Here is a 144,179-nt window from a genome sequence, read left to right on the forward strand (position 1 = left end):
AGAAAATAAATAAAGTCAAAGACTAGCGGTCCTTTTGCTCTATTTTCACCTGTCATAATACAGGCCAATGACACAAAGCAACGCTTAAAGATGCGCCGTTTATTCCATTATACCCCCAGGACATATTCTCAGTAAAGTCAGCCACTGCATTAGGAGCAGCAGTCACAAGGGCAGGACATGTTTACCCACAAAGACGGTACTAACTTTAACATTCATGTGTATGGCAAGTTGTACTATTTGCAGACTGAAGTTGAGGGTAATGATAAGTGTAACACGTGTCATGACATACAGGCATGGCATGAGATATTAGGTCATTGCAACTACGAAGATGTAGTAAGATTGCAGGGTGTGGTTAATGGTATGCAGATTAAGGGGAGAACTGATAGACCAGGGCCCTATTTCAGGAAGCCGGTTTAGTGCAAACTCTGAGTAAGTATACCCTGAGTTAACGAAAACTCTGGGTTTTTGGTTTCACAAAGCAAGTTTAGATTAATTCTGAGCGAGTTACTATGACGATACACTCCGTGAAGCTAACCTGCCCCCTAGCAGGTTTACTTCAACTAACCCTGACTTTCTCCGCCTCTTTGTCGGAAACCTGACTGTAGGAAGTGTCAGACATGGCGTGCCCCTTCCTTGAAGAGCCAGTAGATGTTGAAGCCCAAATTCTCCGCAGAGCTCTCGGCCGGGAGAGAGTGATTAGAGCGCGTTCTGACATTTTATCATTTCCTGATGATTTTCTGTGTGAACGTTACCGTTTGCACTTCGTTTTTTTGCAAACGGGAACTTTCTGTATAATATTGGTGAAGCTGAGCACGTTTCCAAGGCTACCGTCTGTCGGGCAGTCAGGAATGTTACAGTTGCACTGAAACGTCTCCTGTACTCGTTTGTGGTGTTCCCCGGTCACAGACCCACAAGATTTATCAAAGAGGGATTCCACAAAATTGCAGGTATCAGGATGAACAAAACTTAATTCATGATGTGGTGATACTTGAACTACTACTTAAATTTTACATTTATTTTCACGGTTCCCAGGCGTGATTGGCTGTATAGATGGCACTCACATTCCAATCATTGCTCCTTCAGTAAATGAATGCATGCTCCCTTTCTTTTGCAGCTGAGGCTGTGTTACTTTTTTTCCGCAAAATTTGCATGTTATCGGCATATACTGCCATCAGAATTTCGGCCTCAAGCGCTGTAAAATACATTGACCGCGCCTTCTTTCCCTCCGTCTCCATGGTGACTCGCTTAATCTGTGCTCCACTAATCAGGGCTTTATGTATCCTCGTGCGCGCGTTTAACTTGGGGTTAAAGCAACTCCGCGTTGATTGAACTAATTGTTATCAGCCTTTCTGAAACCGAATATTCCGAGTTGGACAGTTCGGGGTTACTCAACCCTGAGTATCGTTTTTCACTCTGAGTTTTCTAAACCGGCTTCCTGAAATAGGGCCCTGACCAGGAATGTGAAGTGTGTATCCAAGGAAAGTTTGCACAAACCCGAAATAGAGATCCTGATACAAGAGCAAAGGCTCCTTTACAGATGGTACACACAGATTTAGCGGTCCGATAGCCACTGAATCTATTGACGGGTACAAATACGTACAGTTATTCACTGATGATTATTCAAACTCAGTGTTTGTATATTTCCTGAAGACAAAAACTGATACGCTGCAGGCAACAGAGAAATTTCTAGCGGATGTTGCACCATATGGCAATGTAAAATGCAGATCAGACAATGGCACAGAGTTCACATGCAGAGATTTCCAAACCCTGTTTAAAAAAAATGGCATTAAGCATGAGACATCAGCCCCGTACTCACCCCATCAGAACGGTACAGCCAAGAGCAGGTGGCGTACTCTTTTTGAAATGGGCAAGTGCATGCTAATTGAGAGCCAGCTACCAAAATGCCATTCAAACTGCAGCTATAACACGGAACAGATGCTTTAAGAGTGACATTGAAGGAACTGACAAATACAAGGCAAGATTCGTAGCCAAGGGTTACAGTCAAAAGATGGGGATAGATTCCCACCAACAGCTAACTTAACCCACATAAGAGTTCTGTTACAGAAAGTAGCGCAGGAGAACCTGTTACGCCATCAAATGGATGTGCAGACTGCGTATTTACACGCTCCCATTGGTTATGAAGTCTACATTAACCAGCCAGAAGGTTATGAAAAGGGGGAAGGTTTAGTTTGTAGATTACAAAAATCCTTGTATGGGTTAAAACAATCTGGTCGTAAATGGAATAGGATCTTGCATGAATACCTAACTGAGAACAGTTTCAGGCAAAACCCAGCAGACCACTGCTGGGTTTTTCTGCCCGCCCCTCTGGGAAATTCAGTTTCCAGTAGCACAGCACCAACAGAAGTTGCATGTTACAGATACAATAAAGGGGAATGAGAGCAAGGATATAAACATAAATATACCATATATACACATATATAAATACAGAATATATAATATGGATAAATAGGAATACCAGTGGATTGCACATTTGAGTGAGTCTATTGCATAGTGATAGTACAAACCTGCACAGGATCTTAGAAGTGAATATATTGTATCAAAATTAAGTTCCAATGTTGGTAAGAACTGGCATTTTTACCAGGTTGCTTATACAGTCTACAAAAAAGCAGCGAGGAGACATGATGTAAAGTATTTTGTAACTCCTTAATTTTCTCTCACAATTTTCTTTGACCTCATGACTTCATTTTAACACTTCAGCTGCAACCAAAGACTATGAAACACAGAAATGTGATGAAAAGATCAATAGTAAGAAAGACAAAGACAAAAATGCCGTAAATGAAAATAAGACCAAAAACTCAATACTTATTAAAAATCTGACATCTGTCCTTTATCTAAATGCATGTGCTTTCAGAGCATGTGTGTGTTTACTGGCTATATTTAGTCTTGTGGATCCAGGTAGTCACACAGAGGCCTGTGAGAGGGAGGTTATGCTGCATAAATGAAGGAGCGTCTTCATGTTTGCGGCAGTGTGTCGATATTTCCTGTGAAGATGAGAAGTGTTTGGGGATGGGATGAACCTTTTGATCTTGGCTCGTTATAACATCATTGATCTTTTACTTGAACATATATTTGAGAAGTGTGCAGATGACACCTTCATTGAATTCATACTACAAGATATTACATGACTCAGGCTATACTATATTAAATATGCTCTGGGTACTCTGTTTTTCATCCACAAATTGAAGACATGCAAGATGTAATGTTAATTGGCAACATTTCTCCAGTTGAACTACTATAATTTCTACTTCGTCTTTCAGTACACTAGATGTTCTGCCTTCCTCTCACTCTACCGCTCACTCTCACTAAAAAGAGCCGGCTCTTTCGGCTCCCAACCGGCTCTTCAGGTTGCTTTGTTGCTTTAATTAGTTTATTATTAACAACAAAATAAAATTATGCACAAAAGGAACATTTACCTGTTACTACCACACACCAAATCCGGTCGTTGGTATTTCCTGGCTTGTGTAGCTACTAGGTAACAAAAGCTCAACACTGCCCCTAGCATCCTGGAGCACTTCTGTTGTGTTTTGTACGTGCTTCTGAGTTTTTACGTGTTTTGGAGTTTTTACTTGTTTTGGAGTTTGTACGTGTTTTGGAGTTTGTACGGCTTCAGAGTTTGTACGTGTTTTGGAGTTTGTATGTGCTTTGTCTCTAGGGGCCACCGTAAATATACTTTTATTTATTCACTTCACATAAAATGTAATAAATAAATCATATAATACAAAAACCAGCTATTCACATTTCAACTTGTAACTATTCAAATTTTCAGCTTTTTCCTTTTAAACAATATTTAAGTGAAACAACACAAAACACTGCAAACCACAACACAATTAAATATAAATTAAAATATGAAAACAAAAAGAAGATGCACATTCTCTGTCATATGGGCCTGCATGAATAAACTTTCTGAATCCTTTATCATCCGCAACTGAAAATAGTTGTGGATGATCACTATACCTTTCTAATGTGACGTTGTTGTCCCTGGCTCTCTTTCTCTCTCTTTCCCTCCCGCTCTGTTCCTGTGCTACTACGAGTGTAACTACCGCCCTCCCCCCTCTTCCCAGCATAAAGCACAAGGCTCGCGTGCAGAGTGAAGCGGAAAAAAAAGTGCGAGAGAGCGAGAAAGAAAAAAAAAAACAACCCACGGCTCCCAATAAGGAGCCGGCTCGCGTCGTTCACTTCAAAGAGTTGGCTCTAAGAACCGTTTCGTTTCGCGACCGACACGTCACTAACATTCACACCCATGGGCAATTTAGAATCACCAGTTAACCTAAACCGTAAAAAAAAAATCCTAAAAAAACAGTAATATTCCAGCAGCTGGGGCGCCAAAATAATACCAGAAAATAACAGAAAATAACGTTCACATGAAAATACGGTTATTTTCAGTAATGACAATACAGTTTGTTGCCCTAATTTTACATGGGATTTTGCCTTTTTCAAGCGCTTTTAAACATTAAATTAGGAACAGTTTAATGTGACTAAACAATGAAATTACCTATAAACAAGGTCAATGAATGCGGCAATATGAATAATAATACTTCAATGTACAGAAATATACAGTTAACAGTTGGTTTAAATAATAATGGATTGCATTCATATAGCGCTCTTTGAGACCCTCAAAGCGCTTTACAATTCCACTTTATAAATCCCCTCTGGCCATCACCAGTAGGTGGTAGGTGAAGTGTCTTGCCCAAGGACACTGGGCACTGAGAGTGTCCGAGCCGGGCTCGAACCAGCAACCTTCTGATTACAAGGCGAACTGCCAACTCTTGAGCCATGATTGCCCTAAATAGCAATGATAATAACAATTATTTGATGTAAAAAAAAGTTTATAAGAATGATTTTATATATTTTTCCATAGCATTACATTTGAATTTAACAGTTCAATCTTTCAAATAACGGACAAATATTTGTGAAATTATGATACATTTGTGAATGTATTTTAACAATCTAAATATGCATATGTACAGACAAATACATTTTAAAAAAACAAGAAAATTATGTTTTATTACATTTACAGTGATTTTACGTTAATTTACATTTGAAATGTAAAATCACAGTCTATTTATGTAAATTTAATGCTATTCTAGAAGAACAGTACAAAACTGTAAAATACACTGTAAAATACTTTTATATTACTTTTTTTTTTACAGTGTAACCCTACTTTATCCCACTGAACCATGTTAAATACATTTTTTTAATCTTTTTTTTTAATGAACAAATATCCATTCATCTTCTTGCAGATATCACCACATCAATTCTTCATAGCCTAGAGCACATTTAAACAACAGAAGTAGACCCAAAGTCCTTCAAAAAGTAAAAAATAGTTAAAACAACAACACTGTTATGCTGGTGTTCATTGAAATGTGTTAAGATGTGGCAAATGTACGATAATTCAGCTTATAATTCATGAAACACTGCTCTCCCCTACATAAGGTCCCTTTATAGGTTAAAGGTATCGGTACTGCCCATATGGAAAAGAAATAGTAAAAACTTACATGATTTACTCATGAAAGTGGCCACTTTCTTATTACTTTCATATATTGTTTTAGTAAGTATCCAAAACATACAAGTTTCATTATACAATTTTTCAAGGGATCTTATATCTGTTTTCACTCTTGTATGCTTTTCATACAAGTTTCACACAAGACAGATACAAACTTTATAAGATTTATATATATCTTTTCCATATGGGTGGTAATACTGCTCTAATTTACTTGGTATCAGATCAATACCAAAATGTGCAGTTTTGCACAGCACTAGTAGGTATCTGCCCTGTTAGCTTGTTTCTCAGCCAGAAGAAAACTAAACTCGTCTCTGGTGTCTGAAAGTAAAAGCTAACACCTTAAAAACAAAAGCAAAGCACCATTACAGCTGATTCATTTCACACCAATTTGTGTTTTATACATGTTAGTGTGTTTGATCTCAGATCTATTTAAAGTATATAAAAATAGCACATTTTGCTATGAGCTTTATTCAATAAGCACAACCAAATGAACTAATGAAAGGTTCTGGACAACCTCATAAATGTATTCAAATCAACGGCAGAAATCTTTGTTTTACAGAAGCATTCTGACTCTAATTCAACTCTTAATGAGGCCTTGTCTGCCTGTCACTGAGCAAGTTTAACAAGTGACTAGATAAATCAGATAGATCATAAAGTGAAGAGCTGTGGCTCACTTCCTGTTGTTCCTGTCTTCACTGCCAGCTCTGCCAGTTCTGTCACAGTCAAATGTTTCTCAGTAAATGACATCATGTTCCTGTAAAGACTGCAGAAATATTTACTCATTCACTCAGTACTGGAATAACATTATATGTCTCTTTTTAAAAACAAATCTCGAAATAATAAGCATGGGCTTAAATTTTATATGCATAGCCTTTACAGCACTTACAGAAGTCTGTTAGTTCTACAATCTTGAATTGCAATAGCATTAGCAGCTCTTTAACTGACTTGGATGTTGATATAAGTGGTATTTTCAAGTTGGAATTTGGTAATTATGTCATATGTTTTAGTATTTTCCTTAAGAAACGCTCTAAAAATCAACCTTTTAATGGTTCTTTCTCACTGAATTCAGCTATAGCCATCCCATGTTCTATTCAAGCTGAAATTAAACCAGTCAGCATTTAGTCTAAGTATGGTGTTTTCACTATCTGCTCTTAATTTGGGGGGAATTGCACATAGCAGATCTTTATGGCATCTATGTTCATTGAATTCCCATAACACTTCTCTATGTGTAGCCAGTGAGAGAAAAGCCTCTTAGAGTTAGTCTGTTTCCTTCCCTGTTTGGTTATTTTGGAGTGTCACTGCTTTCTCTAAAGCTCTGGTTTCCTTGTTTCCTGGGAGACGACTCCCCTCAGAGAAGTCTGTAAAAACTGTGGTGCTGGCAAGCATCCTTCCACCTGAAATACTGTATCTTAGTTTCCAGGACAGATAAATAAACTGCACTTTTGTAGCTATTTTACCACATAAGACTGGGTTGGAAACACGCTGACACAAATATCATATTATTCTAACCATTTTGGGCAGGCTTAGTATCTCTTGGAGTCATGTGAGGAAATGTGACAGTTCCTTGTTTGAGAACCTCCAGGCTCCTCCGGGGTCATTTATATATATCAATTTATCAACTTTGTTTCCTCTATCTTCCCACAATGCAGCCCGTTCATAATGAGGTTTAAGTCTGTGCACAGCTACCTCTCTTTTGCAGCATTTGCTGTCTTCCCATAAACAGTTGCAGCACTGATGCACTTGCACTTATGGTGGAGGTCTTACTGTGTGATCTGATAATTTGTTGAGGATATCTGGGAGCAATCAAACATGCCAGATGGCTTGTAAACAGATTAGTCTGGATGATATCAGCTTGTAGTTTGGGATTAAGATTTTTTTTTAATTAACATATTCTTTATTGGTTTTATTTGAGAAGGAACCATGTACAATCTTAAAATAAATGTTGCTGTTTAATGCATTGTACCAGAGTTAGCTTGCAGCTAATCTGCATCTACATTCACTTCAGTGGTTTTCTCCTGACAAACATAAGTGGGAGGATTAACATTTTGCTCTCTGAAATGTATCATCTGCCTCTGCTTTGTGTGGGTTTCAGTGGACTGACTGAGGCCTATAAAAGATAACAGCTGATGTCATGGTCTGGGACTTTGACACAGTGTTTTGTTTTGAATCTTGTTATTTCTTTATTGTTTATGTTCCTTGATTCTTTTCTTATACCTTGGTTTCCCTGTGTTTGTGAATTATTTTAACTGCATATTGTTTTCACAGTGTATTATACATGTCAAGATTAGTTTAAATGTTTTAGGGTTATTAGTACCCTTTAGCGTCCCCCTCCTGTCCTCTTACAATCACCTTTGTATTTTTGACCCTTAGTATCATCCATGTTAAATCTGTCATGTTTTCTTTTTTTTTTTTTTTACCTTTTGTACGTGTCAAGCCTAATCATAATGTTCTTTGTTGGATCATCATCTAATTTCCCCCCAGTGTCTCCCAGCACCTCCTAATGTTTTATCTAATTTAGTTCCTGTAATTTGAAAGTTTTTTCTTTGTATTCTATGTTCGGTTTTTCTTTCTGGATTACAGGCTAATAAAAAGCTTGCCTTTTGTTAAGATAATCCTGTTGCCATGCATCGGCATTTGGGTCCTCTACCTCAACACTCGGTCTGCTCATACCGCTGACATTGACAGCTGAGGAGATGCTGACCTCTTAACTGTTGTACTGGCTAATGTGGGCCAGAATGCAAATGTGCCCCCTTTCTTAAAATATCCCCCCTCTCATTTCTGTTTATTTATAGAAAACCCAGTTTGCTTTTTAGCTTATGTGGGTTTCTTTGTGAGGATGGATAACACGGGAGTTACACCAGTCCTTCACAAGCTTTGGAATCAATTATTTGTTTGAAAAGTTGCACTGTTTTCTTACACTCTTTTGTTATATAACATCATAAATCTGCTTCAGGTATATATATACTGTATACAGTGGGGCAAAAAAGTATTTAGTCAGCCACAGATTGTGCAAGTTCCCCCACTTAAAATGATGACAGAGGTCAGTAATTTGCACCAGAGGTACACTTCAACTGTGAGAGACAGAATGTGAAAAAAAAATCCATGAATCCACATGGTAGGATTTGTAAAGAATTTATTCGTAAATTAGGGTGGAAAATAAGTATTTGGTCACCTCAAATAAGGAAAATCTCTGGCTCTCACAGACCTGTAACGTCTTCTGTAAGAAGCTTTTCTGTCCCCCACTCGTTACCTGTATGAATGGCACCTGTTTGAACTCATCATCTGTATAAAAGACACCTGTCCACAGCCTCAAACAGTCAGACTCCAAAGACCAAAGAGCTTTCGAAGGACACCAGGAAAAGTATTGTAGACCTGCACCAGACTGGGAAGAGTGAATCTACAATAGGCAAGCAGCTTGGTGTGAAAAAATCAACTGTGGGAGCAATCATCAGAAAATGGAAGACATACAAGACCACTGATAATCTCCCTCGATCTGGGGCTCCACGCAAGATCTCATCCCGTGGGGTCAAAATGATCATGAGAAACGGTGAGCAAAGATCCCAGAACCACACGGGGGGACCTGGTGAATGACCTGCAGAGAGCTGGGACCAAAGTAACAAAGGTCACCATCAGTAACACACTACAACGGCAGGGAATCAAATCCCGCAGTGCCAGACGTGTTCCGCTGCTGAAGCCAGTGCATGTCCAGGCCCGTCTGAAGTTTGCCAGAGAGCACATGGATGATACAGCAGAGGATTGGGAGAATGTCATGTGGTCAGATGAAACCAAAGTAGAACTTTTTGGTATAAACTCAACTCGTCGTGTTTGGAGGAAGAAGAATACTGAGTTGCATCCCAAGAACACCATACCTACTGTGAAGCATGGGGGTGGAAACATCATGCTATGGGGCTGTTTTCCTGCCAAGGGGACAGGACGACTGATCCGTGTTAAGGACAGAATGAATGGGGCCATGTATCGTGAGATTTTGAGCCAAAACCTCCTTCCATCAGTGAGAACTTTGAAGATGAAACGAGGCTGGGTCTTCCAACATGACAATGATCCAAAACACACCGCCCGGGCAACAAGGAGTGGCTCCGTAAGAAGCATTTGAAAGTCCTGGAGTGGCCTAGCCAGTCTCCAGACCTCAACCCCATAGAAAATCTGTGGTGGGAGTTGAAAGTCCGTGTTGCTCGGCGACAGCCCCAAAACATCACTGCTCTCGAGAAGATCTGCATGGAGGAATGGGCCAAAATACCAGCTACTGTGTGTGCAAACCTGGTAAAGACCTATAGTAAACGTTTGACCTCTGTTATTGCCAACAAAGGTTATGTTACAAAGTATTGAGTTGTATTTTTGTTATTGACCAAATACTTATTTTCCACCCTGATTTACGAATAAATTCTTTACAAATCCTACAATGTGGATTCATGGATTTTTTTTTCACATTCTGTCTCTCACAGTTGAAGTGTACCTCTGGTGCAAATTACTGACCTCTGTCATCATTTTAAGTGGGGGAACTTGCACAATCGGTGGCTGACTAAATACTTTTTTGCCCCACTGTATCTATATATATATATATATATATATATATATATATATATATATATATATATATATATATATATATATATATATACACAAGAATTACAAGAATAAATATTGGTTTGTATAAAGAGTTTGTCTAATGTGGTTTAAGATGGTGATGTAGGTCATATTTCCAAAGACCGAAAAAGAACTACAGTCACAGCACAAGACCACAAACGGACACACTGACCGTGTTTATGCTTGCATTATTTATGTGACATACTACTGACAGTTTTCTGTGTCGTTCGGCTCTGCACCCACGCTTGCAGCTGCCCAGCTGCACTCTGACTGTCTCCTCCAGTCTCTGCTCCGGCTTCACTATATCACAACAGAAGAGTGACAGAGCTCATTAAATCAACTCCATGCACCTGTCCCACCAGCCTCCCTGGCACTACCCCTTGAGCTCACTGAAGCACCCCTCCCCCACAGCTGAGCCAGAGACCACACCTCCGCCACAAAGAGTTCAGCTGTAAGCTGGACATTACTGTCTGCTTTAAGTGTATAAACATGCTTCACTAGAATGACTCATTTCCTATTTAGTGACAGTGCACAGAGACCAGACGCTGCTTCAATTTGGATTTAATGAGAACAGTGCTGGAAGAGCTACACCATATTTATTACCAAAGCCTTGTTTGGCTGCTCTTTATGCACAGCAGAGCTAATATAGCAATGAGGAAGCTCAGAGCAGTTTGAAGATATTTCAAATGTGCTTCACCAATAGCTTTTCTTTGTATAATTGGAGAAATTATTTAATTTCCATGTCAGCCTATTGAGATTATAAACATAAAAATCAGGAACATCATTTTAAGCACAACCACAGCATCTAGACACAGAGAAAATGTAATCTCAGTAAAGCTGTTTGTGGCAGGATTTTATTGTCAGATTGTCAAGTATTTGTGAAAGCTACAACACGAGGAGACTTGTTTATACCCCACAGACGGACAGCATTTGGGCAAAACGTCCTTTCTGTCCAGGGTGGCCATCTGTGGAACAGTCTTCCTCAATCCATTAGAGAATGCTCGACATTCAACTTGTTTAAGGCAAAGGTTAAAAACTGGTTATGGACAAATCAAGTGAGTGATCATGTATAAGTTGTATAGTTTTAATGTTTTATTTGGGAATAGAATGGTGTGTATGTGTGAGTTTGGTGATGGAGTTTTTATTATGAATGAATTATGAATTTTTTATGAATTATTATGTCTATTTTTTTTATTCTTATGTTTTATGGACAACAGATGGAAATTAGCCCTTGGCTATAATCTGGTATGTTTACATTCATGTAATTTTTTTACATTTATGTTCATTAACATGCACTGTCCTAAATAAATAAATTAAATTAAAGCATGGACTTCTTGAGATCTTCATAATAATGGAGACTGAAGAATGGTATGAAAAAACAAAAACAGGCTGTGAGTGCTGTGTGTGGTGATGTGATCTGTGTTCCTGGTTATGTGTATCTCTTTTGGGTACTTTTCATACTGTCATACTCTTCCAATATTATAATGTCTCAAAGCAAAAGCTGTTCCATTAACATGAAATATCAGATCTGGTGACACATACAGACTTTGGCTGCAAACAGGACATATTATTATTATTATTATTATTATTATTGTTATTGTCATTGATACTGATATTATTATTATTATTATTATTAGCATGGTGAGAAGTTAGCTAACTATTGTAGCTGCAGAAAGGTGCAATGAAGAAAGTGCTTAAGACCTATTACATCAGAGCGATGCGACGACGGCTGTCCCAATCCGAAGTGTTCTACAAATGCGTACTCCAAATGCGCCGTCGATTTCCCCAAATTTGAAGTGCACTTCGTGGTCCCGTATATCCCATAATTCATAGCGCGGCGGTGGGTATGGATAATTTTGCCGAAAAATACGGCTGAAGCGGAGCGGCCGAAGAGTAAACTTTCAAAAGAAGTACTGAATATGATGTCACTTATTTATGTGCGAATGTTTAATAATGAAGAACATTAAAACATTACTGTTGGCCACATGTCGGCAAAGTTATGTGACATTAGTGATGTTAGTACTAATTTGGTTTTAAAGCCTTTACTTTAAAATATACGCCGTTCAATAGTTGACCTTAATCTTACAGAGAATGTGATGATTTTATGGATAATTAAAGTCAGTCATATAGCCACAAACACAACAAGCTGAAAGTCAGTGATGGTGCTCGGTTTGCAGTCCTGAATATCACGGCACAAGCAGGATTCACTGCACTGTTAATGTTAGCTATGTTATATTGCTGCCTCTGTTCGGTGGTGTCGAGCCAAACGGACTTCAACGTGTGTTTGAACGAGCTGACGGTTCACTCGTTAAGCTGAAAGAAAGATGCTTTAATCACAGGAGTCACACATGTGTCCACTGCACCATCTGGAACTCTTCTTGTTTACACTCGTAATAACACAAACACTAAATCCTGCTTCTCTGGTGCTGTTGTGTAGCAGTGTGTACCAGGCACGTGCAGAGGGGGGGGGGGGGGCTAGAGGGGCTTGAGCACCCGCCCCTTTCCTGATGGGTGCCCAAGGTGCCCTTTTGTTGAGGCAACTTTTTAAAAAAAAAATATTATTATTATTTTTTAATGTGTGTGTGCGTACGGAGTCCTGTCTGTGCCCCTCAACAATAATATTTAACTATTAATCACAGTTTTGCTAAATAAAAGGATCTGGCTTGCATCAGTCACATGATCACATTTAACCAATGATCGCCCTTGACGGCAGAACGCGCTGGTTACGAGCCGGGAACGAGCTCACAAAGAGCACGCGCATTTGTTGCGGTCCGGAGCTGTAGGAGAAACACAAGTTAACTCAGAGACACAGACTGATGCGACACAACCAGTAAGTAGGTGTACAGCGTACACTGTAGTGTGTAGCACCCAGGAGTATCAGCTTATTACGTACACGTTGGTAAGTTGTCTTGTGGCAACTGACGAACTGAAACAAACGAGCGTGCTGTGTGTGCAACAGCGCGACAAACATTACCTGTCCTTTTATTAACTGCACAAGTAGTGCTGGTCATAGCTGCTGGCTACCTGTGTAAGGCTGTCATGGGTCTGTAGCTCTGTCACCGTTTTAGGGAACATATTTAGTTTTAAAGTATTTAGAAACATATTTAGTTTTAAAGTAAGTTTCCGGGCTTTTCCTGCCTTTCTGGAGGGATTATATTTCACTAAAAAACGATCTAATATGCATGTCCACATAATAATTATTATAATTATAATATATTAAAAAACACACGCTGTATTTTAAAGAACATACTTTAAGAAGCAGATTATATTAGATTTATATTTTAAATAAGACAAAAGTTGGATTTTACACCAGTAAAATTATTGTATCTCTACAGTTTAAAAATGTAATAAGCTTTGCCCCTGCACAGAGTGGATAGTGAAACAAATATAATCATCATAATGATATTATTTCATATTTATTACTTCCCCCTCCTCTTTGCTTTATTATTGTAGCTCTAGTAATAAATAATAATGTAAGGATTCTGGATCAGCACCATGATGGTACTAACTAAACAGTATTCTGAAGAAGGTCTAAAACGTCACTGTGTGTGCGTGCATGTGTGTGTTTTATTTAGATGGATTTTTAAAAAAAAATATTACTCATGATATAACATTGTCCAGACATGCCTGGTAAGGACATGAGGAGGAAACAGTAGGCGCTGTGTGAGGCTACTAAAGGCAGGGCTATAACATTTTTCTGTCATCATTTTATTTTAGATTAAGTGCAAGAGTTGTTAGGTGTGGATAATTAGATTATAGTTTATTGCAATAGCAAGTTGTGCCTTGTTGTCAGAAAGACAGCAAGTGGAGAGTGATATATGAAATGATGGGATGGAAGGAAGAAGAGAAGCAAAGAGTGATTCACAGGCAGAGCCTAAATTATTTCTCACAGTTTTTTGTTGCCTTATGGTTCCAAGCGCTGTCACCAATCTTTGCATTTTGTTATTATCTCATGACACTTGTTTAATCAGCTACCATCTCTCCTATGGACTTTTTAATGTCTACAGTCTCAGATCAACACAGCCCTGCCCTTCCCATATTAGATTCTTGATGAATGTGTGTTGTTGTTATTCAGCCTGGTTCAATGTGCCCCTTTTTAACTTTGAGCACCCGCCCCTTTAAACCTCTCTGCACGGCCCTGGTGTGTACACCTGAGACTGCCACCTGTCTGTCTGTCCTGCACTCTCTCTCTGTTTCTTTCTCTCTGATTGTGGAATAAAAGTATGAACATGTGTTTATAAGTTACACTTGTGTTTGAATCCTGCAGCTTATCACACATTTGATGTCCATGTGTGACGACTGCAAGTGTCCAGAGTGAGGACAGACTGAGGGACCCACTGCTGCACATCATCTGTGAGGCTTTGCACCCCTGATGATCCACCAGGACAAACTCAGCAGTGTGTGAGGAAGAGGAGGAGGAAGAGCCAGCAGCAGCTGACAGATGGAGAGAATAGACAGACTGTTCCCTGTTTGTGAAGGACTGCTAGGAAAGTTTAACATAACTGTCTGTGCTGAATCAGTCTTATTAGGTAATGTTCAAATAATGTTATCATCCCTGTGTTTTCAGTGTGGGAGAAAGTACTCAGGGCCTTCAAGTTACACACTATGAAAGGCAGCAACAAGTTTAATGTTCAGAAACCTAAAGTATGTATCAGCAGCAGAATGGAGCTAAAAATAAATGTTTGTTTCAGTTCTATGAAGCTTTGAGTATTTTGGATTAGTAGCACTGCTGTGTTTGTTGCATCATATTGCTGTAACTGTTTATATGCTTTATATATTCTGAGCTAAGTTGATCTATAGTGTTACATCATATTCTATAAGGATGTTATGTGTTTGTAGACTTTCTGCCCAGTTTGACCCATTTAGCAGAAGTCAGCCTGTTTAAGGCTCTGATGTCTATTCTGTGTGACTTACAGCAGTTATGACATGGTCTGATTTTCTCACCCAATAAAGGAATATTTCATATATCAGTCTACTCTTCATTCTATCAGAAACAGTTATCACAGCTCGTACATTTCCTTTTTACACATATATGTAAGCATTGAGCCAAATTTAGTAATGCCAACATATTAAAAGAACAATATTTGTTTCTTATATATAATACATCTGTATACACACTGTCACGGGCAAGCAAGTTAAACAGGGCTCTGTTTAGTTGCCGAATCACACCACAGTCCACAACGGGGAGGTCTCCTGCTGAGTTGATGATGGGCCGGAAGTTGAGGTGTACTCTTGATCTCATACACTCTGACTTGAAACAGAAAGTGACAGCAAAACAAGATAGCCAAAGACTGTATCATGATAGACATGCCAAGGAGTGCACGTTTGTCATTGGAGACACAGTATATACCAGAAACTATGGCAGAGGACCCAAACGGATACCAGGACTTATACAGGAGATGACGGGGCCTGTTTCCTACTTGGTGATGCTGGGCAATGGGACAGTGGTGAGGCGTCACGTAGATCAGCTGTTTGCCTGCCTGGAGCCGTACCTGTCAGCAGGAATGCCTGAAGGCCAACTGGGCGAGCCTCTAAAAGCAGCACCCATCATCAGCGCTGAGGCAGGAGACAATGATGAGAGGAACATGGAGGTGCAAGTTACACCAGTGATGAAGCCACACATGGAAAATAGTGATTCACAGGAGTCGCCAGCCACTGGGTTACGGCGATCGCAAAGAAACAAGAGACCTCCTGAGCATCTGAGAGACTTTGTGCCGTGATTGACAATAATAAGAAGGAGATTATGGTGAACTGTTATAGTTTAACCTAAGACTGTTGGACTAAAGGTTCATTATTACGGAGTGAAATTTCAGTAAAGGCTGGGGACTGGGTTGTTGCATTTTAATAAAGGGGAATTTTTTATTTATGGGTATTTTATGTAGTGATTAAAACTACAGAGTAGTTTCAGTTTAATGGGGGAGGAATGTTATGTTGTAGCTGCATGTTCCCTGCCACATGCTGCGTATGTTGTGATTGACATGGTCAAGTTTTTGTGAGTGGACCGTTTTTGTCCTTCAGTCCTCCCTAAAGGCCGTGTAGTCATCTGGTTTTATTTCCTCGTTGGATGTCCTTTCACCCAGCCAGGTTTCACAGAAACACAATATGAGGCAATCCTGAATGTCCCTCAGTGTGGAAATCCGATCGTGGAGCTCACCCATTTCACTTTTGTGAACAGTATGACCCTGGAAGGTTAGTCTTCCTTTGCTAACCAAGCGCTGGAGCTTCCATTCAGCTCCTCCCCGTCTGGCTCGCCTCTCCTTTGGCCTGTTCCTAGGAGGGCTCCCTGTCGGGGGCCGGCCTAGCATTGAGTCAGCATAATCTGCTACCTCAGGGTAGGATTCCAGTAGGATTCCAGTACCACATGAAAGCTCCTGTCGGGCATCATAGTGGTTAAGATGAACAGGCACATGGCTCAATACATGAGCGGAAACAGAAAGGAATTGGCAGCAATACCAGAGTAGTGCAATACCAGCTACTGGTAGCCGAGCAGTCGCCCAAGACTGCAAGATTAGGTTGACCAACTTGTGCATTGCCTGGATTGATTACAAGAAGGCCTATGACTCGATGCCCCACATATGGATCCTGGAATAACTAGAATTGTACAAGATCAACAGTGCCCTAAGAGCCTTCATTAGGAACTCAATGGGAATGGGGCCTACAACACTAGAGGCCAACTTCAATCCCCTAACACAGGTTGCCATCAAGTGTGGGATCTGCCAAGGAGACGAACTGGATCTACAGCAAGGACATCGGAATGTCATTCGGACTGGAGAAGTGTAGTCAGATGATAACAAAGACAGGGAAGGTAGTCAGAACTGAGGGGATCAAACTACCAGAAGGCAACATTGCAGACATCAAGGACAGCTACAAGTACATGGGAAACCCACAGGCAAACGGGGACCCTGAAGAGGCTGCTAGGACAGCTGCAACCACCAAGTACCTGCAGAGGGACAGGCAAGTCCTGAGAAGTCAGCTGAACAGTAAGAACAAGATCTGGGCTATCAAAACCCATGCCCTGCCCATGATCAGGTACCCTGCTGGGATAATAAGCTGGCCAAAGGAAGAAATAGAAGCCACTGACATCAAGAGGGGGAAGCTCCTGACCAGGCATGGATAGGTTTCACCAATCCAGCACCCTGAAGCTGTATGCTAAGTGGAAGGAAGGAGGCCAGGGACTAGTGAATGTCAGTACCACAGTTCAGGATGAGACAGTGAACACCCACGAGTACATCAGAAGATGGCAATGACCAACCGTGTGCTCAGTGAATACCACAGGCAGCAGAAACCCAAAAAGAGGAGCAAGAGGAGGAACCGTCATGGAAGGACAGGACCCTGCATGGTATGTACCACCGGCAGATAGAGGAAGTAGCTGACATCCAGAAAGCCTACCAGCGGCTGAACAAACCTGGACTGAAAGACAGAACAGAGGCACTAATCATGGCAGCACAGGAACAAGCTCTGAGCACAAAAAACCATTGAGGCTGGGCTCTACCACACCAGGCAAGGCCCAGGTGCAGGTTGTGTAAAGATGACTCTGAGACAATCCAGCATATAACAGCAGGGTGCAAGATGCTAGCAGGCAGGGCACACATGGAAACGCCATAACCAAGTGGCTGTCATAGTTTACAGAAACATCTGTGCCAAGTATGGCCTGGAAGTCCTGAGGTCAAAATGGGACACGCCACCTAGGGTGGTTGAGAAAGACCGAGCTAAGATCCTGTGGGACTTCCAGATACTGACAGACAAAATGGTGATGACTAACCAACTGGACATAGTAGTGGTGGACACTGAGAGGAAGATGGCTGAGATATAGACGTTGCGATACCGAATGACAGCAAAATCAGGAAAAAGGAACAGGAGAAGCTGGAGAAGTACCAAGGGTTCAGAGCAGGGGCGTTTTTAGCCCATTTTGGGGGTGCTGAAGATAGGGGTGCTTCAGCACCCCCAAAATGAATCAAAGCACCCCAAAGGTTTCTTATTGTTTTTGGACAATATTTGCTGTTTGTGTGACACACTACTAAAAATATAAAAAAATATAAAAAACATACAGTACTTGGTTGAGACGTAATAGTTTAACAACAAAAGTATAGATATCCGCCCCCCCCCCAAAAAAGTTTTTTTTTCAGCCAGCCTTCTCTGGCTCTAGCGCCCTGTCTGCAAGAGCTATGGTGGCTGAGACGCAGCGGAGCAGAGGTGTGAGTGCCTGGCTTAAAATAGGACATGTTAGCTGAATTTAACCTTCAGTTACTCTTTATATAGTTAGGTAGGAGTCAGACCATGTTTCTTTTTAGCTGAAAAACATTACACCAGGTAACCTGCAGTGTTGAAAATGTGTTATGTTTGCTACCCTACCCTACAATCCGTCCTACTCTGTAGTAAAATCAGCGACATTTGACCGTCCTGTTTCTCCCACTGAAATTTATATAGCCTATTTAAAATCAAAAACTTAAAATTGTCCGCAGCCTACTGTGTTACCACTGTACTGTTTGAAATGGAATGAGAGAAGCTGGTTATTTTGTCATATGTGCCAACATTAAACCTAAGGTACTAACTAGCCAACTGACTGGATGCCCATTAACCTTATAACCAGGGCTGCACATAAGTGGTCCGCAGGTGCGCATTCGCTGTCAAAATAAGACCCTAGCGCGTATTCCTGGAAATTCCAAGAAATTCAGAGAATACGTGCTTCTTTTGCGGTGGAGGAACACCAAAGTAATTGCTTACGGAGCTTGCTTCTTCGACATCTTTAAGAATTCTGAACAAATGTCTGTCCTCCTCCAGAACATCTTATATATGCAAACGTGCATTCCAACTTATCTGGTGCGCGTCTTTTATTTTGACAGCGAATGCGCACCTGCAGACCACTTATGTGCAGCCCTGCTTATAACTCCTGTTGTGTGTGTGTGTGTGTTTGTTTATTTTTGTGTACAGAGGGACAGCCAGGTTCATAATGGATATAAGGAAGTTTTTTCAAAAAAGGAGCCACATTCAGGTAAAAGTGTAAAATCAAATGATCCGTCAATCAAGAATAATGTTGGATTAGTGTTTCAATATTTATATCTTTTATTAGATGTACATGTGGTTTGGTTATTTGCCTTTCAGTTGAAAGTACACTGAGAGAGGACTTTTTTATTAGTGATCTTAATAGTATCGTTTTTCATATTAATGTAATTTTTTCATCTAATTGAATACAATCTATTTGTGTATGATTGTCAGTCCAAAGAGGGAGAGAGGAAAGAGGGGAACGTGAGAAGAAAGTACAAGGTCAGGAAGAACCAGGTAAGAAAACAGACAGGGAACAGTGACAGGCAAAACAGAAACTGTTAAACTGGCAAAGAAAAACAAACAAACAACAATCTGGAAGTTGTGTTCTCCCTATATTAAAGCTGCTATACAGAATCTGCAAAACAAACTGGGTTGAAAACTTTTTTGACCCTCTTTAACAACATTCCAACATAACATTATCATTGATTGGGGAGATTAAAATTAATGATATATTTTTATGTGGTTCAGCCACAACTCTACTAAAAGGGCAACTTTTAGAGGGTGGTCTCGTAGGGTGTCTTGCATTGAAATCTGCTGCAATGACCCGGTTACTGTGTTCACTAGATATCAACACAATTTCGATCCACTCCTCACGTGTTAACCTCTTTGAATGGCTGTGAACAAAGAGAAACTTGTAAATAACTCATGAAAGAATAAAGTTACGTTGAAACCAAGCACACCATTGTTTTTCTTGTGACATTACCAATAAGTTTGATGTGTCACATTGCCCTCTTCCTATTGAAAAAACCAAAGTTGTATCCAAGATGGCCGACTTCTACATGGCCACCATGGTCACCACCCATCTTCAGGAGTTTGCCCCCTCACATATACTAATGTGCCACAAACAGGACTTTAATATCACCAACCATTCCCATTTTATTACGGTGTATCCATATAAAGGTGGATTTGGACCCAAGAACCAAGATGGCGCCGCGTATGGATGCCCTGGTGCTTCAGTGCGTTACTTTTGTTTTGTTTTTGTGCATTTCTTCTGTGTCTGGGCACTCCTCTGGATACTCTTACACCAGAGAAGAGCTCCTTAACTACAGGACCACAACGCCTGTGGATTTATTTCCAATATTTGTCGCATCTGCGGCAGATTTACTGCAGACTCTGACCAGGAGAGCGAGACGCCGAAGGAGAGGAAAGCGAGCCGGCGCACTCGTGCGTTTGAGGAGACGCGGACTGCGAACGGCTCTTCCTGGGATCTTCCTTTCTAATGTACGCTCACTCGGGAATAAGATTGACGAACTGGCCCTGATGAGAAGCATGAACAGAGACCTTGCCTCCTCCTGTGTCTTATGTTTTACGGAGACGTGGCTCTGTGAGGACATCCCGGACAGCGCGCTAAAGCTGGAGGGCTTCCATCTGCTGCGCGCGGACCGGCAGGCCGCTCTCTCCGGTAAGACCAAAGGTGGAGGTGTCTGCTTCTACATCAATAGTGGCTGGTGCACAGATGTGACAGTGATTGCTCAGCACTGCTCTTCCTCTCTGGAATATCTTTTTATCCACTGCAAACCGTTTTATTCTCCGCGGGAGTTTGCTTCATTCATCCTGGCCGCTGTTTACATCCCGCCAGACGCGGATGCGCAGGCAGCTCAGGGCGCACTCGCGGAGCAGATTCTCCACACGGAGCGGACATACCGGGACTCTCTCATCATTGCTCTTGGGGACTTTAACAAAGCCAATCTGAGCCATGAGCTTCCCAAATACAAGCAGTATATTAAATGCCCGACCAGAGAGGAGAGGACATTAGACCACTGTTACAGCACGATCAGCGGGGCCTATCGCGCGGTGCCGCGCGCTTCACTCGGACTTTCTGACCACGCCATGATCCACCTGATCCCCGCGTACAGACAGAGGCTGAAGCTCTCCAAACCTGTCGTGAGGACAAAAAAACTGTGGAGCAACGAGGCTGTGGAGAAGCTTCGCACGTGTTTGGAGACCACAGACTGGGACACAATGAAGGCTGCTTCTAACAGCTTGGACGAGTTTACGGACACTGTCACCTCCTATATCCACTTCTGTGAGGACAGCATTGTGCCATCACGCACCAGGGTGAGTTATAACAATGACAAACCCTGGTTTACTCCTAAACTCAAAAAGCTGTGGCTGGAAAAGAGAAAGGCGTTCAGAAGCGGAGACAGGGACTGCTACAGAGAGGCCAAGTACAGGTTCACTAAAGAAGTGGACGTTGCTAAACATCAGCACTCTGAGAAGATGCAGCAGCAGATCTCAGAGAATGACTCGGCCTCTGTGTGGAAAGGTTTTAGGAATATCACCAACTACAAGCCTAAAACCCCCCACTCCACTGACGACTTGCTCTTAGCCAACACCCTAAACGACTTCTACTGCCGTTTTGACGAGCCATCAGGCAGCCTTCACACCTCCAACGGCCCCAACAATAGAGACACTTTGGACACTAATTCCCCCACCTCTCCCCCCTCCATAGAGCCATCACCACCTTCAAACCGTTCACCTACAACACCCCACTCCTCACCCCACACAAAAGAGGATTTCACACCACCTCCTCCCACCACAACTCTTCATATTCATGAAGCAGATGTGAGGAAGCAGTTTAAGAACCTGAATGCTCGGAAAGCTCCCGGCCCAGACGGCGTGTCTCCTGCCACCCTCAGACACTGTGCAAACGAGCTGGCCCCAGTGTTTTCTGGCATTTTCAACTCTTCACTGCAGGCATGTCATGTGCCTGCCTGCTTCAAGTCCTCTACCATAATCCCTGTCCCCAAGAAACCTAGGATCACTGGACTAAATGACTACAGACCCGTGGCTCTGACATCTGTGGTCATGAAGTCATTTGAGCGCCTAGTTCTCTCCCATCTCAAGACCCTCACGGCCCCCCTCCTGGATCCCCTACAGTTTGCATATAGAGCCAACAGGTCTGTAGACGACGCCATCAACATGGCCCTACACTTCATCCTTCAGCATCTGGACTCCCCAGGAACCTACGCCAGGATCCTGTTTGTGGACTTCAGCTCTGCCTTCAACACCATCCTTCCAGACCATCTCCGAGGCAAGCTTTCCCAGATGAATGTGCCTGATCCCATCTGCCGGTGGATCACTGACTTCCTGACGGACAGGAAGCAGCATGTGAGGCTGGGAAAGAATGTCTCGGACTCCCGGACCATCAGCACCGGCTCCCCTCAGGGCTGTGTTCTTTCTCCTCTGCTCTTCTCCCTGTACACCAACTGCTGCACCTCCACCCACCAGTCTGTCAAGCTAATCAAGTTTGCAGATGACACCACCGTTATTGGGCTCATCTCGGACGGGGATGAGTCTGCCTACAGGAGGGAGGTTGAACGTCTGGTGTCCTGGTGCAGCCACAACAACCTGGTGCTGAATGCCCAGAAGACAGTGGAGATTATTGTGGACTTCAGGAAGCACACAGCCCCACTCCCCCCCATCATCCTGACTGACACCCCCATCACCTCTGTGGACTCATTCCGCTTCCTGGGTACCACCATCACCCAGGACCTGAAGTGGGAGCCCACCATCACCTCCGTCATCAAGAAAGCCCAGCAGAGGATGTACTTCCTGAGGCAGCTGAAGAAATTCAACCTGCCAACACGGACGATGATGCAGTTCTACACTGCTATCATCGAGTCCATCCTCACCTCCTCCATCACCGTGTGGTACGCTGGAGCCACTATCAGGGACAAACAGAGACTGCAGCGTGTTGTGCGCTCTGCTGAGAAGGTGATTGGCTGCAGGCTCCCTTCCCTGCAGGACCTGTACACCTCCAGGACATTGCGGCGTGCAGCTCGGATCTCAGCTGACCCTTCTCACCCTGGTCACAGTCTGTTTGACCTGCTCCCCTCAGGCAGGAGGCTCCGGTCCATTCGCACCAGAACCTCTCGCCATAAGAACAGTTTCTTCCCCTCTGCTGTTGGACACATGAACAATAACCATATGACTGTCCCCGCCACTATCACATGACCCTACGCTGTGTCACTGCATCATTCCATGTTTGGCACTGATCACCACCTGCACTAATGTATATATCTTTCTACGTAGCACTCTTAATTCTTATTCTCATGTATATATCTCATGTATATCTCATGCACATATCTTTCTGCGTAGCACTTTTAATTCTTATTCTTATTTTTATATCTTTATGACACTATGTTTGCACTGAAGCACCGCAGCAATTTCCTAATGTTGTAAACCTGCTCAACATTTGGCAATAAACCCCTTTCTGATTCTGATTCTGATTCTGATTCTAAATGGCCCACCCTGTAGATCAAGTGTCACAGCCTGGCTCAGTGGAAGGACAGATCAGGAGGCCACACATGATATATATTTTTTTCAAAAGTTAAACATAGTAAAACTAAAATAACCATAAAGATCGATGAATTCAGTAGTGTATGTAGTGTCTGACTCTCTCCAGGCTCCCCAAATGAGGAAGCACCGAGAGACCTCACAGTGTCACACAAGCTAGTCAGTAATTTATAAGTAATTTATTCATCAGCACCTGCAATGATCAAATAATGTTTGTGATGCTGAAAAGTAGCATTCTGCATAATGTGCATGTTTACTTACTCAGTACAGCTTATGCATTATTAAGCTATTTAAGCAGGGTTACTGTATAACTTTTTACTGAATAAAATACTTCATTTTAATGTTTTTCCCAATTTAAAATGAAATTATGCAAAGATAAACTCCTGTGTAGCAGTGAGCTGTAAAAGTCATGACCATTGTTTGTATATTTGTATCCCCCCAACGAAAAGGGAAAAGAAGGGGTAAAGGGGAAAAAAGGAAAAAGAGGGAAAAAGGGAAATCAGGTTGTGCCATCAGTTATTTTCCACCACTTGGAGGAACCTGTGTGTGTGTACAAAGCGAGAGAGGGAGAGCGAGCGAGAGCGGGTGGGCGGGCTCTGGCGCAGCTCCATCCCACCTCGAAAATACCAACCAGGTGCTGCAGCTTCTTCCTCCTCTGCTGCCCGCTGGCCTCCCACATGCTTTTGGACGTGAGTCGCTTCAACGCTGCTTTGACGGAAGCCTGCGGCAGTGAGCAGCTGCTATGTGCTTCCACTGATTGACACACCGCCGTGGTGGATTCCGCTCGGACGGACGGACAATAGGCAGCCCGGTGCAGCAGCAGCTTCTCGTTCTTAGCCGGGGAGCTTTTCCAGCATTCCTGTCCGGGAATTCTGAACTCACCGCGGCTCCAGATGGCCGGACACGGCTGGGAAGACTGGTTCGAGAGGGAAGAATTTATCGGACAAATCAGCGATATCCGAGTGCAGAACCTGCAAGGTAGGAACATCTCCGTTACTGTAGTTTGAGTCCACAGAACAGTGCGGATGGCCTGGCCATGCATGCACCAGCACAGTGCCCAGGAACTCAGTTGCGTAGAAGATCGTTTTATTCTGATGTGGGGAACTTTTCTTTTGTTGTATTTGGCTGCTTTCACTTGCAGCACGAAGGTTCTAAACTTTCCAAACGGAGCTCACAAACGCTTTGTTCCACACTGTGCGCCCAGGAGCCTCACAGACTCAGTGACCCGGTGATCTGCTGTGTGGAGGCTTTTATTTACTGAAGTGCACTTTCAGTGTACTCGACGTATGCGGTCCCTGATAGGTATACTCTTTTCAAGACTAGTACACTTAATTAGTTATTTTATTGTTGGCCTACTTATTTGAATTATTTGTCTATTATTTGAATCCAACATAGAATCACTGAAGTGGTCACAAAACCTCTCTCTCTCTCTCTCTCTCTCTCTCTCTCTCTCTCTCTCTCTCTCTCTCTCTCTCTCTCTCTCTCTCCCTCCCTCTGTGTGTGTGTGTGTGTGTGTGTGTGTGTGTGTGTGTGTGTGTGTGTTCGTTCATTTTCTAAAACCATCCAATCCCAGTAGTTGATTAGACCAGGTTCACTTCCAGAGAAAAAATAACTTCCACTAAATCAGAGTGCACTAGTGTGGACACTTGTATGTCATCACTGGGTAAAGTACTGCTGTTGCTGTCTGAATGACTTTTGTATTGGCCTATAATGCTCGTGCAGAAATGTGGGGAGGCATCCGGATATGAACCTGCAGCTCAGGTTGAGGCGTCCTGACTTCCTCAGTATGTATTAGAGCCAGCTTTTCAAGCAAACATCTATGTGTTCTTGTCTAATAAGTTATAACACTTCTTTAATTGGAGTGTGCTTAAAAGCCAGTGTTAAAATGTGAGTTGTCTTAAGATTGTTTTTCATGTCACACATAAAGCAAAAAAGTAACATAACAGTTTTCATAATTTCCCTAAATACTCCTCAGAGAAAGCAATCTTGTGGTTTTTTTTATTATAAGAAGGGGGGCATGAATGTGTGAGCTAACATGTTGTGGATTGATTCTTACAGACAGCTCTTCTGCCTGTGTAGGTGCATTACATTCTATTTTTCACTCCTGTGGGTGTAAGAATGGCTCTCTCTGCCTCTTCTCCAGAAGCAGAGCACATGTGAAAAAGCAAAGCCTGCTGTGGATTTTAAGTAATTTAACACCACTGTTGAACAGTGAAAACATCCTTAGATGTTTAATTCCACTGGAGTCACTGAAAATCTCTTATTTAGCTGCCAATTGACCTGAATAAGAGCCAAACATGTTAAATGAAACCAGGTTATGCAACATGATCAGAAAGGTGTGTTTTGTTATTGTGACACACACATCTATGTTCGGTCATTCTCAACCACCTGCGGCGTTTCCCATTTTGACCTCGGGACTTCCAGACCATACTCTGTATGGATGTTTCTGTACACTATGCAGGCCACTTGGTTATGGCGTTCCATGTATGCCCTGCCTGCTAGCATCTTGCACCCTGCTGTTATGTGCTGGATTGTCTCTGGGGCATCTTTACACAGCCTGCACCTGGGCCTTACCTGGTGTTGTAGACCCCAGCCTCTATTGATCTTGTACTTGGAGCTTGTTCTTGTGCTGCTATGATTAGTGCCTAGGTCTTTCAGTTCAGGTTTGTTCAGCCACTGGTAGGATTTCTGGATATCAGCCACTTCCTCTATCTGCCGGTGGTACATACCGTTCAGGGGCCTGTTCCTCCTCTTCTTTCTCTGGTTTCTGCTGCCTGAGGTATTTACTCAGGTATACTCAGGTTTTTGTAAGGAAAGAAAACAGACACAGAATATTATTGCACAGCATACTAGCAAATCCACCAAGAAATCATGAAAGAAAAAGAAAATGAAGGCACAGGTATGAATCTTACTGGAATGTTGTGAGAGGATTCAAAATGATTTAATCATGTGCATCATGGTTTGGTACAATCTAGACTCAAAGCGACGGAGGGAGTGTAGTCATGTGTCCGGCTCATAAACCCAAGCCCTGCTGTCTCTACGGGAGCATGTGCTCTAATGAGAAGCCCGCACATTCTCAGCCATTCATTCCTATATGGTTTTAAACAACGCTTTTCCCATGAACATGGACATGTCAATTCCACCTTCTTAAAATGAGCCAGTTTCACGCTTTTGTCCCTCTTCTCTGCACAAAAGCTCGATGAGCAGCTATCACTTTAAAACAATGGCCTGGAGGTTGTTACATAACACAAAATGAGAGGGAGAACGAGAGAGAGCAGCTCTCTGTGCATAACAATATTGAACGTTCCCACACATCCCACACAGCTTTCTGTCCTACCTCACTGGGATGTAGGTTTCTTTCTGAGTACAGTTAACATTGCTGGTTTGCATTCAAGTAACACATTAGTAAAGAATTACTTTCTGCTAGTTTATACCATAAACATGGGATGATTCTAAACTTGATTATGATGTGCTGAATCCTTGTGAAAAATTCATTTGCTATGAGTGTGATTTCATTTAAATGTACAGGACTGTCTACAGAGCTGTATTCACATTCCTTTACATTTATCCCACGATGACCAGAGTTTATTTTTCAGGTTGTTTACACTCATATCATGGGTCAGAACACTTCTAATCTTTGCACAGTTGTCACAAATGTTCCTTTTTGATAACAGTACGAGTCCCACTATATGTTCTCTATTTGACCCTTTCCTTCAAACACATGCTGAACTATATCCTCATGGCTTTTTCTGTGGTCTGCTTGATGTCAGGAAATTATTTTGGGGGAAAAGTAAGTATCAATCTCTGTCAAAGAAAGTTGGCAAGTTTAAGAAAGCATAAAGGATGAGTTCTCGAAAATGTATTTGATTGCTGTCTCCTGATGCTCTAGACTAGCCTCAGTTACTCCTTGTGAAGTTCTTGAGTTGAGTTTTGGTGACACTTCTCTCAGAGCTGTGGTCATCACTGTTGCTTCTGCACTTTTTCCCTGATAGATTTTTTTCCTTCCAGCCAACTTTACTTAAATATGCTTTGATAAAGCATTCTGTAAACAGCAATGACCTTCTTTTGGCTTTCCCTGTTCATGGAAGGTGCCGATAGTCATCATCTGGACAACTGTCAACTTTGCAGTCTTCCTCATTATTGCCATCATCTGTACTGAGGTAGAGAGAGGTGCACAGTATTTATACAGTTTAAACAGAAATGTACTGGAACTTAATAAACGTGGATAATAACAATAATAATAATAATAATAACAATAATTAATAATATTAATAAAAATAATGAAGAAAAATAAAGAATAGTGGTTTTGTGATTTTCATGAGAGATAGATATAATCTATTAATATAAGATATAATCACAAAAGTTAAACAAAGATATATTACATAAGAAATGTTGGTATATTGCTATTCATGTGTAATGAATATTAAACGTACATCAGAATTCAATTTTTTTTAATTAAATGGTGAAAAAACGAATATTGAACAATACTCAGATTTCTAAATGCATCATTGTATTTCTTATTGATGCGTACCATTTTAATGTGTCCCAAGACATTATAGACCAGGGGTGAGAACTCCAGGCCTCGAGGGCCGGTGTCCTGCAGGTTTTAGATATCACCGTGAGTCCACACACCTGAATCACATGATTAGTTCATTAGCAGGCCTCTGGAGAACTTCAAGACATGTTGAGGAGGTCATTTAGCCATTTGAATCAGCTGTGTTGGATCAAGGACACATCTAAAACCTGCAGGGACACCGGCACTCGAGGCCTGGAGTTCCCCACCCCCCCTATAGACCCTCATATTGTCTGTGTACTCAGGTCCATGGGATCCTGTACTGATCCTCGTTGTTTTCAAGAGAACTGACTGGTCAGTAGACTGTGATTTTTTTTTATACACGAAATGATTATACCCAAGCATAGCCTACAAGTGTAAGCAGATTGGATGTGCAATAAAAGATATTATAATGTACCACAGTCGGAAAGCAACCCTGTTCATAACACTGAGAGTTAAACATGAAATTACCATGATAACCACCAATGTTGATTCATAGTACAGGCCTGTGATCTGTGCATTAATATTTACAGTCAGACTAGAACTGCATATAAATTTAAATGTTTTCTTTTGTCTGATAGTGTTTGACTTTGGACAGTTTAAACGTTTGTCTTTTGCTCTGCAGGAAACCAAAACCTGGTTTACCTCAAAGTCACATAATACTACTCAGACTACTAACAGCAACCAGAGAGCTTCCAGTACTGGCGGCCCTTCAGTGAGTCTGCATGCTCAGAATCAATTTAACATAGTTACACACTTTTAAAATCTAATCTGGGTTTGCACACGCTTTGGTAACCCTGAAAAAAACAAACAAACAACAACAACCAAGCAAACGTGGGGTTCACCCACGCCAGACGTGCTGCTGCGCAGCCCTTCAAGATCCTGACTGTGCGTCACTGGAAGTGGACGAAGTGTGCGACTGCTGATGTTTATTGCTTGACAAGTGGGTCAGAATGCAGCAGGAAGCAATAACAGAGTTCACTGGGAACAGGAGAACTGTGGGGAAAAAAACAACAACAAAAACTTCAGAGATCAAAAAATAAAGCATCAAAAGCACAGTCAGTAACTGCAGTGACTCTTTTCATTGTTTTTAACACTTCAGCTCTTTGTATGTTAGAACCTTGCTCTCTTCCGTGGTCTGCTCATGGACCAACAACAACACAAGCAGAGCAGCCCAGACACCAGTTGTAGCACATACTTTGTGCATTGCCTCTATGTGAGAACAGAGCTCACTGCAGGCAGACGGACAGGGACACACTCTCACTGCTCGACCACAAGACCAGCTCGAGTCTCCATACACTCACTGCTTGAGGATCCTGGAGGTGAACAAAGGTCCCGTCTTTTGAGTTCATTCTTGTTTGCATTTCCTGCGGGCAAGGCATGTATAGACTTTAGATTTCGCCTTGATACAGTAAAAAAGCTTTCACTGCACAAACACTCTGTAGCCTGAAACTTATAGAGTAATAGACTCCTACTTTGTGTGTGCACATTGGACACACAGCATAACAACCAGTCAACTTTAAAGCTTGTGCTGTATTCACATACAAGCTTCTCCCTGAGCCAACAATGGGAAAATCTTTGTAATTAACAGGGTGCACATCATTTCATTACACTGCTCTAACACTCGTGTATACAGCCTTGCATCCATTTTGTAAATGTACTATTTTATGTACTACATTCCACAAACACATAAGAATCTCCAGAAAAATAGGCCTGCTGACTGAAATATACATTTGAAAACATCCAAAGGGCAATTCAGTTAATCTTCAGCTCAAAGACACACAGTGAAACAGAACAGAGAGCAGCAAAAGACAGAAGATTAGCTGTAGTTCAGGAGGCTGAGCAGGACATCTACTGAGTGAAAGGTTGGTGGTTCAAGCCCTAACTGCTTCAGTCTATAATCTAATATATAATCTTGGGCAAGTTGCTCTCCGATACATTCATCTGAGTGTGAGCGTTGGATAGAAAGTATTTCAATATAGAAACAAAGGGCTCATATGAATGGGTAAATTATGTCATGCTGTATAAAGTGCTTGGAGGCTCAGGTAAAGTAGAACAGTGCTATATAAGAACCAGTCGATTTACCATTGACTTTACACTGAGCTGAAATGAAATCCTAGCACATAAGTCAGGAAATGAAATTTGATCATTGTGCTTTTGCCCAAGGAAGTCTATAAATGGATTTTTGGATATTTATTACAGGTCAATAGAGTTCAAGTTCGAGTAATCCTCTCTGCTGTGTTCTAACAGAGATGGTAACCATTTTAGTCTGACAAACTAAAACAGAAGAGTGAGAGACACACTTAGATACAGTGGGCTCAAGTGTGGGCTGACATACTGTATGATTAACATGTTTTTTTGGAGGTGGGAATGAAAACTCAGAGACGTCATCTGATTAATGAAGCGAAAGGACACCAGAGGGTTAGTTTACTAGAATGGTGCTGGAATCTTTATCATTAAAATCTTTCATCCCACCAAAGATACACAGGCTTCTATTTTTTGTCAAGATGTTTGACTGATTTTAATACACACTCTGACAGATTCATGAACAGAATCTTTTAATGATTATTAAAGAGCACTGGCTTGGTAAAGCGAAAGTGGAAAGGTGCAGGGATCTTTTGCTCTAAAAGGCAAAACAGGATGCAAATCTGTGAGGTTGCATAACTTTGAAGAAAAAAATCTTTCCTGCTTTCATGAAAACTCCACGGTGGTTGTATATCATTCATGTTAAGAAGGCTTCTTCAATTCAGAGGGTAGCAAAGTATCACAGTATATCTTTACACATTACCAAGAGCTGTGCGTGGCTGGACAGTTGGCTGCAATAAGAACGGACAGATCAGAATATTGTGACTTTATCAGATTTCTCAGAGCTACTGCACTGTAATCCTGATTGTGTGTTTGTTGTAAAGATTCTTGTTTCATTTGCCCTTTTCCTCACGCTCCCTCGCCTCACCAGGACCACTTTGCTTCCTCTTTTACTTTCTCACCACTGATTGGCTCTGGAGTTTGTTCCTTAATGGAACTCACCTGGCACACATTATATAAAGACTGCACTCACTACCAGCTCACTCTTTTCACTCCCACATGGGGCAGCAGCTGAGAGTTAGCAGTCCATGTGGGTGTCCCCTTAAGTTAAGCTATCACTGATAATAACGAAATAAACCGAGAGATACTGCAACAGATTGATGGCTGTTTCATTTTGCGTTCTGACCAGAGGACATGATGATGATAATTTCAACCTTCCTATGAACCTCGTAATTAACAGTATTGCGATGGCGGGTGGGCAGAGTGAAGCAATTTCTCTCCTCCTTAAAATATTGATCTCAGATGAGCTCAAGTCTCAGTGACCTTGACTTTAAGATCAAGGTCAGAGGTCAAGTGTTTTGACAATCTTGTGAATGCGATAATTTATTTTATTTTTTTCGGGGACCATTTTTACCATGATGAACTACTCCATAACAATTTTAGGAACTTTCAGAAGAAGACTTGGACTACTCAAAGTAAAATAATCAAACCAAATCTGTTGCATCCCTAGTAAAGACTACTGAACAGTTTTGATCTGTAACTGTAGCAGACTTTAACCAGAAACAAAATTATTCTTCACTCTAAAAGATAGCAAATTGTGATATCCCTTTACATTTACTGTAGACTGGAAAGCATCAGGTTTTAATTTGTCCAAACAGACAAGCTTTTTCAGTGGAATCTCTTTTTGCCCAGCTGTGAATTATAACAAAAATTCATCTTGCCCAGTCTTACTTTAACTTACTCCTGTTAATGGCTGTGTTTAACATAGTAATTACACAATGAATGACCACTGAAAGTCTGGAAGAAGCTCCTTTTCAACATTTATTCCCACTTCCTTGTCTAAAAATAAAGTGCTGGGTAATGTAAGCCTGGTTTTGCTCAGTTTTCATCTGCAGTCTGTGATTGGCCTGGAAAAGCTGGTTTTATGACATGCACATGATTCCCTGGAGCCTGACAAATGGCCTGGTACGGACACATGCACTGAAGTAGAGCTGCCTCCAAAGAAATGGTGATGAGCCATGTGCCTCCTTGTTACTAAGAGATGATGCTCTCAGGTTGACTTGCCGCCCCCGGGGGTGTTCACTGAAGAGGTGTAAGTGCAACAGAAAACATCCACCCAACCACTAAGCAGGGATCACTTTTCAATTCTCCACATATTCAACCTGAGGTCCATCTCTTGATGCTTCACTCGTTTCTTTAAGCATCCTTCATTTCGAAGCTATTGCCTCAGTTTTTGATCAAAACTAGTGTTCGAGCTTTGTTGAAGTAGTGGCTGGTTTGTATAATTTGCTGGAATTTAGATGATGTTTAAAACAGGGTGACATGAGCCAGTTTATACTGTGTTCAGCTCTTATATCAGTTCAGAATCACCCTCTGATTTCGTATGATGGCCCAAGGGTTAGGTAGCGTGGTCACCCCATGATCGGAAGGTCGGGGGTTCAAATCCACTGAACGGCTACCCTGAGGTACCCCTGAGCAAGGTACCGTCCCTACACACTGCTCCCCGGGGCCTGATTTGCGTCCGCCCACTGCTTCACAGAGTGAATGGGTTAAATGCAGAGAGTAATTTCCCCACAGGGATCAATAAAGTGTACATTATTGTTGTTGTTGTTGTTATTTAATCACAAGCTGTTGTTTTGAAGCAGAGTTGTACACTTCTCTGCAGCTTCTATCCTCCTGTTATCCCCCCAAAACCCCATCCCCTTAGAGACTGTGTCAGCTCCCAAACAGACAAAAAAAAAAACTTTTGGTTTGTTTTTTTTGTCTGTTTGGGAGCTATGTTTAAGTCAACAAATGACTAAACATAAGAAATCATAAGAAATCATAAGAAATCACAAAGAAAGAACAATATAGTATCCATATCTTCACAAAAGATTAAAACATTGAAATGTGGATTATTAAACATTAAGTCCCTGTTAGTACACGAATTAGTAACTGATCAACAAATCGATTAACCCGGCCTTAGAGAAACTGGGTTACAGCAGGATGATTACTGGTTGTTGTTATTATTAACAAGTTTTATTTGAATCTTCTATCGTCCACATGGGCCTAACCCAGAGTTTCTGTCTGATTTCTCAGACAGAAATTTCTTCTTATCCATGCTGTCACTCTGAGAACGCTTTTCAGCTTGCTCTAATTTTCAGTATTAGTTCACAGATGTTGGTGTCATTGGCAGCAAACTGTATGATGTTCTGCTTTCACTTCACCTGAAATGTTCATTCAGCCTCCTGTGTCTGATCTTCTGATACAAAGACACTTGGCCCATTCGACCATAGCTGGTTGTGTATCAGGGCCTTTGCTGTTTGCCTTCTTGTGGGAAGGTCAGCTGGATTAACCTTCCCCAGGATGTGTGACCATGAAGATAAATTGGTAAGCATCTGGACGTCGGTCACTCTGTTTGTGACAAATGATTTCCACCTTTGTGCAGAACTGCAAATCCATTGTGAAGTGATCTTATTTTATCTGGCTTTCCTCAGTCTTCAATGAGATGATCAAGTTGTTTCCCAGTCTTGATCCAGTCAGGGCTTCCCATGAGCTCCGGACGCAGCATTGTTATTTATTTTTTATTTATTTTTTGGAAGCTCATTGTTGTTTCTCATTCTTGTTTTTTAGCTTGCAGATATGCCACAGCACTGTATACTTTCTCACTCCCTTCACAGAACACATGTAGTTCCAATTCATAATTATTTTGCTGCATGCTGGTTTGGTACCACCTTGGTTTGGTGAGCTGATGTATGAATAAGTGAGTTCTGAACACCACTGTTTCCATTCTCGGGCCAGATCTGGTGGCAATTCTTCATCCCAGGAGAGCCCCCTCTCCCACTTCCTTTTCTTGAAATGCACATGATGCTAATGGTAAAGTCATAAGTGCGTGTTGAGGAATGCAGAACACTTCCTTTAGTTCCTTTCCTCTCTGTTAAAAACCTGACTAGTGCCTTAAGGTCAAAGGTAAAATCGTCAGTCTCTGGCCTCCACACTGATTCAAGTACTTTAAGTGGTTTTCCATTTGTCTCAGGTGCAAACATGTAGTTTGCGGAGCTCTCCTCATCCATTTGCAGAGCTCCATACTTGCAGCAGCCAGTTTTGTTTGGCAATTGTTGTTATATGATGTGCTTCTTCAACTGAGCGTGTACTTGAAATGAATTCATCCACACAGAGTGACTCCCTTATTTTATTCACAACTTGTGGTTTGTATGTTTCATATTGCTTTAGGTGTCTTTGAATCCTAGCCACAAGCACAAATGGGCTTGGTGTAACCCCAAACACCAGTCTCATCATCCTCAGAATGCGCAGGTGTTCATTCCTTTTACTGTCGGTGTACCTGAGAGCCACAAGAACCTGCCAGAAAGGCAACTTTATGTTTCTACATCTAATAAGAATAATGAGCAGATCTGGATTCAAGTTTGGCTCTGTAAGTAAGCAACCATTCAGCAATGGACAGCTGTCTTCATGGGACGACACATCGAGGACCACTCTTAATTTGGTGGTTGCTTCTGAGCACTACATGGTGAGGCATATAGTATCTGTGCTGATGTTATCTTGTGTCGCATCTTCTGCTATGTTCTGCTCTAAATAGTTCTGCACCAAATCTGCTGAACAATTTCTGTTCACCGGGAATGGCCAAGGACACTTGTGGGGTCTCCACAGCTTTTATTACAATTTTCTGCCTAGGATGCCAGATATTTTGTAGCAAGACCTTTACTGTGATTCATTTTGATCTTGTGGGAACAAAGGAGTCAAACATGTGCATACATTCTGAATTTGTATTTTGTTTGTTCCATTTCCCTTCCATGCTCGTCATCTGCCACTCTTGCAGCTTCGGCTGTGCCACAATGTGAATCTTGTTTGCTCATTTCTCCTGGGTTTCAGCATCAAAAAATGATGTAGCAAATTCTCTTAGCCAAGCAAATGGACAGGACGTCAGCTATAGAGACAAATGTCTTCATATGAGTCTTCAACATGGCGTACAACACAAGCACAAAATATAATGGCTTCTTGACATTCTTAATCTGGATTACCAAGCATTTAGGCCCATGGCTAGTGTTAACTTAAAATCATGATCAGAAGTTTAAATAAACAGGACAAAGACTGAGCTGTTTGGCCACAATGTGAAGAGGGTTAAAGGTGAGGCTTTAACACCTAAAAACACTGCACCAGCAGTCAAGCACGGCGATGGTTGTGCAGTGTTTTAGGCTGTATGGCTCAAAGCACAAAGTGGATGGAATCATGAAGGAGGACCACTTTACGCCTTGATGATGTCAGTTATGATATGGGCCTCCAGTATTATGTGGTGATGTTGTTGATGAACATAAAATTCTCAAGTCTTCTAGAAATGTTGAAATAAAAAATAAAATCTGACAAAATAGTTGTAACACATTTTAATATCAGTGAGTAGCTTAAAAAGTAAAAAGTTTGTGGCAAACACGTGTGATTTGATGTTGATTTGTCAACCAATCCTCACTGTCAGTTTTATCCTCTCATCCTATGACACGAGAGATAAGCTTAGTCAGTCGTGTCAGCAGCGTTTGTTGTTCTCTGAAACATTTTTAAACATTAACCTAATAAATGGCTTCCTTGAGGATTTATTGATGCTTGCAGAGGAACAGGTGCAACTCGTGCACCAACATCAGTGACCACATAAAAAATAGTCTGGGGCTATTTCTTTGTTTGACTAGCGTGCCACGTCAGAAAGGGGCGGTGTGAGCATATTGGCTTACTGGTGAGTGTGAAAGACATGAGCAAAGAGATTAATAACTGATTAACAATCATGGACACTAGTGGGTGCTGGCTAGCATACAGGGCTGTGTTGAGTCTGCATCATTTTTATTATCATTTTATAATCCTTTTTCCCTCCATCCACAAAAAAGTAGGGGTTGTTCCGTTGGCCAAGTTATGTGGACCAGATGTTACAGATCTTACAATTCAGTTTTATTTAGACGGCGCCAAATCACAACCACAGTCACCTCAAGGCGCTTTACTTGGCAATATAAAGACCCCACAATAATAAAAGTATGGACATGGATTACCAATCCGTTTGAGCACAGCACAGCAGAGTGTGTGCTCTAATTGTTTAGATGGCTACCTTACTACGAGAACAGACTGAAAGCACTCTCCACACCGCTGTGAGTTGACCTCTGTATAGGGAGATAAAACAAACACTCTGTTCAGATCAGTATCCAGATTGTTTTTCTGTGTGTTTACTGTGAGACCGTCACAGTTACCTGAATTCAAAGGTGAGACCTTTGCACTGTGAAGGGTGTGCTTTCAGGTAGGGTTGGGTGATAAAACGATTAAAAGAATTACTTGGAAATAACTTTTCCTGGACAGACAAGAAGGGTACCGCGCTGAACAAATCATGGGGTTGGAACAGAGTTAGAGCCATGTCAGTTTAGGTAGATTATGAGAAGCACATGTGCTAAAGTTGAATATACAGGGTGGGCCATTTATATGGATACACCGTAATAACATGGGAATGGTTGGTGATATTAAAGTCCTGTTTGTGGCACATTAGTATATGTGAGGGGGCAAACTCCTGAAGATGGGTGGTGACCATGGTGGCCATTTAGAAGTCGGCCATCTTGGATACAACTTTTGTTTTTTCAATAGGAAGAGGGCCATGTGACACATCAAACTTATTGGTAATGTCACAAGAAAAACAATGGTGTGCTTGGTTTCAACGTAACTTTATTCTTTCATGAGTTATTTACAAGTTTCTGACCACTTATAAAATGTGTTCAATGTGCTGCCCATTGTGTTGGATTGTCAATGCAACCCTCTTCTCCCACTCTTCACACACTGATAGCAACACCGCAGGAGAAATGCCAGCACAGGCATCCAGTATCCGTAGTTTCAGGTGCTGCACATCTCGTATCTTCACACCATAGACAATTGCCTTCAGATGACCCCAAAGATAAAAGTCTAAGGGGGTCAGATCAGGAAACCTTGGGGGGCCATTCAACTGGCCCACGACGAACAATCCACTTTCCAGGAAACTGTTCATCTAGGAATGCTCGGACCTGGCACCCATAATGTGGTGGTGCACCATCTTGCTGGAAAAACTCAGGGAACGTGCCAGTTTCAGTGCACAAAGAGGGAAACACATCATCATGTAGCAATTTCAAATATCCAGTGGCCTTGAGGTTTCCATTGATGAAGAATGGACCCACTATCGTTGTACCCCATATAACACACCAAACCATCACTTTTGTTGGTCCAACAGTCTTGGAGGGATCCATCCAATGTGGGTTAGTGTCAGACCAATAGCGGTGGTTTTGTTTGTTAACTTCACCATTCACATAAAAGTTTGCCTCATCACTGAACAAAATCTTCTGCGTGAACTGAGGGTCCTGTTCCAATTTTTGTTTTGCCCATTCTGCAAATTCTGTGCGCCGATCTGGGTCATCCTCGTTGAGATGCTGCAGTAGCTGGAGTTTGTAAGGGTGCCATTTGTGAGTAGCTAATATCCGCCGAAGGGATGTTCGACTATTGCCACTCTTAGCAAATCCAACACTGGACCAGTTTCACGAAACTTAGCAAGCAGTTTGCTAACTGTAGCATGGGAGATGGGTGGTCTCGTAGGGTGTCTTGCATTGAAATCTGCTGCAATGACCCGGTTACTGTGTTCACCAGATATCAACAGAATTTCGATCCACTCCTCACGTGTTAACCTCTTCGACATGTCAATGGCTGTGAACGAAGAGAAACTTGTAAATAACTCATGAAAGAATAAAGTTACGTTGAAACCAAGCACACCATTGTTTTTCTTGTGACATTACCAATAAGTTTGATGTGTCACATGGCCCTCTTCCTATTGAAAAAACAAAAGTTGTATCCAAGATGGCCGACTTCTAAATGGCCAGCATGGTCACCACCCATCTTCAGGAGTTTGCCCCCTCACATATACTAATGTGCCACAAACAGGACTTTAATATCACCAACCATTCCCATGTTATTACGGTGTATCCATATAAATGGCCCACCCTGTAGATGTATATGTGTGTGTATGTATGTGTAGATGTATGTATATACGTATGTGTACACGTATGTGTGTGTGTGTATACAATATATAAAAAAATAGCTTTACTTTGTTGTGTGGGTCAACTTTTTTTGCAAGAGACAGAGAGAGGCGTTGAAAGACTGCTCCAACGGAACTTGTTGTTGAATTGAATTGTTTTCGGAGGAAAACACGAACACAGCGTACAGTTGAGTCTTAATAGCTTACTTACAGCTGGGCTCGTCAGGCTCTCTGTTTGGCTGCAGTGGTTGTTATTATATTTACATGCTTCCAGCTCCCGTTTTTGCTCGATGACAGCTCGTACTTTTCCACTATCCTTTTTCTCCCTCCTCTTGCTCACAGACACATAAGGTCTGTTCAGATCAGTATCCAGATTGAATGGCAGTCCAGGCTCTTTAGAGCTATGCCTGTAGCATTCTGCTTGTTAGCTTAGCACAACAACAAAAAGGCGCACACACACACACACACACACACACACACACACACACACACACACACACACACAGAGAGAGAGAGATATCAAACAAAACCCAAACAGTCCTGACCCGCCACAATATGAAACAGGAAAGTACCGCCATGTAATCCATTTATTTCAACAAAGTAACTGTATTCTAAACTGTATTCTAAACTGTATTTTAAACTGTAACTGTAACGGAATACAGTTACTCATATTTTGTATTTTAAATACGTAACGACGGTACATGTATTCCGTCACTGGATACAAATGCTGGATACAAATAATATCAGGCTGATCCTGCCATGATTTGTTCCCCCGGTTCAAATCACGGACAAACAGTATCCCACAGTTGTTTATGTTTTTAAACCTATTTTGCACAGAGAGGCATTTTTTGAAAAATGTATTGATAGCAATGTTGAATATTATTACACAGGAAAAAAAACATCTACCGTATTTTCACGACCATAAGGCGCACTTAAAAGTCTTAGATTTTCTTCAAAAAGTGCGGCGCGCCCTATAGCGCGGTGCGCCCTATGTGTTGTAAGGAGGACGTAGTAGAGAACACCATGAGAACGTTAAAGGGTGAAGTGTGGGCGTTGATCGTATATACCGGGACAATCGCACATACCTGTCTAAAAGGACAGGTATGTGCATTATGCAGGACATCGTTGTTTTAACAACCCTGAAAATGGCAAAGAGACACGCTTACGAAGCACAGTTTAAACTGAAGGCCATCAGGTACGCGGAGGAACATGGAAATCGAGCAGCAGCGAGAGAATTTAAGATTAACGAATCGATGGTTCGCAAATGGAGGAAGCTGGAAAACAAGCTCCGGCAGGTCAAGAAAACGCAGCTGAGTTTCCGCGGACATAAGGCGAGGTGGCTCGAGTTGGAGGAAAGACTCGAGCGGTGGATCATCGAGTAAAGAGCGAGCGGGAGAAGCGTTTCGACGGTCACCATTCGGCTAAAAGCAGTTTCACTTTCACTTTTTATGAAACGGTGCCATTTTTCCATCCGGACCAGGACTACGGTAGCGCAGCAACTTCCAGTGGATTATAAGGAAAAGCTGGCCATCTTCCGCTCCTACTGCAGCAAACACATCGGCGACAAAATCATCCAGCCCAGCCACATCACAAACATGGACGAGGTCCCGCTCACTTTTGACATCCCGGTGAGTCACACTGTGGAGAAGAAGGGGACCAGCACGGTAGCGATACGCACAACGGGGTATGAAAAGTCTTCTTTTACTGTTGTGCTTGGCTGCCATGCTAATGGACAGAAACTGCCGCCTATGGTGATTTTTAAGCGAAAGACTTTGCCTAAAGAGAAGTTTCCAGCAGAAATCATCATTAAGGCAAATGAAAAGGGCTGGATGGATGAGGAAATGATGAAAGAGTGGCTGAGGGAGGTGTATGTAAGGAGACCAGGTGGTTTTTTCCACGCATCACCATCGCTGTTGATCTGTGACTCTATGCGTGCCCATCTCACAGCCGATGTGAAAAAACTTGTGAAGCAAATGAACTGTGAGCTTGCTGTCATTCCGGGAGGCCTGACAAAGGAACTCCAACCGCTGGACATCGGTGTGAACCGCCCGTTCAAAGTAAGGCTGCGAGCGGCCTGGGAGCGATGGATGACCGGTGGAGACCACAGTTTCACTAAGAGTGGAAGGCAGCGCCGGGCGAGTTACGCCACAATTTGCCAATGGATTGTAGATGCTTGGGCTAACATGTCTGCTGGCACTGTTGTTCGAGCTTTCGCAAAAGCCGGCATCGTTTCCGAGGAGCCGCACGGCACGGAAAGTGACTCTGACGGTGAAGACAGTGAACCTGGCATGTTTGATGGAGATTTAGCGCAGCTGTTCAATTCAGACACAGAGGATGAGGACTTCGATGGGTTTGATTGATGATAAAAATGTGAGTACCAAACTTTGTTTTGCTCCTGCTTTATTTTTAAATACGCACACTTGTATGCTTGTGTGTTGTTGATGATGACGATTATTGGTAATAAAAATGTGAGTAAGGTACCGAATTCAGGTTTGCTCCCGCTTTATTTTTAAATACGCATACGGTACTTGTATGCGCCCTATGGTCCAGTGCGCCTTATGTGTGTGTTAAATACAGTAAGGGCACACATAACTGAGACTGCGCCTTTTAGCACAGTGCGCCTTATGGTCGTGAAAATACGGTACATGTAAAATAATCACACCGTGACGCCTCTGCCTTTGTAAATGGAGGGACGGTAACTGCGTGTAAAACCTGCAGATAGTCAGATTAACAGTATTTTGTCTCTATCTGCCATTCTGCAATTCATCTCATATAAACAATAACGTGGCGCACAGCATGACGTGAAAAAAGGCACATACCTTTGACGTTGCGTGACCAACTCTGTATTCCTCGTCCACACGTGAACGCAAAAAAGAAGTTTTTAAAAACCTCGGTTTTTGATGATTCGAAACGCCGTTTACGTGTGGATGAAACAGCTGCGCTTTCAAAAATACCCGTGTAGGTGCTGATGTAGCCTAAAAGAGTTAGCAGTTTATTTTCTTACTACCTGTAATTTATTGCAGATTACTTGTATTTGCTTAATTGTTTACTAAATGTTTGAGGTGTGAAATAAACCACAATGGAGCAAAATATGGGTGTGTGTGGTTGGAGGATGTGTTTGTGTGCGCGCGCGCGCTGGGGGGGGTGAACATTTTTCTAGTTTGAGAACCACTGGGTTATGGCGTTATTTTTGTGCCACTATTCTGAGCGCACGTAAAAAACATTTTGCAGGTGCAAGTGTTGCATTTTGAGGAGAAATTTATTTTGAGCGAAGAAAAGCTAAATTTGAGTGAACAAAATTCAATGCTGCGTGCAAAAACTGTATTTCAGTGTTTGCTATTATACACACACACACACACACACACACACACACACACACACACACACACACACACACACACACACAACAGCAGCCCCTCTCGCTCAGTTTTTGCATTTGCGCTTGCTCGCAATGTGTTGCTCGCGCTCTCAACATTTCTCTCCGTGTGCGCTCAATTCTTTCTGTAAACCGTTATATTTGTGCCACAAAACCAGCCAATCACACACTGGGATGCAAAAAAAATCTGATTGGCTGTTTTGGTCTCCAATCAGCTCGAAATGACGAAATGCAATATCCCAGAATGCATTTCGTCCAAAACTCAAACGAGGCAGTGGCAGAGTTTGAAATGTTACTCTTTCTCGGTCACAAAATAAACTTTTAAGATATTTTCATGCGAGAATGGTGCTGTGTAAACTTCAAATACCTGCTCGATTTATTGAGACATCACATATTTACAAGAGTGCTCTAATGTTTTCGGAGATTTGATTAAAACAATTTAATGGGTTAAATGTCGACAGGGAAAGAGTGGACCAAAGCGTGGGGAAACAGCTTCTTTGAACTCTGCTGTTATGTAATGTCTCTGGATGATGCAGCACTGCAGTCTAAAGGGATGCTCCTGTCATAGCTGCTCAATAAATATTTCAGTGAAATTGCTCTACTGCTATTTTGGTATTCTGTTACCTTGAGTCACAAACCAGCATTAACGCTGCAAGTGTAATACTGATAATAATTAGGTCCCCAAACACAAAACAATCACAATCACTAAAAGAAAGGACTTTCTCTGGGAACTTGCAGTATTTCATCTCTTGAGTCGGCATTCAGAGTGACACCAGTGAATGTGTAGGTGGATCCAAGATATGTGCAGTGATTCATTTTCAGTGTTATCAGAGTGTAAGAAGTTGTCTTTGTGGCTCAAACTAGCAGAAGTCAAAGCTAACCCTTCCCTTTGAAATGACCATCTTTTAAAAACGTTTAATTAAAAACAACATGTCAGGTAATGCTGTATAAGAACCAGTCCACTTTTACTACAAAGCCAGATCAACCTATCTGGGATATCTTTCTGTTATCTGGATTCACTTGCCCTAACATTGTTGATCAGCGTCAGCAGTAACATGAAGCTGGTTATCAACTCTTAAGTTAACCCCGAGTTTCCACTGCATGTTCATATGAAAGGGGTGACAGCAGCTGACCAAACACGAAGGGGTGTTTCATGGATCGCATGACTCTTCCTTCAAAGAAAATAATCCCTTAGTGCCTGCTCCAGAGATGTTATCAAATGGTGATAAGCTCTAAAAAGCATAAATGTAAACCAGTAAACTGCAGCACTGTTGATAAAAGGACAAAAGATCAGTGCTGCACAGAGCAATAAAATAAAGATTTTAATTCCAGTTAATTATTTTATCACTGTGTTCTCAGTGCTGCTGTTTATTTCCAAAGCGGCGACTGCACATTTAGAGCTGTGAAGACTATTTAAACATTAAAGCTTACTGTCTCACAGCCTGATGAAGAAGACGTGGAAATCGCTGCAGTTTGTCGCAGATCACAGTGATAACACTGCGACTGTTTGCTCGGGTATTCTTGATGTGTGTTCTGTGTTCTAGTAGCTGCAATCCCAGCAGAAAAATAAATTTGATAGCAGATTAGAATGAAGTGTAAAAGAACTTTTTAACATTTTAATTTTGATACACGGACATTCCTGTGACAAAGCGACACACAGTTTTAAGTATGGCTTAACAACCTGTACATATAACATGTATCCCCAGCAGAAAATCTCTTAAAAGATGCTGTAAATAAAAGAATCAGTGAAAATGTTTCCAGTAGATTTGGAGCCAAAAGTGAACACCTAACCACTTACTAATTAATTATAATTGCTAACTTTCTGAGTGCTCTTCCTCCACCTCTGTGTACCCAGTAATATCATTAAAGCTGTAAATACATCCTTCATACTGCCCATAATTTAAAAACAAAAAAATTTGCACAGCAAACAAATGAGAGCAGCCAGCCAGAGAAGGCTTGGCTTAGATAAATGTAACTTGAGCACAGATGAAAGGTGGTTGTTGGGTAACTGAGCATAAATCGCAATTTTTGGATAACTCTGATTTGTTTGGTCTCAAAATTCTCGCAAATGTCAGCGACACATTTTAAACAATACAAAATGTGTTTTAGACATGTGAGAGGGTAAATAATGCTGCTGCTATGGAGTTTAGAAGTGAAATCATCAAATAAATTTGAAGCCTTATGTATACAAGGCAGGATTTAAAAAACAGTGGGTGGTAACAGTCATCTTAAAGTTAGTCATATTTTGCTCAGTCTGTTCTCTCAATGCCTCAAGCACAATCTGAGATACATGGAGTTACTTGCAACATGTGAAATAGCAGCTTCATGAATGGTGATGCAGTTACATCCCCATCCCCGGTGTCTTTCTTCTAGCTAATGTTTTGTGCCATTAGCTTTGTTGGTGAGAATATATACTACCTGCTCCAGTGCTAACCGGTTAACTGTAGCTTACGTCTTTGTGTTGTTGTGTGCTGTTCGAGTAAATCTGTTGCAATGAATGAGTGAGAGGATCCAGACAAAAGACAGTGAACACAAGTGAATCTAACAGGGTGAAAGAAAGAGGCACAAAACTATACTAAGACTAAAACAAAGCAAGAACTGAAAGTACAGAATACTGATGAATATAAGAACATGATACAACAGACCTGCAGAAACAAGGACACATGAAAACCACGTAAAGATAAACATGAGCTCCGAACTTCAAAAAAAACTCATGACCAAAAAATAAAAAATATCAGTTTGTAGGCATTTTCTAAAAGAGGATGACAGATTTGCGACAACCAGAACAACAATTTCCAGTACTGAGTTTGTTTGCTTTCTTCTGAAATGATTGGTAATCTACCCTCACATTTGATAAAAATGATGATCATATATCTATTGTAGTACAGTCAAAGCTTATCCATTAATCACCAAGTTATGAAATCTGACATAACTTTTGAAAGAAGCCCATTCATTATGTGTTATGAAAGTAATGTCAGCAGCTGAAATCGTTTTTCCAGATGTAATATCTGACACACTGCTCTGGTCCCTGTTAGGAAATGAATGCTGAACTGTGGCAAGTGGCTGATGCTTTAATGAAACATTAAGTCAGTGTCTTGCATACCTAACAGTGTATCCTTTTTAGAAGTGGGAAGTAAGTAATTCTTTTTTTTAATAGGAACTTAGTGAAGCTCAATTAAAAATAGTCAACAAGAGTGGCATCAGTGTTTGAGGATATGACTGCTGAAAGCAGAGAGACCCATAAAAAGGCCTAGCATCACAAGATGAAATAGAATTGGTACTGAAAGTATTTCATCATTGTGGGAATAGTTAGGACCTAACTAGAAGTATGTACTTTGAAACCTTGATCACTGAGTACGGTGGGATTCGGTCTTTTTTTTCTCACCTAACGCCACCCCCTTCTTCTGTCTGCTGTGACAAAAGCCTCAGCTACACCCCCTGAATACCAAAACTGGCACTCTCTGAGAACAGTGAGGTAAATCCTCTGCTGGAAGGCATTCCCTTTGAGGAAACACTGCTGAGGTTCACTTTACTGGACACATTGACAAGATGTATCAGCATTCTACATGTTACTGCTCTGATACAGAGGTGCAGCTGATATTGATTTTTGCTATAAGGTGACCTGTCATCAAACTGCAGTGTGATGATGATGATGATGAAACCTTCAGCATTACTGCAACTGTATAAGCTCTCGTTACCCTTGTCTGCAGCGTTTGCTTCAGTACCTGACCCATTCTGAACATGGAAATAAATAACAGCTGACTTTGCTGCCATGGCAACCCCTCCCGTCCGCTCTCTAGTTGTTTCCCTCCATACATCCACTCTCTATGTTGCAGCTTCTGCCTCTCTAGTATTGGTAAAGGAAATTAACAGGAAAAAATAATAATTGTAATTCATCTGTTATACACCAAAAGGTGTAGCACAAACAAACGTTTTGGTTGTAGGTCTTTTATAAACCTTTGAAATGGAGAGTTTCCGCTAGTTGGTCATTAGCTCAGCGGTCCACCTGGCCTGAGGTGAACCAAACAAATATTACTGGTGTATCTGTATTCTGTATATCATTGGTGTATTTGTAGTTTATTAGTGGACAGATAACAGAGTTTACAGGCATGGCTACTGGAAGTAGTCAGAGAGCACATGTGACACACTGACTAATAATAGGACCAAATCCGCTACCAAGCAGGGGAGTTTACATGTTCTCCCGTTGTGGGTTCTTTGCAGATCCTCCAGCTTCTTCACACACTTCAAAGCCATCCTTGTTAGGCTTGTTGGTGATTCTGAATTTGCCATAGGTTTTATTGTGAGTGTGAATGGTTGCCTGTCTCTGTGTTGATTGTGCGATAAAGTGGCAACCTGTCCAGGGTGTACCCCGCTTCTCATATCGTGACAGCTGGGATGGGCTCCAACCCTAATTAAATTGTTCTTTTTATGAGACAATAACATTTGGAGCATACTCTCTAAATACTACTTTCCATGCATTGTGACTGAACAACATTATGTCACAATGCAATGCATTGTTTTGAATAGTAACCGCAGTAGACCTACGTGTGCTGTCTTCTTTGATAAAGTAACTCTCAAATCCTTTTTTCTTGTTTTTCTGTGTTACAGTTGAAAGGGAACTGGTTCAGAAGAGGACCTTCACCCGTTGGATAAACCTCCACCTAGAAAAGGTTTGTGCAGAGCATCGTGATGTTATCACTGCAGAACATTCACAGGACTAGAAACATAAATCATGGTCTTCATGCTCAGTTACTGCAGTTGCTACTCTTTAATCTAACTGCGGTTAAGCAGAGGAACCCGCTCATACACATGGTAGGACACACAAGATGGATATAAATGGGGACAGCCACTCTGAATTATGTATGTGGTTGTGTGAAACTGCCTGTGTGTGACATTAAACTTTCATTTGGTTTTCTACTGTTGATCCAATCTACTGTTAATCTATTCCCCAGACATACTCTGTTTCTAGAGACTGATTATGATTCTGTGGAGTCTGTGCTTTTCTGCTCTGGAGCTTCTGTTTTGCTTTTGTTGGCAGTTCTAATCAGGGGTGAGTCAGAGTTAGCTGTGAGTTGGAGTGTCTGATCAAGGCTTTTGTTTTGCCTCACACAATGAGCCTCTCTTCTCTTATTCACTCTTTGGCCATGTGTCAAATTTCTGACCCACTAATTGACAATCATACGTTTGTCTGCTGTCAACTTGGAAAGTTGATTCCCCCACCCTCTGACCCCTCCACCACACAACATGCATACCATGTTCAGACTGGTTCACAAATCCCTGAGTTGTTTTTTAATTGTTATGACAACAGAGCTAAGTGTTGGCTCATGCAGACTGATTTTAACGATAAGCCTGTGCTTGCACTTGCTGCCGTTGGCCTACGTACCATGTCTTTAAGCAGGTAACAATTAAACCAAGACTTCAAAACCCATCATTTGACCCAGCTGTTTTAGCTAATTATAGGCCAATCTCCAACCTTCCTTTTATCTCAAAAAAGAGTAGTTGTCAAACAGCTAACAGATCATCCGCAGAGGAATGGCTTATTAGAAATTTTGAGAAAATAACTCGAAATTTCGAGAAATATAACTCAAAATTTCAAGTTACTTTTCTCAAAATTTCCAGTTAGCTCTGCCAATCAAAAATATACGCGAATGAGGTCGCTTTCTTGTTACCCGGAAGCATATGGCGCAGAGGAACGCGCAATCTGTACATTCACGACTGGATGTAATAACGGTAGCTTAGCTGTAGCATTTGTAGCTGAGGGCTTCAGCTTCCGGGTAACAAGGAAATGACGTCATTCACGTAGATTACTGATTGGCAGCGCTAACTCGAAATTTCGAGTTGCTTTTCTCAAAATTTTGAGTTAATGAATCGAAATTTCGAGTTAATATGTCGAAATTTCGAGAAAATAACTCGGAATTTCGAAAAAAATAACTCGAAAGTTTGAGTTATGGATCCTTTTTTTTTTAGTGGGGGAAACGGGCTTCCATACAAAGGGGTGGGATTAAATAAGTGTTTACTTCTTCCCACTCCCTTTCAACATGTAAATTAATCAGAACGGTTTTTTTTGTATGTAATTTGTATAGTATTTTTTTTCTTTCTTATTTTATTGTTATTATATTATTATTATATTGTTCACATGTTGAAATAAATTACCAATCAATCAATGTTGAATTGTCTCGCAGCTGCTCTATTCCCATGTTGTTGCAGTATGTTAATGACTTACCTCGTATTGTGGATGGATTATCTCAGTTGTTCTCCTGACTGAAGTTTGGTCCGTTCACGGCATCCTGCCATGCAATTGCATTTGTCCCTGACCACCAGAAACCTTCACGTTAACTTTTATCGAGTATCAAGTTAGCGTTCATCCTTCAGCTTCACTGTGCTAATGTTATGCTAACGTACTGTAGCTGTTTTACTAGTGATCACGTAGGACATCATTATGTACCAGCTAGTCCAACTTCAGTAACCCTAAAAAAAGTCGCTGCTGTTCAGTTTTCTGTTTTCATTTATGTTGGAAGTGATAGCAGAGCTGTACGTTTTAATTTTTTCAGAAATCTCTCAGTCAGAACATGCTATATCATGTTTAGGTGGAAACTAGCGAGCTAACTTCCTGCTAACTTCTAACTCCGTTGAATTTAATAAATTCATGGATGCCTGGATGTTAAACTTAATTGTTACACCTGGTAAAGCAGCAACGCTGATCATTTTATTAAAGGTGAAAGGATTTAGACAGTTTTTAACTCTTAGTGATGCCGCAGTGTTCGTTTGACATTGGGTCCAAAACTCCATCTGCTTCAGGTCCCAGATTACTCTGCGAGGCTCCTCACTACAGCAGCCATAATGCTCCGACAATCCATCAAGCGGTGCGGTTTCATGGCTTACCAAAGTCGTACTAAAACATTTTTTGACAGATTTCTGCACGCCGTGTACCACATAAAATCGGTTCGAGGTCAGTAAGCACAACCAGAATTCATACATAAGGCATGCTGTCGATTTTTGAGAAAATTAAAGGATTTTAAGTGTGACTTAAAGTGTGTAAAATATGTTATACAGAAGAAAAGAATATATCGTGATATATATCGTTACCGCACATGCTTCATATTATACCGTGATATGGATTTTAGGCCATATCACCCAGCCCTAACTCAAAGCATCCGTTTAAAACATTAACATTAATTAAAGTGTACAGCAGTGAACCTTTGATGATTTTTCACAAAGCTCTTATAGTTTGCTGCACAGCTGATGACAGGAAATGTTACACAGTTTCTACAATCTTTCAATGCCCAACCTTCATCAGCTTGTTGCCAACTGGAGATTTCAGTGATTTAAGACAGTATTAATGTTGTTTTTGCTCTGTGCGGCTCAGCTTGAAGCGTAATGATCTATTACAGTTTAGATCTTGTTAATTCCCATCACAGGTCATGTTAAACTAAACTCTTCAACTTCTTGAAATTGAGCCTTTATGCTAACATTTTCTGTTTACTTTATTAAATATCAGATTTCATTCAGATTTAAATGATGTAGGTGTAATGATGTAAAGTAGGTTTGTACAACCCAATCTACAACAAAATGAGATGTTTTAATAACTGTAAATAAAAAAGAATGCCACATTTACATTTCTTTTCAAACTTTTGGTCACTGTAAAATCCTCAATGGTACGAATCTTGGCCGAGAGTCGGTGCATCTGTCATTGTCATGTTCCTCAAAGTGGATTACTAAAATCACGTTTTGTCAGAGTCAAACACACACGTTCCCCCAAAAATGCCCATATTCTCAGACCACTTGGAAGAACATACCAGAGTCATCCAAATATGCTACATAATTTTTCACACCAGACTGCAGTGTTCATCAGCCTTTGAAAAGTGGCTGGGACATTTTTTTAACTTAAAAGATTTGGCAGTGTATTATACAAACCCAGCTTCCAACATCCGATGACCGATCCGTGCTGGGTTAATGCAGTATACGTGCTGGATGATGGGCTTGTGGTCACCACTCTCTATGTAATGCTCAAGAACTGTGGCTAAGACAGCAGACTCTAGATGTTTTCAAAATTTTGGTATTCTCATTTTTTTAACATGTTGACTTTCCAAAAACGGGACTTTTTGTTCCTGTCAAGTCTTTGAATTGAATAGTCTATGTCATTGACAAAACGGTTTGCAGGACTGAGTCAGTGTGGCTAACAACCAAAGCCAAGACATTAAATTATTCCTTTAGCTGAGAGATCTTCATTCTTAAACTGTTGAGGTGGGGCAATGAAGTTATTGAAGTTCTGGTTTCTATCAGGAGAAACCAGAACTTCATGATATACAAATGCATAAACACAGTCAGGGATGGAATTCAAAATGTATTATTTATACTATTTTTTTGATTAAATATGATGCTGTTTTTATCTGCATTTTACCCAGTGTCTCAACTTTTTGCTTGGATGATTGTCTATGACATTAACAGAAACAAGAATCTGCATCTGTGCTGCCAATTATCAGCTTTAGTAATTCCTAAAAAGGAAAACAATTTAGCATGATCATTACTGTAAATGGTAATAGACTCTTTTCCTTTCTCCGTGTCTATTGTTAAAGAAAGCCCTCTTTTCTCCTCATTCTTGTTTGTCCATCCACAGTGTGACCCACCCATAGAGGTCCATGACCTCTTTCAGGACATCCGGGATGGGCGCATCCTCATGGCCCTGCTGGAGGAACTCTCTGGCTGTAAACTGGTCAGCCTGTAACACTGACTTTTAAGTGCTAGATTGGTTTTGCACTACTTGCTTTGCCAAGTGTTGTTGCTGTTTTATAGGATACTTAATTGTACTTTTTCCCAGCTTCATGGGTTCAGGAAGTCCTCCCATCGTATTTTCCGACTGAATAACATCGCCAAGGTCCTGTCTTTTCTTGAGGAGAGAAATGTGAGTATGACAGTTAAGCAGTGGTTAAATTGCTGGATGAAATGCAGAACTGTGAGGACATACACGCTCTGTCAACAGGTAAAGCTGGTCAGTATCGATGCAGTTGACATTGCAGATGGAAATTCCTCCATCATCTTGGGACTCATTTGGAACATCATTCTCTTCTTTCAGGTAATTGCATTTTTTGTCTTGAAGCTTCTTCATCAAAATCCTCTCTCACTTCTCTAAGAAGAGGATGCTAGTACAAAACTGTGTATTTTTCATAAGCTTTGCACTTCCTTTCTCTAAAAGGGAAAGAAAGCTCTTCTCCTCTATTCTAGAGTCAGATCTAGGCGAGGTTAGCTATTGGCTAAACTATACCTTTTTCTTTTTTTAACTTCCAATGCAAATCTTTGTATAACACAAACTGTAATATAAGATTTGTGTAGCTTAAAATTTGGCATTTTATAGCAAAGCTTTAGCTTTAGCTTTAGCTTTGGCATCAGTGCTTTGACAAAGGAACTTTTGTTCATCACTGTTAAGTAGATGGGCCTCAAAGCGTGGTAGCTATGATCACTCAGCTAATCAGCTGCTATCAGGGGTGAAGAGGCAAATGTTACCCATCTTGTCAAATGTTCAGTCACAGCTGTTTTCTTATTCTGAGTAACTCTGACAGTGTAAACTGAACTAAAGGTGAAAAGCTCCACAGATTCTCCATCCATCCATCCATCCATCTTTATCCGAGGCCGGGTCGCGGGGGCAGCAGCCTAAGCAAAGAGGCCCAGACCTCCCTCTCCCCAGCCACCTCCTCCAGCTTATCCGTACTTTACCTTCAAGTGTAGTTTTGGTCCAGAGCAGGCCTGCAGTCAGATGCAATGCCTAAATGTTGAAATGAGTAGTAAAGTAGCTCAACTTACTCAGCTCTTCCACCACCCAGATTAAGGAACTGACTGGGAACATCAGGAGCCAGTTCCCCTCCTCTTCCAGCCTTTCATCCATTCCCACCAGCTCTGACTCTGACACATCCTACAGCAGCACGCCATTGGATGACAGGCAGTCAGCATCCACAGCCGTGCGAGAACAGAGCAGGGCCATTAAGAAGTTACTGCAGTGGGTACAGAAGCGAACACGCAAGTGAGTTGGAGCTGCCGTTTCCATTATATGGAAATATGTTACATGCATTATACAATCACATAGTTTGTGTCCTTTTTGGAAAAGCAGTAATTCTTTGTATCTGTTTGTGTTTGATCCAGTTAGTTCTTTGTGGTCCCTCTATATTCTGCTTTTCTCTTGCCTTTTTACCCTCACTGCCCAACTGGTTGAGGCAGATGGTTACCCCTCTAGAGCCTGGTCCTGCCGAAGGTGTTGTCCTGTGAAAAGGACGCCCTTCCCTCCCATTGTCACCAAGTGCTTACTCATCGGGCATCGTCTGATGTTTGGGGTTCCCTCTTTGGTTATGCAGGTTTTTTCGCTTTCAATGGAAAGTGCCATGAGATGATCAATGTAGTGTTTGTTTTTGTTTGTTTGGGGTTTTTTTGGTGGTGTTCCTGGACTGGCCCTTTCCACAGACTATTTCTTATTTTTGTTACAGGTATGGTGTAGCAGTGCAGGACTTTAGTAAAAGCTGGATCAGTGGTCTGGCTTTCCTGGCTGTTATTAAGTCCATTGACTCCAGCTTGGTAGACATGAGGAAAGCCCTACTGAGAAGTTCCAGGGAAAATCTAGAGGATGCCTTCAGAATCGCCCACTACAGCCTGGGTATACCGCGCCTTCTGGAACCTGAAGGTAACAAGACAACAGCTACTTTTACTTACCAGCCTAATCACTACTCTAGTGACTGAAACTGTAATTCATCTATTTTACAGATGACGTGATAAAAGAGAGCTCAAGAACAGTGACAATAGTAGTTGAGTGTATCTCATCAGCATATTTTTGTAATGTGTGAGTAATTTCTTGAGATTAAAATGCAACAGTAAGAAAACCTTCGTTAAGAGTCAGAATCTAGTCAGAATCAGCTTTTCTGAGGATAGCTGACTGCTTTTGTGTATCAGAATGAATAGCCTTCAGAGATGCTGCTTTTAAGGGGGCGAAGTTTTACATTCTACTTTGTAAGGAATGCAGCAGTGACATTTTATATTTGTGAGAAGAAAATGACCCAGTGGTAATATGATAACGTAAACTCCCATTAACAGGAAGAAAATACATTTTACTCAGCACCAGAGAACAAATGGACTATAAATAGGGCTGCTCGATTATGGCAAAAATGATAATCACGATTATTTTCACTGAAATTGAGATCTCGATTATTTGACGATATTTATTTAACAATAACAATGTATTGAATAATGACTTTAAAGATTGTCAAAAAATAATATAAAATAGTGTGCAAATACTGATAACAGTGGAAATGTTTGCAATATAAAAAAAAAATGTAAACATCTATGTTTAGTGAACTTTGCAGTGTTGCTCTGTGGTGCAGCTACGACACCGTAGCAAAGTTTACACACTGTGTCTACTTGATCCACGTCTGACTCCGCGAACCCATAATGTTTCCACACTACTGAAGTTTTTTTTACCTCTCTTTTCAACCAACAGCAGTCACTCTCCTCTCCAAATAACTTCTGCTTAGCTTTCCGAGCTTCCCTCGGGTCCTCTTAATCAGCGGTCCCCAACCCCCGGGCCTCGGACCGGTACCGGTCCGTGAGTCGTTTGGTACCAGGCCGTGAGAGTTGAGGCTCAGGTGTGAAATGTGTGGTTTTCAGGGTTTTTATCGGTTTTCAGCGTTATTTTGTTATCGTTTTTATCGTTTACTCGGTTTTCCTGGGTCTTTTCACGTGTGTTATGAATAAATCTTCTTTTTTTCGGTACCGGTACTAGTTTTATTTTGTTGTATTTATCCGCGACACCTTAACCCTAGAACACTATCGCTATAAATAGTAACACGATCAATAATGCCGGGTGATTTTTACCCGATATAATATAACCAATGAAAAGTAATCAAATATATCAAAATATGACAACACATGACAAATTAGAGTGGTCTTCTTTTACTTTCAACTGTGCCATGTCTAACAAAATGAAAAATAAAACTCCTAAAACAAAATAATGACTCTGAAAAGCTGGTCTTTGGTCCACCCATTCCTGGGACATTTGAGACTTCCCTGGTGATGGCACAGGCTCCTCGACACGCAAACAGCTGCAGGAGAGAGAAATCGTGTAAATGTATTTTCTCGGGTGTAAATCACGCAGCGATAGTGTTCTAGGGTTAAAGGCTGGTCCGTGAAAATATTGTCGGGCATAAACCGGTCTGTGGCGCAAAAAAGGTTGGAGACTGCTGCTCTTAATTGTTGTGACACGTGTTCGAAATGCAGAGAGGTGCGCTCGATTTGCCACACGGAGCAGCGCGAGAGTAAAGCACGAGTGAGGGGCTAATAATCGGCTCAGTCATTTTTAATGATCATTGAAAGCCCAGATCGTAATCATGATTAAAATTTGATTAATTGAGCAGCCCTAACTATAAATATAAAAATACATGCACTGTGTATACGACACATTGCTTAACTGTAACTTCCTATAGTCTTTTGTGTTTCCCATGCTACACCACCACATATGCTCCCATCTGTCCTCCATAGGCAGACTGCTGCCACTAGAAACTTTTATCTGAAGTGTTTGCAAACAGTGTTACACACAGTATTCTATAAATATGTTTTACATTAGCTCGGCTGATAATGTAATTCTTGATTTAGCAGACACTGAGATTCAGATGGATTATTTGCTAACAAAGAATGAGAAATCCTTTTTGTTGTACACGTGATAGACTGAAGGATTTGACGAGGAATATCGACCATCATTTGAGAAAATCAAAGCTGTTAAATTTAGCGTAGTGTCATTTATTTTTACCACATATAAAAAATGCTGTTACACTACACAGTAGCCCTTTGAGACAGTCTTCACTGAGTTAATAAAGTAATGGTAGTACCTTTTTACACAGAGCTGCAGTGCTTATGCTGTATTTGTCCTGGTCTAGTATGCAAGAGACAGTAAAAACCAGACAGCCTGTAGATTTCCCCATTATTATGAGTGGAAATATAGAACCTTTCAAGGTAATCCTCTCGTGCATCTCTGGGCTGTCTTCAATTGGCTGCTTTGTTTTTAAGATCAGTCCGTGGAAGTTCCATTGTATTTGTACTTGTAATGAATGCTTTGGTGCTCCTGTAAAGCAGTCATTCGATGCTCCTGGTCTCAGTCTCTTGCCTGGCACACAACTGTCAGAGTTAGTAAGATCACATTCTTCCAGTGAAAACTGCTGGAAACCTAACTTTCATCCCCAGTGACGAGGTAGAGATTTTGCCACAGACAGGAAACTGGTCAGAGTCTCCTAAGACCCTCCAAACAGAGCAGCTGCACTGGAAGCTGTGTAGACATGCCCAAGGAGATTATGTTGAACAGGAGCCTTACCTAATTTAAGTTGGACACGGCTTTTTGATTTTCATAAGCCTGTTCCTGGATTGTCTTTTGGGCACATCTTGGATATAGGATCATACCATAATAATAATAATAAAAAGGCATGTTTACATTTAGTTACTCTTTCTTTCACTCTTGTTCTCTCTCAATTTTCCTTTATTTGCTCAGATGTGTCTATCAATGCACCAGATGAGCAGTCTATCATTACATATGTGTCTCAGTTCCTGGAGCACTTCCCTGGTATCGAAGAGGTATGAAAGATCCCTTACCTAGACAAAATCAGTGAATTGGAATTGAATTGTATTTTGACTAAGCAGTCATTTGAAAACTGATATTTCCCTGTTCCCGTCTCAGCCAGAGGAGCCCTGCCAGTTAATTGAACGAAGTGTCTCTATGGGCCGACTCAACTTCCGCGACAGTGACTCTGACCACATGAGTAAAGGTACTCGCCGAAGCAGAATAAGGGAGACGTCCTATATGTTTCAGAAGGACTGTGCCCAACCCCCACCCAAAATCTTAATTTCCTCTGTATCGGAAGACAGAAGCATGATGCCACCTTCCTTCAGGGTTACGGCAACTCGATCGTGGTCCAGCGATGACATTTTGACAGATTCTCCCCACACAGATGACCCCATAAAACCGGTGGAAGAAATCTTAACCAACAATGATGACCCACAGCTGTCTTATACTCACTCGCCCACCAGCTCATCAGTACCCGAGTCTGTAAACACAGAGTCAGTAATGGATGACTCTGCAATCAGCTCACCGGACTCTTGGGTGGAGAGTGAGCTTGCCGTGGCAGGGGAGAAGGATGGTGAGAGCCAAAGTTGCTTGTGTGATATTGGAACAGCTTGGGATGTGTACCGTGCGACTCCTGTGGAAGTAACTGCTATTGATGAAGGATTTATCCCATCCATAGAAGAAAGAGCCGCTGATGAGCAGTCACTGAGTGAGTGTTGTGTTGATGAAGGGATTTACTCTTTGAGCTCACTGGAGAGCATGCAGGACAGATTCCAGGGGCATGCTAAGAAAAGGGAAGTGCGAGTAGCTGAAGTGGAAGATTCAAAACTTGAAAGAAGCAACAAGGACTTGGAAACGGAGCAGGTACCTGAGCAGATCAATACTGAGGTTATAACACAGCTAGAGTCTGAATCCCTAAAAGAGAAGGAGCAAGAATCTTCAGCTGAAGTGAGCGACTTTGGTGCTGAAGATATCCTTGAACCTCAAATACTGAGCTCCAACACATCCAGCGACTATTGTGAAGAATCTGTGAAAGAGAATATTATAGAAGACGGTATTCACAGAGATGAGAAATGTGTGAAGAAATCTGTGGATGCACAGAACCACAAAGGAGAAACTAACAGTCAAAGTGAATTTCTGCAAGACATAAATGTCTCTGAGGAGGTTGAATTGGAAACTGAATGCCATAAAACAGACTGCTGTGGTTCTTTAGAGAACAAAAAAGAACCAGAAATGTTAAAGGGCAGGAATGAAGTACTTGTAGAAACACAAGATGAAGCAAGTGAAGGACTTTTAAAAGACAGCCAAGACTCTCAGGACACAAATAATTCTGTACAAATTACTAAAGCTTTAGAAAACACCTCTTCTACCAACACAGAGGAAGTATTAACAACAAGTCAGGATCCAAGCATAGGCATGAATATTCCTTCCATCTCTATTGTCAGTGTGCCAGAAGAACAGGATGATACAAATTGTAACCAAGAAGAACACGGTACTGCTGATGAAAATCTCAGCCAGCCATTGGTGTTTGTAAGCGAGGTGACCGACATGTGTGTCAACAGTACTGCAAACCCAGGTGAAAAAAGCTCTACCTCCAATAAAGACGATGAAATTATTGCTGAGGGTCTGTTTGAAAATGCTAAAGCCACATCTTCAGGAGAATTAATGGATCCAGAAAATCAGCATTTAAATGATATAAATGAACACAATCTATCATCAAATGAATACGTGCAAGGTCAGATTGAAATAAGTGAAGATGGTGATGAATGCAAGCCTCCTCTTGATGATTCTCAGGGAGAAACTAACTTTTCTACAGAGGCTGAAACTCATATAGTGGATATTGAGCATGCTGTAAATTCCACTGATCCACCTGATATACATGAGAGCAAACTAGCTGACACCTTTTGTAGCAGCGACATAGCCAACACACAGCTTAGTACACTGGATCCATTCAACACCGAACCAAGTGATGAGATAGGGACGTTGCGCTCTGAACCAGCTACCGTGTCCAGAAACATGGACGTTTTGTTTTATACGGACTTTGATCGAGGTTCTCCAACAGAGGATCTGGTTGGTGACCCTGTTGAGCCCATGGATCTGTTCTACCCTGACAAAGAAGAGCTCATGTTTACAGACCAACCTGACACTGAAGCACAAACCTGGCCCTCTGTTTTGAGTGTCTCTGCTCTGCAGCCAGCACCACCTTCAGACATTTTACCAGATGACCAACAATTCGATCCGCTGGGTGAAGACTTCAGAGAAGTGAACTTGATACAGGAGCACGATGAGGTAAATGTGAACCTGTTTCACTTTCTTGGAGCTTAAAGGTCAGTAACACTGTTGCGTTGCAAGTTTTCAGGAGCATTTTCTGTTGTTAGTTTGTCTTTTCTCTTGCTATTGCTCTTAAGGTATGTACCGCTGCAGCAGTCCAAACATACACAACTCGTCATTGTCTCTAGCCTTCAAAATGTGAAACACATGAGTTCTGCTGACTTTATATTGACCATGTCTCATATTTCGATAGTGGAAAAGTTATTTCGCTGTAATTATATTTAGCATTTTATCACCTAGCCCTGCCTTCAGCTTGTTTGGCAAGTTTCTCAGAGACATTACTGATACATTAAGTGGTTGATGATTTTCACACAATGAGCAGGACAGAAGCAATGATATGTTAAAGTGTGACATTTTTTTCTGTACTTTTTATTCTGTTAAAATATCTATTTTTATCCTATTAGGTGATCACAAAGACCACCCAAGAGACAAAGAATGTATTTGGATCCCAGCAGCACTGCTTGTTGCCTGGAGTGAAGCTATGTAAGCCCTTAGGAGATGCTGATGTTCTAGCAGACAGGAGGGATCCCAGTGAGGCTGAGCAACAGAAGCCAGTCTCTGCCAGGGAAAACACAGAGCCTGTGAGGTAGGCTTTCTATTCTTAGTATACACTGAGAAGCACACTTTACCCAGGGGGAAAGCAATGTTGTGGCAAATGATGGGATTCTTCTGACCCAGCCTTTCAGTTAGACATTTCTATAAATGTCCTGAAAAGTGGAGGCTGTAGGAAATTAAAGGAAGGCAGTATGAGACGGACAAGACTGTGACTTGAGAATTAAAGACATTAAAGTGAAACACTTTCTTCTGTGCTTTCTAGCTAACATTCACACACATTTATCAGAGTATGAATGTGTTGGGGTTAGTATCTTGCCCAAGGATATTTGGCCTGCAGACTAGGGGGTGCCAGGAGTTGAACCACCAACTTTCCCTATCAGCAGATGACCTGCTCTACCTCCTGAGCTACAGCCACAGCTGGACCAATCTCACTTTTAAAAAATACATAGCAGAAAATAAAGGAAAAAAAAATAAAGGATCTTTTTTAATGTTTAAAGCCTTTTTATATTCTTCAGTTCTGCCTGACCCTTAAGTATTAGTAGAATCAGAGCTTGGTTCTGTCTGGTTCTTTGTTTTGTTTTAGTGTTTTTACTGTAAACCTGAAGTTTCTTGAGCCAGAATGTTGGAGCAGCTTAGTGTTGCTTTCATGCCAGTACTTATTCTGTGATTCCAGAGGCTTGAAAAAGTAATTGTTTTTGTTATTTCCTGGCTTTACTGTCTCCTGTTGAGAATGAAAGTGATAGATTTTTGTTTCGTCAGGAGCAGTGGAGGTTCCAGCAGACAAGGTGAAAGCCATATCCCACCAGTTCTCCGTCACAGAAAGGGGGCTCATTGCCCCGAGTCAGTGGTGAGTTTGATGCTCCTTTCCCTCCCACAGAGATGTTAAAACAATGAGTACCACTGTATATTGAGAGTGTGCGACTGGTATTTTCACAGGACAGTCGGAGAGCTGTAACGACAAAAGCTGACCATGATGACTTTGATTTTTGGTAAGAGCATTTCCTTCCCTGATTTACAGTCAGGTCCATAAATATTGGGACATCGACACGATTCTAACGTTTTTGGCTCCATACACCACCACAATGGATTCCAAATGAAACGAACAAGATGTGCTTTAACTGCAGATTGTCAGCTTTTATTTGAGGGTGTTTACATCCAAATCAGGGGAATGGTGTTGGAATTACAACAGTTTGCATATGTGCTTTCCACTTGTTAAGGGACCAAAAGTAATGGGATAGAATAAGAACCATAAATCAAACTTTAATTTTTTAATACTTGGTTGCAGTCAGTCACAGCCTGAAGTCTGGAACACATAGACATCACCAGATGCTGGGTTTCATCCCTGCTGATGCTCTGCCAGGCCTCTACTGCAACTGTCTTCAGTTCCTGCTTGTTCTTGGGGCATTTTCCCTTCAGTTTTGTCTTTAGCAAATGAAATGCATGCTCAATCCGATTCAGGTCAGGTGATTGACTTGGCCATTACAAAACAGTCCACTTCTTTCCCTTCAAAAACTTTGGTTGCTTTTGCAGTTTGCTTTGGGTCGTTGTCCATCTGCAATGTGAAGCACTGTCCAATGAGTTTTGAAGCATTTGTCTGAATATGAGCAGAAAATATTGCCTGAAACACTTCAGAATTCATCGTGCTGCTTTTGTCAGCAGTCACATCATCAATAAATACAAGAGAACCAGTTCCACTGGCAGCCATACATGCCCACGCCATGACACTTCCACCACCATGCTTCACTGATGAGGTGGTATGCTTAGGATCATGAGCAGTTCCTTTCCGTCTCCATACTCTTCTCTTCCCATCACTCTGGTACAAGTTGATCTTGGTCTCATCTGTCCATAGGAGGTTGTTCCAGAACTGTGGCGGCTTTTTTAGATGTCATTTGACAAACTCTAATCTGGCCTTCCTGTTTTTGGGGCTCACCAAAGGTTTACATCTTGTGGTGAACCCTCTGTATTCACACTGGTGGAGTCTTCTCTTGATTGTTGACTCTGACACACATACACCTACCTCCTGGAGAGTGTTCTTGATCTGACCAACTGTTGTGAAGGGTGTTTTCTTCACCAGGGAAAGGATTCTTTGATCATCCACCACAGTTGTTTTCCGTGGTCTTCCGGGTCTTTTGGTGTTTCTGAGCTCACCGGTGCGTTCCTTCTTTTTGAGACGCCTGATGTTTTTGCTGTGTCTCTGATGGGTTTGTTTTGTTTTTTTTCAGCCTAATGATGGCTTGCTTCACTGATAGTGACACCTCTTTGGATCTCATCTTGGCAGTTGACAGCAACAGGTTCCAAATGCAAACAGCACACTTGAAATGAACTCTGGACCTTTTATCTGCTCATTGTAATTGGAGTAATGAGGGAATAACACACACCTGCCCATCTAACAGCTGAGAAGCCAATTGTCCCATTACTTTTGGTCCCTTGAGAAGTGGGACGCACATTTGCAAATGTAAATACCCTCAAATAAAAGCTGACAATCTGCAGTTAAAGCACATCTTGTTCGTTTCATTTGGAATCCATCGTGGTGGTGTATGGAGCCAAAAATGTTAGAATTGTGTCCCAATATTTATGGACCTGACTGGAGTTGTTTGTAACACTCGAGCCTTTAACTGTGATGTAGGTTTACCGTGTTGCCAAGTTTGTAACAGTAGCTGCTGAATTGAAGTAACTTCAAATTATGTTTTTGTGAGCAAACAGCACTCGAGTTAGATTTATACGTGGCACGGGAAGGACAGACGTCTTCATTTCTCTGCAGCTTACAGATTAGCAGGAGAACCTACGTTTGGATGTACCTGTGAAGACTACACAGACTTCCTTTGAATGAAATCACTACGTATCTAGTCCATGCAACTTGTTTTTGTAGTAAATATAACAAAAAATTACAACATGGTAAATGCTGAAATCTGTTGCTGTCAGAAAAATGTCATTTGTTACTGGACATGACTTTTGTAACACAGCAGACATCTTGTTGTAACAGACAGGAAGGCACATTCAAATTTCCGTTCCATCTGTGTGAGCTAATTCCAGCACGGTTGTAGTGTGCAGTCTGGTTCAGCATCATAGCTTTGCCTCAAATGTGGGTTTCTTCTATGTTAAATTGTCTGCAATGAAAACAGCTGCTTGAGTTAATATAGCGAGAATGTGCTGCAATACTGAAAATGTTATGAAGAGCACAAGTGTGTGAACTAGCCGAAGAGTGCAGCTCAACCACCAATTAAATCAAATGAGCTCAAACACTGTGCAAAGAGAAAGTAAAGTTGCACTTGTCTCTGTATGTGTAGGTGGAGGGAGAACTGGGAGCTACGTGTGCTGCTGCTGCTATGGTTACTGCTCTACTGTTTCTGGGTGTTGCCTCAGATCGACCTGAAGACACTGCCCAACATGCTGCTGAACCGCTGAACGCACACACACACGCACAAGCACAGCTTCTCTGAGCTATGAGGAAAAATAAAAAACTTTAGGTTTTTTAACATGCACATGCTCATACAGCCAACTGCCACCTTTTTATGAATCTACATTAAGTGAAGATATTTAAAACATGTATAATTTAAAACTACAAGAGCTTGTTTTCTGTGTTTTGGTTTTTAGCTTCTAGCGTGGCTTAAGCAGTTTATGTGAGAGTGTAAAGGTCACTTGGGGAGAAAAAACATTGCAGTCTTTTTAGAAAAAGATCACACTTATATGAAAATGAAGTTAAAAATTTAAAGATCGAAATTTTACTGGTTTAAAATAAACAAACCAGATTCTGAAAAGGTTGGGACACTGTGTAAAATGTAAGAAAAACCTAAACAGAATTCTGTAATCACACAAACCAAAATTTGAAATTCTTCTTGGAATGAAGAGGAGCTTGTTATCAGCACTCAGTTTTTAAATTAATACATCTGCTAGAAGATTCTGGGGTAGCACTGGCGGTATAGTTTTTATGAGGCCTGCTGTCATCATGCACCCGACTGATTTTTAGATGAGGCTGGAATCCTAATTTGATTTGATATCTAAATTTAATTATTTACTTCTAACCTAAGAACAACAAAATGTAGGTGTAAAAAGTGAAGATAAAAATGTCAGATCTGAATCCATGATCTGTTTTGGATAAGTAGACTCTGACATGGTTTGCTGATCTGTTGCAGAGCCTATCATCTCAGCGATTAAGGTTCTGGGTTGACTCGACACTAATTTAGCTGCTTTTACAGTGTAAAATGTGTCTAGGCTCAGACGCTGAAATTCAGATACCAAAATGTTGTTTGACATAATTCAGAATAATAATGACTTAATCTGAGTCTGTGCACACAATGTAAATGTTCAGAACCTGCAGATAGTCCATGTTTAAGAACAACTCTAAAATATATATAATATAAAATATATAGTTTGAGTGTCAATGTCGTGATATGCTGTGCGGCAGGCAGGACCCTGGAGACAAAAGGATAAACTCAAAAGGATGTTTACTCCTGGATGTCACGGAGACAAAGCTGGGCTCAAGGCAGAAGTGCAAAACTAGGAGACAGCAGAGAAAACACAGAGCGTGGGAGCATGGACAACAAAACATGAACTGAAGAAAACTGAGACGACTGAATGGCAAAATAAGACAGGAAGTCATGAAAACACCTACACTGAGGGAACGGGGAAGGCTAAGAAGAATAAGTATAAACCGAATCACCAAAAGCAGAATGATAATAAAAGATAGACATTAATTGAAGCTTGTTTATTAAATTATAAACAAAAACCCAGAAACTTCAGGACATAATCCAAACATAATTACAAGAACACTGAAAATATAGATTTAAAAAAAAATTAACTGAGGAAAAAGGACAACAAACTGAAAACACTGACTCCAGGAACCATGACACTTAAAGTCATCTCAGCCCCACCTAGTGTTCACACAAATTACATGCGCTCCAAGATCCAAATGTGACACGTTTTTCGTCAGTGTGACAGCTGACAATATTTCCAGTGTGCAACACACAGTAAATGTTTTCAGGAAATTTGCTGACAGCCTGACAGGATTATTGCCCAGGGTCAAAGATTTAGAAAGATGGTGAGTATAGATCTGACTTTGAGTTTGTTAACCCTGAGATGAGGGAAACTTTATTATCAACTCAGAGTTTTAGCTAAGCCTGCTTCCCAGAAGCTCATAGTGTTCATACAAACTGCCATCAATTTCAAGATGAGCCAATATTTTTCTTAAAATAATTCCTAGTTTAAACCTTTAGTATATTTTCAGTTTTTTTCAAATTGTGAATAAAATATGGGTTTGTGAGATTTGCAAATCATTGATTTCTGTTTTGAAACACATTTTGCACAGGAACCAAAAAAAGCTACATTTCAAAAACACATAGTATCTTTGAGTTTTACATGACTGCAAAAGATCCTGCAACTTTATTCTTGAAATTTTAGTGCACTCATATTAGTCTTAATATTAAAATAAATGTATTAACTTTCACAAAAAAGGGTTATAGATTAAAAGTTTTAATAGAAAAATAAAGGCTTTTTTGTTTTGTACAAATAAGTCCTATTTATAAAGGCTGAAGAAGAAAGCTGCAGTCGTGCAAGTAAAACTGTAACAACATCTATGTAGGTGTATGCTACAATGCATTTTTAAATACATTTATCAGACATTTGTTTTTAAGGCTTTATGCATTTCACATGTCTAATGTATCAAAACATTAGATACTATTTAAAAATCATTAAATTATTACATTAAAACACATCATCCCCATACATTAATTGCGTTGTTGTAACCTGTCCTGCCTGCCACATCCACAGTTGGTGCATTGTAATGTACATCTCCACAGATGAGTCCATGCAATCAGAAAAACTTGACAGGCATGGAGATGTCCGCGTGAACCCATGCACTCACTGTGTGAGAAAAATGTCACTTGAAGCAGATCCTGCTTCAAGCAGATCCTGCTTAATGTGACCTTTTGTCCACCACTGCTATATAGACCTTGTCACATATTATTAGAAACCTTTATTCAGGTGTCAAGCTCCATAACAGCATTATGCTGTTTTGCATCATAGATGTGATGACCTTAATAAACAGTGAAGGTTTTGAGTTACTAATATTTACAGTTAAGTTTTCATTTTAATTTGTAGTTGTAATTTTTTTTTCTAATGAATCCTTCTCTATTGAAATGCCATTGTGTGATGAAAATGAACTTGTAATTTGACAAATTATAAATAATTATAAAAATGAAAGTGTGTTGGTAAAATCAAGCATATTTTCTCTCTCAAAAGGCTTTTTCTTTTCACATTTTCCCATGTAGAGATGCAGCTTTGTTCTTTAAATCCAAACTTCATTGTATGTTAGACAATTATGACTATTACTATTAATAACATCTTTAATCAGAAAATGGCACATTTCTTAAAATATTACATTCATATTTTTATTCAACTGTGGCCTTGATATTTTGTTGCATATGTGCTTACAAATGCACTACTATATTTTTGTGGTTCATCATAACTGTACAGTAGACTTGATTTGTACACAAAAATATATACTATGGATAACTGAATGCAAAATGTAAAGCCATCTAAACCTGATGAAGATTTTACGAAATAATGAGGGTGTTATCAAGAAGTTCTTCAAATCTGGTTCAAGGAGAAGGTGTCCTTGAAGGATATATGAACTCAATTTAAACCAAAAAGTTTTTTTTTTTTTTAGGTTTTTTTTAAAAAAAATATATATTGATTTCAGAATGTTTTTGATGGCACTTTGAAAAAATTGTAGGACAATATATGTCAAAATTTTGGAATACTGAGCTTTCATACCAGCACTATGAAGGAAGAATTTTGAGTCTTTTGCACTTTTTAAGAAGGAACACAAACTGCCAAAGATAGTGTTGGAAGTGCAAACAGAAATGACACAACTCACCACAGGCCCAATAATGGAGTCTTGTTTTCAACACACATAAAGTCACATATTTCTTGTGTAGTAAAGCATCACCCCATCTCCATGTTGTATAATATTAGGCAGAATATGAATTTGTAATGTTTTATGCCTCATAAGATGGATCAATGGATTTATTAAAACATTTATGATAAAGACATGTTTTATGTGTTTAAGCTATGCTTTAGCCTGTCCAAGCCTGCTACTGAAAAAGAATGCTTTACACTGAAATATCTTTCTATGTGTTATTTTTGAACAATGTCTGTAATGAAGCAATATGACAAAAGGATAACAAACATCTGTTGTTCTGTCATCCATGCCATCAGAACAAACCTACTTACTGACTATTGGTTAAAGTATTGTGCATTTGAAAAATACATAAACACAAGTCTTGCTTCGACATAATGAATGGTAAATAGACTGATTCTTATATGGCACTGTTCTCTTCTCCCGGAGCATCAAAGTGCTTTATACGACATGCCTGCTTCACCGATTCATACAAGCACTCTTTCAATGCAGAAGTGATGTAACATTCACACACATTCATACTCGCATCAACTTGAGGTTAGTATCTTACCCAAGGATATTTGGCATGCAGATGGAGCAGCCAGGAATCGATCACCACCAACCTTCCGATTAGTAGAAGACTTGCTCTACCTTCTGATTTACAGCCACCCCAAACCAGCCATTCATTCCAGCTGAGTGCAAATGTGGTCATCGTCAAATCTAAAAAATTATTTATTTTACATTGGGGCAGAATAATCCTCTGATCTATGCAACGAACCAAAGGGTAGTCAACCCCTAAGGTTGAAGCAAGAAGAGGAGAGGAGCGCAGAGAATCGCCTGTCCTGGAAGATTAGTTGTTTAACTGTAAAGAAGGTAAAAAGCCCTAGTCTGAGCACAAAGGTGGAAGCAGGAAACAACCAGAATGGGGATTGGGGGAGGCTGGAAAATAATGAGAGGTCTGAGAGAATTAGCTTTAATAATAGCCTGTAATTTTTATACTTTGACAAGTGCCCAAACACAGCAGTCATCCCATATATGGCCCACCCGTTAAAGGGGGACAGAGGGTCCAGAGAGGGAAAGAAGCACGATAACTAAGAGAACTGACAAAAATTAAAGGTTTCTGGTGTCGCTCCCCTGTCAGCACCTCAAAGAACTGTTTCCGGTCGCTACTCCTGTTCCCAGGGCAGCTGAGGCGCCACTGGTCCTCAGACCCGTGTATGTTTTCTGGGTGGAAACAGAGGGCGTCCAGGCAGTACCTGTGCCAGTCCTGGCTCCCAGGGTCAGGGTAGCCGCGACCCAGCCTTCTCCTGCACCCTTACCTACTCCTCAGGCTCCTGCACCCATGCCGGTTCCTAGGGTGAGGCCAGCCAGGGTACAGCAGAGCTCCGCACCTGTACCAATCTTTCGGGTGGGGATGGCTAGTGTTCGGCAGGCGTCTGCACCTGTTCATGTCTGAGCTACAGGCTCAGCCAGACATGTCCAGCATCCTGCACCCATCTGCAGCTGCCTTGCCACCATCTGGTCCAGCTCCATCTCCAAAGCAAAGCAAAGGGTGGATATTTTGAAGAATCTAAAATATAAAACTTTTTTGAGTAATTTCACACCGCTGATATTTGCTGCTCTTGGGAGGTAATTACTGAAATAAGCTAACTGCATCCTTGTAATATATATTAGTGCAATATTAGTAGACCACCCAAAAAAATCCCACTAGCATGGGTGTATGTATCAAAATGATGAATAAATTGCAACCAATTGAGTTAATTGACTATTTTATTTCCTCAGAAATAAGAAGTGGCGGAGCATTACTCCATTGCCTTCTGGCTGCACTACACCCCTGTGGTGAGGTGACATCTTTTTTGTAGGGATGCACCGATACCGTTACCGAGTACTTAATAAAAACATGATTTAAATTTACAGGTAACAGCTTTAGTCATATAATTTAACAAAAAAACAAGGGACTAGTTTGGAATTAAGAACATTTATTTAAAATGAAAAGCATGTTGTATCCAACATATTACAGAATAAATAATTATTAAAAAAAATGTAAACAGTGACAGCGCAACTCAAGTATTTTTTTCAGTTTGTTATAAACTCTGCCGCTTTGGACAACACAAGGGGCATTAATAAACATCTTTGCTATTTAGTGCACAATATTTGAATAAACTAACAACCACCAACATAGAACTGTGACAGTCAGTGCAACTGAGGTAGGTATTAACATCAAGTCTAAGACGACTCACTTAATGGAGCATATTTAGAAAAAGTGAGTGGCAGGGTTTTTTTTAAAAGAAAAGTAGCTGTTATGGCCCTGTCCATAATCTGTTTTGGTGGCTGTTATTGTCTGTGTCTTTAAGTCTTGGCAGGCCCCGGATTGGATGAGCTGACGGCTGCCGATTGGTCCGCTGATCATGTGGTCGTATTCAAAATCCATCACCAGCAGTTGTCCCGGGGCAGCCACTGACAGCAGCAGCAGACTTGACCCTGGCCTCCAAAACCTGAGACATTTGTGTGACTTTCTGAGTTCTGTATATAGTGTGTACATTAGTTTTCATTGTAAATAGCACTGGAACAGAAGGGGTGAGCTGCCTTATTGTTTTCCTTGCACTGTTTTCTCCTGTTTATTTCAATTAGGGAGTTAGGTGTAGCGCTTGTCTTTTGTTTGACGTTTGATTTCACATAGGGTTTTAGATAGCACCTCCTCCTGACTTAGCTTGTTTTGTTTGTTATTTTGGCCTTTGTTCACCCCGGAGCTTCATTTTTGCAGTGTAGAAAAATAAACCACCATTCACTAAGAAATTGGTTTTCCCTCTGTGTATGGTTTTGGGGACCAATGCGGGGCAATCTTTTCAAACTTACGTTGCGTTCCTGTACCCCTAGACTGGGGCGTAACAGTAGCTTTTCTGCATTATCAGCAGTCAGCCTGGTTCTGTTTTCATCTATAATGTGTGACACTGAGCTAATAAGCCTGTCACTTTCCACACTGCTACATGGGGCTGAGAGGTATTTATGGGCAATTTTAGCCAAAGTGGGGAACCTGATTTTGTTGACACCCCAGTACTTCAGAGGACTGTCTTCACGAGGGCTTGGGGCCTCTCTGAGGTATGTGTCGAGCTCAATGGCAGCACCTGCTACCAGCGGCTGTGGTGCCTGGGGCTGCTCCTTAGCGATTTCTTCAAATACAGTGTCCAGACTGCTGCTAGTGCTGGCCTGGGCCTTGAGGAACAGTTTAGCAGGAGGTTCTGCAGCTCCTGCTTCAGGTGCAGCTTGGCCTCCGGAGGAGTGTTGTTGGAGAAGAAGCGATCTTTATACCTGAACAAAATTAATGAATGTATTAATATGTGGAAAAATAGGACTGATTTTAGTTTCCCCTAAACCATTGTCACAAATGCCAGCCATTTGGCTTTCTGGTAGTAATAAGGGAAATATATTTCATATTATATATATATTGCATACTTTTGTATTTGTGTATTTTAGTTACAAAAATATAATATTTCAGATGGAAATTAATCTTACATTTAGTACTGTAGTTTATCATTGAATACCTATAGCACACAGACTTTACCTTGGGTCAAGTATGGTGGAGATGAAATACAGTTGGTTGGTCTCGACGTCACTGAAGCGCTTCTTGACAGCTGCCAGTAAGGTTGCTTTCATTGTCTTGACGCCGTGGTCCTCGTCTGTTTCTCTGTTTAGAAGTCTTACTAGCACAGTCACAGCTGGGACGACATCAGAGGCTAATGCGTCGTAGCTGCTCACTCTTTTAGTTAGTTCCTCAAAGGGGGCGAGGATGGCAACAGTCTTTTTCATAAGAGCCCATTGGTGAGCGGTGAGATAGTCAGGGAGTTCATGTTCAGACACATGCTCTATGAGGGACTGGAGCATGTAATACGTGCTGTTCCAGCGCGTCTGTACGTCCTGCTGCAGTCTCTTTATTGGCTGGTTGAGCTGTCCCTGAATGTCCTCGAGGCGGGAGTAGGCTAAGACGGAATGTTTAAAATGCCCAACTATTTTCCGCCCCACTGCTATAGCATCAGCTATGCTCCTCTGTGCTAATAAGCCCTCGTGAACTTGTGCGCGACACACGGCAGACTTGGGAGCCCTGCGTTATTCATGGATTTTATCATGTTTTTGGCATTGTCACCAAGCACAACATGTACTGATGTTTTAGGTATACCCCATGTCTGGAGCATTTCCGCAAACACATGCACTATAGCCTGGCTGGTGTGCGATCCGCGGAATTGTTTTGCATGTAATATGGCTCGTTGTGGCGTGAAACTCTTGTCTATCCACTGGGAGGTTAGGCTAATTAGTGACACGGGGCTAACACTGCTTGTCCAAATATCTGTGGTGAAACTAAACGCAGAGGAGGCTTCCAGTAGGCTGTGGATATGTTTTCTCACGAGCCACTAAACTCGTGTAGTTTAGGCAGCTCCGTGTTAGTCATGTAGCGGCGGCTTGGACATCATATCTGGGCTCCAGAACATGGAGGAGATGCAGGAATCCGACACTTTCTACCTCCGAGAGTGGCTGGTCACTCAATGCAATGTACTTGATAATTGTCTGTGTTATTTTCACAGCACATGGATTGTCTCTGGACATTTTCTCTCGTCTTGCAAGAGTTTGCTGCAGCGTGGGTTGTGTTGGTTTAGAAGCGTGGGTAAACTCTTTGTACTCATTGTCGTGTTGGGATTTTAGGTGCTTGATTAAATCACTTGTGTTAAATGCGCTACCTTTTGAACTTCCTCTGGACAATTTTGCTGAGCACAATTTGCAGTCGGCCTTTGTTTTGTCGTCTTCACTCACTTTGAAATAGTTCCACACGGCTGACATGTCTCGCCTCGCCTTCTCCCTGCTGTGAGCTGCAGCCGGGGCCTGGGGGCGGGCACTCTGCGCCTGTGATTAACCCCTTACACGCCGCTCAAATATAGACATTTCTCAGAGTGTGGAATCGGTCCCCGGTATTGGGGGACTTTTAAGGAGTACAAGTACTTTAGAAAATGTGGTATCGAGGCCGATACCAGGTACCGGTATCGGTGCATCCCTAATAATTACTTACTCTTTTCAGTCACTATCCACAACAGCCAATTAGTTTTACTTGGCTTATTACACCCACAATTTAGTTGCTCTAACACACTGGGACAGATCACACACCGCCTCTTTGTCTACAACAGCAAATTGACACTGAGAATTCAAACAACTTGGGAAACAGACGATTTAGATAAGCTCCAATATGCACACTTTGATTTAACAGGTGGTGCTTACCTTTATTTTAAAATGACCCGGGTCTCTGTTCGCTTTGCTGGTTGACCCCCCAAACCGCTTAATCTGTCTTTCTTAGCCTAGTATTGGAATCCCGGACGAGCCCCCAATTGTTAAATATCAACACTTCACAGAGTTCTTTTGATTCCTCAGAGGCATCCGATGGAAGACAAAACACTGCTCACGTCACGGTTCTGGGTCATTTCGACCCAGCATTTTGAGTTCTTATCTTTTGGTTTGATTTTGTATTATGGGCTATTCTTAATCTCTGGTTGTGTCTTGTTGATTATTATTATTCTTCGTCTGTTTCAGTTAAGGGTTTTGTTCTTGTACGCTCGTGTTTAGTATAGCTTTAGTCCTGTGTTAAGTCTGCGTCTTTGTGAATTGTTTCCTGTTTTACTTTGAAAGTCGGTGTCCTTTGTCAATGTATTGAGTTTTTCTTCCTCCTGGTCTTGTCATTTCTGATTACTCCCAGCTGTGTTCTCCTCCTGTGCCTAGTTCCCCTTGTTATCCCTCTGTGTATTTAAGCCCCGTGTTTCTCTTTGTCAGTGTGGCGTCGTCTGTGTTTCGTCCCTCAGGTCATGTCAAGTGTTTTTTTTCAAGATTCTTTGCCGGTCACGTTTTTAGTGTTTATTTCAAGTCAAGGTTTTCTCATGCATCTGCACCGAATCTTGTTCATAGTCCTCATAACCATAGTCTCCCTAGTTTTCATAGTTAGTCATACTGTTCTCCAGTTCAGGTTCTAGTTAAGTTTAATCTCTGTCCCGGCTGTTTTTGTCATGTCATTGTTTCAGCCACAATAAAAGCTCGCTTTTCGTTTGAGATTCAGTTTCGTCTCCTCATCTGTGTCCGCACCTGGGTCCACCTCACTCTCTCCACTCGGTCTGCCCCGCAGACTGTGACAGCTCAGTAGACCACTTAACACTTTATTTCGCTTTCACAGTACTTCTAGAAGGGAGATGCGTCCTGCATGACACATTGCTGTGGTTCTCAAAATGGTGATGCGGGCTTAACAGTTTTATTACAGAAGCTCTCTCATTCTAGTCTAAACAACAGTGTCTCAGTAACTTTCCACTAGAAGATGGTCCCCTGTTATCTACTTTTTCCCAGGCAAGCGTGAGCAAGAGTCTACAGCATTCCACTCCCCAAGGACACAGTCTAATGCCTTTATTTTTCAGGGCTGTGTCCACTTAATACTATACTATATAACTTTATAACACTTATTAATAAAAGCATAGCATTATTGAGGCACTTCAAATAATTTTATCTCAACAGGGCAGAGTTTCAGTCTTGAAAGGGGTCCGTTCGGCCACACGAAAAACACTTTTAACATCACTGTCCATGGAAACTACTTAAAAGTTCATAATCAGTTTCAGCCACACAAGACCTAGCCAAAGCATGGAAACATTCTCAAAAAGTCCATAACTTGGTCACAAGTCAAACACTGAGAAATCTGTTATAGCAGGCTCAGTGACTAGACTAGCAGGTAACTGCTGGGCACCAGCTGTGCTCACCCGAGGTGTTATGAAGCTCTTTAAACTACAAGTCACATTTCGAAATAAATTCATACAGGGCTTTATTCTATATACTTGAATTACTTTGTCTACCTCACACCCATAGTGTCACGGTTTGGCATGGCAGACTGTGGGGGTGTAGGGAAGGAAGACCCAGGCGCGGTGCTCGGTGTGCGAACAGTGCGTTTTATTTACAGTGTATGGTGCAAAACAATAAGTCCCCGTGTTTCCCAAGACTCCCGTGTCGTGTCCTCCTTGTGCTCTCTGCTCTGTGTCTGCACTCCCGGTGCTCGCTGCCCTTGGGGCCTCCCACGCTCCTCCTGCGGGAAACAATAGCGGCAGCTGTCAGGACGCTTAATAGCAGGCATGCACTAAACGACTAAACCTAAACTGGGTGACTAACGTGGAGTCTCATGCAATGATCCCACGTCAGTGGGAGCTCCAAGACTCTCCTAAGTAGCTCCTCCGACGAGCCCTGATCAGCAGCAGGTGTGTGGCTTCGGGTGTGGCCAGTACCAACAGGGCCACACCCACTGGGCCTGAAGGCGCCCGCAAATCTGTGTTCACAGAAACACCGGCATCTGCGCGCGCACACACACACACACACACACACACACACACACACAGAGAGTTGTGGCAGCAACACCAAAAATACATATATAATACATATAATATAACATAAGTCCATAGCTGCTCAGAGGACCCTGACACACAGCCAATTTAGAATCACCAATTAATCTAGCATATTTGACCTAGCATGTCTTTGGTATGTGGTAGGAAACACCTGGTCTCCTCCTACAATGTATTCCAAAGAAGCACAGGGAGAACATGAAGAGTTAAGATTAAAAAAAAATAAATAAGAGAGTGATATCAAATAAAACCTCTCAATGTGTAGTATATGATAATGACTTTTTTTTTTCTTTTTCTTTTTTTTAGAAGACTAGAGATGTGTCTGAAATCTGCTACAATGTCTCCTGCATTTATGCTTTAGGAGACTTTGTCTCCTAATGCTCTCATGACCAATGGGACCACTTTTTGTTTTTTTTCACACCCTTCTAGTATGTGTTGAATAGTCTCCAGGGCACTGTTGTACAGTCTGCAACATGGTCCTGTTTCCAAGTTCCAATAGGAGACACTATCAAAGATGGTTAAAAACCAGACAAGGAGCAGAAGACCAAAGATATGGTAAGCCTAGCAGATAACAACATCAAAAAAGGAGGAGGATGAGAACATACAGAAGTACAATGGGGCCAAATGAACACACAAACACATGTATAGAGATTGACAGACCACGTGACTTGCACGCGTTGCATTGTAGGTACCAGTGGCAGCAAAATCAAAACACTGCATCAAGCGCTAGCATTTCCAGCACCGGTAACCATTCATTCTGCAGTTTTAATCCCTACTTGCATTTTATTTGCCCCCAAAACAGTTATGTACAAAACGAAGGAGAACGCGGCAGGTCTGTACACAGACAGACTTGATGAAAAGGCAAAAAAAAAAAAAGGTACGAGGAAAAAAAAATCAAAGGAGTGAAAGGGTTAGACCCATACGAGCATAAGAGTGTCCGTTAGCGTGCTGCCCAGCTTTCATCACGCTCATATTTATAATTATATGGCCTTAAGTGTGAGTGCATACACTCATGAAGGGTTTAGTAACTTCAGATCCCTGCAACAAGCCCAGTTCCAGTTTACCGACGGATGGTTACAGGACACTGACATGTTCAGAATAGCCAGATATGTAGGTGGTTTTATTCTAAGTGAAGGGCAACCCCTCAAAAAACGGACAGAGCAGTGGAGTAGCCAAGGCAATAGAACAATATAAAACTCGATTACCAAAATATAATTTATTTCACAATTTATTTATTTTTTTTAAACAGTTAAACACCCCTGGCCAGGGAGAACACACAGTAAAAACATAAAAACAACACAAAAAAATCCAGTGGCGTCAGCCACAGGATTAAAATCCACTAAAATCGGAGCGAGGCAAAGAAAACCCAGCGATGTCCCCGGCCGTCCTGTCTCTTCGCTCTGGAGTACTGGAAGACAGAGGGGGCAGCGACAGTCACTGTTCTTTCCAGTGAAAGGGATTTCTTGTACCACCGTGTGTCTCGGGATTTACCCTGCAATCCAGTCCCTCCGTCATGTTGTCCGATCACCACAACATAACCTAATAGACCTACACCTTAGTTCACAGATTCACTTAGGGTTTATTTCTGGGATTTCACACAACCCAGGATTCAAATCATGAATAGATAATGGACTTGGATTTACATCATTATGAATGAAATGCGCTCTATTTGGAAGCAGCCGCCCCCCTCCCCTTTCGACGGGTTGTGTGTGAGACTTTAAATCATCAAACTGTAAATTATAAATTGTTATTGAGCCCTTTACCCCTTTTGTTTTATTTTGCGAGTTGATTATTAGATGCTGCTCCAGCCAGCCAGAGAATCCCCCGCCGCCCCGCCCTCTCCTCCCTGTGCCGCAAGCAGCAGGCGCACCTCGCAAACGGAGTGCGCCCTTACTCCCAGCAAATGGGCGATAGAAAACCGCTCAGTGCCTATGCCATTCCCAATATGCGCTGGCATGATGTCGGGGCAGCATATTTTTTTCCCCCCGCACCTCAGAACAAAAGAGAGAAAGGATTCAAATTCTATATTTCTCAGTATTTGTATACAGCGGTCCCTCGTTTATTGCGGATGTTATGTTCTAAAAATAACCAGCGATAGGTGAAATCCGCAAAGTAGCCAACTTTATTTTTTACAATTATTATAGATGTTTTAAGACTGTAACGCCCCTCACTACACACTTAATACACTTTTCTCATACAGGCATGAACATTTTCACACTTTTCTCTCTTGTTTAAACACTCTCAAAGTTCAAACCTTTGTAGAAAAATAAGTCGAGTATTATAGAAAGAAACCAAAGATCAAACCCTGTTTTCAGGTCCAGAACATGGGAATAGAGCAGCTGCGAGATAATTCAACATCAATGAATCAGCGATTGATGTAGCGATTCTGTACTGTGCAGGAGAGAGGGCACGGAGGAGATCGACAGTGGTCTGCAGCCAATCAGGACACAGAACACAATGCATTGTAAAAATAAAAAAAAAAAAAAAGCATGCAAAATTGCACTAAAAAAATCCACGAAACAGCGCAGCCGCGAAAGGTGAACGGCGTTATAGCGAGGGACCACTGTAATTTTGAAGCTAAGTCACAACATACCCTTCGTAAATACTAATGTATAGAAATACTTACCAGCACGATACATTTATTTTTTGTGGCTTTTTTTCACGGTTTGTTGACATGCTGTGTAGGTGTGTACTTGGCTAGCTGATATCAACATAACGGGAAACATTTGACTATTGTTCACCTGGGGCCCGTTCTTCGTACGTCGCTCACTACATCCAAGACCAAACCATCGCGCTAACCGTGAGCTCGCTAATCCGGTTCCCCGAACACACCTGCTGTTGACGATTAGTACAGCTGGACGCAGTAATGTGACATCACTGGGTGTCGTAAAAGGGGCTACGCATCGATAGTAGAAACATTGATCGGCAACCCTCTGATTGGTCGGCGAAAATGTCGACGGAGCGCGCTCGGCTCGGTATTTTTCGGCAGCAGAGCAAGAACTCTTGAGTGAGGGATTTCAGGAGTTTCAGAGTTTAATCAGAACGCAAGGGAACACTGCAAAGGCTGCAAAAGAAAGGAGCGAGGGCTGGCAGAAAGTTGCTGACAAATTAAACTCGTAAGTAATTTAATAATAACAATAATAATGGAGTGGATTGATATAGCGCTTTTCAAGGCACCCAAAGCGCTTTACAATGCCACTATTCAGTCACTCTCACATTCACACACTGGTGGAGGCAGCTACAGTTGTAGCCACAGCTGTCCTGGGGCAGACTGACAGAAGCCAGGCTGCCATATCGCGCCATCGGCCCCTCTGGCCAACACCAGTAGGCGGTAGGGTAGATTTATCATATTACACTATATTATCCAATATTATATTACATCATATTATATTATGTTATATTATATCCCCTTTCACATTAGAGCCACAACAGGACCCACTAGAACATGGGAACAAGTAAAAGTGAAATATAAGAATATTCTACAGAATGGTAATATTTATCACTTATATTGCTTTTCGTCTCTTGGAAAGAGACCCTGGAATAATCTGTCTGTTTATAACAGCAACCAAGAAAAGGGCAGAGCAAAAAAAAAAGACAGGTGGTGGTCCTGCACCCCCTTGTCAACAAGTTGGTTAAGTGAATAATACCCTCACGGGAAAATCGATATCTCTCAATGAGCACACTGTCGCGCTGAGCTAAAGGATCCTGTCTATCCCGCAATATACGCTGAATTCTGAGAACTCTCCTTATCAATCTTGCACCTTCCGCAATGGGTGGCTCGCGTATACGGACAGGACATGGCTGCGACAGGCTTCCCAAATCCACCTTCGCTTTTATAGCCGTGGTCTCTCATCTTGATTACACAAAGTAATTTGCAATTGCTACTCTGAAATATGAATTACATCTGTAATAATCACATACATGTAATAGAATGTTAATAGTACATTTCCCGTTATTAGGAAATGACCTGTAAGTATCTGTGTGAAATCAATAAATGGATCAGGTGCTGCATTATCTTTAGTTACATTGATAATATTTATTTATGGTGACACAGTGGTGGAATATCGCTGTTGCTTTCGTATAAATGAAGCGGACATACCTGCGTGGCCGCGATCTAATCCTGTTTACATAAAGTAAACCTGCTCCCGAGCAGGTTTACGCTTACGGCTCTGTTGCTATGACAGCAAGTCCCGGATGAGCTTCGGGGAACCGAACGATCCAAGATCAGGCGAAATCGTCAACAATCAAATCCAGCTAACCTACTTAGCGAGGTACGAAGAACGGGCCCCTGTAGTTTGAATGCTGAACATTTGCCGATGTGTCTTCTCATTTTGTAATGAAGATCTGCTTGTGTTGACTGATGTAAACCAATCGATCTACACGCTTCAAAAGTCAAAATTGATCATTTTATTTTTTTTATGACAGCAGTGGTGAGTGGTTAGCATTATCTCGTGCACAGGGTCTATGGCCCGTGCGCACTGGCCACTCGTACCTACAATCCTTTGCGGTTTTACCCCGGAAATGACGTCATATTTTCGATCTCTATAGAGATTGAAAATGTGACGTCATTCAGGGGTAAAACCGCAAAGGATTCTGGGAACGAGTGGCAAGCAGTACTAGCCATGAAAACAGTCACACAGCGATAAAAAGAAACACAAAAAATGGCAAGAAGCTGTTGTATTATTAACTGCAATAGCCAGTTGCATGACAGCCACGGGAAGCCGAAGGGTAAAAAGATCGTTGTTATTGGATTACGTAGTGGAAGAGAAATTGTTCGAGCCATGTTTCCGAAGTAACAGAGCCGACGGATGGCCTGGATTGCAGCCATTCGAAGACCAAACATAACGTCCCAGAACACTCCAGCTCACATGTTAGTCTGCTCCAAGCATTTCCACAAAGGCAAGTCTTCTGTTGTAGTTACTACGTAATTTATCATAACATAATTGTTGATGTAGGTTACAAATAAGTCTTAATTTGAATTGAATTCGTTGCGCTATGCTGCTTTGTTCACTGTGGCTTTGCGGGCTAATGTTTGTTGTGTTTTGTAGGAAAACCGGCCTACAAAATGCTGGAATGCGATCCAGACTGGGCCCCCTCTATCAACCTGGGTCATACCGAGTGTAAAGCTGCTACCACGGCGAGATTTGATCGGTTAACAGAGACAGCGATATCAAAACAGCCACGAAAAGTCCCGCATATATGTGCCCAAGTGTTGTATTGAAGCAATCAAGTGATGAATAACGGTTTTCCAGTATGTTGTTTTGAAATTTTTTTTTTTTTTTTTGCATTGTTGATTTGTTTTTCACCGAAGCAGCTAATAAAGCATAATGGAATACAATTTTGCCTCTTTCTTGTAAGATTCTATAATAGAATGAAACAATAATGCCAGTAATAAATACAGATAATAAATTGAATGAATTACGAAACACTCATTTTATTTCTATTAGATCTGAAAATGTTGTGTAATACTACAACGTGAAACGATAAATAGATTATCTCCTGCGCAGGCCAACGCAAAGGGAAAAAAATTAACAACAGCTGTGAAATGGAACAGTCCAAATCACCAAAGTAAACTGGACCTGGGCTTGTTGCAGGGGTCTGAAGTTACTAAACATTTTGTGAGTGTATGCACTACAACTTAGGACCATATAATAATAAATATGTGCGCGATGAAAGTTGGGCAGCACGTCCTTACTCAACTCTGTATGCTGGTATGGGTCTCACTCCTTTGATTTTTTTCCTCGGCTCTAGATCAGAGGTCGGCAACCTGCGGCTCTTTAGTCCTTATAGTGCGGCTCCTCGTGGTTTGGGAAAATAAATTAGAAGTATTTAGCTGAAGTGTATTTTGTTTATGTTACAAGTCCCATAGTAAACATATCACGGCAGACCCGACGATGTTTGCATGAACACGCTTTACAGCATCTCTTTATTGACCACTAACGTTCGCTTTGTTTGGCCTACTAACATGGCGACTCGACCAAAAAACCTGGTCACGCCCCCTCTCGTGACATTACGCTCCAAAACCCTATATGTCCCTTCCCATTGCTTTTCTTAATTTTGATATTACTATCACTGTTTTCACAAAAAAACCCCAGAACAAACAAACAAACAGCAAATCCTCAATGATAGATTTTTTAATGTTACTTTTATTTAACATCCATTGGTATGGCTCAGAAGCAGAGAAGTTATGGTACTTTTCACCCACTGAAAACATTTGTTAAGATGTGAAAGCAACAGTTTGATGCTATATCAAGTAAGAATTGAGAACACAGCATTTGGTGACGTTTGCTGTCAGGGTTTTGTTAAAAGAAACCAGTAGCCAGGCTTCTGCTTGTCTGAATGCTGTCATTGCATCCTGTTTTCACTTACATTTCACACAGACCTATTTATTTATAGTCTAAATAGTAGTAACGATTAATCCAACAGCAGAATGAAATATTAATAACCTGTAAACTGGGCAGCGTCAGGTTCAGTGTCACAGGTGTTCAGTGTTGCTTTGGTCTAGTTAAATCCGTTAGTGGTTTCCTGTCTGAGATGGTCGGAGGGGGACCTCCACACTTCGTGCTCGGTACGGGGACTGCTATTCTGGTTCGTGTTAGTAGACTGGTGCGCCACTCTTTGACTAGCGGTTGCGTAGCTTACGTGAATGTTTTGTCGTAGCAGAGGCCCAGGTAAAAGGAAGTGGTCCCCCGTGGACGAGTAGCTACCAAATCGGGACGAGAGTAAATGGCACTTAAAATATTCAACGAATGAGTTTAAGCTAATCGAGGTGATAATCAGAAAAGCATCCAGTGGTGAGTTTATAGTCGAGTTGCTTGATTCTTCTTTGTAAAATACTGCTGTGGTGTTTGGCCTCGCTAGCTGTTAGCTAGCTGGCTGACATGATGATGGTGCATGGTGGCCGCAGTAACCGTACAGATGTTGCACTACATTTAACGCTGTAAATTTCAAGTGAAGCCATGGGTCAGATTCGCCTGTAGCTCAGGGACAATGCGAGGAAAAACACACAGCCAGGCCAGTTACCGCCGCAATACACAGGCCCAGTCTTTCATTTATCGTGTGCTAGGCATGCTACGTTCACTTACTGTTTTGGCCGCTGTGAAAAGGTTTTCATTGCAATTGTACAAGTCTCTGCTCAATCGGCAACGCTTTGTACAGTGCTAACGGGTTCTTAGAGACGTTTGGTTCTTTACATCATAGTGTAAGGCAGCATTACGTAAATAAGTTATTTTTTGTAATATGGCACACTTAGCAGTAGCTATCGTTGTACTTTTATAGCACTTCTCAGGCCAGGGACCTTAAAGTTCTCGTTTTCTTCTAGTACATGTTTTTAAATCACCAGTATTCAAATGTTTACTCAAACTAATTTAATGTCGAGTTCGTGTGCATCAGCTCGACTGGTTGTCTGTAGGTGTTCGGTGGAAATGTGACATTTAGCTGCTAACTAGCCATCCAACACATATTGTGCTCTTTGCCACTTGCTGACAAGTGGAGAAATGTCAGAGTTCGGCCTTGGATTTAATGTAACAATTTAACGTAATATAGAACCTGGGAGGTGGACTTCAATTTGATCAACTAATGATGAAACTGGGACAGCATGGCGGTTAGCACTGTGGCTCACAACAAGAGTCCTGGTTCAAATTCACCATCTGGCCTTACTGTGCAGAGTCTGCGTTGGCTCTCCTCCCACCATCCAAAGACTTGCAGTTAGTGGGGTTGGGTTAACTGGTGATTCTAAATTGCCCATAGCTGTGATTGGCGACATGTTCAGCCACCTCTTGCCCTAAGGCAGCTGGGATAGGCTTCAGTCCACCGCAACCCTGAAGTGGATAATCAGAAGAAAAAGATGTTTTGTGATTTACCACCACCTTTTCAACGGCAAATTATATTTTTTTACTATATTCTGTTTTTTGGCTGCAAAATGAGATTGTCAAGCACGCCTAAACTGCTGCTAAAACTTCCCACAAGATAAAGTCAGTCTGCGAAATCATTTGTGACACTGGCGGTGGTCATTGACAAAGACTCATTCAGACTGATGACAACATGTTGGCAGTCTGTCCCCTTTGATAACTTAGCAATTATTTGCTTCAACGATCTCTGCCTGCGAGTGACTGCTGTCAGTGTACTTTGGAAAAAAATGCCTCTTATCAGGCAACCTGTGCAATCGCCTTGCGATCAGGAGTGGTTGTGAGTGTGCCACACTCAAACTCTGGGCAACCATTTAGTCATCACAAGTTGCAGTCGGTTTCAGAACGTAAAAAAAAGTCAATACGGTTTCCAGGTACCCAGTGATATATTGTTTACATTTTTATTATAAATTTTTCATTTTTGTGTAGATGTAAGCAGGTTAACACATTAGCTTCCTCAATTTTGTGATCCAAACAGTTAGCACCATGCACCTGTGTGTTTACATCTGTGTGGCCATTTTTGAGGTGGACTTTGTCCCATGATAAGCCACACAGAGGTCCACACTTGGTTTATAAATGCTACAGAATTTGAGCTTCTCCTCCTTTCTTTCTTTCTTAACCTTTTTTTTTTCTACCTGCATGTTGACATCTTGTATATGAAATGTTAAGGCTTCCAGCATTTGCGTTACCAGTGTGGTCTGCTTTAATTTGAAACACTTACTAGATTTGTGTATGTGAAAGACCTCACTTCAGGCCTGTTGTGTCAGGTTGTAATCTTTTAAATTGCAAGCAAATGTGAACTGCTTCATTTACAGCAAGAAATGCTTGCTGCACCAAGCTGACTGCTGGGAATGGTTATAGCTGCCAGGGCTGAACAGCCTTCAGGCAAGCGTCAGGTGGTCTGGTGACGATTTCAGGTTTAAGATGTGTTGAAAAGTAGTTGATTGATGGATCAGAATAAGTGATTCTCATTTATAGATTACTTGAATCTTATTGACTGAGCTATGTTTGAAATGCATGATCATAACAATGTTCTGATTTCTCAGGTCTGTTTTGAGCCAAATGTGGGGAAGCATTAGGAGCTGAAGATATATTTTATCATGAAGCCCAGATTAACATTTGTCTGCCTAGCCCATGTGTCTCTGTTATCAGTAAGTATTTATTTATTTTTGCATTTTCCAACATATACTTAGCCATTCTTAAGTCTTAAATTTAACTTGTTTATACCTTAAAACACCCTATTGTTATGTCTGTCATTTGCAGCACCCTAACAAAATCTTTTCATGTCCACTGCCAGTGAACTGTTGAAAAGAAGAGGATGACGAAATGAGATAAAGTGGACGACTGGAGGAGCCTTAGCCCCCTCACCTCCACCAGTTTGAAGCATGGCTGGCCTACAGCTTGTTACTCCTGCCACCTCACCCATGGGGCCTTTCTTTGGTCTTCCATGGCAGCAGGAGGCTATTCATGATAACATTTATACACCTAGAAAATATCAGGCAAGAAGGCTACAATTCATGAGCATTTGAGTGATCATTTATTACTGCTGATTTCCTGTGTGTCTTATTATTATGTTTGTTTTAACTGATGAGACGAAATGATTAAAAAAAAATGGGCTCCTGTGGCTCTAGTGCAGTCAACTCTATCTTTAGTCTTTACTCTGTGGTCTTCTGAGCAATGTCCGGAGCACAGGATGAGCATGGAAGGCAAACGACCACATTTGCTGTCAGGAGCAAAGCTCAGCTCTTCTGAAGATATGGAGGCAGACATCACTGATGTTGTACAAAGCACAATCCTATGAAAATGTGCTCCAAGTATCATACATCTTTCTACCAGTAGCAAAAAAACTGAACAAGTAGCATAAGCGGCAAAGCAGGCATTCAGTGACCTTAGCAGAGGTACAGCCACAGGACTAGGATAAGTTACCGAACAGCCACTTAATTGCACGAACCTGTCAATGGAAAGCAATGAAACTAACACCTTTGTTTTGTAATTAACAAGGGAAAGTGAGGACTCAGAATTGCCATTTGAATGTGCCATATTTTGCCATATAGACTATTTTTTTTTATCTGTAAGTCTTTGCAGTTTGATGGCTTATTTAAAAAAAACAACAACCCTAAAACAATAAAAAAAAAAAGTAACACACTTATTTTTATATATATATATATATATATATATATATATATATATATATATATGGACATTAATGATAAAGAAAGCGTACAATATCGTAGTTTGCTTGTGTAGTCATTCCTCAGGATTTTGAGATGTGTATCTTGACCTGTAATTGTCATAAGTAATCCAGTACTCTAATTTTAAAAGACATCTACTACTTTTGTTGTTCCCTGTTTTTATACCAAGGTGTTTTTTGTTTTTGTTTTCTTTTGGGGGGCGGTGGGGGGTGTCCACATATGTATACCAGTTCCACGTACTGGTTATCAGTCTAACTCATAATGCTGGAGTCCTGTTCCTGAGTAATACTTGCTGATTGCTTATGGCTCAAAAAGCAGAGGAAAAAAAGGTTCAGGACTATGACATGTGAACATTCAATTATTCCATCACACACCTTAGTATATTTTAGTGGTAGAAGTATTAACAGAATTTAAGTTATAAATAGTGCTAGATCACACTAATCAGAATGTTCTGGATGTTGGTTTTGAATCATTTTTGATGAACTGTCCAGCCTTAGTGATCAGTGATCCGCAGTAGTTTTACAAAGCACTGTGCTTTGTCACTGTGTCCCTAGTTCTGCTATGGGCTTGCTGTCTCTAAATGTGAAACTGCCTCCACAGGTTGAACTTCTTGAAGCAGCTCTTGAACGCAATACCATCGTCTGCTTGAATACTGGCTCAGGGAAGACCTTCATTGCAGTACTTCTAACAAAAGAGCTCTCCCACCAAATACGTGGACCTTACCAAGAAAATGCAAAGAGGACTGTTTTTCTAGTGAACACAGGTACCTGTGCCAGAAATGTCTGTGAACTTGTTGTTTATTCGGATTCAGCTGGTGTGACATTGTGCTTGATTTTTGTCTGTGTGTCATTCTGTATCTCTGCTCTGTGCTCCACAGCTGCTTCTGTAGTTCAGCAAGCAGCTGCAGTCAGGACTCACTCTGACCTCAGTGTGGGAGAGTATACAGATCTGGAGGAGACCTTAGCATGGACTGACCAACGGTGGGGTCGACAGATAATAGAAAATCAGGTGTGCTTAAGCTGATGCTAGTTGCATGCTGGGATGCTCTTACAAGTTTGTCTTCCTTTACACACAGACTTGGAGAGTAAAACAAACTGTATGAAGGGCAATACTGGTTAGATACAATAATATGTCAGATTGTTCATCTTTTTTTTTTTTTTTCTTCACCCTTTTAACATATTTATACAAACTAATTGTTTTAGCTTCTTTCAGTGTACTCACTTTGAATGTACACAATATGAAACTGGGTCCCATTTAAACACAGATGGAAGTTAAACTTTGGTCATTGTTGTTCGTGAATGTCATCACATTCACATAATAAGCCAACAGCATCCAGTTAAGCGAATATTGTCTGATGCCAGTGTTTTTCTCAGAAACACCATTACTTTGTCATAATAAAAATAACATCTGTACTTGCATTTCTTTTTTTATACCTTTAAACACTGACTTATTGGGCATGGTAAGCCCGGCACTCTGTTTCCCTTCATGCTTCAGGGGGACTCTAAATCCTCCAGTGTACTTTCTGTCTGTGATTTCACTGGGGTCTGCTTGGGACAGGGTGATAATTGTGTCATTAGATCGTGAGTGCGAGGGTGATTGCAGATGTTTTTGTTTTTTGTTTTGTTTGGTGACTGTTCAGATTTGGCTGTGGACAATTTACATTACACACATGGCACCAAATACACATCCAAGGAAGGAGAGTGGGAGAGAGAGAAAAATAGAGATGTATATCTGATAGTTAGATATCCTGTACTCACTGTTGGTAATAATCTATTCCATTGTCCTTGTCACTTTCTGTAAGGTGCTGGTCATGACTTGCCACATATTCCTTCATGTTCTGAGGAATAAAATCTTACCATTGTCGAAAATCAACTTGGTGGTGTTTGATGACTGCCACCTGGCCATCACAGACCACCCTTACTGTCAGATAATGAAGGTGAGAGTCTTTAAGGAAATGGGATTACGTTTATTGTAATAGTGGCAGAGGATCATGCAAAATCATTGTGGGTGACCTGGTTGTCCTCTGTGTGTGCAGCTGTTTGAGGGCTGCTCCTGCACTCCTCGTATCCTTGGTCTCACGGCTTCCATTCTGAATGGAAAGTGTGACCCATCAGAACTGGAGCAGAAGATTCAGAATCTGGAAAGAATCCTTAAGAGCAATGCTGAGACTGCTACTGATCTTGTGGTCCTGGACAGGTAAGCCTTATAACTGCGTGCATTTGACACTTTCCTCGGCTTAAGGCGCTCACATAGCAGGCGCTGGGGTGAGCATGAGGTTCAGCAAAAATTTGCTTTGACTAGCCACTTGCAGGTTTATACTGCTGTGTAGGACTGGGTATCGTCACTGATTTCTAGAATCGATTCGATCCACGATTCGATTCAATTCGATTTGAATCTTGGAAATTTTGAGTCAGAAATATTATAATTCAGATCAGTACATTTACATATATTTGTATCTATAAAAAGGAAGCTGACACACGCAAGACTATCAAAGGTGTGAGCATCACAGCGAGGCCTTTGTGTCAAAGTAGCTGAAGATAAAACACAGAAAAACATGAAGGTGATTTTCCTGGCCTGGGATTTTATAAAAATATTCTGCAGTACATCAAAAACAAAAGAAAACCATTAACCCGCATATGAACGTTACCTCTGACATTACAGCGGTTTTATTAGAGACACGGCTGAGCGTTGCATAATTTTAAAAAGTTTAAATTTGTTCAGTATTGAACGGCAGAAATTAGGTTTTCTTTTCGGAAGTAAAAGGGGGGGGAAAAAGCAGCGGCCGACAGCGCTGTAAACAACAGTAGACTTGTGCGTAACAAGCAAGCGAATAATGCAGAAAACAGATTTTTAGACGGGAAACTGTTCTTGAAGTACAGAGAGGGAGAGAGAGCTGTGCATGAAGTGTGATTTGTTTTTTGTTTTTTTTTATCGTGGTGGAAGCAAAACAGCAAAAGTCAGAGGGAATTCATGACGATGTTTATGTGAAGCGTAGTTTGGATCTTCTTTTGCTGCTGGTTCAGTCAATATTGTTTGGAGAGAGATCAAACTAACAGCTTTAGAATCAGCGCAAAAAGGGCGTAAACACAAAGCGCGGACCCGCCGAAACATCAGAATCAGCGAGCTGTCGGCTTTCAGCCCCGACCGTGTCCGTGCCGTCGGGTGAGAAAGCCACATCTCACTGATTCTGATCCGCGGGTCCGCGCTTTGTGTTTATGTCTTTGTGCAGAATCAGTGTTCCTGCTCTCATTTACTGTTTTAGCTGTTTGGTGGTTGTTGAAAATTTGTGAGGTTTCACCTGAGATTCTGCCGTGTCGGGCAAAATAAATTTATATTAAAAAATCGATTCAGGATTTTAATGAATCGATTTCACGTTATCCGAGCCAGAATCGATTTTAATCGATGAATCGATTATAAAAACCCACCCCTACTGCTGTTACTGTGTGTCTGTTTTTTGTTGTTTGTTTGTTTTGTTTTGTTTGTTTTGTTTTTAAAACAAAAAATAGGGTTAGGGTTCTAATTAGGGATGGGAATCGGGTTCTCTACAAGAACTGGTTCCCAGTTGTCCAGTTGCTTGGAATTGTTAGTGCCTATCGGTTCTTGAGCTCTCACTACAATCAGCTGATTTCAGTTCACATGTGAGAGGAGGAAAATAGTGGAGTGGTCTATAACCTGAATATAGATGTTACTTGTATTTTTATTTTGGTGAAGCCAGCTGCTGCTGAACTTCAACAGGTAACAAACTGATGAGCAGTCAGGCTGCAGCCTCCGTTTCTACCAGTTCGTGTTTCCACAGTAGAATCACTGTGACCATCACTTTGAAGTGTCTTTGTGCTGGTTTTCATCTTTGTTTTGTGTCTATACTGAAATACTAAGAGGAAAAATCACATATGTACTGCATTACTTTTAAGTGTTCTGTGTAATACCTTTTTTACTTTTTCAATAATGACTCCAACACTGATCACAACAAAGATGGAAAATTTGACCACACAGCATGTAATTAATTTGCATGAATATGTTGTCATTGATATGCTGCGTAGAGATGATGCTGACTCTGTGAAGCCAATGGGAATCGATAAGGAATCTAATCGATAAGCGATATCGATAATGGATTTGGAATCGCTAAATTCTTATCAATTCCCATCCCTATTTATAATAGTGTGAGAAAGTGTTTGCGCCCTTCCCGATATTTAAATAGTAGACACAAAGATAACACAAGTAAACACAAAATGCAGTTTCTAAATGAAGATGTTTATTAAGGGGGGAAAAATTCAAACCCCCACTCCTTCATTATAATGTAAATTAACTGTGGTGTATCACATCTTTGGAAAGCAGAGTTCAATTTCTCTAGCCACAGTCAGGCCTAATTACTGCCACACCTGTTCTCAATCAACAAATCACTTAAATTAGACCTGCCTGACAAAGTGGAGTAGACCAAAAGATCCTCAAAAGCCAGGCATCATGCCGTGATCCAATATTTCATCAGAACAAATGAGAAACAAAATAATTGAGATCTCTGTCTGGAAAAGGTTGGAAAAGCCATTTCTAAAGCTGTGGGACCCCATCACAAGTAATGAAAACATGGAACAGTGGTGAACCGACTAAAATTACAAGAATGCAGCAAAGACTCATCCAAGAGGTCACAAAAGACCCCACAACAACAACCAAAGAACTGCAGGCCTCATTTGGCTCAGTTAAGGTCAGTGTTCATGACTCCAGACACCCTGGAGTCACCACCTGAGTCAATATCTGAACCCCTGTAGCTTTGTGGGGTGGCTGTAGCTCAGGTGGTAGAGCAGGTCACCTGCTATCCGGGTGGTAGGTGGTTCGATTTCAGTCTGCATGCCAAATATCATTGGGCAAGATACTAACCCCATGTTTGCCCTCCGATGGATGCATCGGAATGCGTGTGAATGTTGTTGTTGTTGTTAATAATAATAATAATAATAATAGTAATAATAGTAATAACTTTATTTATAAAGCGCTTTCAAACAAAGTGCTGTACAACTAAAGGGATAAATAAAATAAAAGTGATACATAGCAATACAGGTAAGAGACACAATACAAGTTAAAAACAATAAAAATTTAAAAACTAAAAGCCATAGAATTAAGACATGTAGGATAAGGTGAACAAATGTGTCTTCAACTTAGTTTTAAAAACCTCCACAGAGCATGCCTGCTGAATATCTTGAGGGAGGTTGTTCCACAGAAACGGGGCACGAAAAGAAAAAGCTCTCCAATTGTCTTTTTTCTGGCTCTAGGAACTTTTAGAAGGCCAGAGTCCTGAGATCGTAGAGCACGAGATGGAACATAAAGGTCTAAAAGATCGGAGAGGTATGAAGGTGCCAATCCGTTTAAAACCTTGTAGGTGAGCAGCAGGACCTTAAAATCTGCTCAAACCTGACAAGGTAGCCAATGCAGAGATCTCAGAACCGGGGTAATGTGCTCAAATTTCCCAGTTCTTGTTAAAATGCGAGCAGCTGCATTTTGCACCATCTGTAGACCTCTAAAACTTTTCTTTGGTAGGCCAGAAAGAACATTGCAATAATCAGTGCGGGAAGACACAAATGCATGGACAAGACCCTCCGCAGTGTCGCTTGACAAAACTTGTCTGATTCTGGCTATGTTCCTCAAATGATAAAAGGCGGTCTTTGTTATCTCTTTTACATGAGATTCAAAGGAGAGCACCATGTCGAACCACACGCCCAAGTTTTTTACCTTGTTCCTGCAATTTATGGCACTGTCATCAATTTTCAAGATGAAATTTTGGGACAAGTGCTGAAATTTGTGTGGCCCAATGACCATCAACTCTGTCTTATCAGTATTTAGGAGCAAGAAATTATCCAATAACCAGCCCTTAATTGCAGATAAACAATATTCTAGTTTAGAGACTTCAGCACAATTTTCAATGGTTAAAGGAACATAAAGCTGCAGGTCATCAGGGTAACAATGAAAGGTTACATTAAAAGAATGTAAAAGAACACCAAGAGGCAGCAGGTACATAGAAAACAGCAATGGTCCAAGTACGGAGCCCTGAGGGACCCCATGCCTCACTGCACAAGTCTCGGAGAGATCATTTTTAAAAGTAATAGTCTGAGACCTCCCAAGCAGGTAAGATCTCAGCCATGATAAAACATTTCCTGTAATTCCAATAAAATGTTCAAGCCTATCCAATAAAATGCAGTGATCCACAGTGTCAAACGCAGCACTTAGATCCAGCAGTAATAAAACTGAAGTGCGATCATTGTCTGCATTTACCAGCAGATCATTTACCACTTTGACTAAAGCTGTTTCTGTGGAGTGATTTGGTCTAAAAGCAGACTGAAATGGTTCATACAGATTGCTTGTTGACAAATGCTCAGTGAGCTGCTTAAAAACCACTTGGACAGAAAGCAGTTAGGAACAGCACAGAAAAAACTGCTGGTGTGAATGTACACGTGTGCTCAGAGTAGAAAAGCGCTAAATAGGAACGGGTGTTTTGCTGCCTCACGACCTGGACGACTTGGTAAGTGGAACCTGCTGTCTACCAAAACACCTTGAAGGAGAATGTCCAATCATCTGTTTGTGACCTCAAGCACTTGGGTTCTGCAGCAGGACAATGATCCAAAGCACTCCAGCAAGTCCACCTCTGAATGGCTTAAGAAGAACAAAATGTAGACTTTGGAGTGGCCAGGTCAAAGTCTTGACATGAATCCGTTTGGGACGCATTGCCTTAAAAAAGTGGTTCATGCTCAAAAACCCTCCAATATGGCTAAATTACAACAATTCTGCAAAGATGAGTGGGTCAAAATTCCTCCAATGGCAAATGCTTGATTGCATTTGTTGCTCCTAACAGTGTCCCGACCAGTTATTAGGTTTAGGGGGCATTCAGTTTTTCACACAGGGCCATGTAAGTTTGGATTTTTTTTTCTCCTTTAATGGTAAACAGCTTAATTTAGAAACTAAATTTTGTGTTTACTTGTGTTTGTTTTAATATTTAAAATTGTTTGATGATGTGAAACATTTAAATGTGACAAACGTACCAAAATATAGGAAATCAGGAAGAGTGCAAACACTTTTTCACACCATTGTATGTGACACATGTGAAACTAGATTGAAAACCAGTAATGGTGGCAGTGAAATGCTCACAATACAGGGTCTTGTTTTAGATACGCCTCTCAGCCAAGAGAAGTGGTGTTGGACTGCGGTTCCTATGTGGACAAGAGTGGCCTCTCCTCCCGTTTGCAGGCTGAACTCAATGAAGCTCTTCACTTCCTGAATGACTGCAACATATCTGTGGTCAAGGAGGACCGTGATCCCACATTCATCTCCAAACAGGTCAGAGTTCCAAAGGTTTTCTGCCTTTTAAAATTTAGTGTTTCTTCATCTCAGTTTTATTTATCCTACAGTTATTTACTTCATCATACTCTGGAGGTGGTTTCTGTGCCTCTCACTAACCGCAGAAAAGACCAGCATCGTTTTTGCAGGTTTTGTATATTTGTACACGAAGGTTGGGCGATATGTCAAAATTTTCCAACCAACAACTATCAGTCCAATAACCGGCGATAGTCACGCAGGTCAGTTTTTGATGGGTGACCAATGTAATCGTGCACAGACTGATTTGCGCATTCAGAATTTGTTTTGTTTGGAGGGAATATTTTACCTTCTTTTCTTCTTTCTTTCAGGATTAATATAGTTTTTGGAATATTCATTTATTTATTTAATTGAGATGACTGTACATTACGTTGGCGATTATTTTATTTTTTTTAAAAACTTTTTTAAATTTATTTTTAACTTACTTTTGGTTTAATTTTGTATTTGTTGTTTGGTCGAGTGTGTAAGTCAGACAAACACTGGAACGGCCTGTAAACACGGTTATAGTGGAAAAAAGAAGGCAGTTTATCTTTGTTTCCCTCCCCACTATTGTGGGTTTTTTCTTAATTTAAATAAAATGTTTTTGATTTTTTTTTGAACGTAGGCTACTGCCTTTCTTTTTTACTGTTATGAGTTTGAGTAAATGAATTGCTGCATTTGTTTGCAGCTAGAAGAGGATGCTGTTAAAATAGTGTCATTATTTTTTCCGTTGACTGCTTCTCTTAGCTTCAACCAACATTATTAGAAAACTTACTCATGGGCAAATAAATAAATAAATAAATTGCTCTTGTAAAAACGATGGGTGAAAGCCTCAGCCTGTCGGCGATAGTCGATATATACGTCCATGCCCAACCTTACTGTACACCCATGTGTTGGACTCATCAGGCTGTTGCTTTATGCATTTTCTGATCCCTGAGCGTTAACCATCGATGTAATGCCTGAATTATGCTTCAGCACTAAATCTAAGACATAAGTGGACGTGCGCCTTCCGAGAAATGTAACTACTCATCGGGCCGATGCAGTCAGCAGCTATTATGATTTCAGCACCATTAGTGGATTCTTCGCCGCACTTTTTACCTCTCAGCCATAAAATGTTGTGGTATTGTCGTCACCATGCCAAAATTGATACCATACTAGAAGGCTGAAGGGTACAACTGCCAGTATTTTTGAATTCATCAGTGAGAGAATAATGGTCATCATCCCTGGATAAGGAATAATAATTTTAGTATCAATATAAGGGAGGTTGCTGAAACAGTCATAATGTGGTATACTGGGTATACCTGAGAAGATTTTGTAATTTGCCATGCTTATTTGGGAGATTTTTACTGGTGGCTATCCAGCCGTGATGATGGAAAAATGTCCCCAGAGAAGATTCTAAAATTACAAGTAGAAAGGTGGGCTGTAGAACAGCCTACTCTGTGAACTTGTTGTTTATACTGTGCCCTTCCCGTCTAGGTCCTCAATGACTGCCGGGCCGTACTGCAGGTGCTGGGGCCCTGGTGTGCAGATAAGGCAGCAGGCATCATGGTGCGCGAGCTTCAGAAGTACATCAAACATGAGCAGGAGGAACTCAGCCGCAAATTTCTACTCTTCACGGACACTATTCTGCGCAAAGTGCACGCTCTCTGTGAGGAGCATTTCTCCCCCGCCTGCCTGGACCTCAAGTTTGTCACGCCAAAGGTCCTACGGCTGCTTGAGATCCTGCACGAATACAAGCCGTTTGAGCGGCAGCAGTTTGAAAGTGTGGAGTGGTACAACAACCGCAACCAGGACAACTATGTGTCCTGGAGCGACTCTGAGGATGAAGATGAGGATGAAGAGGTGGAAGCCAAAGAGAGGCCTGAAGCTAACTTTCCCTCTCCATTCACAAATATCCTGTGTGGAATCATCTTTGTGGAGAGGCGTTATACAGCTGTTGTCCTCAATCGGTAAGGACTTCAAGGAATGATTGCTTCAGCTTAGAGACTGGTGTTATTTCGTGTGTGTCAGTCAGTCAGTGCTGCAGACATCAGAAGGAAACTGGAGTAATACCAGCAGGAGAGAGCACTGACTCGTGGTTAATCTGCCTGTCATAGTCTGTAATTAGTGGACATAAATGGATGATATCATATAAAATTCGTCTGCGTTTTTACAATTTTTCGAGGTGTTTAAAAAAAAAAAAAAGAAGTATTTTTAAAGCAGCTGAGTGCAACAGTGAGGCAAAATAAGATACACTGGCTAGCTTAACGATCGTAGCTTTGGGATTTTAAAAAAATCCCCGGTGTTTAGAGCCATTGAGTTTACATCTTAAGGTACCAAAATACCCTTTCTGTTCTTACTTTGGTGGCTGAGTGATAGAGGCATGTGGTGAGAATGAACGCGCCCTCTAAATCGTCAGTGCAGCAGGTAGTTGGTGATAAATCATAAAAGTTTGGAAAGATGGCATCTCTTGTTTGACTGGCTGCATATTTTTGTCCTTGGTGAGTTATCACTGACACTCTTTCTGTTCTCCAGTCTTATCAAGGAGGCAGGGAAGCAGGACCCAGAGCTTGCTTATATAAGTAGCAACTTCATCACTGGCCACAGCATTGGCAAGAACCAGGCACGCAACAAACAAATGGAGGTGGAGTTCAGGAAGCAAGAGGAGGTAAGTGAGAGATAACTTGTGGATGTCAGCCATCACACTCTCTCCATATTAGCTTCTGAGTGGTGTGGCACTCTGTGAAAAGTCAAGTGTAACTATTTCTAAAGAGTCATTCTGACCCCACTGACCTGTGAGGACCTTGGAACAGGTCTTAAAAATGTGTTTGGAGTTATTTAATGGTTTTCTCTAACCCTGTGAGCTAGCACTTGTGGTTGTGTGCACAGTGAGCACCATGGCAACAACACTTTCTCTTTCTAGACTTTTCTCGGTCAGGTGCTTTTCAGAAATGTTGTGCACCTGGTCACCGGGTTCAGACGCTGCCCCTGAATCTGATAAGATAACTACAGGAAGAAATTGTGCTGAATATAAAAGAAAACTTGGATTTTGAAAATGAACGATGGAGAGATGTGTGGATACCGTGCTAAATTCTTGGTTGTTTTGTTGTTATCACTTCCTGAACTCAGGACCCCTTTTCCTTCTCTGACAGGTTCTTCGCAAATTCCGGGCTCATGAAACGAACCTTCTGATTGCCACCAGCATCGTCGAGGAAGGCGTAGATATTCCAAAGTGTAACTTGGTGGTGCGGTTTGACTTGCCTACAGAGTACAGGTCCTACGTCCAGTCCAAAGGCCGAGCTCGGGCACCTGTCTCCAACTACATCATGCTGGCTGACACTGGGAGGACCAAAGCCTTTGAAGAAGATCTCAGTACCTACAAGGCCATAGAAAAAGTAATGTTTTCTCTTTATCTGACAAGACTGAGATGCTTAGTCTGTTGGCTTAGGGGCCAAATGACCTAATTTTCTCTCAAACAGATCTTAAGGAATAAGTGCTCCAAGTCAGTGGAGGTGAGTGAGTTTGAAGTGGAACAGGTGATGGATGATGACAACATTCTACCACCCTATGTCCTGCGGTCTGAGGATGGAGGTCCTCGAGTCACCATCAACACGGCCATCGGTCACATTAACAGGTGTGCTTTCTGATTTTCAGAATGTTTTTATTTCCAGCTCAAATACTTTGTTATTGATCGAGACTGCCGGTTGCTCCAAACAGCCTCTTTTTGTTTGTCACTTTAAATCCATGTGAACTACTGCCCACGGTTTCTGCTTGCATGGAGCCAACATATACATGATACTGCTGCTTCTTTTTCTCTCACTCATCATTTTACATGTCAATATAGCTGAAGACAGTACAGGGTTCCCAATCCAGTGAAAGTGTCAGACACACAGTCCAATCGCCATCACATCAGCACTAAGTTTGTAATAAAGAGATGAAGTGTTTGCATGTTGTCTCTGTGCCAGTGTTGGTTTCCTCGAGGTGTGTGTGTTTCATTCATGATTCCTGGGTACAAGTGGCAAAAATCAGTAAAGCACTTTGAGATGTGAGAAAGAACCAGCAGAGCTCTGTATCTATCAAAATATTGCCATAAATATTTGAAAAGGTCTTTCTGCCCTGGTGTTCAGGTATTGTGCTCGGCTGCCCAGCGACCCATTCACACACCTAGCACCAAAATGTAAAACCATGGAGATGGGGGATGGATGTTTCCAGTCCACTCTCTACTTGCCTATAAACTCCCCTCTGCGAGTTCCTGTCAAGGTAAGGAAGGCTGTTATAGTTTTCAAAATTGCCAGTGTAAACATTTTGACGTGCTCCTTTTATATTTCTAAAGGATGATTGATATTTTGACTTGCACCTACAGGGTCCAGTGATGAATTGTGCAAGAGTGGCAGAGAAGGCAGTTGCACTAGTATGCTGTGAGAAACTCCACAAAATAGGTAAAACCACAATAACAATCTTGCAGACTAATCTTGTTATTTTTGTCTTCATTGCTTCATCTTTTGCCTCTTCCTTCTAAGGTGAACTGGATGATCACCTGATGCCCGTGGGAAAGGAGACGGTAAAATACGAGGAGGAGCTTGATCTTCACGATGAGGAGGAGACCAGTGTCCCAGGCCGGCCTGGTTCTACGAAGAGAAGGCAGTGCTACCCCAAAGCTGTACGTCATGCTCATTACAGGCAGGCATTTGATGCAGGGAGGGCACGGCTGAACCAGTTTACAGACTGTTTTTGAAGTAATTCAGCTGCAAAAATCTGAGGTGATATGGGGGGATGGGGGGGGGGGGTCAACTGGCTGTATCCAAACTCATCAGTGACTCTCTGGATTGGCAGAACCTTGCTATATCGCACCAGTAAGTAAATGCGTTGGCATATACAGCACTGTGCTCCCCTCATTTCTTTGTATTCTGCTTCCTTTAAAGTAGGCTTTAGCAGTAGTACTCCAGACTTCTTTAAAGAAAAACTGAAAGACCTTAGATGCTGGCTGCTTTCGTACTTATCAGTCCAGTTTCAGTGCCTGACATTTTCAGAGCCAAGTTAAGCCATTTAACACTGACTTTTACATTAGCAAAGACTCATTTTTACATTGTATCTTTAAATGCTTTACTAGCAGCCTGTTGCTAAAGCACACTATTTGCTTTAGTTTAGCAAACTGTAAACTTGCCAAAATATGACATGGTGACCTTTAAAAAAGGAAGGAAACTGGACAAGTGGAGGTCAACACAAGTAGCAGGCCTAGAAAAAATAATCAGCAGGTGAACGGTATCTGAACGGTGCACTTCATCCAGTGTGGTTGGAATTATGATTGAAGGAATTACGAATGCAAGAAAAGTACAGTCATATTTTGATCCACAGTGCACTACCATATGGAAAACATGTTACTGGTTAATGTTGAATGAGTTTTCATCCCAAACGCACTGCCAGTGCAGTAAAGGCAAACCCGGATAGAGAAACATGAGGGCTGACTCAATGAGCATACAGTACTGTGCAAAAATCTTGTGTCCCGTTTCTGTCATCTCCAGATACCGGAGTGTCTGTGTGACTGTTATGCAGTACCGGAGCAGAGCTACTACCTGTATGTGATTGGGATGGTGCTCACCACTCCCCTCCCTGATGAGCTCAATTTCCGTAGAAGAAAGCTCTACCCGCCAGAGGACACCACCAGGTGCTTCGGCATACTGACTGCCAAACCCATACCTCGAGTACGTTGCTTCCGCACATTTGAGTACCTCAGTGCTTCACAATATTCTTCAGCATTTATTCTGTAGACGTGTTATACATGTGAAAACGAGCAGCTTTGCTTTGATCCAGATTCCCCATTTCCCGGTGTACACTCGCTCTGGTGAGGTGACCATCTCCATCGAGTTGCAGAAGTCTGGCTTCACGCTCACCACTGCCCAGCTCGACCTCATCACTCGTCTCCACCAGTACATTTTCTCCCATATTCTCCGCCTGGAGAAACCTGCACTGGAGTTCATGCCCACAATGGCTGACTCTGCTTACTGTGTTCTACCTCTGAATGTTGGTGAGTGCTCAGTTCAGTTTGTAAATTCATTTCCACCTGTGTTAAAATGTTCGTTAACAATCTTTCCTTCTCTCCTTTGGCTTCTTCAGTTGGAGACTCCAACACACTAGATATGGATTTTAAGTTTATGGAAGACATTGAGAAGTCTGAGGCCCGCACTGGCATTCCTACTACTCAGTACACAAAGCAGAACCCCTTCACCTTTAAGCTGGAGGACTACCAGGATGCTGTCATCATTCCAAGGTAGTGGAGCGGCACGTGTCTGTACTGGATTGATTTTGTGTGAACGTGTCAGCTGTATGAAGTATACGCTGAGCCAAACGACGTGATAATCGCCTCGCTGCTACTTTCCAGGTATCGCAACTTCGACCAGCCTCATCGCTTCTATGTCGCTGATGTGTACGCAGACCTGACACCACTCAGCAAGTTTCCTTCGCCAGAGTATGAGACTTTCGCTGAGTACTACAAAACAAAGTACAACCTGGACTTGTCTAACCTTAACCAGCCGCTCCTGGATGTAGACCACACCTCCTCCAGGTCAGTGGCACCAAATCTGGAGCCAGGTTCATAATTATGTGGACAAGGACAGTTTTCTCAGGCATGTGAGAAAACACAGAAAAGCACAGAAGCAGATATGCGATTCCACTTGGCTTTGCATAAATATTGTGTTGTTAGGAATTTTTTTTTTTTTTTTTTTTTTTTTTAGGAAGTACCTCCCTTCCTGAATAATAATGTTATAGCCAAGAGTGGAGTCTGTACTGGTTATTTCATGAAAGGCAATAAACAGATTAATGCCATTTCCAAGTGTGAATATGCTTACATGCTAGCTTTTATGGGAACTGTCAATATGTAATCCACAGAAGTGGGGAATAAAGGTCAGGAGGAAAAAGGCAAACCTGGGGAGGTGCTTGTTTAATACTATGCGTATCTATAAATTTAAATGTTCACTATGGTGACCAGGCTTTCCAACTCTCTTGTCCCATCGCAGACTGAACCTGTTAACCCCTCGACACCTAAACCAGAAGGGCAAAGCCCTGCCACTCAGCAGTGCAGAGAAGAGGAAGGCCAAGTGGGAGAGTTTACAGAACAAACAGGTACTCGCTGCCTCTGTTAGATTGTAGGGTGAGGAGATATCCATCAGTGTAGGAAACCTAGTATAATTTTGTGTGTAAAGGAACATGGGACATGCTCATATTTCATTTTTGTGTGTTTTTAAAGAACGTTTCTAGATATCACTTTACTGCTGGTTAGTACAGTGGTCCTGTTTCCATCCACTGGTCAGCTGGAGTCTTTCTGTGTAGAGTGGGCATGTTCTCCCTGTGTCTGTGTCCGGGTGCTCGGGGTTCCTCCCACAGTCCAGATACTGGTTCTGAATTGGCTGTGGGGTAAACGCTCATCTCTCTGGCTCCAGCCCTACTGTGAATTTGAACTGGAAAAGAGGATGGATTGATGATGATGATGATAATTATTATTACTGATTTCTATAACCTATTATATCAAAGAATACTATTCCCATAGATGCATTATTTAATATGGCATGATCATGTGTGTGGACAGGGTTGATGGTGATCTGTTAGCTTTCAGGAATTATTAGACCAGTGAGTGCCAGAGACGAAGTCTTGTTGTGAGTTGCTGTTTATTCCGACAATCCCAGTCTCATGTGCTTTGTGTTTGTCAGATCCTGGTTCCAGAACTGTGTGCCATCCACCCTATTCCAGCCTCCCTGTGGAGAAAAGCAGTGTGTCTGCCCAGCATTCTTTACCGCCTACACTGCCTGTTGACTGCTGAGGAGCTCAGAGCTCAGACAGCTAGTGAGGCTGGAGTGGGAGTCCAGACCCTCCCCCCTGACTTCAGGTTGCTGTTACATACACAATAGAATAACAGATTTCTGCGTCACACTTTCCAAAAGACTTATTTCCTGCTGATTCATACACAAACACAATTAAAACTGTTCATAGGAGTGCAAGTGTAGAAAATGGGTGACTGTTGGTTAGATTGTAAAGCCTTTTGACTTGTTAGACTAGGAAAGGACTATATAAATGTTGGTGTCCTCAAAATTGCACATTTTTTCCTATTGCACACTAAAACGAGTTGATTGCATGATAAAGTTGTTAGAATGCTGATGTGGGTGGCACATGTCAAAGTAACATCCACAAGAATGGCCAGACCAAAGTTTCCCATTGGGACTTGATGAGTTAGTGTTAATGTCTGATCTTAGTTAAGAAAACCAAATCTTCTCTTTTAGGATTTGTTGTTTGTGAACAACTTGTGTGTGTGTGCACACGCTAACATGTAGATGCTCTGTATGTGGCAGATATCCAAACCTGGACTTTGGCTGGAAAAGGTCTATTGACAGCAAAACCTTCATATCCTGCCCTGAGTCCTGCAGCGAGGAAGGTGCCAGTCACTGTAAGCACCAAGAGACTATAAGCCCTGATCCCAGTTCCCTAATGCTTCCCAGTGGTGAGCACTCTTCCATGTCTGAGCAGGAGGACTTCAAAGCTTTAGATTCTGAAGAAGCCCCCTGCACCAGGAACCTAACTAATGGCACTGCCTTCTTTGCTAGCTGTGACGATGGCAACCAAAATGAGCACCTTCCCCAATGTGACAATTGCCAATGCTCCCAGCTCAGCTTTGCTGGGCTGCAGAGCTCCAAATCAGTACAAAGCACTACCTCAGTTCTTGTGCAGCCCCCTCACACCTTGAAGAAGCCCAACTCCAGTCCTCCACAGCCTAGTGATGAATGTACATCGGGGAGGACTTCAGACCACACAAAAAAAGCTACCTCAGTCTGCAGCCGAGCAGCCACGAGTCCCAACACTCTCACAGCACCTTCTGATGTCTGTGCTCGTCCCCAGCATGGATCCCACGCAGCAAACTCACCCAAGAGCTTGGGGCCCAACCCCGGTCTCATCCTGCAGGCCCTGACCTTGTCTAATGCCAGCGACGGCTTCAACCTGGAGCGGCTGGAGATGCTCGGTGACTCTTTCCTGAAGCATGCCATCACTACATACCTGTTCTGTACCTACCCTGATGCTCACGAAGGACGTCTCAGCTACATGCGCAGCAAGAAGGTGAGACACATGTCATTTCTCTGAACCGTGTGGCAGTAGTAAGGTACAGGCCGTGCATGTGTGTACACAGTAACAGGAATGCAGCCCGGCTGAAGATGTACAAACAGAGTCCCAAATGCAAATTAGCACATCACATCAGACACACTTTCATCGCTGTCTACAACAAGGCAAATGACACAAAATGACTTGGATGAATTAGCATTTGGTCTGTTGATTAGTGTCATTTGGGAACGGCTGCAAACCTGTTTAAGAACTCATCTTTGCACTGTGTCCTGGCTTGGCTGATGTCGCAGTGTCCATTAAGACAAGATGACTTCATTGTGTTACTCACACTCTGCCTGATGTCCAGGTGAGCAACTGTAACCTGTACCGTCTGGGAAAGAAGAAAGGGCTTCCTAGCAGAATGGTGGTGTCCATCTTCGACCCTCCAGTTAACTGGCTGCCTCCTGGATATGTGGTCAACCAGGACAAGAGCAGCACCGACAGAATGAATTCAGAGGAGGTCAGTGGATTACTGCAGCTTTATACGCTCTGTTTTTTTTCTCTTTGTTGTGTGGTAGTCGATCGGTGTGTTCACTGAGGAGTTTCCAAAGGTTGTTTCATGTAATGATGATGACGGGCCAGTAGAGGGCAGACTTTCTCCATGTTTTGCAACTCGTGGTGAGATTGTGTGCTTGCATGTCGAACAGGTCTGAACTCTCATCTGAACTCCTGGAGCTCAGATAATGTTTTTCATAATGAAGGTTAAAAACCAAAATCCTTCCACACACTCTTTTATACACCACTTGGGAAAAACGGCTTGAAATAAAACGCAGTTAATGGTCAGATGTGAGCTAAAAAGGAACAACCTAAAACAGAAAAGACTAAAATCTTTTCCTTTTAGATAATAACCTTCAGTGAATCAAACCATATGCCCAAACACCCAGTCATTGAACATTTTAAGGAGATCTATTTTTGAAGTGATGATGATGATACGTACCATAAAATTAAATGTTCACCTGACAGTTTGTTCATGGTTCGTGTGGTGCTAGCTTTCTATATACTTTTCATCCCTGGCATCCCTTTTCGTCATCCACATATGGAGGTGGGAAATTACACAATGCTGTATAGCCTTTGCTCCAGATTGTACCAATAATCTATGAAAGTCTGTTGCTAAGAGAACAGGCCAAAGACAAATTAAACTTTATGCTGAACTGAAAGTAACCTGGTGCCCCACATGATTTTAATTATGTGCATCAACAGTGCTTAAAAGTGGCATAACAAACGAGATGGACTAATGCTGTGTGAATGCAGGAAATATCCAGAGTGCTGAAAACAGGCCTGCGATACTGTGTTTTTGTTGAATGATATACTGTCCCAGAAATAACTGCAGGAAAATGTAAAACAGAAATAAATTGCAATAAAACTAATGCTTAACAATAAAAAGCAGTAAAACACTGAGACAGGCTCATTTTCTAATTTAGTTCAGATAGCAGTCTCCTCTGTGTTTTTACAAAAACACTCACAAAATGGAGCAAGACACAGTCGCTGTGCACAATTAGACTTTTATTAAGAGTTTAGTTATGTTTTTTGATAATGCTTAGGACATATCGTCTGTTAATGTCAATGTGTAGTCTATATATGCATACTTCAGTAAACACACATTAAACTGTAGGCTATGAATGACAGCTCACATACTTAAAGTTGCATTTTGATTAATTTTGCCTCTGGAAACCTGCTTCAGCAGTTCTGATTACGTTATTGTTATTGGTTATCGATTTGATTCCTTATCAATTCTCATTGGCTCCATAGCATGTCAATGAGATTACATTCATGCTAATGAATTGCATGCTGTGTGCTCAAATGTTTGTGTGCGTTGGAGGTGTTTCTTCTCTTTGTTGTGATCAGTGTTGGAGTTATTATTTTTAAAAAGGTAACGTATTACATACATGACACAGAACAATTTTGTTAAACCTAATGCAGTACATTACTTAATTACTCCCAGGAGAAAGTAATTTGTGCTGAAGAGACTTCAGTGATTACACTATAGAAATATGAACTATTGATTTTTGGACTACAGGGAGTGCAGAATTATTAGGCAAGTTGTATTTTTGAGGAATAATTTTATTATTGAACAACATCCATGTTCTCAGTGAACCCAAAAAACTCATTAATATCAAAGCTGAATGTTTTTGGAAGTAGTTTTTAGTTTGTTTTTAGTTTTAGCTATTTTAGGGGGATATCTGTGTGTGCAGGTGACTATTACTGTGCATAATTATTAGGCAACTTAACAAAAAACAAATATATACCCATTTCAATTATTTATTTTTACCAGTGAAACCAATATAACATCTCCACATTCACAAATATACATTTCTGACATTCAAAAACAAATCAGCGACCAATATAGCCATCTTTCTTTGCAAGGACACTCAAAAGCCTGCCATCCATGGATTCTGTCAGTGTTTTGATCTGTTCACCATCAACATTGCGTGCAGCAGCAACCACAGCCTCCCAGACACTGTTCAGAGAGGTGTACTGTTTTCCCTCCTTGTAAATCTCACATTTGATGATGGACCACAGGTTCTCAATGGGGTTCAGATCAGGTGAACAAGGAGGCCATGTCATTAGTTTTTCTTCTTTTATACCCTTTCTTGTCAGCCACGCTGTGGAGTACTTGGACGCGTGTGATGGAGCATTGTCCTGCATGAAAATCATGTTTTTCTTGAAGGATGCAGACTTCTTCCTGTACCACTGCTTGAAGAAGGTGTCTTCCAGAAACTGGCAGTAGGACTGGGAGTTGAGCTTGACTCCATCCTCAACCCAAAAAGGCCCCACAAGCTCATCTTTGATGATACCAGCCCAAACCAGTACTCCACCTCCACCTTGCTGGCGTCTGAGTCAGACTGGAGATCTCTGCCCTTTACCAATCCAGCCACGGGCCCATCCATCTGGCCCATCAAGACTCACTCTCATTTCATCAGTCCATAAAACCTTAGAAAAACCAGTCTTGAGATATTTCTTGGCCCAGTCTTGACGTTTCAGCTTGTGTGTCTTGTTCAGTGGTGGTCGTCTTTCAGCCTTTCTTACCTTGGCCATGTCTCTGAGTATTGCACACCTTGTGCTTTTGGGCACTCCAGTGATGTTGCAGCTCTGAAATATGGCCAAACTGGTGGCAAGTGGCATCTTGGCAGCTGCACGCTTGACTTTTCTCAGTTCATGGGCAGTTATTTTGCGCCTTGGTTTTTCCACACGCTTCTTGCGACCCTGTTGACTATTTTGAATGAAACGCTTGATTGTTCGATGATCACGCTTCAGAAGCTTTCCAATTTTGAGACTGCTGCATCCCTCTGCAAGATATCTCACTATTTTTGACTTTTCTGAGCCTGTCAAGTCCTTCTTTTGACCCATTTTGCAAAGGAAAGGACGTTGCCTAATAATTATGCACACCTGATATAGGGTGTTGATGTCATTAGACCACACCCCTTCTCATTACAGAGATGCACATCACCTAATATGCTTAATTGGTAGTAGGCTTTCGAGCCTATACAGCTTGGAGTAAGACAACATGCATGAAGAGGATGATGTGGACAAAATACTCATTTGCCTAATAATTCTGCGCTCCCTGTATATTGACTTTTTTTTTTCTCATGCAGGCCAAAGAGGAGCTTTTGGCTAACGGGCGATCTGGACACGAATATGATGAGGATGATGACGAGGGCGAGGATGTAGATGAAGATGGCGAGTTGATGCTGAAAGATGAGCCAAAAGATGAAGTGAACATGGAGGATGATCTTGAGTATTACAAGGAGCACATCCGCTTCATTGACAACATGTTGCTGGGATCTGGAGCATTTGGGAAGAAGATCTCGTTGAGTGGCTTCCCTCCCAATCTTACTCCAGCTTCAGGCTCCTCACCAGCTATGGAATCTCCGTATGATTGGAAGACCCCCAAGAAGCCCTCCCATCCAACCGCAGCTCATTACCCCACAGAGCAGGTGCCCAGTGGGCCCTCACCTGAGGAGTTTGACTACAGCTCGTGGGATGCAATGTGCTACCTGGACCCCAGCAAGGCCGGTGAGGAGGATGACTTTGTGGTAGGCTTTTGGAATCCATCGGAAGAGAACTGTGGCACTGAGCTCGGTAAACAGTCCATATCCTATGACCTGCATACAGAGCAGTGCATCGCAGACAAGAGCATCGCTGACTGTGTCGAGGCTCTGCTAGGTTGCTACCTGACCAGCTGTGGAGAGAGAGCTGCACAAATGTTCCTGTGTTCACTGGGCCTCAAGGTGAGCTCGGAATGCATCGCAATGCAGAAACAAATGAACACGCACAAAAATGAATCAATTGAGAAGCCTAATAAAACCACATGTCCTTTTGATGAGCATAAACATGATGTGGAATATTTCCTGCTACTGCTTCTCCCTAAGTTTTTTATTATAACATCTATAAAAGAGTTCCCCGATTTTGGAGAATGCACTTTTTCCTTTGCCTGTTTGTTCTTTCAGGCTTGTTTAGCATTTGCAGAGAACCTGAGTAGTCCAAAGTGAAAACCACAGATGAAAGTGGCTTCTTCAAATTTAGATTTCACTTTTGTAACAGTGGAAAGTGGCAAATACTTTGTTACTGTGTTATTTAATAACTATAGAAAAAACTAATAACCTGGGCCTGAACTTAATACATGAATTATAATACTGATTTGGATGTACTTTACCAGCTTTCAGAACAAACTTTTTATTACTGTTCATTGTTTTGCTGTTGGCCTCAGCTTTGCAACACGCTTCACCTGAAACTAAAAACACACTTTTGGTCTTATATGTTCCTGACTCGGTTCAAATAAATAGTTAATTATATTTGATAATATTTTTATATTAATTATAAATAATTCAGATACATGTCAGTTACTGAACATGCCAGTTAGGAGATCGCAAAGTTAAGCAAGCTCCTCCCCCTGCGTCCTAACATGGAGTTTATGGAGTTTGAGTGGCGACATGTATTGTTCAGGAAAACATTGCAGTGATGTTAATGATGTTAATTTTTGTGATGCATAAAATATTGAGAATTATGGACCGAGTACTTGCATCAGCTCAAATCTGGAAGGACCCAAGCTTTACAAACATGGCACTGTTTGAAAGTAACGTTTTAAAGAATGCAAGGCAAAACTGTTTATTTATATAATCCATTTCTCTCCCTCCCTCCCTCCCTCTTTTTTTTTTTTTTTTTTTTATATAAAATGACAACAGGTTTTACCATTGGAGAGAGGTCCACCGACTGGAGCAGCGGCACAGGTTCACACTCATACTCAAGTCGCAGACCTGTGTTACGGCTGGCTCAAGATCCCACCCCGCTGCATGCTGGACCATCCAGATGCAGAACGAACTCTCAACCACCTCATATCTGGCTTTGAGAACTTTGAAAAAAAGATCAACTACACTTTTAAGAACAAGGCTTATCTCCTGCAAGCCTTCACTCACGCTTCCTACCATTATAACACCATTACAGGTCAGTAAACCTTATGCTTTACTGACTTTGTCCTTCATTCTTAGTTGTGCATCTCCAGTTGACAAATCTGTGCTTCTTTCACTTTTTCTCAGATTGTTACCAGCGGCTGGAGTTTCTTGGCGATGCAATTCTAGACTACCTCATAACAAAGCACCTTTACGAAGACCCACGGCAGCACTCTCCTGGAGTACTGACCGACCTGCGCTCAGCGCTCGTCAACAACACCATCTTTGCCTCTTTGGCTGTTAAATACGATTATCACAAGTACTTCAAGGCCATCTCGCCAGAGCTTTTCCACGTCATTGATGACTTTGTGCAGTTTCAGCTGGAGAAGAATGAAATGCAAGGCATGGACTCTGAGGTGAGTCCTGCTTCTCTGAAGAATGTGGTTATTATCGGTTCTGCAGGAACAAGCCTAATCTTTGTTGTTGTAGCTTTGCCCTCTGAAATAAGTTCAAGAACCGCTCGCCGCGAATAACGAGGCTGCCAGCTTTTATTAAGCTGTTTTCATATCCCAACGTTTGGGTTTCATTCGTCTGCAAAAGGCTAGCTTGGCACCAAAATCTCCTTTCGTTGTGCTTAAGGACTTTTATGCCTTAGGGGACAGCAGGCAAGAACGCATTTATAAAAATAAAAAAGTGAGAGAAAGAAATTAAGCAATAACTCGCACACTCTTTCCTACCATAGCCATTGGCTTAATCCTTTCTCAATGTTTCTGCAGAGCGCCCTAAGCTGAACAATAAAATAACATATTTGGGGGTCAAATCAGACAGAAAAAGCTGTAAAAGCAATGGAGAGATGACTTAATGTGAGTTGGTAACGCTAAACAGACAGAGGCTTAAATTCTGCAGCTTTACAGGAAAGTCACTCACAATGTCCCCATTACACAGAAGAAGATTAGGCTGATAGCATAGAGTTAACACGGGGTGGCTGCAGCTCAGGTGGTAGAGCAGGTCACCTACTTAATTGGAAGGGTTATGGTTCGATCCCTGTCTGCTTGGGCAAGATGCTAACCCCATGTTGCTCTCCGGTGCATCCATCGGAAATAAATGCATGTGAATGTTAGAGAGCATAGAAAAAAGTGCTTGTGCACTTTGAATGAGAAAAGTTGTGTAAACGTCTTTGAGTGCTAAGAGTAGAAAAGCACTATATAAGAAGCCTCAGACTGGGAACAGTACTGGACTCCATATGTAATTAACTGGGATCTGGTTATTGTGTTGCCATCAGTGCAACCTGTCAGAGTGCAGATAGACATTGAGAAGGGAAAAACTCCCTTTTAACAGGAAGGAACCTCTGATAGAAAGGGGCTCAGGGAGGGGCAGCTGTAACTGGTTGGGGGTGTTACAGCTGTCAGTGTGTCAGCTGACGCACAGCTTTGTTGTTTTTGTCTCCAGCTGCGGCGCTCCGAAGAAGACGAAGAGAAGGAGGAGGACATTGAAGTCCCTAAGGCCATGGGAGATATCTTTGAGTCGCTAGCTGGAGCAATTTACATGGACAGCAGGATGTCATTGGAGACTGTGTGGCAAGTGTATTATCCAATGATGAGGCCACTTATAGGTGAGAAAGAGTGAAAGCATGTTTCTCTATTTATTTCTGTGTTTCTTGTTTATCCTCCGTGATTGATGGGCAGCGCATGCAGAGAGCTTGAATGACTGCAAACATTCATGATAATTTGCCACTTCTGTGGTTGTGTCAATTGAATCGTCATGATACCATCTCTTTCTACCTCACCAATCTTCATCCCCTCACCAATTACAGAGAAATTCTCTGCCAATGTGCCACGCTCTCCTGTGAGAGAGCTGCTCGAGATGGAACCAGAAACTGCAAAGTTCAGGTAGGACATGAAGAACACAGCTTCGCTACACTGACTGTACATACAGGGGCAAAAGTGCAGTGCTTTAAATTTATTAGGCCAGCTGTGATTTTAAAAACAAGGAAATTATTTTGTGTGTCTTTCAAAAGGATTTTTAAATGTCATCACACATTAATCAAGCAAAATATTCCACCACTAAAAGTAGTTTTTTCTGTTCAGGAATATATGTAAAATAACAGCTTTACTACGCAGTACATGTACAAATTTATAGATAACAAAATAATTATATTTTCTTTAAGATGGGATCAACTATTAAAGAAACAGAAGAAAGGATTTTGTGGATGCTATTAACTCAGGGCAGCTGCATTTAGTGGTATTAAACTTTTGGACAGTGTGTAATTAGCATAATGACCAAAATATAAAAGGTATACTAATCATACTGGACTAACACTGGTCTCTGACATCTTCTTACTTATGCAAAACTCCATCTCTGGAAGCATATCATATTTGATTACAAGGGTTTTTGTGTGTTTTTGAGACTTCTACATCATCAGCGTGACTTTTCTTTTTCCTTAAAAAAATGATATAAATTGCATGATAAATGTTTAATGACTGAATTGCAAAATGTGGCTAATGTAGCAAGTGTGATAAAAATTAATACTCATATATGCAGATTCAAATTTGATATATTTTGTTATATATTTTGTCTAAAGGTTCAACAAACACTGTTATCAAAACAATTAAAGATTTCTGGGAGTTATTTCATGGTTCATGTTTTAAAGGGTTAAGCCTCTATATAATCACCTTTTTTTCCTACCTTTTTGAATCATTTCTTATTGGACTTGTGATATTCAACTTGAATACTCAAAGAATGCTGGTATATTACTCAGAATAACAGTTGTTCCCTGTTCCCGCTCCTGTCTTTGCAGCCCCGCAGAAAGAACGTATGATGGGAAAGTCCGCGTCACAGTGGAGGTCGTCGGAAAGGGCAAGTTTAAAGGTGTTGGCCGCAGCTACCGGATTGCCAAGTCGGCAGCGGCGCGACGAGCTCTGCGCAGCCTCAAAGCCAATCAACCTCAGGTCCAAAACAATTGAGCTCTCTTACTGAGCTGTCAGCATTAGCACCTAAGTTACCGAAGCCGACAGAGCAACGTCGGCTTCCGAACACAGCACGATACTAGCCCTGTATCTTTAGCCTGTGATGGCACAACAACGGCACCCAGGGAACACTGTGTGCAGACACAACAATTGAAGAAGACTGATATCACAGCCTATTTCACATTAGATATTCTACCTTTCTTCTTTTTTTTGCGCAAACACAATCTTTACTTTTCCTTTCTGCTTTGTGTAATCATGAGTGCTTTATTAACGTATAGCAAAGTGTTTATATATAAAAAAAAAAAAAAAGGTCAGGTCACAGTGTCAATTCCCCACTGTTCTTTTTGTTGTCATCTGTTTTTAACCTTGTGTCAGTGAGATGAGGCTTATGCTTATTGTGTAGTATTAGATTGTACATAGTTCAATCAGAGGTGTATGTAGGAAGAAAAAAAAAAAAAACGCTAAACTCCTCAGCCTGTGCACTAGTGCCAGTCAGTTTTAAAGCGGTTTGTAAAATGCTAACGGCAGACGTGGCTAACAGATACCACTGGAGCGAACACCTGGTGGGATTTCTGTCTAATCTGTCTTGAAATGTATTCTTGATCAGTTTTGCACTTATTCCATTAGGATCTGTTATTTTTAAAATGGTGTGGTCAGATTGACACCAAAATCATATACGTAGCAAAGTATATAAATATATATGAAATGCATAAATGATATTATTGGCCTTAGATGCTAAGGCTCACCGTCATCCTGCAAAACGGATAGGAATTACAACATTCCCAGTTACTGTAATTTAAACTAGTTTCTAACCGCACTTGAGGTTGCATGTTCTTGTAGCTTATGTATAAACCGAGACAACTGGATGGCTTCTATAAATGTTTCAAGTCTACGGCTATATGTAGTGCGACAGCCAGGTGAGATGTTTAAGGCATTATCTCTGCGATTTGGTTTTAGCGATGCTAAGAGTGGATGGAGTCGACTTGGTCAGTCTTGCGCAATAGATGTCTTTCCACAGCAAATCATCCAGTTTTGATACGAGAAAAAAAGAGAAACTCACCCGTTCAATATGCTGCAGAATTTTCTATGAGTTGGATACTCGTGTGTGACACGGAATCTTTTCAGACCGTCTTTGTGAACAAGACCAATTCATTTCAACAGTGTTCCTCACATCCCTTACCTACCAAAGCTATATAGTAGATGTGACACTATGAGAATGAAGTCAGTTCCCGAGGGTAAGGATACCAGCCTCGTCTGTGGTTTTTGCTTCTTGCTAAATGTCTCCCCCCTCGCCCTCATAAATAAGCCTTTTTCACTTGAATACCTCAGTTAATTGCATGCATTTTCTTGTCTTTGTTTTTCTTTTTTGTTTGGTGCTAATTTTTTTTTTGTATTAAGCTTGAACTTCTCATCTTTTTTGCACTGTAACTATAATACCTCTTTATTTGACCTCCTTTTTTTTTTTTTTAAACTGTTTAGTTTGGTGGTCCTGTTTGTTTGCTATAGAGCTGTAAAGGAAAGCTGTGTGGTCGACTCTTCTCCCCTCTCATACTTGAGGCACTTGATGATTTTTAGAGGGCGGGGATAGGAATTGTTTTCTCTGCACATAAATTAGTTTCATCATCTATTCATTTCAAACAATTTAGAGTTTCCTTTTGAATTCAGGGGTAAAACAGACGATTGATTGATCACACGAGGATACATGCTTGTAGAGGTAATCGGATTGCACTCTTAAATTTGCTCCAAAAAATAGGCGGTGAAAATACTTGACTTAACTCTTCAGTTCTGTCTTCATAAATAAGGGTTGGAAAAGACTTTTACCTGTGTGACACCTGAACTGTTAGTATAGCGATCGGAAATCTAATCGGTCACAAAATCCTCCACACAGGTCTTCTACCTCAAAGGACCGTCCTCTCAGTGTTCATTTCTGCACAAGACTGCAGTTCAGTTCAGTGCACTCTGACAGCGCCGTCTACATCAGATCTTCAGTATACAATAAGCCAATCTCCAATTCCATCATAATGATTTGCGTCGCTTGTCTTGAATCAAAGATGTGACTCAGATCTTAGTGCCTTCTGTGGGAGGAAACCAGCGTGTGCACGGACTGGATCGCAGGCCCTGCTCGTATCTGATGTTAACATGGCTATTCAGTGTTCTGATCCAAAGTGGACAGCCCACTTCACTCCGTCATTAGAATGCATCTCCGTGGGTGTAGAGTACCACTCGTGATTGGCTCTCAGTCCTCCACTCTGTATGCAAATATGTGCCTGCCTTGACGCCGTTTTCAAAAACCACATGCCAGATCCTGCACGGGTGCATTTTCCAAACCAGCGTTTGCCCGTGCTCGGACGGCTCGGTCATTACCTGTAGTCGTCTCCAGATGACTTGCCATGTATGGGCTACGGACAATGTTAGCTATGATGCTTGGCCAAGGTGGGTCATTGTTTAGAGTGGGTCTGTGGAAACTGACTTGGGGAACACTGAAAAGGAAAATGCCTGGTGAAAGCATTTAGCTGCAGGATTGGATTTTTGGCCTGGAGTTTTGTTTTGTTTTGTTTTACTGGCAGGTTACCAGTCAGTGGAGTAGCCTCCTGAGTAGCGTTGTACACAGCATCTTCAGCGACACACTGAATACACAAATCAACATGAATGTATATGTTCTTGCTTTTGATCTAAACTCCGTAATTAAACTGAAGATTATCCCTAAATAAATCATGTCACTGATTGGCTCCAGTGTCCTTGGCTGACTGAAGACCCACTGCAGACATTTTCTAACTCTGACCCGTGCTAAGTGTTACTAGAGAAAACATAAACCTGAGAACTCGGGACAGGAACTGGCTCTGACTGGTTGCCCGAAAGGGTTCGATCAACAACAGAGGGCAGAAGTATTCTGTGTTACAAACACCCAAACTAAGTTCAGACTGATAGCTGCTGCAGTACGGTAGTTTTGAATATGGCCACAAATTCCAAATTTCTGTTGACCCGTTTGTTGCAGCAACCTGATTCTTTCTTTTTCCCAGATTTCCATTCACTTCCTTTGGTCCAACAGAATACTACGTGAAGAGTAAATGTGAAACTTTGCAACACTTCAGTCCACCTTTTTACAGCTTATCACTGTCAGAGTGCAATCTGTTATTATTTCTCAAGCAGGCAGAGTGGAACTATGAAAACCAGGCTGTGATTTCTCATTCCCCCATTGGAGACACTGTGGGCTGTCAGTTTCACCCTGCCACTCCTCACTCTGTAGTAAACACACAGAGCTGAACACACTAATCATCAGTGAGACTCTGGGAGGGACAGAAGAGGGATTATTTTAAAAAAAGAAAACAAATGTGAAATTGCTCACGGTGCCACGCCCACTGTATTATGTGTGACCGATGGAAAACAAGGATCCTTTTCAGATGGAGATGAAGACGTGTGTGGGAGTGCTGAAATTAAGGTAGCCCTGGATTATTTGGAGTGGACGATGTTTTCTTATACTGGCAGAGTTTTTTTTCTTTTTGTTTTTTTTTTCTTTTTGTACATGTAGCACAATTGAGCATTGCACTTGGGCGCCATACCTTACCTCATGTCAAAGTGTGAAAGGGACTGAACAATGGAGGAAAAAGCAGTGTGTGTATATATGATGCCATGTTATTAAGGACTAACTTGTGGTTCAGGCTTTGCTGCTGTCTCAGTTGCTGGTGTTACACAAATCTATGTTTAAAATGAGAGAATGAGACGATTGGAGAGGAAAGATAAAACCGTGCCTGCAGGCTCTCACCTGACAAATACACTGTAAGAAGAATTTCTGTAATTGGGGCTAAAATGTCTGGATGTCATGTGTCTGATATCCTGCCTTAAATGTGTTTGGAAATGAATTGTAAAGTTAAACTGACACTTTGAATTGAATCCTGCTTTGACACAGAATGCAAACTAGCCCACCACAGGAGGAGAAATGAGGCTGGCACATGTAATCAAACTTCCAACCTTTTGAGAACCTAAAGGAAAAATCTACTCATGCCCGTGAGAAGCAGCTCACATGAGCACGTCTGCTCTTCAAGTGTAGGCTGAAAGTGGTCTGTCATTCAAACGAATTGGACCATAAACTGTTTACATTTGATTGTCTGTGATCTTCTGTGAATTCTTTGCCTGTAAAATTACTGCTCGTTTTCGCTGTGGATGTAATTAGAATGTTTTGACACCAATCATGAAAAAAGTGACACTTTGAAGTCAAACTATATAGATTACTGTAGTAACACTGTTTGGTCTTCAAGTTGGGATTTATCAGAACACCTTCAGCATCAGCAGCAGTCTTCTTTCTGCAGCTGTTATAAACGAGCAAACACTGCACTTCTTGGTCCTTTGTGCAAACTCCAAGAGTTACTATGGAGACTCTAAAGTGGGTCTCCTCCAGTAGGTCAAAGTATCTAGCCCATGCAGCTTTGTGTCCACAGCTCACTCTGTAATTTTCCATTTAATTGATGTGACTACATAAAGTCTGTGGAAACAACAAATTGTCCTTTTCAAGGTAGAGTAGAGCCTAACCAAAACAGCAAACTTTCAGTACTGATATATTAACTGATACTGGCTTTGTAATACTTTTACCATTGTGTACTGTGGATTTGACAAACTATGATTGTCATTTCTTAATTACATCAAGCGTTCCTGATCTTAAAACAATACATTGTCTCAATAATACTTTATTTTATTTTGAAATGTCAGGTGCTATTACTGATACGGAAACGTTGATGCAGGGTCCACATGTCAGTTTCCAACATGTGTTCCTAATGGCTCTGCTTTAGTGCGAGCTTAGACTAATGGATCTGACGCCTGATTACAGAGTCAGTGAATTTTAAGTCTCGGCGAGGTGTGTGCAGTTTAACAAACAGGGAAGATAAACAAACAGCATATTGTGGTGGTAGAAGTGCTTTAACGTTTATGGTGCTGAAGGTGGACGTGGACTCACTACGGTGTGCTCGTGTATTTGTTTAAGACCTTACAGTAGATATCAGTGGGTACTGTGATGAATGGTATGACAATCTTGGAAAATGGGTAAGGTTTTCTACAATGCTTAATTACAATCAAGTTTCCAAAGTGTTTACATTTTCTGTGAATGACTGTCAGAAAATTCTTTTGTTTTTGTTTTTTTTGTTTGTTTTTTTTTTACATCCACCGTGACATCAGAGTTTCAAATGTTTTTATGTTGGGCAGCCACTAGATCTCTATGTCAGGTCGGCCACATGCATTTGGCTGATTGGTTGTAAATTTGTAAAGCAAATGTCACCGTATCCAGCATTATTGGTGTTTTTTAAGGTGGGTTTTTCCTTCAAGGATCAAATATGGAGTGTAAGAAAACCAACATTGCTTTGTTAAATGTTAAACGGTGAAAAGTGGGGTAAAGAGAGAACTCTTGGCAGCAAGATATTGGTCTCATGAAGCCAACATCGAACATCCTGTTCACCATGCAGCAGAACACCAGCAGAATGGAGCTACACAGATCGAGTGAACTGTTATCAGTATGAGGAATTATGGGCCATCACAACCTGCAGCAAATATATTTAAGGGACTTTGGAATAGAACTCAGTCATACTGTAATACCGTGCTGCAGTGGTTTGCGGTCTGCACCTTATGGGTCACAAATACCTTTAATTCCCCCCCATGTTTTTATAATTGTAGCCTGTTATATCTACAATAAAAATAATGGTATGGTTATTCTGTGGAGTTCATTTTTTCAGGTGGAGCCCTGCACAGCATCAGGTTGAGTATGTTGATAGGTCAAGCTATAATTAATGGGCAATCAGTTACACTATCACCACCAAATACCAATGTTCTGTTGATGGTAGTGACGGCTACTATAGCCAAACTAGACCCTGGATTTGAATAGTTAGATATATTGGTCAGTGTCACACTCCTCTTTTCTTTTTGTTTGTAATGAATTTATAACTGTGTAGAGAGCCTTTCTGGCTTTCTTCATGAACCATCATGGTGAAGCAGTCCTTTCAAAAACTTGTCCAAACCTTGCTAGCAGTTAGCTTTTAGCCTTGCTGCTCTCCCACAGCCCACTTGCAAAGCAATATAATATTCTACAAAGTTGCCAAAAAGTTGATTCTGTTCATCTGGACGCAGGTTTTAGTTGGTTTAGGTTTTAGTGAGAGAAATGTTTCACTCATCCAAGTGACTTCTTTAGTCTCAGCTGACTCCAGGTTTCCCCAACCTTATAAACAGTTCATTGCACAATGACTGAAACTAGCACCACTGAATGAACAATGGGCTGAGGTCAGTTCCTTGATCATTAATATGCAAATTGTCATGATCAATCAATTACATTTCATCAATGGTCATGACACAGCCCATTGTTCATTCAGAGTTACTGTTTTTTCCCCCAAATGTGAGGTATCATATATGCTGTCTTTATATTCTGATAAAGGTTCTGAGACTGAAGTTAATTTTGCCAATATTTCTAAGTAACCACTCAGACGTACTCACTGAACATCTTTGTTATAACCCCCAGTTTGAGAACCAGGCGGTTAAACGTGTCACTAATCATATTCTGTTTAAAATAAACCTATGATGATCATTCCAGAAAGTATTGTAGGATTTATTTTTACATTTATACATTCGATGGTGTATTTACTGTTCTTTTTCTCTTTCAAACAGTTCAGGTATCACTTTCTAGACTCTGGAGAACTTTCTTGGGGGATCTGCATTGTGTGCCGAGTGCAGCCTGAAATATCATTTTCCACTTTGGTTTTCGTGTCCTTCAATCATTGTAATGAATGATTAACTGTTACTGTGTGACACAAAGGTGAGCTTTATGCTTTAGCACACCTACACTGTTTCAAACTGCATCTACTAAGTTCAGAAAGGATAACCGTTCAATATTGGAACAAGTATAAACAGCAGTTAAACCCTTATTATCCAATTATAATCCAATATTGGTTGTAGATGGTATGCATAATCTTAACCCCGGATTTATAAAGATAATGTTCATAGATGGTTTACAAACCATCAGGCAATAATCAAACACTGATTTAACATAAACGTTCCTTTGAGATAATGTACAGAAATGAAACAACTGTGAATGTATTTAAGTTGGTTTTTTAAGGTCTTCTAAATGCATAGGCCATTTATCACTTTTAAGTCTGTCCTCTGATTTGAGCTTGGATGGGTCTAAGCTGCTGAATTCAGCTCTGTATGGAGGTACAGCCACTCGGGTCTGAAACTCATCAACAGCACCCACTATACTGGCTCCATCTCAGGTGCCTGACAACATACCACAGCAGTTAATTCAGCCCCTGGGAACCAAACAGGAATACTCAAAGCAGGTTCACCATCAGGGTCACGTTTCACTGGACTAAACCGGCTTAGAGGCAGGTAATTTTTCAGTCAGACCAATGTGTCAGTTATACTTCAAACTTCAATTTGTCTTTTTTTTTGTTGTTGTTCTTCCCATGTTGAGATGTTCATTCCTATCTGGAATTTATAAAATCTTAAAGGCTAACACATTCTTATAAACCTGTCAAAATGTGAGTTTGTAAAGGAAATCCCCCAATGGCTGTGAAAGGAGCAGCTCAGAGAAAAAGGCTTGTCAACCTGTGAAGCACAGTTCAGGCTACAATCTATGAAAAAGCCTGTAGAAATATTGATTTTTCCATATTTACATGAAAATGTAATTTAGGATAGAATAGCCCTTTTTGTTATTGTACAATGAAGTTGTGGGTGCTACTCACCAACTGTGCAACAAATACAAATGGTATGACAACAGGAATAAATAACAAGAATAAATACAAAACAAGAGAAAGGCGCACATTAAAAGGACAAGTTGCAAAGTGCTTAAATCTAGTGCAAAGGACTTGGTCTGAGTCAGGGGCGGAGCGGGGGGGGGGCTTACTGGGCTTAAGCCCGGGTTGTTTTGTCAGAAGCCCGGGGTCTTTTGGAGTGTAATTTTTTCATAGTTAGATGCCTGGCTGACAACTGTATAAAACAAAAACTACACACAATATTCGAAGCACATAGTGCACACTGTGGGAATTTACGACTGTGCGTAAATCCCCCTTGATATTGGTATGATCCGAGCTCAGGCACTAAGCGACTGAGCGAGGGGGCGGGGCAGCTGCTGCCTGCGAGTGCGCTGTTGGAGAAGCGCAGCTAGGCAGACAGAGGAGAACTGAAGTTTGACCAGGTACCAAAGCAAATCATTCGTACTGTACAAATAATGTAAATATGACGGTGTATCACAAAAGATTGATATCAAACTGATCACTTGACCCATATTACGTTACTTGCTCTTCAAGTGAATCAACAAATGGCGAAATGAAAAGCCGAACAACAACAATGCTGTTTCTTTAGAGAGTCTTAGCTTACATGTGTGTTTATTTCATATTTTCAGTTGTTACCCTCCACGGCTAAATAAATCGGTTTCAGTAATGCACTGATATACAAGAATGGACATAAGGAGCTTCTTTCAAAGAAAAAACTCAGGTAGATGTTATTTTATATATTATGCTTTGTATGTTGTTCAGTATATTTCTATGCAAAACAAGAGGAACTTCAATACACAGCAGTATATTCACAGTTGAAACCAGATATTTACATACACTTTATGGAAAACACAAGAACATTTTTTTTACTGTACAACATCAGTTTAGAGTAAACTTTTGTTTTAGATAAATATTGAAATATATTTTGGATTAGTTAAATGTCAGAATAAAGAGAGACAGAGCTTCTATTTTTTATCACTTTCATCAAATTTATGAGTACATATACACTAAGTTTATTGTTAATTAATAAGAAAACTGCAGACGATTCCATCCTGAGCTGAAGAAGCTTCTGATAGGTTAGTAGAGTCCATGTGAGTAAATTGGTGGCACAGCTGTGGATGCATATAAGGCAAAACACAGAGCCTGTTTCTGTGACATGGGAAAATCAAGAGATGTCAACCAAAACACCAGGAAAAGAATCGTGGAGCTCCATAAGTGTGGCTCAAGTTTGAATACAATTTGGTGCCATTTGCAATTAAGAAATACAGATAGTTTCTCTCTTTACTCTTAAAGTTAACAAATATGTTTTTTATATTTATCAACCTAAAAAAAATAAACATTTAAAAAATGTTACAATTAAAAAAGTGTATCTGTTTTTATCTGAAGAGTACATAAATATCTGGTTTCAACTGTATATTTGATGATGTTGGTGTTTGGCTTGATTGTCAGCACAGAGAGAGAGAGGAACAGAGAGGGAGAGAGAGAGGGCGAGAGAGAGGAGAGGAACAGAGAGGGAGAGAGAGGAGAACGAGGACAGAACACAGATGGAACAAGAGCAGGTGAGACACACATGTTAGTCAAATGGTTGTTTACCAAAAGTATCACCGTATCATAGGTCCTCATGTATCTCGTACCTAGTGTTTCTTTTTAGGTTTGTTATTTTTCAAATTCTACATTTATTAAGTTATGCAGGCTTGTTTGCACAACAAGGCTAAATAATTATATAAACCTTTCTGAATCTCAATCTACTACCCTTTTGGGCTAAGCCCCGGGTGTATCAAATGTCTGCCTCCGCCTCTGGTCTGAGTAAGCGGTCTGCATGTGAGTGGCCTGAGGGATACTCAGAGCATGGCTGAGATTGATGGTTGGAGGGGTGTGGGGTGTGGAATGGTGGTTGTTTACAGTCTAAATGGCCCAGGGGAAGTAGCTGTTTGTGAGTCTGTAGGTGTGGGTGACCTGAGGGAGGGCAACGAATCAAACAGATGATGGGATGGGAGGAGTCACCTGTGATGCAGCACCTGAAACTACGGATACTGGATGCCTGTGCTGGCATTTCTCCTGCGGTGTTGCTATCAGTGTGTGAAGAGTGGGAGAAGAGGGTTGCATTGACAATCCAACACAATGGGCAGCACATTGAACACATTTTATAAGTGATCAGAAACTTGTAAATAACTCATGAAAGAATAAAGTTACGTTGAAGCCAAGCACACCATTGTTTTTCTTGTGACATTACCAATAAGTTTGATGTGTCACATGGCCCTCTTCCTATTGAAAAAACCAAAGTTGTATCCAAGATGGCCGACTTCTAAATGGCCACCATGGTCACCACCCATCTTGAGGAGTTTGCCCCCTCACATATACTAATGTGCCACAAACAGGACTTTAATATCACCAACCATTCCCATGTTATTACCCATGTTATTACGGTGTATCCATATAAATGGCCCACCCTGTAGTTTTAAGACTGACAAAAAGTCTTGCTGCATGTTCACACCAAGCTTTTGCTTTAGCATTCCACTTGCTTCTCATCAGCTGTCATCTGCCTCCAGAGTCCCACAAGCTATCGAAGCTTGACCTGTTCTAGTCTGATGTCTCTCTTCGCCTCAAGTCCACGACAGTAAAAGAAAACTAACCTGCAAAGTCAAACAGAAAGTAATCTCTGTCCTCCTCTCTCTGTCTTTCAGAGATGAAATAATAATAGATGGAAATAGATAAAATAAACAGAACAGAGTACACCGATTGCCACCGATTTTAATGGTTAAATCATACAAATAAGCAAAGGAAATTCGTCTTTGTTTTTTAGACACATGTGCACAGCTGTTTTAGTAAACATAAGTGCCTCAAAGCTACTGTTGTTACGATCTAGTGCTATATAATTTAAAGTGAATGAAAAAATAGAAATAAATAGCTTTTTTCAAGAGGGTAGGCTCCCACCTTCACTATCTGAAGCCATCATTACACTTATCCTAAAGAAGGATAAGGACCCCACTGACTGTAAAAGCTAAGTCTGACCTCCTATGATAGTAAGATTTTATCTAAAATTCTGGCTAATCGATTAAACCGGGTAATAACCTCTCTTGTACATGTAGATCAAGTTGGTTTCATAAGCTCACGCTCTTCAGCTGATAATATTAGGAGGTTCAGGACAGCCATTCTCCCATAGCTGGGATTTCACTGGATGCCGAAAAGGCATTCGACAGAGTCGAGTGGAGATATTTATTCGCCACTTTGGAGTGTTTCGGTTTTACCAAAAGCTTTATTAATTGGATTCAGCTTATATATGTACACCCCAAGGCATCAGTACTCACAAATGGAATAATAGGCCCTTCTTTTGAACCAGGTAGAGGAACCAGGCAGGGGGATCCCCTCTCTCCACTTCTTTTTGCTCTGGCCCTTGAGCCGCTGGCAGTGGCTATTCGTAGGGAGCCCAATTTTCCAGGTGTCAGTATAGGGAGAGACTGTCATAAACTATTGTTGTACGCCGATGACATTTTGCTTTTTATATCAGACCCAGAAAAGTCTTTAAACTCCTTGCAGGCAATAATAAATAAGTTTTCAGCTATTTCTGGTTATAAGGTGAATTGGACCAAATCAGAGGCCCTTCCGTTAACTAGTTATTGTGCTAGGTCACTTTTTCAAACCGGTATGTTTTCCTGGCCTCAGAAGGGCATTAAGTATTTAGGCATCACCTTCCCGCCTCATTTGTCAGACCTGATAAAGATAAATTTTGAACCTTTACTCAGCGATATGAAAATTAATATTGATCGCTGGTTTCAGATGTATCTCTCAATGTGGGGAAAGGTAAACATAATCAAAATGGTATGTACACCTAAGTTCAATTATTTGTTGCAGGCTCTACCAATCAATGTTCCTTTGAAATACACCAAACAATTTGACCAGCTTCGTAAAGCATTTATATGGAATAATAAAAAGCCTAGATTGAATCTGAGAAAACTGCAGAAACCAGTGGACAGAGGTGGGTTAGGGATGCTTAATCTACTTATATATCATTATGCTTTTTCTCTTCGGCATTTGGCACATTGGTTCTTACCCCCTGAGAAAGCGCCTCCTTGGTTTTCTATTGAAAGTACTGCTTGCTCGCCATTTACACCATTATATAGCTTATCAACTAATCTGTCCCCCCGTATCCAATCACATCCGGTACTTTCTCATTTGAAAGAAGTATGGAAAAGAATGTCCAAATTATTCAAATTTGATCCATATCTTAACCAATCTGCTGGAATTTGGTATAATCCCAAACTTTCTATTGCTAAACTACCCTTCTTTTGGAAGCTCTGGTTTCAGAGAGGTATAACAGTGTTGGGGGATCTTTACGAAAATAGTATATTTAAATCATATGGAAAACTTGCAGAAGAATTTGATTTACCTAGACAGGAATTTTGGAAATACCTGCAACTAAGACATTTGAATGGCCAATACATGTGGTTCATTCGCAAAGTTCACTTTAAGCTGCGACTTTCTGGAGGAAATAAGAAAAAACCTTTGGCCGTGGACAAGAGGCATCAGCTTATTACAAAAGGCTTTTATTAGCTTCTGATCCTAACACACTGTCCCTCAAAAGAATGTGGGAAATGGACTTAAATCTCAACTTTACAGTGGAGGAATGGAATGGCATCTTCGAATTGCGTTCAAGATTGGTTCAATTTAAGATTTTAAATAGAGTATACTGGACACCCTCACGGTTGCATAGGGTGGGTCTAGCGACTGACGATGCATGCTGGAAATGCCAGCAAGGAAGTGGCACACTTTTACATTTGCTTTGGGGGTGCTCCAAAGTCCAAGATTATTGGATTCATAGGATTCATATTCACACTGTAGTAGAGAAGGTTGTAGGTCAAGGGGTCCCATTTATGAACAGTCTTTATGTATTAGGAGACCCTTCAGCTTTGAGTCACTTATCCACTTCTCTTGCTCATTGGGTACAAACGGCGATTATGCTGGGGAGGAAGCTGCTGGTGAAAGAGTGGAAGGCCTCATCGACTCCTACCTTCTCTCAGTGGTATACCTCTTTGGGACAAGTGGCAGCTTACGAAAGATTATCATAGACTGCTAAATAGACTGGACGACTATAATGATAAGTGGGCTAACTACTTTTTACATACAGGTCAGTGACGTATCCGGCTAAAGTAGTTAAGGTCGGACTAATTAGGATAGCTGTAATCTGGTCTATGTGAAATGTTGGCATCATTTTTTTTTTTTTTTGGGATGGAAATATGCATTGATTCTCAATTTGTTCTGTTGTTGTTACTGGGAATGTCCATTCTGCTATCTTTTGGGTGGGTTTTTTTTTTTGGGGGGGGGGGGGGGGGGGTTGTATATTAAAATCTAATAAAGTTTGAGTCATAAAAAAAAAAAAATAGCTTTTTTCTCTGCATTTTTCATCCACAACCAAACAGATTTTTTGGTCTCTGTAAGTGAAGCTTTTAAAAAGCTACTTTGCGGTTTACAGTTTTCAGAAACTTAGCTTTTGCAATAGTTTGTAGACAAAGAAAACAAATATTTTAATCATGCAGCATGAAGGGTGTATGCATTCATCTCATTTTTTTGTTCTCTTATTGTTTGGAGGCGCTCAGGATAATGTTTTCTTCTTGAAGTAAAATTGCAAAAACTTTCTAGATTTCATCATCTACAGTACATAGTATCATCTAACTATTCCAACAATATAATTTAGATAAATCTCTGAGCACAAGGGACATGGGTTGCCCTGCCTGCATTGAAATAAAAAATACAACCAAAAAGAGCCAGGACTGCTGAGAAACTAAAATCCTCCATCAGACTCCCCCGAAGTGCAGCAGCTGCTGTCCTCACTTCCTACACTGTTGTTAAACAGGGGATACAAAGTGTGAAACATTGATGCTGTTTTTTTCCTTAAGCTGCATTTTCTCACTTTAAATATTTAATCTGTTTTCTACGTTCTCTTGTGAATTAAATATGGGGTTATGAGATCTGCAAATCATTGCATTGTGTTTTTCCTAACATTTGAGACACCTTCCAGCTGTTTTTGGAATCGGACCCATGGTTCACATCATTACCAGCATAAACCAGTCAACACGCTTCTTAGCGTAGAAGGTCCAATCTACATTGATGCACATTCCAGAAGGAGGTTTCCAGGAACATTATATCTTCAACAGTCCAAGAAAGGAAAAAAAACAAAAACAAAAATTCAAAAGTCAGTCAGCTGACAGTTCATTCAATGTAAAAAAAAAAAAAAAATCAGCTTTATTTATTTCATTTAAAAAAAAAAAAGAATATTGTGCTTTGAAGGCCGGATCATTTATTTTTTACAATTTCAAATTAAGAACAATTTTCTTTTACTGCTAAACGGTTTTCCCTTAATGTTAGGAACCTCTCCACAATGTCTGGAGCCAGCCTCTGTGTCTGCTCCTTTTATACCCAGTATTGTTACTGATTAACCTCATTAGAGGAGATGTTCCAGTATGCTAACCTTAGATAAGGAAGTCTTATTTAGATTTTAGTCCATAAGTTCAGATGTACTTTTAAGTTGAGAAAAAATGCAGGGGTGCGGGGGTGTTGTCTGTGGTCAAACAGTCTCATATTCAATTGTCCCAGATTTCCACGGAGCTTTCAGAGTAGAAGATATCCACAGCGTGGTGAGGTTGGAAGTAGAACTGTACAGAGTGACAGACTCTGCAGCACTGCAGCAGGCTACAGTGAAAATCCCCAAAAAACTGTTCAGGCAAGCCCTCCCTCCTCTTCCTTCCTCTTGCATATTTATTCATGTTTTCCTTTGATTTTACTTTAGAATAAATCGCTGATGTGACACAGCAGCAGTCTGTACATTATCAGCACAGGCAATAACTCACCATTAACCCTGCTCATTCCCCCTCTATAACCCCTGATTCCACCTCAACTCTGTTTTCAACAAGGCTGACCCTATTTGCATTCAGCTTACAGTGTATCCACAAGTGTGTGTGTAAAACACGCAGTTTTAAAAAAAAATATGGCTTACTTAATGAGAAAAAAAAGTACACAAGAGTGACAGTATAGATTAAAAGTTTACAGTTTTACCACCAGATATGTTCAGTGCCACCATCTTGGTTTGCTATCTCAAGGTTTGTTGATCTGTTTCGACTTTCCAGTTGGGAAATCTGAGTTGATTGGGTGTTCCACATAACATCTCTGACCGGGAACTTGGACTTTCCAGCTTCCACGCACCAATAGGCCTGAGCTGCTGAGGGACTTGGCCTCTCACTGAGGGTTTCTCACTCTGCTCGTTTCTCACCTGATGTGTTTATATGCCTTTAACTTTTATCTCCCACAGTATGTTATGTATCCTCTGTTTAGTTCTGTTCTTTTTGCCCTCATTCCCCAACCAGCTGACACAGATAACTGTGCCCTGCCTCTATATAATTAAAATAGAAGTGAATGGAACTGAAAATACAACTTTGAAAAAATTAAACATAATTGTCAGAGGCCCCTTCTGAAAGTGTCACGGTCCTGGGTCAGTGACCCAGTGTTTTGAGTTTTGTATTATTATTGAACTTTGTTTTTGTCATTATTTATCATTTCTAGTCTTCTGGCTTCTATCTCTGTGTTCTATGGTTGCTCTGTATCCCCTTGTCAAGTCCTGTGTCCTCTGTGTTATGTTTCCTGTTTTACTTTGAAAGTCTGTGTCCTATGTCAGTGTATTGAGTTTTCCTTCTCCTTGGTCTCGTCATGTCTGATTACTTGTCACCCCCTGTGTTACCACAGTCCCCTCGCGTTTTCAGATTTGCTAGTTGTAGTTTCAGGTTCACGTTACTTTATTCTTAGTTTTCCCAGTTTAGGTTTTGGTAAGTTTTCTCTGTTTGTAGCTTTGTTCAGCTCAGTTCAGTAAAGGCTCACCTTTTGTGATCATCCACCTTTGCCTGCATTTGGGTCCACTCCTGACTCTTTCCACACGATTTGGCTCTACAAATCGTGACAGAAAGTTCTGAAATGCTGGTAAAAAAAAATAAAGCTTGTTTCCTAAGAGAAGAGGTAGTAAACATATCCCTGTCCTATACTTTTTCAAGCATGTTGCTGACATCAGTAAGCGAGCAAAGGAGAGTGACAGAATTAGCTGAACCTTTCAGCTAATTCTGTCACTCTCCTTTGCTCGCTGCTTTTTCTCATCACACCTAAAGAGCTGAGACGGCTGTCATAATAAAAACTTGTGCAAACCAGAAGTGAATAAGGATCAAGCTGCTGATTGAAGCCTTAGTCAGTGTTAGCAAATAGGAAAAGGAGCTGACAGTGCTTGCTTAGGCAGATAATTAACACAGTGTCACCTTTCTGCAATACTGCGATTGCTGTTGTTTGTTTGTGTGCATGATGCTACATGGGGATACTCATCATTCTCTGCCAAAGCAGTATTTGAAGGCTGGAGGAGGACCTCTAACCTTGAAATGCTGTTCCCCTTTATCTTTGTCTGATGAGACGCAAATATTGAAATGAAGTCTGGGCACTGGAGGCTTGAGAAGCAGCATGGGAGCAGTGGGAGAGTTGCCACATAATTAGAAACATCATTTCAGCTCCTGCTTGGTCTATTTTCATTCAGCATTACCACATCTCCACAGGTAAATTGCTCCCTGTATTCCTGTGATGATGGTAATGAGCAGTGGTTAGGTCTGACACCACATCTCTTTGATTTAACATAAATGAGAAATATGCCATCAACAGGGGGGACTAAATCAGAGTGACTTTAAATATGATATGAGCCTAGCTGAACTAGAGGGGGTGAATCACAGAGTAAAAGTATGATATTAGGTTGGCTGATGGAAAGAGGTACTCACACCATCAGAGGTGTGTGTTATCATTTGTAAAGTCAACTCTTCTTGGAAAAAAACTTATTATGCAGATAATAATATATGAAAACCATATCAGCTTTGGTGGTAGCTCTGGCTTCGTTTTCTCAGATCACAGCCTGTCACTGCATTTCGCTCGCACTACATTTCAGCTAATTGTGCACTCGTTCAAACAAGAGGGAAAAATCAAATTTGATCTCCTCCTACAAGAGTATTCGTTCGACAAGACATTTAATTGAATCAGACATTAGACTTTCTGATGTCAAATCTCTATTTGTCACAAATCATTAATAATATCAAAAGAAGTTTTGCTTCCGTGAGTGTGTCTCGGTTTTTGTTCCACAGCTCAAAGCACCAATCCTTTAATAAGATTGGCTACATGTTTCATAAGGACTTTTAATTGGGTTTGTCGTGCTTCTCAGTAAAATGCATCTTCAACTCTAGAGGCGAATAGACAATCAGGAAAAAAACAACACACAGGAAGCCAAAGAAGAGAAATGTGTGTACGGTTATGGCCTAAGCGCTGAGACCTGAAAGTTAACTTTGATTTTACTGTAACCCTATAATGCCCTATGTATCATATTTAATACACGAGTTTGTGAGACCTCTCTCATCAACATGAACAATACTTGCCATAATTTCAAAATGTTACAGACAATTTCTTTGTCTAAAATTGACATTGTTGTTAACAAAAAGTTGCCAGAAACATCCACTGCATCAAAAAATATATAATTAAAATATCATACACAACATGACATAGCAAAAAAAAAGTTTGTGGATTTTTAAAATAAAGGTTAATAAACATCTCAGTTCCAAAAAATCTGAATTTTTTCAGCTATTTTTTGATGGGTTGGGTCTTACAGGGTTAAGTGATTGAATGCACGAAGCTGCTTGAGCTCAAAATGATATGAATGCGATAGTACTTACTGCCACATGCCACATTACCTTGCTGCACATGGTGATGGTACTATTGTGGGTTTTTAGGACCCTAAAAACAGGTACTGTAGAAAAGTACTGTAGATCATCTGATACCAATACTTCTAACTTGTAAAGGCAACTTGAGCAGCGTGTCATGATTTATGAGATGAATCATCATGAATGTGCAAATTCTGAACACACTTTAATATGAAAAATGTTAGCACTTGTCAGCATAGGTTAATGAAAGAAAACACACCTTTCAGCGTTTCACGTATTTTAAAACTAATTTTCAAATGTAAATATAAATGTGTCTGTCTTTAAAGCACTTTGGGTCAGCTTCTGATGTTTTAATATACTATATAAATAAAACAGACTTGACAGTCAACACAAAAAGGTTACTCTTTCAGACATTTTTCTTAGTTAATTTAGAGGTAAAGAAAAATAATAAAATAATTTGTTTAACCTAATTCAGTGGCTAATTATATTATTTTGCCTGAATAGACATGTAATCACGGTTCACAGGTAATCAGTCTGATAAATGTTAAGTAAGGCTGAAGAGGTGACCTTTGTCTCAAACGTCACTTTCATTCCTATATGAGCTCCCTGGATGTTCTTTACCTCTGTGTGCTTTGGCCTGTGGGTCTGGGTCTGGGACAAAGCTTTTTTTTTTTAATACTCTGTCATGTCTTTTTATATGTTAGAGGTTGTTGCCACTGCAGAGAATTTTCTTCCAACATGCATCACTGTTTGCAGTTGTAAAGTATTCCTACACAATGCTTTCTCACTGCAGCCTGCGCGCTCTTCCTCAATGCCACTGAGTCACATGACTGCGGGACAACTAAAGACACCTAGGCATGGAGGAATGTGTAGAGCAAAGTGTGCTTGTGTGAGACAAGCACAGACATGAGTACTATAACACCGATGAGTGGGAGCAGTGTGTTGAACTTAAAGACAAACAAACTAAAGCATGGATCCTATTGTGCTAGTATCGATCTGATACAATATCATTTTGGTATTGATATTTGGATCAATCCACTAGCCCCTACTTCCTATCGCTAATATATCCAGCTTCTGAACAATCATCCGAGTATTTCTGTTGGTGGCATGACTCAGAGATGTTCTGAAAATCTGAAGTATGAAGGTTCAATGGGCATCCATCAGGACAAGCAAGGCAAGCAGTGCTTGCCTTTTCAAAACTAAAAATAGACATATATTAAAATGTACCAAAGTAAATCATTCTCTCTCTCCTTTCATCTTGGACGCTGCTGTCACAAACTCCTCACCTGTTTGCACCCAGCTTCTACATTACTGCCATCTTGTGACAGCAGTCAGCTATTGTTGGCTTATTTGTAGACTGCAGCTCTCTCTGTCTCAAGGACGTGTCCATCTCTCATTAAAGTGGGATTTATAGTCCTGCAAATGTGTCTGTCCATGTGCACTTTTCAGTTGGACAGAGGGGGGAAAGAGGTTTTTACCCACGCACGATTTGCTGCCATGCAGTCCTCTAAGATCCTGCATGGGAGTTGCTGGAAGCAGATAATCTTTGCCACTGCCAAATGTTGATTTTATAAAATCTATTGCTTCCATCAAATTTATAATTGACCTTTTTTATTTTTAAATGATATATTTTCCAACTTGTTTTAAAAAATTTGAGGTTGTATCATGGCATTATCTTCTTCACTGGTTTTGCTTGAAATTTCTTCTTGTTAAAAGGAGAAATTTTCATTTTTTCTTCATTTTTTAGGGAACCATCTGATTTTTGGAGTTTTTGCTCTAATATTGTAAGGCCTTTAAGAATCCTGAAACCACTCCCCACACTATATAAATAAATATGACCTGAATTCAGAAGTCAACTGTCAAACTAACATTGACACACGATGTACTGTAAGCAACTCAGAGTTGTGTATCTTGATGATACAGCATTAGGACTGGAGGTGTCAGAGATCGAGCCACCAAGCTTGCAACTTGTAGATGGACTCTATGAATCAGATAGTAATTTGGATCACTCTTACAAGTGTAAATGCGAGAGGTAATGTGCCTTCATGAAATGTAAATGTAAATAAAGAATGTGATGGTCACCCCGACAGTGAGTACTTACGTTTTTCAAAGGTTGTTTGGTTTTCTCATCATTGACTCAGAGTAATTACTGGCAGTTACAGTGAGTTGCCATAACTACAACCCTCCCCTTACCCTAATTTAAGCCATGGGCAGAGATTTGTTCTGGTCTCTGGGTTGACTATGCCACATTTCGAAGCCACTAGCATCATTACATTTTCTAAACACATTTGTGTATCTAGCAATGCTACTACTTAGTGTCAAACACTATTTTTTTTTTTAACACGTCCTATATTTACTGCTTTGCCACAGCCCATTGTTGCTGACATGTTGTGCAGCAGGATATTACTATGGAATGTAATGACACACTACAGTAAGTAGGAGACAGCATGGCTTTAATCTTATTTTTTCCTCAACAATTTATACTCAACTGGCTAAATTGTTGTTAATAAAACAAAAATCATTCATGGAAACAATTGTTCCTGACTAGGGATGGGTACCGGTATGTTCTGACATATATACGGTAGTAACCAGACCGAAAAGCAGCGCACATATCGGTGCTTTATTTTTCCTGAGCTGTGATACACTTTAGATTCTAGCCAATCATTTTACGTTTCCGAGGATAGTAGGCGGGCCCAGGTACGTACGTTCTTTTAGAGCAGAGCTACAGATTAAAAATGCCCAAGGCGAAGTGGTCAAAAGTCTGGCTGTACTTCACAGCAAAATATGCAAACTCAGCAGCCTGCAACAAGTGCTTTAATGCACGCAAGGTGAACTAGCAAACATCATCATAGCTACATGCGGCTGTCTTCATGTTTGATGGCAGATACTCCCTTCACCCTGGCCAAAAAGGCTAAAATGACCAAAGAAAAAGTAGGAAACAGCTAAAAATCAGAGGTGTTTGGACCAAGTTTTTTCCATTGTTTAAGCACTGCTTCCAGCCAAGAGTGATACCATATATGCCCCATAGCTGCAGAAAAGGCTAACATTGTTATCTTTTTACAAAAAAACAGCTGAACATAAGAGGTTTTTGGACCAATTTTGTGTTCTTCATTCTTTAAGCACTGGTTTGAGCACCGTTTAAGCACCGGCACCGTTTCAAAAGTACCGATTTGGCACCGGTATCGGATAAAACCTAAACGATACCCATCCCTATTCCTGACATGCTCAGTTGGACGTATTTTCTTGGACATTCACACATTCGCAATCCTTCAGCCACTTGATGAAATAGACAGCATATATGTAATGCTTCCAGTGGCTTGTTTGTCAAGTATCACATGTTGCCTGCAGTGACGGAGTGAAGAAATGAACCGTGAAAAGACAGGGATGAAATGAGGTGATGAGCAATACTCAGCAAATTTTTACTTCAAATATAAAAACTTAAGATAAACCCCTGGTCTTTGGATGTTGGCTGTGGTGACTGATGGAAATTTGCATCCAGATGGTTCTCCTGAGTGTTTCGGTGACATCAATACCAACAGAGATACGCCTCAACATCTCCCCATGCAGAGCAACTGTGACAGTATACGCCGAGCTGTGTTGTGATTGGTAATGTGGTACAGCTGTGACCATGAAATCAGGACTTAGCATAATTAGTCACTTTGAAGCAGAGATTTAATACCAAAATCTTCAACAAAATACCAGGGCATCTTTTGCTTCTTGATGATAATCTGATATCTAAAACACTCCTCTCATGTGTTTTTCTTCTATAAAACCATGCCATTTTGGGACTGAAGGATGAAACCTGGGTTCCATTTGAACTGACTGTTCATGAGCCAGATAGAAATATTGCGGTGAAATACCCTCAATTCCTATTTGTAGGCGGGAGCCCAATATGACACATGCACTTTTTGAAAAGAAAAAATAAGGAGCCCAAGTATAATATTACAGTGTTATTAAAGAGGGTTTTTCCTTCTTCTAAATACTTGTACTGGCCCCATAGAGCTTCAACATTGAGTTGATTTGCAGCAGTGTATTTGCGTGAGACCTTTGACAGAAGCCATTCACATTCTAGCGATATTCTGGGTGGTATGTTCCTTGCATAGTTTTAGTATGCAATATTTCATTTCATCAGGGCCCTGACACAATTAAAACAGAAAGTTATCCATTAAAACAGCAGTAATGAACACTTTTACCTAATAAAAAGCATCAGTAAAATGCAGAACTAGGACAGGAGTGCAGTCCTAACCAGTTACCCATTTCACAGTTTAAAAAAAACAAAACAGTCAGACGACACTGTGGACGTCAAAGTCTAGAAACAGTCCTCTTCCAAGAGGCAAGAAATCGCGTCCTCTAGGTGAAAGCCTGGTGGTACTGTATGCTTGCTTTCTTTGGAATTTTACCTTGTGTGTCACTTTGATATTGAACAATATGCTTCTCTAAAGCTCTACTCAGAAAGAGTGTTCCCAGCATGTTGACACATCACAGCAAGGGGCAGTATGTCACATAGTGAGAGTGAGACTATGTTGTAAGGCAAAGAATCTACAATGATACAAAACAGAGAAAACGCCCCAAATCATACGACCCCCCCCCCCCCAATGAATAAGCGCTATGGCGACAGTGAGAAGGAAAAACCTCAACCTGAACCAGGCTCAGTGCGGCGCAGCCGTCTGCCACAACTGGTTGGGGGTGGATTCTTGGTTAGTGGTAGGGTTATTACAAAACAATAAGTTAACAAGAAAACAATAAAATAAATATAATATAATATAAATTTGTAATGAATTTCCAATCAAATAAATAAAAGAATAAAGGCTTTTTTCAGGCTGATTATTGGGTGACCTCTGAAGCCCAATGAAGGCTACTGTAGTGGGTGACTTTTACATACTTGTGTGCTGGTGTGTGTATGTGTCACTTTTACAGAATTAGGACAAACAATTTACGGGGCTGAAATTGTGAGCAAGATCAATACAATTATAGCCAATTACATGTAGTTTAAGAGAGGGATTAACCATGTGTTAATCGAAATACTGTGATTTTCTCCAAAATTCATGGATATAACTTTAAATTGTTAATATACAAATGTGACTATAAATATCATAAAAGTAGGAATGTTTCTATATTATGTTTCATATGCTTTATATCTTTTGACACTGTTCTTTTAGTGGCAGCTTAAAGAAAAAATCTTTCCAAACTGGTTGTTTGTGACTGCATCAAAGCTAATTTAGTAGACGGTGAGTGTCCTCCAGTGGTGTAAGCTGAGAGCCTTGCAGTCGATGATGAGGCATAAATGGCCCAAATCAAGGTTCCCCTTTGGGCTGAATTGGCTCCAGCCACTCAGCTTTCACTCTCAGCTGTTTAATGCCTTCCCAGAGCAGCCGGGGCAAAGCTGCAGCACGGGAAGGCCTTTAATGAAGTGCTTTCAGATGGAAAGTCTTTTCATGCCTTGCAATGCTCTTATCAACCCCCCTTCAAGTCCAGAATAAGAGAATTAGCTAAGCCTTGTCCAAACCCCCACCCACCACCCCATCTTAAACACCAATCTTAGAGGCCCCCTGCACAACCCGTCTCAAATCCCCCATCCATTCATTTTCCCGCTCCAGTGCTGTCCATGTTTAATGAAGTTGTGATATATTTATGGCCAGCCAAATCCCGCTCTAATCCCACCCCTGATAATAATGGCTCTGTAACTGTTTTCCTTAAACATGCTGCATGAGTTCTGGCTGGAGACTCACAGATCCAGCTCTGTGAATATTATTCAGTAACCTAATTTGCACTTTGTGTATGTAATGCACACCTATGCACAGAGAGACAGGGAGGTAGCTGCACAGCTCTGTGGCAGGCTGCTCAACTGTGAGGAGGTGGCTCTGGAAAAAAGGGGTCCTGCTGGTGTCACGAAATGGGCACCTTGTGGGGTTCAGAGGGCAAAGGCAAAAGCAGGGCTACCTCAGCCAGTAACGAGGTGTTGGTGGACCTGTTTTTTAGAGTTGGATTACATCAGAGCTCATGAGAGCCATTGTAAACATGAATAAACCTTGCCGGTCTCCAAAACGATATTCGAGAGAAAACAATAACATGCTTGTACAGAAATGACGTAAAGGCATTAATTCTGTTTCAAAAAACGTTCTGAAATTTCTGTTGGCAGAGATGGAAGTGATTTAACTTTTTATTCTCCACTAAAAACAAAATATAATGAACATAAATGTGTCCCGATCAGCCAGCACTCACACTGTTGATATAATGTAAAGGAGATTTAGACACACTAGATTTTAAGTGTTGGGGTCTTAGTTAAGTTCAGGATTGCAGCGTGTGGGTTTACTACAACCAAGCCTGCGTCATATCATCTTAATATTCACAAATAACATTGCCAAACATTTTCAAGGCCACACAGTGTTATTATGAATTCCTCTCTAAAGAAAATGTACAAAAAAAATCTACATCAGAAAATCTGTTAAATGAAAACTCTTCCATTAAAACCAAAATCATCCATTGTTATTGTAATCATATTTATTTGGGTGTTTCTCTTAATTGTTTTTAAAAGTACATCTCTCTCTCTCTCTCTCTCTCTCTATATATATATATATATATATATATATATACACACACACACACGTCTGGTTTGCTATCCTCGTGGGGACATCCCATTGACATAATGCTAACCCTAACCATCAAAAATGAATGCATTAACCATAAACCTAACCATAACTCAAATGTAACCCTGACACTAAAACCACATTTTGAAAAATGCCTTCAAACTTGTGGGGACCTGGATTTTGGTCCCCACCAGTATAGTAAAATTCCAATTTTAGGTCCACACAAAGATATTAATACATGTACGCACACACACTACACAGTCTGTTGATCTCAAACTGAAACTGAACCAAGTTAAATTTCCTTTAGGGTGCAAACACGTTGATTGTAGCTGGTTCGAATGACAGCTCTGATTTGGCATGGTCCTGATTCGAGGTGCAGGAGGGTGGAGGAGGGGAGCTTTGGTCCTCTAAATGTAAAACTTTTACACCTGAGCTGTCAGTTAAGTCAGAAAGTGTGGATGACGGAGTGCTGGCCTGCACACGCAGTTAGCTCTGATAGGCCAGGCCCTTGAGGAATGACAGAGTCCCTCTCTGTGGACTCATGGTGCCATTTCAGGCATTCTGTTTATTTTCACCATTTCACTCAAGAATTTTAATTTATTTCATCGTCCTTTCATTTTTCTCAGCGATGCCGACTGTTGTTTAAGGTTACCTTGCCTCCTCAGGCAATTACTGTGTCAGGAAGACTGAGCTTAAACATCTGCAGTCACTGAACGACACTTTGCTGTATCGAGAAAAGTCCTCCGTCTGAGGCTTATGTATAAATCTTAACACAAACCTCTCATAGTGGAAGCGATGTGATTTGTGGTTACTTAAACTGATGAAATGCAAACAAAAAAAGCCATTGTTGTTCTCAACACTAACTTAAAAAAAAGAAAATTTTGCCTCCACTGGAGTTTTCTGCAGGCCTTTTATTTGCCAAGCCACTGCCAGAGACTGACTGTGGATTAGCATTTTGAGCTGAGAAATACCTCCCTATTACCCTTTTACATTGTGACAATTTCTGGGGCGATTCCTTTGTAATATTTCTTTGTTTAAGCTCTGTGCCTCCATTATAAGAGTGGGTGAACCAAGCACACATGGCCAGTGTCAGCTGTAATTAGCTTTGACAGGGGCATTTAGTGGTTGTAATTCAAATCTAATTCAGAACATCTTAACCCTGAAGTCTGTCAAGACGCTTGAAATGCACTGGAACACTCATGGTCCCAATCAGGTCTGCATTTCTGTAGCAGCACACTGATGTGTCAACAAGGCCAGTTAGAAAAACAGGCGCAGAAACCTCATTTACAGTACAGTTGGATGCATGCAGTTTTCGAACCACCACAGACCAATGAGAAATAAAACTGCTAAATCTGCTTTAGATTTTAGCTCTGCCAGTGTTTATGTTTAACGCAGGAACCGTTTCAGCTTCATACCTCGTGATACCTTTTGAACTTTTCTAGCAAACAATGAAACATCAGTTTGTAGAAAAGAAAACAGACAGAGGTCTGACTAACAGAGAGAGCAGAGGAGACTACGCTGCCCAGCTGAGGCCACTCCTCGACGTTGAACAGCAGCACTGTTGTAATCCTGTTGAAGTACTTCTGCCATGCACTGTGCTGCACATGCAAGGTTTGAATTTCGTTTCGTTTTCTGTGATCCCTCATATGCTTACTTTCAACATTAACACAGAGACAGCATGTTCATTGATGAATTTGAATAGGCCAATCTTCAGTATCAATATTTCCAATGCCTCCCTAGCATTTGGAAATCTTTAAGTATCTGATTTGCAGAGCTGGACAAATCTGTCTGTTTTAATTACATACTGCCTGAGAGTAGTGTCGTGCCTCCTGCCAATCCCGGTCTTTATTCAGCACGGACAAATCCTCTGCCAGACGACTACTTGTAATTTTCTTTATAGCGAAAACTGTAAGCAGAGATTCAGCGAGCCTGAAAAAGCCAGCTGTTCGACAGCATGCATTTAAGACAGCATATTTGCATTTCCCCTATAACATAACACTTCTGTTAAGTGACACATGATTGATGATGGGGAGCGAGGTGGCTTTTCTAACCCCTGTAAGTGCTCTAAAAACAAATTAAAGCTTTCATCATTGTAACATCTCTATTACAATATGTGGTAATAGCCCCTCTTTCTATCAAATTATTTGTGTGTCTCAATAATTTTCAAAAATTAAACTATTAATCATTCCCTAGAGTGTCTGACAAAAGATCACGGTGAGGTTCCAGCGGAACGTGCTGAGTCTATTCATAATACACTTAGAGGTGTTTATGGCTTACTTTGTGAAATGGGTGTAATTGCTTAATTGCTCGTCTGCTGGTGGCTGTGGTGTTTTGGGGGTAAAAGTTACCGTCTGACTTGAGTTTCACGGGAATTATCCTAAGTAAAACCAAATGTTCGCTTTGAGGTTTTCATTGCTAATTTCAAATGAGAATGTGTTTGTAGGATTGCCCCCCCACCCCACCCCCTCCAGCGCACAGGGTATCATTCAAGCTCAAGCTCATAGAGCGCTGTACAAATACAGGCCATTTACCAAGGTGGCTATTGTCAAATTAAATTCTCATACTAACAGAATAATACATGAAAGAAAAGAAATCCTTAGTTAAATTTCCTGCTTTGTAGCAGCTGGCTTGTAATTCCTCTCTCTGTCAGTCATGCAACTCACAAGATTGATTTCCTCAACATGCTTTATCCCAGCAACAGTCAGTTTTGGAACAGTAGGTAATAGCTTCACTCCAGTTAGTGTTGGAGAAAAGACAAAAAAAAGGAGTGAAAGTTTACACATGGAGGTAAGTGGAGGTGTCAGTTGTTTAAGCTCAGTGAGTTCTCTGAGATGGTATACTCTTTGTTATTAAGCAGGTCCAAGCAAAACACAAAGGAATCGTGTGTTTTTTATATGAGTAATGCATTAACCTGCTCGGGAAAAGTTCATGTTAAATGTATGGACTTGGACAGCACAAGATTTATGGCGATGGCTGCAGAAATTATGCTTTTCTTCCCCCCAAAGGCACTTTAATTATGTAATTACAGACAGCTGCTTTTCATTTGTGGTCGTTGTTAATTAGGGCCCAGGGTCCACAGTTCAAGTGCTGGGTTTTCCTCTCTCTCCCTCTCTCTGATAAGTCCAGTTGTCTTGGGGAGGCAGCCTGAGATGATTAGCCAAATCCTCAGCAAAACTCATTTGTTATTTGAGCTTTGCCTTGCTGCCTCCTGCTGGGCTGGAGAAAGAACCCCAGAGCCCAATTTCTTCCACATCCTCCTCTCCTTATCCCTCAAACTCATCAGCAACTATCATCCTCAAATAAGGAGGAGAAATATCCACATTACTTTTCCTTATTAGCCTTCAGGATGCAGGGCAAATTTATCAAAAGTAGGCAGCTGAGGAGCCCCAACCAACTGATAATCTAAATTAATCACACTCTTTACAGTGGATTCCCATAAGCATACAGCACGGTAGGAGGGTGGGGTGTAGCAGTGGATGGATGGACAGAGGAGCCGAGGGAGGGAAAGGGACAAAGCAGAGGTGCACAAAATAGATATCTGTTTCTCCATTGTAATTGCTGGATTAATATTCAAGTCAAACCTACGTGAAGCAGACAAATGAAGCATAAGCCTCTGTTTTGGGAGAAATAAGAAAACGCCTCAATATTGGTCACAGTGTATTCTGTGTTCTGGGTTAGTATTCTGACTCAACACTGTTCTTACTGTCAAGTTTTCAGGAGACTAGACGGTTGTTAGAATTTTATTCTAATTTGATGTTATGAATTAGCCAAATGTCTTACTAACAGGTCAAAGTACATTTTTCCACTTTACATATACTCTTCATGGGCATGAATGCCGTGTGCAGCTGCCCATACGGACAAGCCAAATGCCTTCTAGAGAAAAGCCTATGGTCAGATGAGACAAAGACGTAGCTCTTTGGCTGCAATGACAGGTGGTATGTTTGGATGAATAAAGGTGAGGCTTTCAGACTCAAGATTATTATAGCTGCTGTGAAACATGGTGGTAGCATTATTTTGCTGCCAGTGATATCGCTACACTGCTCAAAGTGGAAAGTGGATGGAATAATAAATAAAGAGGACTATCTCCAGATTTTCATGTCAAATCAGCAGCTAAATGGTTGAAACTTAAACACAACTAAATGTTACCAAACACACATCACAACTAGTTTTGGAATGGCTAAAGCAGGCTAATATTAAACTCCTTGAAACCCTATTGAAAATTTGTGTACTGTACTTCAAACCCAGATGTTAAATGGTAAATGAACTCTTTCTTATATAGTGCTTTTCTACTCTGTGCCAGAACAAAACTTGCACACAATTGCAATGCAAATAATAATGATAATAATAATAACAACAACAACAATAATGATAATTATTATTATTATGAAATAATATTTAATGTTTGTCATAACATGCACTACCTTTCTCAGGTTTCTCTGGATCCAAACCGCTGCCAGCTGATCAAGGGCATGCACCAAAAATGTCTAAATTTAGAAAAAGATCACAGTTAGAGTTAAAATATGTCCCTTCACAGAATACTAAATGCTGAGAAAAATGCCCTGACTAAACATTAAATTCCTGATTTTTCAAAAACTTGAAAAATAAAATACAAAAATAAGTAAAATTGTCCCCTTCCTTATTTTATGTTGTTTTGCATATTTCTCCCACTTAAATGTTATAGCTCATCAGTCAGAATCAGTTTTGTGTACACATATAAGAGATTGGCCATTGGCTATTTCTTTGCATAACAGAATCGACAAAAGACAATACTAACTTTAACATGTCCGGAATATTTGTTGCAAAGTGCAAAGATGTTGAAACAGAAAACTAATTATAATGTTAGACAATAGATAACCTGAAAAAAAAAATCAAAATATACTTTTATTAAAGAAAAATGGTTATCCAAACAATTTTTTAAAAAAAGTAATTGCCCCTTAAACCAAAGAACTGGTTGTGGTACCCTTGCCCACTTTTCTTTGCAGAATTTTTTTAATTCATCCACTTTGAAGGGTTTTTAAGTGTGATGCCAATAATGCCAAATCATTGTTATCAGATTTAAATCCAGACTTTGATTAGGCCACCCCAGAATATTCATTTTTGGACATTCAGAGGTGTGCATGTTGGTATGTTTTGGATCGTTATCCTGCTACTACATAACACGACTGCATGGAAATAAAGGGAATGAAGCCCCCAACCGGTTGCAGCAGATGGCCACCCCTCCCTGAGCCTAGGAGTATTTTTCCTTCCCACTGTCACCATTGGGGTGGCTGTAGCTCAGGTGACAGAGCAGGTAACCTACTACCTGGAAGGTAAATGGTTCCCCGTCTGCTCCAGTCTGCATGCCAAAGGTCCTTGCTCATAGGGGGTCATCGGCTTTGCTTTGTATTACTGCAGGGTCTTTAACCTACATTATAAAGCCCCTTGAGGCAACTGATTTGGTGCTATATAAATAATACTAAACTGATGTTGGACGTTCTCATTCAAGATTTTCTCAGGACCATCACACTACCACCACCATTTTTGACCCCTTGGATGAGTTGTTGATGGGCTCTTGGAGTAATGTTGGTAGGTCAGTCACTCCTAGGAAGTCCAAGGTTTTTATGTTTCTTTACAATGGCTGAATTCAGCTTTTGAAGAAAAATAAAGTGGTTAATTTTTCAACATTATTATTATTATTATTATTATTATTATTATTATTATTATTATTATTATTATAATTTTGATGATCTGAAGCATGTTATTGTGGAAAATCTGCAAAAACAGCAGAGAAACCAAGATCGGGGCAAATGCTTTTTTTGACTGCGCTAGATACTGCAAAGACATACAGCAAAGACTGCAAAGACATACAGTGTAGAACATATAAAAAAACCCAAATAATTCAAAAAATTCTGCCAGAATGAATGAAAGAAAAACAGAAGAGACAGATGAGTTTTCTTCTACAAACCTCTTTAACTCATGGAGTGCCTGTAAGTGGTGCCCAGTGAAAAAGACTTGCCCCGGTACTAAGTGCTTCCATTTCTTTTTTGTCCACTCTTGCCCCCGGCCAGCCTGACAGTACAGTGCCTGGCACAGAGCAAAGAGGAGCATCCCATGAGCCCCTCAACTGTCACACATGCGAATATGAATGCTTTCTTTCCTCAAATGAGCCACATCCATTTAGCACTTAAAAGAAAAATCCAAGAATAAAAAAAAATATATCTGTTGACACGGGTGCTGCACAAGCTCCCTAGCATGCTTTGAGTTTATGTGTGAGCGTGTTTGGATGATTGTGTGGGGAACACTTGACAGGCCTGACAGGGGCTTGATATTTTACTCATGGAAATGATGCCCTCACCCAGCCATCAGTGTCACACAGTCTCCCTGTGTGTCCATCACAGGCTTTGGAGGAGAAAAAAAGCCAAAAGGGGGGTTATTTTTTAAAAAGGATGTATTTCATGTTTGGAGTGGCTGGCCGATTGGCCTGTCAGTAGGGGAAGTGGTGAGAACTGACACATGTGATTACCTATGCATTAGGGCAGATAAGGGCCTTACAGCTCAGGAAAGCTTCAAAGGAGCAGTGAAATATTAAGGCAGCCGAGCACTGAATGCATTACAGTATAGGACTGTTTATCTAAAGCTTATGCATTCTGAATGTCATAATGCCAGATGCGATGTGTGTGTTTGCCTTTGTTGAATAACACACCACAAATGCAACTGTGCTTTGCAAGGCTTTCTGCTCTGTTTGCTCTGCTAAAATGCAACAGCCCTATTTGTTAACAATTTGCAAAATGTTCTTATAGTTACTGCATTTCATAAATGCATCGCTTTGGTATGAGTTTAAAATTCTGTTTAAATTTTTAGATCCAACTGATAATTACAAACAGACAAATACCATCTTAAAGACGAACCTCCCTCTTTAAGCTCAGCAGAGATCAACAGCTGGCAATCTGATATTTTTGTAAGGATACATATGAACAAAATTAATTAGTATATAAACTGTTTTTTTTCTGATCCCAGTGGCCACTACATATACATATAAAACACACAAAATATAAAGATTCTTCTTCACAATCGTTCTGTTAAACTGAAGTTTGAACCTAATACAGTGGATTCCAATTGCAAGATTCTAATGGCGGCATAACATGAAACACATTGTATAATACATGATATAATCTACTCCATGATAAATATGCTACTTTACAGAGTATTTTATGATGGAATGAAAAACAAAGTGTGATTTATTAGAATTTCCAGTATTTATCTAACCTTTTATCTAATGTAAAACCAAATAGAGGACTATGTTAAAGTGCAAATATATAAACTGATTTCCTACTGGAAGCAGTTTAACTATGACAGTTCTGTAAAATCTAGGATAATACTCTGAATATTATTTTTAAAAAATTGAATGCAGGCATGTTTCTTTCTGCAGGACGCCTCCCCTGATTTCTGTCTCCTTTCGAGATTGAACTGGGGATCATTTGCTCATTAGGTGAATGGGTAACATAATGGGGATAATTAATTAATTTATTTGCATTTGGACACCATTTTTGCTTCATTATGCATTATGCTATAACTGCTGTCCCATGACATCAAATTTGCCTTACCTGCTACCCGCCTTGCTATGTTGAATACTATAATTCCACCTGGACCTGTAAAGGAGAAAACGCACTGTTAAATAAATATTTTTTTAAATGTTCTTATCCATTTAATTTTTTTGTCATGAATCCCAGACATTCCTATAGAAATGTATAGAAAGAGAAATGTATTGCTCAAGGAAGAAAACTAAGTGTATACCTTAGCCTCATAATGGAAAAAGGGATTAAGTGTTGTATAAAAAAACAAAGGCCCAGTTTCCAAAAGATATACGATAGCTTTCTCTGGGATTTTTCTATCCACTTAACCAAAGCTTTTCAACAAGCAGAGTTATCAGGAATAGTCCACATATCATACTCATACACAGCTGGATTGTGACCATGGTAGGAGAAGGTCATTTAAAGACTGCATTAATCAAATGAAAGTTGACTTGGTCCTGATGGCCATTTCCAAATACCTCATTAAGATTCCTCAGTCTTTAAGACATTTTGACATGTTAACATATGTTTTATGAATTAGCTTCCATAAGATTTGTAAGGTTCGTTTTCTCTTCAACCAGGGTTTTTTTTTTTTTAGGTGGATTATCTTGAAATAAGCAAACAGTTGGCAAGTGCTAATGCTCTCCATGAAAAAGCAAACACTTTCAGGCTCATAGGACATCAGTGCAGCAACTCAGGATACCACATGCCAAGTCTGGGATATTATTTTGATAGTCATCTAAGTGAGCAAGGAGAGAAAGAGCCTTGGGCTATATTATGGGCCATACCAGTGAACATCCATTAGTCAGGTCATCTTTGGATTCTGCTCAGAAATAATAGTTAAAGCTAAGTCGATCTCAAAGCTCTGGTCTCCGACTCTCAGCCATATGCTGAGAGTCTTGACTTGCTCTGCTATCACTCACATGAAAATGACCATTGTTGGGAATTAATGTTCAAAAAAGACAGGCGGTGGGGAAAAAAAGTATACACACAGAAGAGGGAGGGGATCTTGATTTTTACAAAATCCAGGCCCGCAGAAGTAAAGGTTGGGAGAAATACCCTTGATACTTCATTTTATGAGTGGTTTGAAGTCATTGTTTTGTAATAATATATAATACCTGGGTCATCTGCAGTGAAACGACAGCCATGACCTGGGCCAATTACAGACAGGCATCAGCGAAGCCTCCCTTTAAGTCCTGTTGCACCTGAATTCTCCTGACAGTGGATATTACTCTGCTGTCAGGGCACAGCCATTACAAAAACCTTGCAGTTTGCTAGTGTTCGGCTCCCTCAGAAACAGCAGGACGTTATAAATCTAATAGGGAAAAACACCTCAGTTCAAGTTACCGAATCGGATCTAAAATTCCAATAAGATTGAAGGGGTGGTAGGGTGTACTGGAAGTCTGACAGACATATCAGATTGTTTTTACTTGTAGACATGTTTTTCGTTTGCATTGCAATTTGTTAATTCAGCTAACGCTCTCATAAAGTACGGCTCTTTCACTGTGAAAGCTTGTTCCAAGTACAAAAAGGCTGAACTGAGGTACTGGTTACTGTTTTGTCTTTTTGTCATTCCATCTCATTTTTTGTGATGGGGTGTTTTTAGCCCAAGAGAAGTACTTTTCTACAACATTCATATGTGGCTGAACATATCAGACTGGGCAGCCTGTACATTTTGCACAATCCCTGTCCAACCACCCAGCAACTATGACAGAAGACACATCTGACTCTTTCTGACAGTAGACGTATGATCCCTGTTTTCAATCCTAATCCTTGAAGATTTATTGGTGCCTTCCCTGTCTTCATCCCGATTTTTACTCCAAAGTCTTCCCTTCACCCTTGTGCAGGGACCTATAAAGGTTTTACGGGGTTCTGCAGCTGATTATTAGATCCAGCTGCCTGACTCTGTATAGTTTTATGAGACAGCATCATCATCATCAACTTACCTTGTTATAGCGGCAGTGCTGAAGAATTGAACTTGGTTATGTAATGCTATGTTTGTTTTGTAGTAGAATCCAATTGAATTGTGTCAAATAAAAAGGCCACCTAAAAATGGGGCAGTCATAGATGTCCATTTGTGAGCGATATACAACTTTAACCCCTTGATGCCGAGTGTATCATATCTGAAAAAGAGTTTTTGCGTGATTGTTTTCCTAAAGAAAAACATAAATAAATTGCACAACAAATTGTTTAGCTTTTTTTCTTAAATGCCAAATATAGCAAATATGATTTAAATTTAAAGTCAAAAATTAAAATTTGATTAATTTTTTTAAACAAATTTGACAGATGGTTTAATAAATTCGCTGTTTTCAATTCAACATTTCAAGACTCGACAGAAACACAACACAGCTAAGATATAACATTATTAGTGGCAAAAAGGACAAACGTGTGTCGCATGTGTGCCCTTATCAAAGTGGGTACAAATCGACATTTCACAACCAGAACAGGTGGCTAAAGGGAAATCATTTAATTCATTTTTATTTATATAGCACTAAATCACAGCAATTGCCCCAAGGTGCTTTATATTGTAAGATATAAACCCTACATTAATTAAAAATAATTATAAGTTAAAAAAGTAATAAAAATGATAAAATCATATGTGATTGAAGTAACTGTTTTGATTTTATATTTTCAAAGCTGTATCTAGCTAAGACGTTAGGTTAGTCATAATACACAAAACTCACTGTTAAAAAGCTTTTCACTATATCCTCTGTTTGTGCTCCTCATTTGTTTGTTTGCTTCTGCTTTTCTTTGTTTTTCTTCCCCATCCTTCTTCTTCTTTCTCTTTTTCTTTCCTTCTTATTATTGAACTTTGCTGTTGCTCCTGTTCATGCTAATAGAAGATATGATTTTTCTTTTAGTAAATTGCTCTACCAACTCTTTGTGATCACAGAACAAAGAAAAGAATCATTCTTTTTCCATTAGCTTGGGAGGTAGAGCAGGTCCTATACCAATTGGAAGGCTGGTGGTTTACACCCTGGCTCCTCCAGTCTACATATAGAAGTATCCTTGGGCAAGATACTGACTCCTGAGTTGCCCCTGAGGCATCCATATGAGTGTTAGACATTTATGTATAGAAAAAAGAGCTTGTATGAATGTGTGTGAATAAGGCTTGTAGTAAAACCGCTTTAGGTACCTATTTATTAAGGGTGCAACGATACCCGTATTGATATTGAACCGTTCGATACAGTGCTTTCGGTTCGGTACGCATATGTATCGAACAATACAAAATTTTTAATTTATTTTATCAACTTTTCCTTCTGACGATGCTGTCTGTGTTGAGAGCTCAGTGGATCTGCGTTCGACTACTCCGCCTAGGCTGCACTGTCGAGCGCAGATCCACTAAGCGCAGCGCAAGCTAGCAAGACAGAAGCTAAGCTCGTTGCAACATGGCAAATTGAACCTCCCCCACCCTCATTCAGATCTGGCCTTTGGAACTATTTTGGTCTTCATGTGAAGCATGACCCTGAAGGTAAGCGCGTCATGGAGAAAAGTAAAACAGTATGTCGGATCTGCCATGCAATGCTCAATTACATGGGTGGGAACTACTGCATTAGCGCAGTTTGCTCGTTAACGTGTTGACGCTGTCCAGCCCCACGCACGGAGCGAACCCGCGTAGCTCGTTAATGGAGATTTGCCGTGTTGTGGCGTTAACGTCATTTCAGATTAACGCTGACAGCACTAGTGGGAACACAACGAATATGACTGCACATTTACTCCGACAGCATCCTAGTGCAAAGACAAGTGGAAGCAGACAAAAACAACAAGCACGCATGCTACAAACTTTACCCGAGTCATTTAGACAGCTGTTAGCACACGATTCTCCTTATGGGGACCTGATATGTTTAATATGCTGCTGAGAATATGGCCCAGAAGAAGCGTATAGTATAGCTTTTATTTTGGAAAGAGCCATTTCTCTGTAATAAACTCTCTTTTCCAAAGATGAGTGATTTCTCGATCAGATAGATTTTTTTTTTTTATTACTTGCTGTTTCAGCAATATTAAATTTAAAAACTGTACTTTTGAGTTAAAATATATATTTATAATTTTAATAAATGACAAATTAAAAAAGCATGAACATTTTTTTGTATCGAAAAAATATCGAACCGTGACACCAAAGTATCGAACCGAACCGAACCGTGAATTTTGTGTATCGTTGCACCCCTACTATTTATAGCAGTGCTGAAGGACTAGTCCATTTTTGAAAAACTGTGCACAAGTGCATCTCCATAGCCGCTGCATACATATCTCTTTCTGTGTATCCAAAGTCCTAGTAAGCAGACACCAATGTAGGACCATAAATCCTGCCTAAGGAGTTTGGAGAGTAGTGGTGGTTTAAATTACAGGGAAGGAAAAAGGCATAAAGAAGTGAAGCTAAGTCAGTTTGGGACTTTTCTTTATTTTCTTCATATAAAACGAGAAAAACAATTTTATCGTTACAATGTAAAACCCCTAGAGGTGACTGTTGTGGTGTTTTGGTGCTATATAAATAAAATTGAATTGAACTGGGAAAGACTATTTTTCACCATTTGGACTCTTTGAGAGAAATGAGGCTTCTTCAAGCTCCTCTTCTAGCACACCAGTTAGGTAGTTGGTAGACATGGTTGATGCTAAATGTAAATTCTTGTTTATACAAACCTTCAAGAGATGATAAAAGCAGGGCTGAAATAATACACAAAAATTTTGAATATGCAGCTATTTCAACAAGTGTAGGTAGAACATATGGGCTGCTTCATACACAGTCTGGATTTTAGTATTACTGAGTGTTTACATGGGTTTTTAAAAAATTGTTTGCCTGGGAAGCAAGTCACGGAAAAAACAAATATTTCAACAGTAAACAGTGGTCGTGGTGGTTCTTGGTGGTCATGACTGTAAAGTGGACGTCTTCCAAAGCTGAGGTTCGTTTGATCAGAGAAGATATTAACCCGACAAGACCTTTTTATGAAACTGGTTGCCCACAGGTTCACTATCCTCACAATTATGCATTCATTGGTTTGTCTCAGTTCTTGTACTGTGATGATTGGATATTTATGTGTGTACTTGTCTGTAATCTGGCGGTGGATTACATCACACCCCCGTGGTTTTCCAATTACCCCAGTGACAGACCAGGCAGTGGTAATGACCTGTGAGAGTTTGGTTCTGTTTTCTGACTTCACTGGGCCTCCGTAAACCAGTTTGACTTTAGGTGTCTGTCAGAACTGGCTTGTATTTATACATAACTCAAACAAGTGAGGTCTGCTCCCCGTGTGAGGTATTCTGCCTTTCGCTGACAAGACCAAGGTTTCCTATTCACCATGCTGAGCCCTCTTCCAGCTAAGACATTTTAATACCAGAAGGATATGTTGATGGAAAAGGATAATAAAGCAATTTCTTTGTCAACAGCCAGACGTGGATGATGTTGAGCTGTTGGATTTGGAAAGGAATGCAGATTTGTTAAGACCTATTGGTCTCTTTCCTCGGGCCTCATC

At 40.9% G+C, this 144,179-nt stretch overlaps 2 protein-coding genes and 1 long non-coding RNA gene across 5 annotated transcripts; all 3 read left to right on the top strand.

Annotated features, from left to right (window-relative positions):
- The first annotated feature begins 24,077 nt into the window (after positions 1-24,077).
- On the top strand, positions 24,078-64,955 carry clmna (calmin a). Of its 3 annotated transcripts, none has more exons than XM_040049134.1 (13): positions 24,078-24,448; positions 46,046-46,107; positions 50,055-50,150; positions 50,256-50,339; positions 50,418-50,510; positions 51,256-51,452; positions 51,910-52,103; positions 54,951-55,033; positions 55,137-57,311; positions 57,758-57,939; positions 58,671-58,755; positions 58,845-58,897; positions 61,196-64,955. In XM_040049134.1, exons 1-13 carry the CDS (start codon positions 24,364-24,366, stop codon positions 61,311-61,313), a joined length of 3,507 nt encoding a protein of 1,168 aa, XP_039905068.1. In that variant the 5' UTR covers positions 24,078-24,363; the 3' UTR covers positions 61,314-64,955. The 3 variants fall into 3 exon arrangements, with proteins under 3 accessions (XP_039905068.1, XP_039905069.1, XP_039905067.1); XM_040049135.1 differs by having other exon boundaries at positions 58,674-58,755; XM_040049133.1 differs by having other exon boundaries at positions 24,079-24,448; positions 58,668-58,755.
- Positions 64,956-78,678: 13,723 nt separating this feature from the next.
- dicer1 (dicer 1, ribonuclease type III) lies at positions 78,679-112,804 on the top strand. The gene is made up of 30 exons (XM_040049128.1): positions 78,679-78,774; positions 78,867-79,000; positions 81,160-81,264; positions 81,411-81,612; positions 82,906-83,068; positions 83,183-83,313; positions 84,107-84,241; positions 84,341-84,501; positions 89,454-89,622; positions 91,114-91,586; positions 92,152-92,284; positions 92,769-93,011; positions 93,096-93,250; positions 93,744-93,876; positions 93,980-94,055; positions 94,137-94,276; positions 95,139-95,318; positions 95,428-95,641; positions 95,731-95,884; positions 95,996-96,178; positions 96,630-96,735; positions 97,320-97,495; positions 97,956-98,715; positions 99,065-99,217; positions 102,351-102,986; positions 103,941-104,199; positions 104,292-104,560; positions 105,594-105,756; positions 105,958-106,033; positions 106,942-112,804. Exons 4-30 carry the CDS (start codon positions 81,499-81,501, stop codon positions 107,105-107,107), a joined length of 5,721 nt encoding a protein of 1,906 aa, XP_039905062.1. The 5' UTR covers positions 78,679-78,774; positions 78,867-79,000; positions 81,160-81,264; positions 81,411-81,498; the 3' UTR covers positions 107,108-112,804.
- Positions 85,713-89,036, top strand: LOC120744650. The gene is made up of 2 exons (XR_005698420.1): positions 85,713-88,498; positions 88,672-89,036. It is a non-coding gene; the product is annotated as an uncharacterized LOC120744650 (long non-coding RNA).
- Positions 112,805-144,179: the final 31,375 nt, after the last annotated feature.

The sequence above is a fragment of the Simochromis diagramma genome, unplaced genomic scaffold (assembly GCF_900408965.1).
Source record: "Simochromis diagramma unplaced genomic scaffold, fSimDia1.1 OVJJ01000426.1, whole genome shotgun sequence".
NCBI lineage: Eukaryota > Metazoa > Chordata > Actinopteri > Cichliformes > Cichlidae > Simochromis > Simochromis diagramma.

Coding starts and splice junctions, on each gene's coding strand:
- dicer1 (XM_040049128.1), top strand. CDS start 81,499: ATGGCTGGCCTACAGCTTGTTACTCCTGCCACCTCACCCATGGGGCCT. Junction 93,012..93,095: donor CCTACAAGGCCATAGAAAAA/GTAATGTTTTCT, acceptor TCTCTCAAACAG/ATCTTAAGGAATAAGTGCTC. Junction 102,987..103,940: donor TGTGTTCACTGGGCCTCAAG/GTGAGCTCGGAA, acceptor AAATGACAACAG/GTTTTACCATTGGAGAGAGG.
- clmna (XM_040049133.1), top strand. CDS start 24,364: ATGGCCGGACACGGCTGGGAAGACTGGTTCGAGAGGGAAGAATTTATC. Junction 50,151..50,255: donor AACTCTCTGGCTGTAAACTG/GTCAGCCTGTAA, acceptor ACTTTTTCCCAG/CTTCATGGGTTCAGGAAGTC. Junction 58,898..61,195: donor CATGATGACTTTGATTTTTG/GTAAGAGCATTT, acceptor CTGTATGTGTAG/GTGGAGGGAGAACTGGGAGC.